Source organism: Mercurialis annua, linkage group LG3, assembly GCF_937616625.2.
Source record: "Mercurialis annua linkage group LG3, ddMerAnnu1.2, whole genome shotgun sequence".
Taxonomy (NCBI): Eukaryota; Viridiplantae; Streptophyta; class Magnoliopsida; order Malpighiales; family Euphorbiaceae; genus Mercurialis; species Mercurialis annua.
This window is the reverse complement of record NC_065572.1, coordinates 60,335,914-60,480,092: the sequence shown is the minus strand read 5'-3', so window position 1 is coordinate 60,480,092 and position 144,179 is coordinate 60,335,914. Positions and strand designations below refer to the sequence as shown.

The window sequence follows — 144,179 nt, the reverse complement described above, 5'->3', positions numbered from 1 at the left end:
TCATTCATCAAAAAAGAAAAGTCTTAATTTCTAAACTTATTTATTTTTTAAATACATCTAAAAATTAGTTATAATACAATATTTTGTGAGATCGTGTGTCCAAATTCTCTTAAAGACGCTCTCTTTCTCAATTATCAAAAATAAGATAAAAAAACAAAAAACTATAATAATACTATATTTATATTTTAAAACAACTAATTATTGAAATAATATCAAATGTAACATGATTTAAAGGAAATTAGACAATACTAAATATTTATTACAAGAAAAATAAAATAGAAAAATATTATTTAGATTTTGTAGTTTTGATAGTGTTTATATAGTACAATATTTTTCTTATATAATTTTTTTTGTTTTTGCTATTTTGTAAGAGATGTGATTTTTAATGATATTTAAAGATTTTAAAATTGGTGAAATATTTATAAATTATAAATATTTATATATAATATTACTTTCATAATATGGATTTTAACTAAATTTTTTTGGATAAATGATGGGTATATTAGCACAATCACAAATGAGTGATTGGCAAAACCTTTTTTTAAAAAAAGGCTAGCAAAGATCCGAATATTTACAAAAGAAAAGAAGATTTCTATAAACATCCAACCCCGAATAGCTAAAACCCTTATTGTTATCCTTATAGAAATCCACCGCTTTGCGAATTCCTTGAATCAAAACTTGATCAGTCTCGACGATTTCTTCGTTGAAAACCATCGCGTTTCTTGATTTCCATAACTCCCAAACGATAAAGAACCAAATCATTTGCCATAATGAACGGTATTTTCTTTGAGATAATGAACTCCAGAAATGGAAGAAATCGAGAATGGAATTAGGAGCCACCCATTTCAAATTGCACTTAACAAATAATGAATTCCATGTAGACCAAGCAAAACGGCAGTGAAGAATGATATGGGAACCTGTTTCAGCTTCAAGACATTTAGAACAAAGAGACTGATCTGGAGATATAATGCCTCTGTTCATTAAAGAAACCCTTGAAGATATCCTATCTCTGAGAAGCAACCAAAGGAAGAAGTTGAGTCTCGGAGGAATCTTGTATTTCCAGAAATAACCAATCGAAGTCGGAGCTCGAAGAGGATGAAGCATGGAAACCATACCTGCTGCATAATAGGCAGGTTTATCATTCCAGAATAGTTCATCCTGATGATGAACCCGTTGAAAGAAGCCTTCCAGCTGCAGCTTCAGAGAATCAGCAAGAAGCTGGTCCCCAAGGCGAAGGCGTCGATTCCAGGTAAGAACAAGACCGCCAGTCTGCTTATCAATGAACTCTGAAACTGAAGCTGACTTGTTGGAGGATAAGATGAACAATCTTGGGTAACTATCAGCTAATGAGCTATTACCAAACCAGATATCCTTCCAGAAATCTGTTTTTTCGCCGTTACCTAACCTTATACGAGCAGCCCGTTTGAAGAAATTCCACACCATCGTGTTACGGACACAAACTGAATAAATACCACGCCAAAGATGAGAAAGTTTCGAAGTATGCACCGAGTCAAAATCCCTCCAATCCGATAAGCCCGAACTGCAACTAATAACTGAATACCAAAGAGAGAATATGTCCATGGACTTGAGTTTCCATAGCCATTTCAGAAGCAATGATTGGTTTTTAATTATCAAAGGGGTAATGTTCAAACCCCCATCAACAAAAGGAAGGCACACATCAGTCCATGCAACCTTACTGAAACCTGAAGAAGAGATTGAACCGTTCCAAAGAAATCTTCTCATAAAGCGTTCAAGTTCTGAAACAACTGATTTCGGAATCGAAAAGGAGCAAAGGAAGTAAACTGGAAGACTACTTAGAACAGACTTTATCAAAGTTAATCTACCTGGAGGAGAAAGCAGACTTCCTTTCCAAGAGGCTAGTTGTGACGAAAAGTTGCTAACAATAGGATCCCATGATTTAGCTTTAACCGACTTGCAAGACAAAGGAAGACCAAGGTAAACAATAGGCAAGACTTCTATTTTGCAACCCAAGATGGAAGAAGCTTCAGCTAGAGAGGAATCATTCACATTAATTCCAATAATGGATGACTTCTGAAAATTAATTTGAAGTCCTGAGATCATCTCGAAACATCGAAGAATTCTAAGAAGGCTTCTGATCATATCCATATCATTTGGTAAGAAGATGAGATTGTCGTCGGCAAACTGAAGGATAGAAACCGGCTCAGAGTAGCCATCCACATGAATACCCTCAATAAGACCCAAAGTAGAAGCTTTCGAAAGCAAAGCCTTTAGACCTTCAACCGCCAAAACAAACAACATAGGAGATAAAGGATCACCTTGTCTGACTCCTCTTCCCATATTGAAATTTTTAGTTGGACTTCCATTAATTAAGACAGACAGCTGAGCAGAATCGAAAAAAGAAGAAATCCACTGTATCCAGGTTTCATCGAAATTCATCTTAGAAAGCATTTTCAGGATAAAGCCCCATGAGATTGAATCAAACGCCTTTTTAAAATCAAGCTTAAGCATAAAAACCTGTTCTCTGCGAGTCTTTACCAAATGAATTAATTCTGATGCTATCATATGGCAATCATGGATGCTTCTACCCTTAATGAATCCAAACTGATTCTCTGAAATAATAGAAGGCAAGATAGGAGATAACCTGTTAGCCAGCACCTTCGAAAGAAGTTTAAAAATCCCATTGACCAGACTAATAGGACGATAGTCTTTGATATCCACAGCATTTTTCAGTTTGGGAATCAAAACTAGAAAAGCTGTATTCAAACCCGAAGGAAAGGCACATGTATTGTAAAAAGTGGAGAACAATTCCAGCAAATCATTCTTGAGAGTGCTCCAAGCCTTCTTATAAAAAAAGAAGTTGAAGCCGTCTGGGCCGGGAGCTTTGTTGTCGTCACAACTGAAAAGAGTGCCATAAATCTCCTCCTCCGAGAATTCAGAAACCAAGTGAGCAGCTTCATCACTAGAGAGGCTCTTAATTGGAAGACTATCAAGAGAATATGTACAAGATCTGTTCGGTTTAAAAAAATTCTTGTAAAAGAGGTGAACGAAGTGTCTAATATCTTCTGGGTCAGAATAAAGCTGATTTTCCACCACAATTTCAGAGATGAGGTTGTTCCTAGAGTGAACCGAAGCTATCGTGTGGAAGAATTTTGTATTCCTGTCACCGTGCACATTCCAATTTAGTCTAGCTTTCTGACGCCAAAGTGATTCCAGATTGTCCGAAATACTGGAGAATTCGGATTGGAGAGAAGATAATCTGTTCATATCATCTTCACATAACTGTCCAAAGTCGGATTTGACCTCTAAATCTTGAATATTAGCTTGAACAGAAGATAATCTTGAATTCAAGTTTCCAAAAGAAGAATGATTCCACTTCTTTATAATACCTCGAAGCTCCTTTAATTTCACTACAAGGCTTGCATTTGGAAAATTAATTCCAATATTTCTCCAAGAATCATCAATTAAGGCAGCAAAAGAAGGGTGAGACCACCAAGCGTTAATTAATTTGAACGTTTTAGGACCCCAATTAACAGAAGTAGCCGAACTGAAAAGTAAAGGATTATGATCCGAATAACTCTTAGGAAGAGCATGCAGGGAGGAGTTCGGCCAGACTGTAAAAACTTCAGGAGAAGCAAAACATCGGTCAAGCTTGGAACTAGAAATGGAATTACACCACGTAAAAAAACGCCCCTGGAGAGGTATTTCCTCCATATTAGACATTAAAATGAAGTCTGAAAAAGCTTTCATGCCACTAGAAAACCCAACATAGTTTAATCTCTCAGAAGGATGCATGATCTCGTTGAAATCACCCATCATAAAGCAAAACCGATCAGTTTGGAATTCCATGCTAATATCTGACCATAGAGACAAGTTAGCAGCTGCGTTATTAAAGCCATACACCAGGAAGAATCTAATTTGGATTGAAGCCAGCTCGAAGTCAATGCAAATCCATCGCGGATGAATAATAATTCTAGAATCAGATAAAGTAGAACTATCCCAGATACATAAGAGACCCCCAGAAGCACCAGACGATGCAGAATAACAAAAGCGCAAATCAGAGGAAGGCCATAACCGGTCAATCAAAAAATCAGCAATCAACTCCTTTTTGGTCTCAATCAAGCAAATCAAAAGATAAACAATTTTTTGATATCATAGACCTAATAACACGCTGTTTCCTAGAGAAGGATAAGCCACCACGACAATTCCAAGTAATGCATTTGAAGTTACTAATCATTAAAGAATAAAAAGCCTTGAAAAAGAACCTGTTAATTCAGATTCGTAGCGTTCCTGCAAATGCTTTGAGATAAAAAGATCATAGAAGCCTCTTTATTTTCAATTGAGAAAACACCTAACTGTAGACCCATCTCCCAAGTTTTACTAATCTCATCCTCTTCGCTGTTGAGACCAGTTGCCTTGTGATCAATCTGTTTGATACAGCCCTTTATCAAAGAATCTGAACATGAATGAACTGGAACTGAAGTTGTTGAGCATGATAACAAATTACCTGTGCAAGCTAACCTCTTAACTTTCTTGCGCTGGGTGATAAAAGATAGGTCCGGATTAGGAAAAGTTGCCTTGGAGTTAATTGAGCCACAGGGAGATGAAGAAATATCAGCAGTGTTGGGGTTTATAACTGGGCGCGAGGGACTGCTGAGAGGATGAATATAGCTGCCGGAGTTATCTGATTTGGAAGGAACATCAGAATCAGTGGGTACATCTGAATCCTCTAATTCAGAGTCTGAAAGTGTCTCTGCAGTTACATCCCAGATAAAAGGCATGTCTGATTCATGAACATGCACAATAAAATCTTTGTTATTGACCAAGAAAGCCAAGTCATGGTCAATGTGTGGTGATGACGTAGAGATGAGAACTGAGCCGGAATCCATACGCTCTCTACTTTTAATCATAGGGGAGACAAAAATAGACTTGCCCAAGCTATCCCCTACTTTCAAAAAGAAAGCCTCCTCCCAAACGAACAAAGGAGTACCTGATACTGTAACCCATACAAAACGATCCTCAGAAACAAACATTCCATCCCAAGGTTTAATCGTTGCAAAGAAGTCTGATAGGGATGGGAACAATTTCTCAAATTGTAGTCGGTCCTCCAAGCTGAAGAAATTGATAAGGATGTTGTGACCTCCAAGCAAAGATATAGAATCATAAAAAACTCCATGATTTTGTAGATAGGGTTTAATTGACATTAAGTCACCAAGGTTGCTGATAGTGACTATGACTGAACTAGAAGAACGATCCCCAGAATCCAAAGAAGGAGTAAATTCAATAGGTTTCCTGTTAACCACCTGGGCAAAAGACCTAGAGTCACGAAGCGATTGATGGAAAGTGTGAATTGCAGGAGAGCGATTACGAGCTGGTGCAACCTCTTGAACAACATTCATCTGCTGGACAGGAACAGTATCGAGAGGGAACCGAGCCTTGAAAGCCCTAATCAAATAAGTACCTATCCAGACCTTATTAAGCTTTGACAGATATTCCTTGACGATTGAATGATCATCAATCCTTATGAAACCAAATCTACGTTTTGCCTTGTTGAGTCTCCTGGCAATTGTTATCTTACCAAAAATACCATATTTGGAAAAAGCAATTTGTAAATCCGAATATTTCCAATACTGTGGAAAATTCTCGAAATAGAGGACAGCCGGCTGGGAAGATTCTGAAGTTTGAACGTGACGGGGAAGGTTTAGTGGTTTTCTAACATGGTTTGGAAGAGATGATGATGGATTTTGGCTAGGGCTAGGGTTAGGGTTTTGGAGAGGGAGAGAAAACATGGTCAAGCCTTGGTCTTGCTCCTTCAAACCACCAGTGGTAAAAACAATCTGAATACCACCCAAAGATGGCCGGATTTGAACTCCATTGGTTTGGCAACAAGTTCTTGAATTTCCTGCCTGTAGGGGAATATTTCTCACACCAACATGGTCAAGCCTTGAATTTACTTGTTCCATATAACGGATGATAGATCTAATTTATTAACTATATATTTCTATACAATATTAACCTATTAATTATAATCCTATATTTCAAATTAATTTTATTGTCATCACATGTAACCCGTCTCTTACACGTTAATAAAAAGAAATGATCGGAAATTTATAATCAAAGTATTAAGAATTAGTTATACATAAACCCAAGTATAATGGTCTCACTCATATTTTATAACTAAATTTTTATTACCTTCTCTAATCTATTGGTTTTAATTCCTTACTCGCTAATTAATCGAACAAAGGATCAATTCACCCCTTCAACTTGACACGAAATATCAAAAAAGTCATTTCTACCGTTTTTGGATCAAACAGACCCGCAACTATGCAAAATCGAACAAATCGCACCCTCTTTAAGAGAGTGTAACTCACTGTCTGGTTTTAAAGGGAAACAATTCAAAATAATACTCAATGTTTTTTTCATTTTCTGGTTTAATACTTAATGTATTTCAAATTTTAATTTTGCCCACTATAATTCAAAATTTCAAAAATCAATTTTTTTTATAAACTAAAATTCAGGGACTCTTTTTCACTTTTTTTCTACCAAATTTTTGCTGCCGGAAAACTGAGGAGCAGGCTCCTCGTTTTTCCGGCGAGGAGCAGCAGGTCCTCACCGGAAAAAACGAGGAGCAGAGCTCCTCGTTTTCAGAGGAGCTGCTGCTCCTCGTTTTGCCGGCGAGGAGCAGCAGGTCCTCGCCGGCAAAAACGAGGAGCAGAGCTCCTCGTTTTCAGAGGAGCTGCTGCTCCTCGTTTTGCCGGCGAGGAGCAGCAGGTCCTCCTCGTTTTTGCCGGCGAGGACCTGCTGCTCCTCGTTTTTCCGGCGAGGAGCAGCAGCTCCTCCCCAGAAAAAACGAGGAGCAGAGCTCCTCGTTTTCAGAGGAGCTGCTCCTCCTCGTTTTCTCGGTGAGGAGCTGCTCCTCACCGGAAAACGAGGAGAAGAGCTCCTCGTTTCATAGGAGCTGCTGCTCCTCGTTTTTCCGGCGAGGAGCTCTGCTCCACGTTTTGATGGAGCAGATCTGCTCCTTAGAGAGCAGATCTGCTCCTCTTCAGATCTGGAAGGTGGAAGGGTGGACGGCGGCCGGCTGTGGATGGCGGCAGGGGTGGAAGGTGGAAGGGAAGAAGAAGGGTTAATTTTTTAAATTAGTGTTTAATTTATAATTTTAATTAGTGTTAATTAGGATTAGTTAAAATTTAATTTTTTAATTAGAAAACTCACTCTCCTTTTTTGTGTCAGGAGGGTGAAATTGATCGATTTTGCTAAGTTGTGGGTTAAAATGATCCGGTTTTGTTAAGTTGCGGGTCTGTTTGACCCAAAAACGTCCAAAATGACTCATTTGATATTTCGTGCCAAATTGAGGGGGTGAATTGATCCTTTATTCCTAATTAATCTATCATCTAGTAATTAGTGGCTAATTCATCACTAGCATTAAATTTAATAACAAAAGTTGTATGAATAATAGAATATAGTCTATTAAAGTTCAATTTAATTATTTACTGATATTACTCATAATAGTCTAATAAATTATGAAAAATTTAGCGAAATATGATAAAGTTAAATAAGAAAACAATAAAGAAAATTGTATAATTGAAAAGAAAAAAAGAAGAAATCAAACTTTATTTGACTTGAAAATAATCTACTTTAATAAAATCTTGAACTTCAAATTGTACTTAGATAATTTTACAAGTTAAATACTGAAAAATTACTGCAAGTGTACAATAATCACACAAGTAACATAGACTAACGAAGTTCAAATACCGATCCCACAAAGATAATACGAGTCAAGCATGTCACGACTCAAAATCTCGGATCGAAACCGGCGCTAAGGAATGGAAGTGTAGTTCCAAAATCCATAACAAGCGTTAAAAACACTGTAAATATTTTGCTTAAAAATCATTGTTAGAAATATTTTGCAATATAACGTTTAAAAACATTCTCGCTACAACCTGTTAAAATAGCATGAGTATCATAGCTGATACTACACATTCATTCAGGATAATCCTATTAAATTACAAACATTCATACATTTCATTTTATAGAAATATTAGTTTTAAAACACAAATCGTCTTATAAATAAATCCCAATACACTAGACTATTGTGAATATCTAGATATTAAAACTTCATTTACACGCTTGGTATAAAATATGACTCCCGATAATATAATACTTCAAAAGCTTTCTATAAATAAATCATGCCTTTTTTGAAAAATTAGAGAGACAACGAGGTCAATATAAAACTTAGTGCGTTTTTTTTTTATAAATGATCGGAAGTAGTATTAGGTTCAACTACAAAGTAGTGGAAGGCAAAAAAGACAGTATACAACGAACTAAATAATGCCCGTAAAGCAATCTAAACTTCTAAATACGTCATTTCCAGAAGAAGGAAAAGTGTTATTTAAAGTTTTATAGAAACACTACCGCGCTACCAATGCTGCTGAAAACAAGACTTTCAATCTCCTTAAATTCATCCTTGAAGACCCGGTTGTTTCTTGCTTTCTAAATATACTAAATACAATAAAACCAGATAATATTTCCCAATTCTCCATATTTCTTCCCGAAAATCAAACACCGTTGAGTAAATAAATCCTTCACCGAGAAAGGAACTAGCCAAACCACATTGCTTATCAAAACAATGAACGATAAAACACGCCAAGCGTAATTACAATGAAAAACAATGTGATTACAAAACAGAACAAACCGAGCATACAAACTTTATTCTTGGAGGGATATTAGTCTTCCAAATCTACAGGAAGAAGTGCGAGCTAGCCAACACATTTCTGGCTGGAGAATTCTGCAACATACCTGCCATTGTAGCTGCTAAAAACACTATCTTCCCCAGCAAAAAGAAGACATTGTTGCTTCCACCTTCAATCACAGTAGAAAAGAGAAAAGATAAAAGCTGCATGAACTCCTGCTCCTCACCCACACGAAGACGTTTGAACCAGCAAAAATGAGAGAAGCTACAGTTATCTGTGGCCAGAAGGTCTGAAATAGAAGCATTGCGTTGCCTTGATACCGAATAAAGCTTACTAAACTTGACTTGAAGCAAATCATCTCCTAACCAATGATCCTTCCAAAAGCGAATACCTCTACCATTGTTTAGACTTGCCAAAACAGTCGATTTAAAATTCACCTAGGAGATTTCATCTTTAACACGAGAATTATGAATGCCCTTCCATAAATAAGAGAGCTTTAAAATACCATAAGACTCCAAATCTATCCAAGAGGAAATAGCTAAGCTATTTTTTACCACAAGAAACTAATGAGAGGTTTTATCAACAGTAATCAACTTCCAAATCCACTTGTAGAGTAAGCTTTTGTTCTTAATGCTTAGAGAATTTAAAACAAATACAATCGTGTACCAAGCACACCAAACATGAATTCAAATATCTCAATCCTTATCTTAGATCCTTTTCTAATTAATGTCATTTCTATTATTTATGACTTTTCTGTAATTTCAAATATTCCAAATCATTATAATTCTTTTGGCACGGTCCCAAGAGAATTATAGCTCTACCGTGTTAACCATCCAATTGCACGGTCCCGAAAGAGTTTCAACTCTACCAAGTTACCCGTTTACCATTTCTTAAACCCAAGTTGTAAGTCCTGAGAGATTTATAACTCAACCAAGTTCATTGACCGAGAGATTTTACTCCACCTAAATCCCAGTTCCGAGAGATTTATAAATGTAATACCTCGTTGTTTTCCGATTAGTTCCGATGGACTTTTCGATGTTGTTGTGGTTGGTTTTGTATACCGTTCGACTAGTATGTCATGTTTTGATATATGTTTTGACATGTTGTTTCGTGTTTTGGTTGGGGGTTTCATCTTTTGAGCTTTCGGAGCTTAGATTTGCATGGTGAGAGCAGTTTTGGCCTGGTCTCGATCGAGACATGCATGTCTCAATCGAGACTAAGCATTACTTTCTTACCGCGAGTTTCCTTGGTTGTCTGTCTCAATCGACACATTCCTGTCTCGATTGAGACATGATAAATTGGTGGCCTGGTCTCAATGGAGACTAGTGTGTCTCTTGAGACATGGCTTGTGACAACATGTCTATATATTTTGAAACCTCATTCGAGCCAAACTTCATTTCTCACATCAAAACCCTAACTTTCTCCCCAAACTCTTTCCCTTGATTGCCATGGTTATTCAGGATGCCTAAACCATAAACTTCTTTTATTTCTTGTTTAATCATCTCCAAACCCCTAGATCTTGTGGATTTGAAGTGTGGAGTTGAGATTTTCCTACTATTGTTGAGTTCTTGGAACTTTGAGAGTTTTTCTTCACAATCTCCTTTTTTTCTCCCTCGTGGACTTTAATTTCTTCAAGAGGTAAGTGGTTGTACCCATTATGGTTGATTTATTAGTTTCTAGGGTTTGGTTTGGTGATTATATGTTGAAATTGGGAATATGGGTGTTGTTTATGCTTTATTAATGAATCCACATGTTGATTTCCATGATTGTCATGCTATATGTTGAAATGATGGATTGGGTATTAATAAATTATTGGTATTGGTTGACACCCATGTTAGGGTTTGTGTGAATTGGATTGGGCATACTATATTGTGTTGGATTCGTTGTGTTGTAATGTGTTATGGTTGATTTGGGAGTCTTGGCATGAATTGGATTTGGATTGTTGGTTGAACATTTGAAAGGTGTTGGTTCAATTTGTGATGGTTTGAGCTTCAGGTTAGGGGTGTGCTCCTTATTTTAAGTTAAGATATCGATATATGTTTTAAATGTATTTTTTGAATTTATTATATATTCTATACATATATGTTTTACTCGTGGTTGCGAGATGGAAAATGGTCTCTCTATTCGAGGGTTAGGCTTGGAAGTCATGAGGACTCGGCCACTCAATGTTTCTATGATTTGAAGTTTTGTGATCTCAACAATTGAATTTTAAAATGGGATTTTTGAAGAAGACTTTAAACCTTGGAGCACACCTAAGACCGGAATGCTAATGTTTGATTGAATATGTATTGATGGATTGCTTGGTTGAGTGTTTATGTTATGGTATGTATGTTGAGTTATTTGATTATTGAGTTGTGTCTAGAAATATCAAGAGTTAGGATGTGTTATCAAATGTATATTGATTTTTCTATTGTTCCTATACTCGTTGTCTACTCGTGCATCAGAGTAGGACTAAGTCTAGTGGAGTATTCCGCATTACTTTGGGGAATAGCGTATCCTGAGTTTATTTTATTGCTTTTGAAAGTACTTTGGGGAATAGATCATGAGTTTATTTTATTGTTTTAAATGCAATCTATTTAAATAAATATATTATTTTCCCAAAATGTTTTCCAAACCATTATGGACTTGTTGAAACATGCTTACCTATTGAGCGGCAATAGGAATATATGTGCACCGGTATGATTTGGTAAGTTATACGATTGGTATTGGGTCCATTTGTGGTTAGGGTAACTCAGTAGAGCTCTGCTCTCGGGGCCAAGGTCTTTTGGACATATGATTATTAAGCTTTACATATATTGTGATTTAGGATTCCATATTCTCCATAAATGGTTAACATATTGCTTATATGTTTTTAAACGATTTTGTTCTCACTTATGGTTAATTGCAATATTATAAACTCACTCAGAATTGTCCGACCTCCGTTGTTGTCCCCATTTTTAGGTTTATCTTTTAGGAGCATTGTGTACCTTCCAAATCCTACTCCTTGGAAGTACTTTATTTTTTATATGTATGGTCAAACATTTATAACTATTGACTACAATAGTATTAGTGGTAGTTGTTAAATTTGTATTTGGAATAGGGTCATTTATGCCCCTAAGATTTCGCTCCAAGACCAAAAAACCCCTCAACATCAAGAAAGGTTCAAATATGCCCCCAGCGTCTTCAAAAGTGAAAAACCAGGCCCCGGTTTTAACTTAAAAATGATAGGTTGGGGGCCTAGTTGTCAAAATTAGGGGACCTAATTGTTCATTTTTCAAGACGTTGGAGGTATATTTGAACATTTCCAGACGTTAAGGGCTTACTTGATCCTAGAGTCAAACCTTATGGGCATAAATGACCCTTTTCTCTATTTGTATTATGATTATTATTTCTCGGGTTTTGTCTACATGATATTGACGGTTGTATTATGGCATGATTGTCCTTGTATGGGCTAAATACTATAATGTTTGTATGCCATATATGATTGGAGTCTCAGAATTACATTGAGCATTTATATTATTGTTAATGTTGATTTTCATGTTGTTGGAGTCTCGGTTTCCCTCGAGCATTGGTTTATATATACATGTTTATGGTTCATGTTGGATGTTGGTTATCCGCTAAGGCTTGCTATGGGTTTTTGAGCTCCCACTCCCATTCCCTAGCGCCGGTTACGGCCTATAATTTTGGGTCGTGACAAAATTAGTATAAGAGCTTATGGTTATGAATACCTAGGCCTTATGTATGTTGATGATTGGATTATTGGCATGATTTGTTGTTGTCGTGTCATAGGGACTACTATAGAATTAGGATTCGTATCATGTCTTTGAACGTCACCTTTTCGTTTTAAAAAGTTGGTATGATTGTGATTTAATGTATATGCGTGGATTGTTGGATTGTTTATCATGAGTACACATTGGCTTTTGGCCTTGTTTATGTTTTGAATGGTTTCGTGTACCCTTTCTTGGAATGTTTAATCATACTCGTGCTCGTGCTGCGGCACAGCAGGCCGAGGAAGCCCAAGATGAGGGTTCAGTTGAGGTTGACCATAACAATCCGGTGGTTCAAGCTGGCAGAGGTCGTGGGTGATCTAGGAATTAGAATGTGAATCAAAATAGGAATAGGGCTCCGAATGTTAGGCTGATGTGTAGGCACTGAGGATGCCACGTCAGCTAAACATACAAGCGTTTGATATGAATACATTATTAGGGGAGATTCTGGATTTGCAAACCAATCAAGTTCAGTTACAATTATGCAAGATCAGTATGCTTTAATAGGTCAGTTGGTGCAATAGCAGCAACAATTTGGCGGTGGTGACGGTGGAAACACGGATAAGGATCTGGTGTTGTCTAACATGAGGTTGAAGCCGACCGAGTTTAATGGTAATGGAGATGCTCTTGATATCCTTGAAGAGGTTAAGCAGAATGCTCAGAGGTTGCAAGCTGATGACCGTCAGATGATTGTTTTAATTGAGATGTCGTTAAGGGGATCATCTAAGATTGGTTCCATAGGGTGTTTCGACCTATTATGGGTCAATGTTGATTTTGTGACTAGATTCAAGGAATTCTTTCTGCCATTTTCTCTCACTTAAGGGTTTAGGGACAAGTTGGTATTGCTCACTCGAGTTGATCGATCTGTTCAGGAGTACACTACTGAGTTCGCCCGACTTAGTAGATGTTTATTGGCCGACCATATGTGGGTTAATAATCGGTATGTGAAGGTTTTAGGTCCTAAGTTTGTGCTTTTGATTGAGGTACACAGAGATTTTATTCATATTGTGGATGGTGTTCGTTTGGGCTGTACAGAAAAAATTCAAACCAACCAAGTCAAACCAATTCAATCAAATCAAACCAAATATTACGGTTTAAAAGATTATTGGCTTGATTTTAGTTTGAAAAATAGAAAAAAAAAGTAATTATTGGTCTAATTTGCGGTTTCAAAAATTATAAACCAACATAAATCAAATCAAACCAATATATACACATACATACATATTTTTATCAAAATTAGAAATACTATAACTTAAAAATAAATTTTATATTACTATTTTTTTAAATTGTACTTGACAAAATAATATATTTAAATATCATCTAATGAAATAACTATTTGTATATTTATTATCGATCAATAAATGTTACATTTCTATAATATTAAGATATTATATTAATAAATATAAATTTATAATATAAAATATTTATAAAATATTTTTTTATTTTTAGTCATTATTATATTTTGTTATATGAATATAACATTTATTATTTATGATGTATAAATATTTTTAATTTTTTACATTTTTAGATTTTTTTTACCTTAGATGATAAATAAATAAATTTTTGATGATGGTTTAAATTGGTTTCGAGGAAAAAATTATCAAATCAAACCAAACTAATTTTGCTGGTTTATAATGTGTGTGGTTTGCTTTTGGTTTGAAAATTTACCAAACCAGTATAATAGGTTTAGACTAAAATATCAATGATAAATCAGTCAAACCAAACCATGTACACCCCTAGTGCTCGTCAGCTGGAGAGCACATTGATTTAGTTTGGTGAGCTCCCTGATCCTTATGAACCAAAAGAGAGTAAGGGTGATGGTTTTAGCAGTGGGAAACAGGATCCGATGCAGTTTGGTAGCGGTAGCTACTATGATACTCCTTCACAGTCTAGTAAGGCAATCACCGGATGCATAAGAAGGGAAGGCACAGTGGTAAGATCCCTCCTTATAGTTATGGAAATAGTAGGGGTATATGTGGTTCAAGTCACAGCAGTGCAGGGTCTGGACCTTTTGTTTGTGAGACTTGCAAGCGTTCTCACTACGGTGCTTGTCATATGAGTTGGGGTGGCTAGTTTATGTGTGGAAAAGCAGTCCACTTTACTAGAGTGTCCATTCTTCGGGCAGTAGATGTTAGTGTTTCTCAACCGTTGTTTCAGTAGTAGAGACAGACGTTCTCCCCTCCTGCAGGGTTTGCTTAGCCTACAACTTTTTTTGGTGGCCAGCGGAGCCGTGATTTTGGAGGGTGAGGTTTCAGAGGTTGAGGAAATAGTGGTCGTGCTTTTGGGAGCAATAGTACTGGACAATCGTCCCAACAACAAGGACGCGGTTAGGCTAGGGTGTTTACCTTGACTCATCAGGATGCCCGTACTTCGAATGTCGTGGTGCAAGATATTATCCCGATAGCTTTTGTTGATGCCATGGTGTTGTTTGATCCGGGTACAGCCCATTTCTTTTTATCTCCATGTTTTGTTGTAAAATTAGGTATGACATCGTCTTATATACAATTTTCCCTGTCTGTGTCTACACCCATGTCTAATAGTGTTGAGGTGGATGTTGTGTTTCCATCATGTTCTGTGGTTATTCAGGATAGAGAATTGATTGCTGATTTGATTTTGCTTTAGGTTATGTCCACTGATGTGATTTTAGGGATGGAGTGGCTAGCTCACCATTATGCTAGTATCGACTATCGGGAGAATTCGGTTGTGTTTTGGATTCTCGGTGATGTGCCTTTTGCTTTCTAAGGGGAAAAGATAGACACACCTACAAACCTCATATCGGTTATCAAGGCAAAGCGGTTGTTGAACAAAGGTTGTTAGGGTTTCCTAGCTATGGTTCGAGATGTGGAGTCTGATGTTGGTGATGTGAACAAAATTCCTAAAGTTTATGAGTTTTTTGACGTGTTTCAAAAGGAGTTACCTGGATTACCGCTATAGCAAGAGATTGAGTTTCGTATCAATGTGGTTTCTGGTACAGCTCTAATTTCGACACTGCCATATCAAATGGCGCCTGCTGAACTTAAAGAGTTGAAAAAGCAATTGTAAGAGTTGTTGGATAAGGGTTTTATCAGGCCGAGCACTTTTACGTGGGATGCGCCTGTTCGGTTCGTTAAGGAGAAGGATGGTTCCTTTCGGCTATGCATAGACTACAGGCCGTTGAATAAGGCAACCATCAAGAACAGATATCGTCTTCCTCGCATCGATGATTTGTTTGACCAGCTGCAAAGTGTTAAATACTTTTCTAAGGTTAAATTGAGATCTGGGTATCAGCAACTTTGGATCCGTGATGTCGATGTGCTTAAGACCGCTTTTTGAACACGGTATGGGCACTATGAGTTCTTAGTTATGTCATTTGAGTTGACTAACGCACCAGTAACATTTATGGATTTGATGAATCGGGTGTTCAAGCCGTTTTTGGATCGATTCGTTAGCGTGTTCATTGATGACATTTTGATTTATTCTCAAAGTCAGAAGGAGCACGGTTGGCATTTGAGAACCGTGTTACAAGCGTTGCGTGAACATCAATTGTATGCCAAATTTTCTTAGTATGAATTTTGGCTCGATCAAGATACCTTTTTGGGACACATAGTGTCAAAGGATGGAATTCAGGTTGATCCTAAGAAGATTGAAGCAGTTATGGATTGGAAGAGGCCTAACTCGGTTACCGATATTAAAAGTTTAATGGGGTTAGCCGCCTACTACCGTCATTTTATACATGATATTTTTTTAATATCTTCACCGTTAACAAAACCTACGCAGAAGAATGTGAAGTTTGAGTGGTTGGACAACTGTGAAACTTGTTTTCAGAAGCTCAAGGAGTATCTGACAACATCTCTGGTTCTCGAATTGCCTTCAGGAAGAGGGATTTACGGTTTACAGTGATGCTTCTAGGGTTGGGCTTGGTTGCATGTAGATGCAACATGGTTGGATTATTGCCTATACTTCTCATCAGTTAAAGAAGCATGAGATTAATTATCGCACGCATGATCTTAGGTTAGCAGTTGTGGTTTTTGCGTTGAAAATTTTGATACATTACTTGTATGGTGCGGTAATATCCCAGGTTTTTTCAGCAGTTTCGCTGAGGTTTCAGATTAGTTTCGAATAGTGTACGTGTAGATTTTTGTCCGCGTATTTGAATTCTATTTGGCTTATTGTTTGGTTAATGTTCTGATTGAGTTTCTAAGTGTTAACATGTGCGTGGTTCCATATGGGTTTCCTATCGGGTTTTGAATCATGACATTTTGGATATTTCGTTCAAGTTTTAAAAAGTTGTTTTTAAGCGAGAGACGATCGTCTAAGATTTCAGAATATCGTCTTTTTTTATAAAATTTTGGACGATCGTCGGGCATTTTAGATGATCATTTATTTACATCTGCTTAAAATCTAAAATTTCGTTTTAAACTTCATTTTTGCTCGAGTTTCAAACTTAAACACCACATTCTCTCTCTCAATTTTGTTTTACACTCAACCTAAGCTTAACGCATGAGATTTTAAGATCAACCAACAAATTTGAACACCATATAATAATTCCATAGGATTTTGGTGCATGCATTGGATTTTCTTGAGATTTTCAAGTTTGATCATTCAAGGGGTTTTGATTTTCTATTTCTAGCCTTTGATTTCGGTCCATTTTGTCTTCAAGAGGTTAGCATCTTGCCTTGTAATTCATATTCTTGTGTTGAATGATATTTTTGAGTTGTTTTTCCATAGTTTTGGCTAAGATAAGATGGTGATCATGCTAATTGTTTTCTTTGATGTTCGTACCATGATTTTTGTGCATGCAAGTTAGTTTGATTAAGTTTCAAATTCTGGAAATACATATGTATGTAAATTGATTTAGTTATGAGTTTTGTTTGGATGATTCACATGCCATTTGGTTGATTTTACAGTGTAAACATGATTAGCTTGAGATTTTTCCATGTAACTGTGACATGTAAACGGTTTTGTATATGTTTTATATTGTAGAATTTTTATGGTTATGAGGTTAAATGCATATTTGGTTGCTTGCATGGTTGTTTTGGCAGAGTTATAAGTTTAGAGGTTGCCCTTTTTGGCAAAGTTAGGGACCTAAACGGCATGTATTGACTCATTCTATTTGGCTATGGGCAATAGAGGGTTCTTTCTCGTGCCCAGCTAGAGGCTATGACTTATTCCTTCTAAGCTTTCGGGTAAGGGAAGGCAGTCTATTTTTTCAACGGCATGTATTGACTTGATTTTTATTGATGGAAATTGTGCAAAGGTTGTTTATGCATGTTAGGGATTTTTGGTATGTTTTGGTGTTTTTTGGCAAAATTCAAGTTTATAGACCAAATTGCACTTTTTAGCAATTTGAGGGGCTAAACGGTAATTTTTCTAAATCTGTAATTTTGATGCCTTATTGTCTGTTTGGTATGTTTGTATGTATGGCTTGGTTAATTGGATTTAATTTGGTTTAATTGGAGTGGTTTTTGTCAATTTTTAAAGTATAGCACTAAAGTTCACTTTTTACAAAATTCAAGGGTTATTTTGTAATTTGATTAATTTTGAAAAAAATTGCCCAAGAGGCTGTTTCGATAAAATATTGTGTTTTAAATATTTTATGGAAGTATGTGGGATCAATTTGAATGGTTTTGCTTCGAAAAGCAATTTATAAGAATTTCGAAAAAATCATGGAGTTTTCGGCAGTTTGGCCAAGTAAAGATTTTGGGGTCTTCAGGATTGTTTTGAAAAGGGGTTTCCTGAAAAGAGTTTCTAAGATTTTTGGATTGGTCCTAGGGTCTTGACGCGCTCTGAAAGTGTATTTTGGAATTTTTACAAAAAACGGGATTTTCGTGTTTTAAGTCAAGAATTGTTTTTAAGTGGGGACTCGTTTCCAAAAAGGAAGAAAGTTAGTATATTTCTAGAGAACTTGAGTTTAACTGCGTTTTGATATGTTCTTATCGTGCGCACCGATAATGACCATATTGGATTGAAATAAGTTTATGAATTTACATGTGTATGGAGGATATAGATTGAGCTAGGTAGATTAGATTCTCAGGCCATATGTTTAGTGATAGTAATCGGTTGATTAAGTTCTCGGGATATACACTGGTGATGTACTCGGTTGATTAAATTCTCGAGCATCACAATTTAGAATTAAGTGAAGTCAGTGAAGTACTCGGTAGATTAAATTTCGGGTTGCACGACTCCTTGGAATATGATTTGAACTTTGGTTTAAGTGTTTGATTGACGGAACGCCTCGGTGGATTAATTTCTCGGGAGTCGCGATCACTTGGATTTTTGATGGTATTTTGGGATATCACGAAATTGAGGTTAAGGGTTCCATTGATTTTCGTACTGATTTTATATACATATTATTGTTTGGTTTTTGAACTTAATAATTATATATAACTTATAGAACTCACTCAGTTTCGAATGACCCCGTTGTTGTTCCCATTTTCAGGTTTTATCGAGTAAGCTTAGCGGACTTTCATTTTTACTTCGGAGGTTCGGTTTTTAAAGAGAGTCATAATGTTTTATTTCTAGCCCGCAGTTGTCATTAGACATTGTGTCCGGTTGTTGTATTTACTTTATTTAAGTTTTATGTAATCTAATGTTGGATGGTTTAACGTGAGGCGTCTGGCACGTTATTTATATTATATTGAATGTTGTTTTAATATTGAGCGTTTTATGCAGCTGTGAAATGAGAGTTGGAATCTCAATTTTACCGCGAGAAATTGTATGTTGGTTTCCGCTTATGTATTTTTTTGTCGTCTTCTAAGGCTTGCTACGGGTTCCGGAGCAATCAGTTCAGTTCCGCCGTGAAATTGAATTGTGACAGGTGCGATTTGTGAAGTCTTTACTGACCACAAGAGTCTAAAGTACATTTTTGATCACCGAGAGTTAATTTTGAGGCAAAAGAGATGGTTGGAGTTACTAAAGGATATGATTGTACCATTTAGTATCATCCAGGAAAAGCTAATACGGTAGCTGATGCTTTAATTCGGAAGTCTTCAGGTAGTTTGGCTCACATTTCCGAGGAATGGCATAGGCCATTACTTCGTGAGTTGCATTGAGTTGGGCTACTGTTTTCAGATTTTTGAAGTTGGCAATTTGTTGGCTCAGTTGCAAGTGCAACCCGTTTTGATTGATCGGGTTAAAGCTTTACAAGTGGGGATCCACAGTTAAACGTATTGTGAACGAGGTTCGTCAAGATGGGAATTCAGATTTTGTGTTATTCGATGGAGTTCTCAAACTTGGTTCTAAGTGGTGTAATTCGGATGTCGATGACTTGAAAAATCATATTCTTGAGGAAGCGCACCGAGATACCTAGGACCCATGAAAAGGTGAAAAGTAAAATCGATAAAAATGTAAATGATATATTAAGTCTATTGTGAAGGATAATATAATGTAGAAGATGATGGTGTATTGCCATGGCCCATGGCACCCTCGTGGGTGTGGTAATGCCTTCACATTCTAAAACAGCGCCAACCATTAGAGTTTCAAGATCAATTACATTCCAAACTTCTGCACCTTCTGAATCTTCTTAATGCCTTCTCTTGGCCTTCCATCAACTATTTAAAACCCAATAAATGACAAAAACAAATTGATAAAATCAATAATACGGCAGTAAATAAATATGAAGGATTCAGATTTTCATGCTTGTAAGGTTTCAAGATATAAGAAACAAATTAAAGATCCACACAAAAAATTTAAAATAAACTGAAACAACAACAAAAAAATGAATAAATTACTTTTGATTCTATCCAATATTATCCTATTTGATTTTATCCAAAATTTTCTACTTTCAAAAGGATGTACATTCAACGTACAGAATATAAGTAAATTACAAATCATTGATGAAAACAATCATGTGATGTCAAATATTCATCAATCAGCCTGATGTTTGTGCAGTTGCGCAAGCTTCACATATTATTATATTTATAAAAAATTGTTACAATGTAATTTTATATTTAATTTTATTTCATTTGAATTATTGGTATTGATTATTTTATGATATATTATTCATAATAACCTCATAAGATAAAATTTGATATAAAAAGCAACTAAAATATTACATGATCTATATAACTGACAAGAACAAATTAAATTAAAAAAATTAAAAATTAATTTTATTTTATTTGACAGTGACTTAAATTAATTATAATGATCAGTTGTTACAATTTTGATTATTATTAAATTGAGATCATAAATTTATATTTTTAAAATTGATAGTTGCTTTACATGTTTTACACGTGGCTAATAACGTGACTCGTCAATTTATATTCTATTAATTAATAATTTATTATACAAATAAAAAGTTGAGCGCGGCAGCGAGCACTCAAAATTTTAACGACTATAACACTGTTATTAATCAAAACGTGAGACGACGCTACTAATTGCGAGAATTAGCGCGAAAGTTAGGAGTCGCCATCCGGCGGTATTTTTTAAAATTCGAACAGTGACCGGATTCCATCATGAAATACCAGTAAACGCACCAACCAGATATGCATGTCTAGGTATTAGTATTTCATAATTTGTGTGTAAAATTTTATGTTTTACTATTGTCCTAATCTATCCTAATAGCCCTTTTAAATTTATAGCTAATTGATCACTTAGATAAAGATTTTAGAGTAATTTTTTTTTTTGGTACAGGGTTCATGGGGTTTCCTGAACGGGTCTCAACTATAAGACGGCACCTTTAAGCCTTCCACATTCAGACTAATCCTCACTCGAGCCGTGTAGGTCCCTTGCGGGAGGCAAACTCTGGCCCCAAGTTTTAAACGGCTGCATACATGAGTACGGTTCGAACCCGCGACCTCACTTTAATAAAGAAAAATTCTATTAGAATGAGAAATTTATTTTAATCACTCAAAGTTAGGCAAAAAAATAGGAATTTTATTTATTATATGCAAGCAGTCTGTAAAATATTTAGGGGGGCAAGCATATTTATCTAATAGCCCTTTTTAATTTATAGCTAATTGATCATTTAGATAAAGATTTTATAGTAATTTATCAATTTATTAATTATATAATTAGAATATTCATTAACTACTATTAATAAATAAGAACTCAATTAGAATGAGGAATCTATTTTAATCACCCAAAGTTAGGCAAAAAAATAGGAATTTTCGTTCAGTATATGCAAGCAGTCTGTGGAATATTTATCATGATCATATTGACCTTCTTTATTCCATTTTTTTTCTATACTCCACTTTTAGATTAATACTTTCAATATTATTTTAATTAATGGTGCACTTATGTAAAAAATCAGAAGAGGGATGGATTAGTTTTAATTAAACAATTAAGTTATTTCCGCATTTAGGAGAAGGATGGATTGGTTTAGTTACTTTCGGCACATATGCTACTTTTAATATTAATCAATATAATTACTAAAACTTATCTGTTAACAGATTTAATCTCCACATAAAATACTATCAATTCTAATTCGTAATAATTGTCTAAAATACTAACTAAAATAAATTATTTTAAATATTTAATTATTATTATTATTATTTAATTATCTAAAATTATAATTAAAATAAAATACTTCTAATAAATCACTATTATAATTACTATTTAATATTTTTATATATATTTTCTGTAAATAAGATAAATTATTTTTAATTAACAACTATTTAAATATTATTTAATATTTAATATTTTATACTTAAATACTATCTATAATTATAATAATTATTAATTGAACATAACATTAATTATCCTAATGAATAATAAATATAATTATCATTATTTGACGAGTCACACTACGAATCACGTGTGAAACACATAAAGCGACACTAGTCATCAAAAAAAGCACTCTATCTTTTAGCCCTTTTCGATTTCACTCCGACGTTGCAATTTTGTCCAATTCACCCAAATTCGCACTTTTGGTCTCCAATGTCACCCTGAAAACTAAATTGACATTTTTTACTTGAAAAAAAAATGCTAATTAGATCCTTTACTTTTAGCATAATTTTAAAAAGTATTTAATGTTGTAAAAAAGAAGAAAAAGCCCTTTTCATAAATTCAAAAATTAAACATAATTTTTATTAAAATATTATAATATCAAAAAAAATCTCTGCCCACTCATTCGACATCGCCGTCTTTTTTCCGACTCCGACGTATATATAAAATAATTAATATTTCTTAATTAATGAATTAATATATTCAAAATTTTAATTAATTTAAATAATTTTTTTAAAATATATAATAATTCTTTAAATGAAAATCAATTTTTCAAAAATATGTTCGTCTTCATCGTGACGAACCCAGAGCGGTTTCATTACGAGGAAGACAAACGGGTCTAAAAAGTTTTTTTTTTATTTTTAAAAAAATATTTAGATTTAATAAAATTATTTAAATTTATGGGGAAGAGGGTTTTTTGTTCTTTTTATAATACTAGTTTCGCATTACGTGCTATGCACGTGGCTCGCAACGTAACTCGTCAATGAACATATTAGTAAATTTATTATAATTATATTAATTTTTTATTTATAATTAATATTAAATTAGTTAAGAATTTTTGTAAAAGTAAATATAATATATTCAGTTATTAATTTTTTTTTTTAGTTTTGTAATAACCATAATTAGATAATTAACTACTGACCAAATATAGTATTTTAATTTTGTAGTTCAATTAAACTAAAAGATAGGTATTCCTATTAATTTGGAGACAATTTAGTTTTTTTTTTAATTAGAGATAATTTAGCTACCTATTCTAATTAGGACTTTAATTACAATAGTGATTAATTAAATAACTAATTAGTTAATGACTATAAAACCTTTATTTAGTAGTAAACTGAAAAGGATTATTCAGTAAATTTGCCTGTCCCCCCCCCCCCCCCATCCGTGCTTTTATATATAGTATAGATTAAATGATTTTTAATAATTATGCTAAAAATAAAGGATCAAATTGAATTATTATTTTCAAATGAAAAAGGATCAATTTAGTTTTTAGAGTGAAATTAGAGATGAAAAGTGCGAATTTGGGTGAATTGGACAAAATTGCAACGTCGGGTTAGAAAAGGTCAAGGGTTTTTTATGATTAGGCCTATAACTGTAAAGCGGTACAATTTCTCTAATCATACATCTAACCTTATGTTTATGGTTGATGTTGATTTAAATCTAAGTGCGTCTATGTGAGGATTGATTTTAAATTTACCATCTTGAATGACCTATACAGCCTCTAATTACAAATTAATTAACCCTAAAATGTATATGTTAATTGTTTAGATTAATTAGCCGAATGAGACTAACTATTTCTTAATCCTAAAATTAATTGTGTAAATGTACATGGGTGATAAAACAATACAACATACAAAAGATAAAAAATAAGTGTAATGTTGCTAAATGAATTAATTTTAATTAAATGTCAAGTTGTATGATTGATCCGATCTGAGATCGTCCTGCACCGAGATAGTCTTGTCCTTCGGATCACTCCATAATAAACTGATATATTGATAGGAGTAAAATACCCCTATCTACTTGAGTAGTTTCACTACGCTTTAGTGTCTTTTGTATTGCATTTTGAGGTGTTGCTATGTCTTATTTGTGTGCTTAAGCATTTCAGGATATTAAAGCATTTTGGAGCGTTTTTGGCGTTAAAGAAGGAAGAATCAATGAAAGCAAGCGAGGAGCGAAGCAAGGAGCAAAAGAATGAAGATCTCGAGGCTGAACCAGATATGTCTTGGATCGAGACACCCCTTGTAACTTTGTGTCTCGATCCGAGACAGTTTAGAAGAAGGGGTAGAAGGTTTTATCACGATCTGAGACAGACTGTTAACTGAAAATCTCGGATCGTGACATACTACAAAGGAGGAATCTCAGATTTTGAACAATCCACATGGCTTGAGTCACACTTCCATTTCTAGCCAAGCACTCTTGTAGTGGGTGCTTTTATTTCCTCATTTGTCTAGTTCTATAAATACAACTTTATCTCTTGTTTTAGGTTATGCAACTTTTCTTACAACAACTATTATTGTTCTTATTATCTCTCTTAGAATAGTTAGCATCTACCTAGGATTTTGAGCTCCATAACTTCCACCGTTATTGGGGGTTTGAAGCTTTTATTGTAAGAACAAGATTTCTATTATTGAATGCAAGCTTTATCATTTAGTCTTCATTATCTTGTGAATGTTTCTACTTCTTGATTATTACTCTAAGGTATTAAATCTCAACTTAATGTCTACTCTTTACATTTAGTCATTCAATGTTTTAATGTTGAGTATGAGTAGCTAAATCCCAAGTCTAGGGGCTGTTTATGATTGCCATGAATGTTGATGTGATTAGATTGGATTATTGGATTAGGGTCTTATTGTGTTAATTTGGACCTAATGCCTAGATTAAGTTGGACTCTTAATCTTTGATTCATGTTTAATTAGTAGAACGAGAGTTATCTAATTGAATGGACCTAGTTAGCATAAGCTTGAGACCTAGATGCACTAGCGTGATTTAGGGATTGAGCGGTTGTGTAATTTGCGAATTAATCGGCTTGATTGGTTCTATCAAAATCTAATTGCGCAAGAGTGAATTAGATTTCAGTGTATTAATCAAGTATTGATTCTTTCAATTTCCGGCTCGAGAGAGCGGATTTGATACCTTTAATAGTTTGACCTGAAACAATATCCATAGACATGACCCATTTACCTAGGATTCTCTTTGGCATGATTAGCAACCTTTAGGCGTTTTTTAATTCTTGTTTTAATCCGTGTTTTATTAATCGTTGTTTAATTGAAATTGCTTAGTTGGTTTAGTTAAGTACTTAGTTGTTAATCATGTTGAACCAATTCCTTATTTCTCTGCTAGACGAATTAAGTTTTGAACGAAAATCATTCTCACTTAACCTATATCCATGTGGGTACGATAACTCGGACTTAAAGTCCATTATATTACGAGTTGGTATTTTTATCAACATATATAGTGAATCCTGGGCTATTGTCATACAAGATAAATAAGGCCATATAGAATTTTGGACTCTTGATCTGAAATCCATTTCAAATCTTAAGTCAGTATTCATCTCCATATAATATAGCAAATACTATATAAAATAGGTAATAAAATTTAACTTAGTGTAGTGATAGGTGGCTTGTCTTATATAGAAACTTGTTAGGTTGACTTCCTTGTAAAGTTGTAATGTGAAATTTTGGGACATAAAGTAACCATGTGGGATTATGGATGTTCTATCATTAATCCTCCCGTAATAACGTATCGTGCAGATATTTATGTTTGGTTTGGTTCATGATACGTGTATGTCCGAATCTCTCTTTATTTCAGTAATTCGGTCTTCAATGTTTTTACTATTATTCTTTATGCTAGTTTTCTCTTTTAGAGATATAGTTTTAATTTCGTATATGTCCAAAACTCTCTTCACTCCGGAGGTTTGGTCTTCAACTTTTTATAATTTTCTTATATGTTCAAATATCTCTTTGGTCTTTAACTTCTTTACTATTATTCTTTTATGCTTGGATCTCTCTTTCAGAGTTATGGTTTTCAACTTCATATGTCTGAATCTCTTTTTGCTTCGGTGGTTTGATCTTCAATTTCTTATAATTTTCTTATATGTCTGAATCTCTCTTTATTTCGAAGGTCGATCTTCAACTTATTTACTATTAGTTTTTTATGTTCGGATCTCTCTTCCACAGATACGGTCTTCAACTTTTTATATGACTAAATCTCTCTTCACTTCGGAGGTCCGCTCTTCAGCTTCTTATAATTTTTTTGTATGATCTAAATCTCTCTTAATTTTGGAGATTCGGTCTTCAACTTATTTATTATTATTCTTTTATGTCCGGATCTCTCTTTCAGAGATAAGATCTTAAACTTCGTATATGTCTGAATCTCTCTTCACTTTGGAGGTTCAGTGTTTAACTTCGTTTAGTTTTTTGTATGTATGAATCTCTCTTCATTTCGGAGATTTGGTCTTCAACTTCTTATAATTTTTTTGTATATCTAAATCTCTCTTCATTTTGGATATTTGTTCTTTAACTTCTTTACTATTATTCGTTTATGCCCAGATATCTCTTTCAGAGATACGGTTCAACTTCGTATATGTCTGAATCTCTCTTCATTTCGAAAGTTCAGCCTTTAAATTCTTATAACTTTCTTGTATGTCTGAATTTCTCTTCATTTTGGAGGTTCAGTCTTCAACTGTTCATAATTTTTTTGTATGTCCGAATCTTTTTTCACTTCAGAGATTAGGTCTTAAACTTCTTGACTATTATTTTTTAGTATGATATCAATGTAAAATGATGTACCTTTTATGGGCTTGTGTCTTATTCTATTTTTTTCTCGAATCTTGAACTCTCTTCATTTCGGAGGTTCGTTCTTCAACATCTTATAATTTTCTTGTATGTCTGAATCTCTTTTTATTTCACAAATTCGATTAACTTCTTTAATATTATTTTTGAGTACGATGTCAATGTCAAATAACATACCTTTTATGGGAATGTGTCTTCTTCTACTTTTTCTCAAATCTTGAGCGAGAAGTTTCTCTCGGGGTCTGAATAGTACAGATATTTATGTCCGGTTTCCCTGTTCCAGTGATGCCCATTTATGGCATATGTCATTTTATTGCAATTTTTTTATTGTTCGGACGATGCTCGTTTGTGGCATTTTGCCTTTATTTCTTGTAATTCTGAGTTTTCTCTCGTGTTCGGGCGATGCCCTTTTGTGGTATTTGCCTTTATTTTGGTTACTTTGAATTTTCTCTAATGTCTGAATGGTGCGCATGAGATTTTTTATTATTCTTCATCGATTGTCGCTTGTGACTTTTGCCTTATTTTACTATTATTATTATTTTTTCGTCTTTTTTTTTTCTTTCTTATTATGTTTCCTTCTTTATTCTTCTTTAGTTTCCTTCTTTATTCTTCTTTTTCTTATTCTTTTTATTTTATATTGATGCCTCTTGGATTCGGGACATTGCTGGTTTGTGAGCATTATTTTATTATTTTAAGAGATGCCTCTCGAGTTCGAGTCGTTGCCCGATTGTGGTCGTTGCCTTTCTAGAAAGGAATCTCAAATAATTTGGTTGTTGCCTTTTAAGAAAAAAATCTCAAGTAATTTCATTGTTGCCTTCCCGAGAAAGGAATCTTAAGTAATTTGGTTGTTATCTTTTGAGAAAGGAATCTCGAGTATTTTGGCTATTGCCTTTATTCTTCATCGAGTGTCGCTTAAGTTCGGGACGTTGCCTACTTGTGGCGTTTGCATTTTTCTTCATCGAGTGTCTCTTGACTTCGGGATGTTACCCGTTTGTGGCATTTACCTTTGTTCTTCATTGAGTGTCCCTTGGGTTTGGGACGTTGCCCTTTTGTGGCGTTTGCCTTTGCTTTTCATCAAGTATCGCTTGTGAGGACATGTGCCCTTATATCAATATTATATTGTATTCATTTTAATAAGTGACTCAAACCATGATTGGTCGACCTCTTACCGCTTGTTGACGACTTCTAAAAGATGTAGATCTCCATACAAATCCGAATATTGAAAATCTGTTTTTAGGAAGATTAGTCGATTCCCAGACAGTGCCAAATGATGGATCCGGTCTGAGATCGTCGTGTATTTTGGGTCGCTCCGAGATAGTGTTGTCCTTCTGGTCGCTCCATAATAAACTTGATAAATAATAAATTTTGAGATATGTTCTACAAGACAAATAAGGTTATATAAGATTTTGAACTCTTGGTCTGAAATCCACTCTGAAGTTTAATCAGTATTCGTCTCCATATAATATGACGAAATACTATATAAAATAGGTAATAAAACTTAACTTGGTGTAAATAGGTTAGCTTGGCTTATATAGAGACAGTTGGCTTCCTTGTAAAGTAGAAATGTGGGATTTTAGGACACAAAATAGCCATGTGCAACTTTGAACATCTCATCATTGTCTAACCTAAACACTAATCCTTGAATAAATTTAAAAATAAACATATATTAGAATTTCCATTATATTACGGATTACAGATTATATGATAAAACCTACAAGGGCCCAACCCACACTTCATTTGCAATTCAACGGTACCTGCTTGATGAAGACGGTTGCAATGCAAGGATGAGAATGGCCACCTCCGGGCAGCAGCAGGTGGAAGTGAGAAGACAAGAATGGCAAGAAAGACTAATGATGGAACAGACGACGGTACTTCAAGATAGACACGGCCTTGCTATTGAGAGACAACGGCTAGAAAACTGCTTTGGCCACTTCGATACAAAAGCCACTATAGGTTCAAAGCTATTATTGTCGACGATGCTGAAAAGGGGATGTCACCGTCGTCGGCGGCAGACAAAACAGTGTCGTAATTGAAAACTGAGGATGACAGCGTGGTCATCTACTGATTGGGAAGTTCAGTTCGGTCGACAATGGTTCAATGGGATCAACATTTCAAAACATTCGAAGATGTAGAAAATGACTAAAAATGCAAAAAATAAATAAACCTAAATCGATATATGTAAAAAAAAAACGATATATAAATCATGAAAGGCAAATAAATAAAAGATTTTACATTACTTAAAGTATTTTAGAATCGGTTTTGGAGGTTTTAAAAGATACGGCAAATATACAATGAAGTAACAAATCAAAAGAAAAACAAACAATTAAATGAAAAATAATGATAAGGGTTTAGGCGAACTAATTTGATTATTGTTTGTATGCCCTCAAATTGGCACCGATGTTCCTCATTAGAATATAATGATTCCTTATTCTTGTTGTTTTTTAAATAGTGATTTGAAAATACAATCAAAGAAAAGCGCAGAGATTCTTTTAACTGTATCGTGTGTTTTTGTATTTTGTTCTAAGAATAAAGGTGAGCATTTATCTAAGGCATTTAAAACCTGTTTGCAAGAGTGAGGGCTTAAAACATATTTTATGTTACTCTTAGTAATGCTAAAAACAATAGTATTGCTATGGGTTTTTTTATGAAAAAACAAATAATGAGTTGGGATAGTACTTTTGTTAGATGCAAGTATGCACATATTGGATATATTTTTCACATTCTTAATCTTATTATTTCTAATAGTCTGAAAGAGTCTAGTTCTTTCATTTAAAAAAGTTAGAGGGGCATTTAGATAGGTTAAAATTCACATCTTAGGTTGAGTAAGTTTAAAGAATGTAATAAGTCAACTGAAACTGTTTGTACGCATTATTTGTCTAGATGTCCCAACTAGATGGATATTATATTAAGAAGTGTTGGAAGAGTATGAGGAAGTGGAATTTTGTTTTAGGAAAGATTTAGGTGATGATGTGCCTGATTTCAGTGATTGGGATGATGTTAGGGAGTTATGTGGTATGTTAGAATACTTTTATAAAAGAGAAAATTACAAAAAAGGGCCGAAATTGGGCCCATATTTCGCGCGCTAGTTTTTTAATGAGATGAATTACAACTGTGGCTCTTTTATATCTTTTTTACCGTTTTGATTATAATTCTTTCATCACCACGTACTCTTTCTTATTCGTACACGTGTATATCTGTTTGACACATGTACCGCGCTTGATTCAGCTTGTCTGTTACCGTTTTTCTATTCTCTTTCACATGATCTCCTCTACTCTGTTTCAGTTTATTTTCTTCACCTAATTTCTAGCCATAATCGACTTATTGCTTCTGATTTTTCTCTGTATAAAACGGCGTCATTGTAGTTAACATGGAAAAAAAAATAATTACCTGCAACGATGAAACGAAAATTAGCAAAAAAACGAGTGATAAGGGTGAAGGCAGTGCTGCTGTGGCTGTTCCTCAAAATGTAAAACTGAAGGGAAAAATGGTGGATGCAACTATTGGGAAAAGAAGGCGTGTGATTAGCGATTCAATCGCTGATTGGAAGGAAGATCGTAAAGCGTTTCATATTGATGAACCAATTCATGTGATTAAGGTATTTTTTTAGATTGTGTTTGTTTTTATTTTATCTGTATTTAAGATTTTTAAATTTTATATTTATTTTTCTATGAATTTTATATGTTAGGGTTTTTAATTTTTATAGTATCAGTTTGTGATTGCTGTGTATATGTATATCTTAAATGTATCTATATGTTATTGCACTTTGTTTATTACAACGTGTATTTATAATTTTGATTTTCTATTTCATATATGTATTTATTATGTATATTATATGTATTTTTGACATTCAGAACGTTTTTAAGTTTTGTATTTAGTATTTTATTAAAAATATGGTTTTACATGTATCATATATGTATTTTATATGTATTTTAATGTTAATGTAACTGTTTTCATTTGTGTATCTTTTTGCAGAATTGGGACTATTTGTTATCACCGGATGATCGTTACACTTGTAGAGTGACTGTGCCTTTAAAGTCTCAATTTATCGAGGATATCAAGAATACGCTTTCTGATACTCAAATAGAACTATTTAAGAAGACGTTTCTTGGACATTTTCTGGACTTGAAGCCGATGTCTACTCAGCCTCAACTTTTGCACTCACTGTTGCAGCGAGAAGTGAAGCATCCAAATAATAGGGAGATTTGGTTTAAAATAGCTTTATATAAATTGCGGTTCAGTATTGAGGAGTTCGCTGTTATTACAGGGTTAAATTGTGTTGGTGATTTCAACCATCTGTCTTACGCTCCAATGCACAATCGGCTGGTTGATACGTACTTTCCAAACAGCAATGTCACTCGAGATGGATTGAGCGTTATTTTCCTAAATAAGGTTTATAAGACGGATGAAGATGCAGTGAAGTTGGCTGTGATTTACCTCTTTGAGTTCTATTTGTGCTCAAATGAAAGTAAATTTCAAGGTGTTAGTCGTTTTTTCCTGGATATGGTTGACAGTGGCGACTATAATTCTTATCCTTGGGGAATTATGGTTTTCAGATCTACAATTGCTGATATGAAGAATAGGTTTAATTCAAGGCGACAACTTCAGTTTTATAGGCTCAATGGTTTTCCGTTGGCGTTACAATTGTGGTTCTATGAAGTTTGCCCAGCTGCCAATTTGAAACTCTGTTTGTCTAGTGGTGGAAGATTTTCAGTGCCTCGGATGTTGAAATGGCACAACACCAATGTGCCTATCTGTATTAAATATATGAATGAGACATTCTATGATCAGACGCGTGAGGAGGTATCATATGTTTTTTCTTTTTTACAGTTAGTTGAGAATATGTATCATTCATGTATATTTTATGTATCTGACTGGTATCTTTTTTCTTTTGTATTGTCAGTTGATGTTAAAGAATATTGTGCCAACAGCTGAAGAAAGAACGCTGCTTAATATTTCTGGATTTTTCCAAGCTGGAAAAAAGAAAATAGTTGAAGACTTGGATGATTCATCTGATGATGATGGTCTTCTAGCCGATTACTTGAAATGCAAACAAGTTGAATCGTCCAAACGAAGAAAGACTTTCAATCAGCTGAAGGATCGACTTGATACAATCGTGTCAAGTCAATCAAAGATACAGTCGGAAGTTTCTTCCTTGAAGAAGGAAATGGGAATGATTTTTGATTGCTTGTTGGTCCTTGGTGATCATTTTAACATAGGGAACTTGTTTAAGGTATCGTATCACTTTTTTTATTGCTTTTTTGAAATCTTATATTTTTGACTGTTTTTCGTTGATTTAATTTATCTATTTTTTTAGTTTAAGAAATTTGCTGATGAGAAGGATGTGCCTAATGATGATGGCGACAAAAAGGAAAATGTTGTTACTGTAGAAGTAAATGATGGTCACTATGATAAAGAATATGATGAAGTAGCTGCTGAACAATATGACACAGCTGCCGGTGTTGGTGCATTTGAAGAAGAGAAGCACGATGGTGAGAAAGGTGCTGAAATGGGTGAGAAAGCTGAGAGTGTTGGTGCATTAGAAGAAGAGAAGGACGATGGTGAAGAAGATGCTGAAAAGGGGGAGAAAGTTGGCAGTGTTGGTGCATTGGAGGAAGAGAAGGGCGATGGTGAGGAAGAAGAAAACGAGCTCGATAATAACGAAGACGATAAAGAAGGTCCTGCTAAGAACGATAATAATGATGACGAAGACAATGAGGGAGGTTGTAATACTGCAAAAAGGAAGGACGACGGAGATGATGGTAACGATGATGGCGACAATCATAATTCAGTTCCCATTGAGGTATAATTTCACAATTTTTTCACTATTAAATTTTTTTATATGATTTTTATCTAATTAGTTCTTATTTTGTATATTTTAGGTTCCTGTTGAGGAAGTTTCTCAAAGTGGCTTAAATATGCCCGTTGGCCAAGTTACTGAAGCTGAGACAAGTAGCCGTGCTACTGAGGTAATGTTGAGCAAAAACCGCAAGTGTACGGTGTCGCAACTAGTAATACTCGGTAAGACCGAGGTCGAATCCCACAGGGACAATGGATTTGATGAGAATGAATCGATTCTAACTCTCAATTCGGTTAGCACACAACAGTAGTTGATTTGGAATTCGAACAATTAAAACATTAACTAAAGCAAACACAATTACAAAACAATTTAACTAGTAAAAAGCAATAAGCAAGCGATTGAATGATTAAGATAAACTATGGATAACGAGCTTGAGGGTTGATACTACGATTAACCAATTACTATCAAGGGGTCGGGCTATGGCTTCTAAACGCGAACCGAGTTTTTTCTAAATCGCAACTCCCGCTCTCTCGAGCCTCAAAGAGTTACAAAACCACAACTAATTTAGCTTAACCTACTCTCGTAGCACTAAACACAATTAGAGGCAATTAGCAATCAAACACAACTCATAGGCCACCTAATTACTAACCCACTCTCATGGTGTTACTAATTAAGCATCTAATTAATCAATTCCAATTAATAAACCCTCTCTCAAGGTGGAAATTAATCTAGCAACAAATACTAGGTGATCAATCTAGAATAGGCATTAAGCAATTAATTAGAACACACAAGCCAAACCCTAACCCAATCTAGCAATTATTCAACCATCATATCAACCCCCAAACATGGGGGTTTAGCCAATCATGCTAAACATCACATTAACTTCTAAATAAAGAGAAATAAAAGATAATAAAAACTTACTTAGAAGAATAGGATTGAAATTAAGCACTTGCATTCAAAGATAAATCTTGTTCTTACAATAAGTAAAGCTCCAACACCACAACAATGGTGGAAAAGATGGAGGCACAAAACCCTAAAACTAATCTACTCCTAACTAAAAAAGGAAACTAAAAAGTAGGTGAAATGTTCTATATCAAGTCTATACCTAATTTGGAGATAAGGTTCCTTATATAGGCAATACAAAGGAGGAAATAAAGACAACCATGTATAAGTTGTGTCTAGCCAAAAGAGGAAGTGGTCCCAAGTCTTGTTTCTTTTCAATTTCAGCTCCCAGCCACATTTTTCACTAAGGCTCGATCGAGCCCTTCACTTATGAGGAAGGGCTCGATCGAGCCCTTCATTCTTCACAAGTTCCCTGCTCGTTTTTTGCCTAAGGGCTCGATCGATCCCTCCCCATAAGTGGGGAGCTCGATCGAGCTCTGCTGATTTTCTGCTGCACAATTGCTGACTTCGAACCTTCATAACTCGGTGTATAAACGTCCAAATGAGTTGGTTCTTGAACCCCTGGAAAGCTTAGGATGTCTACTTCATTTCTTGTGAAGAACACAAACTCTTTAGAAGCCTCGAACTAATCCAAAATCTTAAATTAGTGCAGAGGGGTCAGATTCTCAAATGTGCTTTCGGCATCTTTTTGTTCAAAGACTTCGCCCTTTCTTAGATTCGTTGATTCTTCCATCTTTTAGGCCAAAAGGACTCCGTTTTGCTCCATTTTCCCTATAACACACACACGCGCAATAAGATATACAAAACAACCAATTAGCACGGTGAAACATAGCAATATCATGCGGAAAACAACTCAATACATAGGAGTATTTTACTCCTATCAAACCTCCTCACACTAAATCCTTACTTGTCCCCAAGCAAGAAATGAATCTTACTAATGCTACAAGATTAGCGACCTTAACGACTTGAACAAATGTCACAACCATACTCCCGACCGATGAAAACGTGAAAGCAAAACATCCAATGCAACAACTAAAAGGCATGCAAACAAATGATGTATTTAATTATAGCGACGTGTTCCTATGATATTGAGGCTACAACCGTGTCAATAAAGCGCTACTCAAAACAATCAAACATTGCAATCATAGGCGGGACATGCAAACATTTGGTTAACTCAAAACACGGCAAGCATGGCATATCATTCATAGGCATTAGACAACCATTTTCTCACAAGGTTTCACTCTAACGCTCAAGTGTTTCGGGTATGAAAATTAAGCACAAAAACATACGGGAATTCACCATAGCCTTGCTCTTAGTCCGGTCTCCACTACTTAGTTCGGTAATTGACTACTCATCATATGGACTTTTGAAGGGTTGTAACTTGGTCAAGGGTTTGGGTAGGTAATTTAGATACTTGGCTAAGATTCAACTTGAACAAAAAAAATGCTTCAATCACTAACAATGATCTACACTCGGAACTTTTTATAAGTGAACTACTTCCTTTTTCCATATGCCTTTATCTTCCTTTTTTTTTCTTTTCATTTTCTTTTTCTATTTTTCAACTTTCTTTATTCTTTCTTTCTTTTGTTTTTCTTTCTTTTTCTTCAAGGCATTAACTTATATTTTTAGCACTTGTTCACGTTTCTTTCTAATACATCGAGCTAGTATCATATTTTTCTTAATCTTAAGTTATTCAAGTTAAATCCGGGTGTTTAGAAAGGTAAATTGTTGAAAGGTTAAATGTGTAGTTGTGTGGTTAGTCAAGAAGAGGTTTAGGCTCAAAATTGTGCTAACTAATGGAAAAGGGGTAAGCTTTTAAGTTGTCTTCTGAATTGTGTGATCCTAATGCCATAGCCATCTAAGTTGTCAACACTCAACCATATAATCTCAAACGGACACCGAGCAAGTTCTAGGAATTCCGACACTTATACACAAAAACAATAGGCTCGAATATATCAATCAAAGAAGTGTCATGCATATAGTTATTTAATTCCTATGAAAAACATGCCAATTATGTCTACACATTTTTGAAATTAACACAAATTTGACAATTTGAAACACATATCATGCATCCGCCTCATGATCAATAATTGTGCTAGAGTTGGTCAAAATTTAACAAATGGTAGCACCCTAATATCATCAAAACAAGTTACACAAATTGACTTTCATTAGGCAAGCATACACTATTAATTGTTGATAAAAGATGCAAACATTCAACATTTTCATTAACCGGGGAGTACATTTAATGACAAAATTTCAAAAATGCTAAAATCACTAATCAAGCTTATCACACTACAAGCCAAAGATTTAGTGATCAAAGAGAGACAACAAAAACTACCTAACAAGTCATCCTACTCTAATAAAAAACCATTGAACCAAAATTCGTACAAAAGCATTCAACAAGTTTGGAGCTCGAATTTTTGGTTTGAGGCGACACAACACAACATAAAAAAACGACATAAAAGCATAAACACGTAAAAACAACCTACAACAATCTAAACACAAACAACACAAACATAAAATAAAGCGACAAAAACATAAAGGCAAAGCGAGATACAATTTCACAACCCTCCTCACACTATTTCTAGCTTAGTCTCTAAGCAAGAAATAAAATAAAACATGAAATTGTATGAGATAGAGTTAGAAAATGCAAATCTCGCTAGTCAAATGCCGGGGGTTCCGGAGATGGTGTAGGGTGGTGGCCGGAATTTGACTTGAAGAAGAAGAAGTGTAGAGATGATGCCACTTCACCAATTTATGTGCTCCCCCTTTGAAACAATTAAAACAATTCAAACTCCCCCTTGTAAGCATGGCTCGATCGAGCCCCTCTTTGAAAAAAATTTCTGTTTCAATTTGTTCATGGGGCTCGATCGAGCCCCTCATAAGTGAGGGAGGGCTCGATCGAGCCCTCAGGCTTAATTGAAGCAGAAAATTTTTCCGTTCACCGAAATTCCTACACACCACAAACAAAACATACCCGGCATTAACTTGAACATAAAAAAAACAAACTAAAATACTCAAACATAAAATCAAAAGCTATAAATCAAAAAGTAAAGAAGCAAAAGTAAGAAATTGAACCTCTCGGGATTGCCTCCCGAGCGCGCTTTAGTTGGAGTCCAAAGCTAGACTCTTCGCGTAAGGTTGTTAAAAATACAACCTAACATGCGGGAGCCGTCTTGGTAGCATCTTCTCCCTCCTTTTCCTTGTTGGCTCATTCAAATAAAGCTCATGTGATATGAAGTATGCTTTTACTCTAAAATAATGAACATGAGGAGTATTAAGCATCTTCATATACTTGGTATTATTTCCGTCATACTCGGAATCAAACCCCTCTAAGAATGGATCTTTATAATCAAAGGATTTGTTGAATTCCTCGTAGAGTACCGTAATACCAAATTTCTCCTCACTTTCATCATTTACGCTCTTGGGACAAGTAAGTGGCTTGGAAATTGGAGCTTCAAGTTCAACATCCTCACACTTTTCTCTTTCGATCTCTATGTGAACCATTGTGTGAGGATGTTTTACTAAAGCACCATCATCTTTCAACTCTATGGCCATAGCATGTTGTGTTGGAGTAGCTTTAATTGCGGCTAGTAATCCTTCTTGGTTTGTCCCTTGCAAATCACTAGCTAACCGAGCAACTTGTATCTCTAGGTTATGAAGATGTGTAGATTGAATTTCATGATGTACCTCCATTCTATCTAACAACTCCATGATCTTGTCGATTTTGCTAGATTCATCAAACATTTCATCTTGTTGAAAACCATGTGATTGTTGTGGTTCATTGCCAAAATTGGAATTGACGTCCCATTGGTTTTGATATGGGTGATAACTTGATTTGAAGTTCAAGTTTTCATTGAGGTTCTCCCAATTGTTGTCCCAACCATAGTTTGGAGGGTTGTACCACCCCGGATCATACATGTCGGAATAAGTGTCATTATCTTGCCATTGATCACCCATATAATTGACATGGTCATTCCAATAATAGAGTGTAGGACACTCGGCTCCGGTATGACTAAAATCCCCACAAATCTCACAATTTGGATTCCATGCCATCACTTTCGCCCAAATAGATTTACCATAAAACTAATATTTGAAGATAAACCAACAAACACACAAATTTCCTGCACAATCACAAACAAGAACACCAAGCGTAAACCACGAAAACAAACGGTAGAAGCAATAAACACAAAAACAAAAAAATAAAACTAACTCGACCAAGACTTAGAATACTCCCAATCAATCAAATACGCACTATCCCCGGCAGCGGCGCCAAAAACTTGTTGAGCAAAAACCGCAAGTGTACGGTGTCGCAACTAGTAACACTCGGTAAGACCGAGGTCGAATCCCACAGGGACAATGGATTTGATGAGAATGAATCGATTCTAACTCTCAATTCGGTTAGCACACAACAATAGTTGATTTGGAATTCGAACAATTAAAACATTAACTAAAGCAAACACAATTACAAAACAATTTAACTAGTAAAAAGCAATAAGCAAGCGATTGAATGATTAAGATAAACTATGGATAACGAGCTTGAGGGTTGATACTACGATTAACCAATTACTATCAAGGGGTCGGGCTATGGCTTCTAAACGCGAACCGAGTTTTTTCTAAATCGCAACTCCCGCTCTCTCGAGCCTCAAAGAGTTAGAAAACCACAACTAATTTAGCTTAACCTACTCTCGTAGCACTAAACACAATTAGAGGCAATTAGCAATCAAACACAACTCATAGGCCACCTAATTACTAACCCACTCTCATGGTGTTACTAATTAAGCATCTAATTAATCAATTCCAATTAATAAACCCTCTCTCAAGGTGGAAATTAATCTAGCAACAAATACTAGGTGATCAATCTAGAATAGGCATTAAGCAATTAATTAGAACACACAAGCCAAACCCTAACCCAATCTAGCAATTATTCAACCATCATATCAACCCCCAAACATGGGGGTTTAGCCAATCATGCTAAACATCACATTAACTTCTAAATAAAGAGAAATAAAAGATAATAAAAACTTACTTAGAAGAATAGGATTGAAATTAAGCACTTGCATTCAAAGATAAATCTTGTTCTTACAATAAGTAAAGCTCCAACACCACAACAATGGTGGAAAAGATGGAGGCACAAAACCCTAAAACTAATCTACTCCTAACTAAAAAAGGAAACTAAAAAGTAGGTGAAATGTTCTATATCAAGTCTATACCTAATTTGGAGATAAGGTTCCTTATATAGGCAATACAAAGGAGGAAATAAAGACAACCATGTATAAGTTGTGTCTAGCCAAAAGAGGAAGTGGTCCCAAGTCTTGTTTCTTTTCAATTTCAGCTCCCAGCCACATTTTTCACTAAGGCTCGATCGAGCCCTTCACTTATGAGCTGACAACAAACTTTGATGTGAAGAACCATCGAAGGCGTGTTTCTTTTGGTTTGTACAAGTATTGGAGATGGAAGGTTGCTTTCAATGTGAAGAGTGAGTCAGAGAAATATGAAGATCAGCAGGATAAACAGAAGGCCAAACCAAAAAGATTCAAACAAAAAGCTGGAAAAAAGAAGTTTGAGGGGACAATTGCTGTTTAGTATTTTCATATGTTGGATAAACAATGGTTTTTATTTGGTTTTTTGGTTTTAATGTTTGTTTGAACAATGTTTTTTTGTTGTTTGTATTAATGAATCAATGATTTTATTCCATTGTTCCTTTTTTTGTCTTCAGAATTATGTTCTGATAACGTCTGAAACAGGTATCAAAACTTTTTATGAAATTCAGTTTGTATGTATCAGACATATATCATTTATGTATCAGACATGTCTCACACATGTATCAGACATGTATCCAATCTTGAAAATTATGTATGATAATGTATGAACAGTTGTATGTATCAGACATGTATCTGCCATCTATCATACATGTATCCAACAAATAGTAAAACATGAAAGAAGAAAAAACAAAACTTATAATTCAATCAAGAACTGTTATTTGCATCTTATAACTTTACACAGATTGTCAAGAATAAAAATAACAATAAAGTATATAAAATCAGAAAATGCATCAATTAAAAACCATCTTTTTTCAGCAGAAAAGTAAAGAAATAGAATCTAACACAAGTGACAGTCACATGTATCATTACTGTTCAAACATGTATCTATGAATATGAAAATTTTATGCAGGTTTTGGCATGTTTTGGCAGGTCTTCTTATTGTGCCCAGCATGTCCGCACTTTCCACATTTGCCTTTTCTTTCCAAATGTGATGTGAATCTTCTCTTTTTTGGCCTTCCGGTTCTTGTTCTATGTTGTGGTGGTAAGACAACTTGGTCCTTGACTTCTTCTGGTATAATCCATTCTTCCCTCTCTAATGGATATACTGTCTCACTATATGTTGCTAACATAGCTGCTTTTGTATAGTATTTTGAACAATATTTATAAGGTTCAATCTTGTCCTTGTTTAGAACCGCTACAGCATGCTTACAAGGAATTTCATCGGTTTCAAACTTTTTGCAAGTGCACGTCCTCTTTGTCATGTTGACTGTGTACTTTTTACCATTCTCTATCACTGATATGATATTTTTTGTAGACGGTTTTACCTGAGTAAAAAAATGTATTTTTTTTTATTACAGATACATGTTATATACATTGTAGATACATGTATGATACACAATCTCACTGCAACAGTTACATAATTTATATAATTATGATACATACAAATAGTGATATGCTTTATAAAAGAAGCTTAATATTAGATTTACATACCTGTAGTTTCAGTGAATGAATGTAATTTTGGAAAAGAGCATCTTCATGGTTTGTTGTGAGTGTTGTGACTGTATTCATAGCAATATTTCTGTTTTTGTATGAGTACTCTTGTTGGAGGTCATGTAGGTGCATAAGTAATGATGTGATTGGAAGTTCTCTTGCATGTAAAATTGCTTCATTTAATGACTCGGCTAAGTTAGAGGTCATAGTTTTGTACCTTTTGCTTTTACAATGTACCCTCGACCATCTAGCGTAGCCAATATCAGTAAGAAATGGTATAATTCGATCATCTAAACTATTCAACACTTTCATGTGATAGTTAAATTCCTTCTCAGTGTATGCTTTGGCTGCCCCAAAGAAAGGTTCTTTAATATTCTTTGCATTTTTCTTGAAATGTGTCTTCAGGTTATTAAGTAGATGAAATATGCATATTCCATGTGTAGCTTCAGGATATACCTTCTTAACAGCTGATTCTATGCTGAGATGTCTGTCTGATACAATGCATATATCTTCTCTTGTTCCAAATGCCTCCCTAATTTGATAGAAAAAATACTCCCACGAATCATCATTTTCTGAATCTACAACTGAAAATGCTAGAGGGAATAGATTTCCAGATGCATCTTGAGCTGTTGCAACAAGAAGCATGCCACCAAATGTTGCTTTCAAGAATGTTCCATCAACAACCATGATTGGTTTGCAATGCTGCCAACCTTCAATTGATGCCTTTAATGCTGTGAATACATACAAAAATGAGTCGTCGTCTCTCAATTCTATGTCAATGATTGTTCCAGGATTTGTAGCTGCAAGCATATATAAAAAAGTGGGCAGCGCTTTGTAAGAATCACATGGCTTTCCTCTTAACATCTCAAATGCCTTTTCTTTTGATCTTCAAGCCATCATGTAGCTGATCTTGACTCCATGTGTAGTCTCCATATCATTCTTAATATCTATTAGTGTGTATTTTGTTTTGACATTTAGATACTTCAGCTTGATGGATTCAGCAATGTGTGATGCAGATGCTTGGTTTTGATTGTTGAATCTGGTTTCTATTGGGCATGTGTGGTCCATGTTCTGTTTGCGAATGATGAACTGTTGTGTGTCTCCATTACTTGATGCTTTTAGATACCATTGACACGTATCGTCGATACATTTCACTAAAATCTGCTTTGGACACGATTTCACTATTTTTGACTGGTAGTGATGATTGATTGCATGAACCCGTAAGCATGCTTGAAGAGTTGCTTTGTCTTTGAAATATTATCCAACTTTCAGTTCTTGATCTTTTTGTGGTTCTGATACCATTTCTTGATCTTTCAGCTCCCAATTTGAGTTATAGGTTGATTCTATCGTATCCAATGCAAGAAGTTTCGTATACTGCCCTATTTCACCAAATGTATCACAGATGTATCTTGAAGGTATCTCTCTTGTATCTGACTCATTGTTTGATTCTGAAATAGCTGCTGAAAAAGCTGCTGATATAGCTGTTGAAATACTTCTTGTAGATTCTGAAAGTGTCTGTGTCTGGATGGTATCATCACATACTAATATGCAGAGAGGATACAATGTGAAATCTAATTCCTTCTTCTTGATCTCTAAATAAAATTTGAAGCTTGAATTGTCTATGATTTTGATTGGTGGATACTGAATCTTCACTTGATATTTTATCTCAATTTTATGTTTCCCCTGATCAATTTGTAGCTCTTGAGCTATTATTTGCAGTAGATCCAAATATGATGAGTCTTGTGGTATGAGAACACCAATAACCTCAAAATCATCATATTTGTTTGTGTCCACCCATTTGCCTTTGTGTTGTATCATTATAGGTACTGATTCCATCTATGTATAAAATTGTAAAACTGGATTAATTAGTAAAAGCAGAGAATAATTAACTAATACAACATGAATGTATATGTACATATATGATACAGTGTAAACATCTGATTAATTAGCTATATTTGTAGAACATAAACTCTATAAACAGCTGATATTGTAGGTAGCAAAATTGACCGATTAATACATTGCTAATTAGCTATGAACAGATAGGCAAATTAATAAATAACTAATACAAGATGAATGTATATATACATATATGATACATTGTGATATGAATTTTTTTTGTAATCTAACCTTGTGGTTCTTCAACAATGGCGATTAATCTTTGGGAAAGAGACGATACTGTAAGGAAATTTCGTATTATTTGTGTATTAATTTGATATATTAGATCTTTGAAAATTCCATGTGTGTTTCTGTTAGGAAAGAATCCTTCTTTCTGTTAAAGAAATAAACATAGCCAGGTGTTGAATTTTAATTGGCTTTCATTGTGAATTTTATTAGGGATAAAACGCTGATCCCGTGATGTATGATTCCTTGTCAGAGTTCGTTACCCAAGACGCGTGTCCGTTTTCTGTTGGTCACGTGGTGATGTAAACTTGCATCATGAATATGTAGGAAATGTAATTCTGCTCTATAAAAAACTAGCGCGTGAAATCTTGGGGTCTTTTTAGTATATTTTTGTGATTTTCTCTTTATAAAATGACTTTGAAAAGTTTTAGTTCTCTTTATGTGACTGCTAACAGCCATTTAAATGATGAATTCTGATTTGTGTACAATTCTGTAAGATTGGATTGCTTTTAGGTATGTGTCTTTGAGATCAATGGGAACTAAAATGAAAGAAAAATTTGATAAATATTGGGATAATCTATTAGTAGTGAATAAACTTATATTCTTTTCTAATATTTCAGATCCTAGGTGATAAATCACCAAAAAAATAAGGGATGATCTAATCAAACATCTGGCATCTGAGAACAGAGAACATGGTGAGAAAGAACGCTACAAGGAAGTTTTTGGGTGTTCACTCTGACATTCAAGTAAGTATTTAGTGAAAAAGAAGAAGAAAAAGAAGAAAGAAGAAAGAAGAGAAAGAATAGTGATCAAAATATAATACCTTAGGATTTTAGGATAATATGACTTATATAGGTGTTCTTTTTCTTCTTCTTCTTCATCCGTCTTCCATGGTGAGGTGTCCCCCTATATTATAAGATGAAATGTTTTAAAATCCCCCGACCTTTTAGACCCTTTTCAATCCTACCCTGACATTGAAATCTATTTTACCCTATTAATTTGTATTTTTGTATTTCAATTGTACCCTAAAATATTGAATTGACGTTTTTTTCATTTGGAAAAAATTTAAAAATGTTCTCCATGTCTAGCATATATTAATTCTATGTGTTTAAAATTTATTTAGATTTGGATAAATTAATTAAGAATTTAAATTAGTTTTAATTTGATTATGGTTTTTAGTTAGTTTTTAAAAATAAAAGACTTATTTGCACTTTTTTGAATGGAAATGAATTTAATTTTATCCTTAAACTTAGTTAATTGAATGGTTTCATCAATTAAATATAAAAAATTGACAAAAATTGAAAAATTGGGAAACAATTGAAACGATAAAATGCGAAATAGGGTAAAATTGACCAGTTTTCAACGTCTTGGTAGAATTGAAAAGGGGCTAAAAGATCGGGGTTTTTTAAGGCATTAGGCCTTCTATTATTTGGATAGAAGAGGTGTATGTGTGTGTGTTGAGGGCGAATGGTATGGGGTGTGTATTTCTCTAGTAAAAATTCTATGATCCCCTTGACTAACATGGCCTTTGTAACTTCCTTTACAGGTAATGTAAGTTATATCTCAATCTCGGCAGTGCACTTAACAGTTTTGGTCTGAGATATGGCTCAAGGCAAACCCAGACTGAAAGCATCCTCGGCCGAGATTGACATTCTTGTGGGCCGATAGGCCTAGTGGTACTATTTTGCTAGAATTAGGCATGTTTATATTTTTAGGGGTTGCTTTACCTCTGTTGCATTATCACTAGGGATATAGATGTGTATATGGAGTATATCTTGAGTCAGATATATGGTTTTCAACAAGGAAAATTCTTGTTTACTTATTTAATGGATGACTTGGTTGAGTTGTTTAATGGTTATGATGTGCAATACAAGAAAATTCTTTTTTACTTGTTTTTTAAATAACGGTAAAACAATAATGGTAAGTTTAAAACGGATGGTGCCGAAGTTGGCTGGAAGAGTTGAGCAGCGATGATGGCGAGCTGGTGGCGTTGACATGCCGGTGGTTATAGCTGAACAAGAATAATGTGGTTTGGGACAAGACCGGCAGTTCGGCTGAAATAGTAATAATATGGCGAGTAACCAGCTGTTGGTTTGGCAGTCGACAAAAAGCATTTCTATTAGGGTCAATAACAAAGGGTATGGCTGGAAGGGTTAAGCAACGGTGATGGCGAGCTGGTGGCGATGATATGTTGGAGGTTATTGCTAAACAGGAATAATATAGTTTAGGGCAAGATTGGCAGTTCAGGTGAAACAATAGTAATTTGGCGAGTAACCAGCCGCTAGTTTGGCAGTCGGCGAAAAACGGATTTGTTGGGGTCAATAACGAAGAGTATGGCAGGAATGGCTCGGTGGTTTGGTAGCATCCCACAGCAGGCTTCTTTAAAGCAAATGCGGACGCAACGATATTTGCTATTGTGGGAAGGGCGGCTATAGGTTGCATTGTTCGGAATGCAAAAGGCGAGATTGTTCAAACTAGACAGGTTAATTTTGTTGGTGAATTTGATTTGATAAAAGCGGAATGATAGCGTATGAGAAACACTTAGTTGGCTTAAAAGGTGGAAAAATTTGACTATCGAGTCGGATGCTATGGATCCAATTTTGGATCAGATCTTCAAAAAAAAGCAGTCGGCAATATGTTAGTATAAGATTGTATTTTTTTTAGCGAAACGGTATTCTAATATTTATTTTGTTTTTGTAAGGTAATCAGCAAATCAGGATGTGCACGTTTTAGTGCGTAATGCTTATTTTCTGTAAGGATTGGTTTTGAGCTTTCCTAAATATCTTACTTTTGTATTTGTTTCAATTATTTCTGAATGAGGAATTCTAATTGTCAAAAAAAAAACATTTAAAGTAATAAAACCATGGTTACAACTTATTTTTCATTTGAAGTAATACTACCTTGATAAGTATCATTTATAATTCATTTTATAAATGAAATGATAAAGTTAGATTATTTATTTTAAATAAAATAAATTGTTTATTTAATATGTAAATTTAATTTTACTTTTTATTTTGATAAATATTTACAAATCATTATGGTTATGTTCTTAATTTATATTCCTAAACTCTAAAAATATTTTACATTCTTAATTTTAAGAATAGTAAAAGATGCAGAGTACATCCTCAAGATTTTGATAAAAAGAATATGTATATCCCTAAACTCTAATTCATCACAATCCAACTCTTAAAATAAAAAAAATTGACACAAATCAACCCTTCAAACTACCCTATTTATATTTTTATGAGATTTCAAAAAAAAAATGAAAAAGATTGACAGGTTTGTATCAATTTTACAAATTTAAGTCTCGATTTATACATTAGAATTTAAAGGTGTTATTGGTGTACCTATGCTTTTTCCATTAAGATATTATATAGATACTTTGAAACCTATGCTAAAGTAAAGAATATTTGACTATTGGGCAATCAAAATATTACAACCGTATTTATGACAAGAGGGCCTTCCTTAATCTAAGTCTTATTCCTCCACTTGGCACGTCAACAAAAAACGCCCAAAAAATGGATAGGATTTGAGAGATGTAGTAATTTTTTCTTCATTTCTTTTTATTGGTATAACTTTAAAGTCAAGCAAATCAGACAGACCCAGAAATTAGATGTCTATAAGAATCTAAACTCTTAAGACAAGTCGAAGCATTGGATTCTATGATATGGCAAGATTATTGAAAGAGGTGATAAGAGAAGATGAAGCAAGCTGTAATGTTCAAGCTATACTTATTGTATTCTTTATTAGTCTAACTATAATCTCAGCTATCATTTTCGCATGCGCGGATGGTTCGTCTAAAGATAAAGCCTCAGCTAGACAAGGTAATACTTATGGTGCCTCAACGTGTGGCGCTGGATGCGGTGCAGGCTGCGGTGGAGGCTGCGGTGGATGACCTCAATATCATCTCATCCCTCTCCGTCTCCGCCTCGGCCTGGCTCCATTATCATATTATGAACGCCTACAAAACAGTAGAAACTAATGTTTCTGGAAATTTACCTCTTCTGAGATTTTGTAAAGAGTGCATAGTCAGATAATTGAATATAATAGCCACATGTAATTGCAAATGTATTCAAGTCATAGACATAGATTTTCTGGTCCACTTCCACCATTTTGTTGGCAGAACTCAAAGAAATCAAAAGTGTAAAAGAAGAATTTACAATTCACTCTATATCTTCACTGATGCAATATAAGTTTCAAGATTTGTCAATAAATAACTTGCAAGATACAGTTTCAGAGATAGCTTTCGACTACCACTTTTATTCGACTCTGCTAAATAGATCTGAAGCTTTTTTCTTTATCTTCTCAGATGCATAAAGCATGAATAATAAGGAATTAATAGTACTTTCTGGAGATGTACAATCAATATTGTCTCCATCATACACGTGAAGTAACCTATCAGATTTACAGGCCACAACTCTTCCTCATTTCAGTAGAGGATATATCCACCCGGAACTTTTCAGGTGGTATTGGGATAAACATGTCTTTTAACATCTCTGGAATGTCGAAATCTTCAAGAACCTATAGAAAAACCAGGCATACCAAATTGACTAAGTTTCAAAATCAACATAAAATGGATGGAAATGAAGCAGATGCTTTTTTAAACTTGTAGCAAATTGGCGCACCTTAAAGACACCATCTATGTATCGACCACCAACTAGGAATGTGCATCCTGTCTTTTGGCATCCTAAGAGTACCTCTATCATCTTTCCGTAGTCCCCATCGTAGTACTTGGGCTGCAAAAGCAATACAAGCAGTCATGTAACTCAATCTGGTGCATACACTCTCCATGCTAAGTCAACAATACTGATGCTTCCTGTACAGACAGTCAGTATATATACATAATAACTAATTCTAGATCAGGAAATGATATACTTTGAGAGCACATATGGATATTCCGCATCCTCATCATAATATGTGCAGGCATTCCTGTTTATAAACTGCACATGTATTAGGAAGTGCAAAAAGGTACAACCTTTTCTTACATGGATCAGTGGACAAGTGCAAAATGATATTGTGACAGGGAAACAGAAATACTACCCATGAGTCTCCTAGAAATTGGTTTCTTCTAAAATGTGAATATAAGTTCTGCTCGTGGACTTGGCAACCAGCCAACCATTGTGTCAAAGGACATGGCATTACTATTATCAAAACCATAATCGCCTTCTACTTTACATACAGGTGCATAGGTTACTTTCCAACAGAAAGAGTTAAAACATTGTGGATTCATGCATTAGAATCCGTGACAACTTTAAACTGCATCTCGTGCATAATTTATTTAAAAAGAAACTTGACATACATTAATCAGCCTAGCTGCTGTGTCTACACCAATCACAAAAGAACTTCTAGGGAAAAGCTCGGCTTTCTTATAAAAGAAAGGCTGATTGGAAATAATTACTGTCTTTCCTGCAATCCAACAAAAAAATCATTAAAAGATTTTTCAGGAATTATCTAATAATATTTCCTAATAAAAAATCACATTCAATATCAAACCAGATCATTTAAGAAGCAAATGATGAAGTATAATTCTAACAATAAATGATTATTGATAAATTACATCTCAACAACGAAAACCCTATGAAAAAGTAGATGAAACATCACAAAGAAACAAGAAACGGATGTAAACTTTTAAAAATTAATAACAATATATTTGCAGCATTAAACGTTTTAATGACAATAGCAAAAAAAAAACTTCTAAGAAATACACTCTGATCCATAAAGCCATAAACAACTTTAAGATGCATTTTACCTATAGACTTTCTATAAAAAGCTATATCATCATTCCTTATACAAAATCGTAACCATTCGCCCTAAGATCAAATTTGAAAAAAACCCGAAAAATTTAACCATCCTAGCATCATTGTTCAAAATTCAAATATCATGATTTTTCTTATCTATGCATTCATATGCAATGTCTAAAACATCATAAACTCATTACTTAACATAAGGTCTAAATTTGTAGGAGCTAAAAATGATATAAAATCTAAACCTCACCAACTTCTTCAAATTGCCTGACCCGATCTTTGATTTGAGATACTGACAAAGGAGGTTTGTCAGCATTGATAGCTGAGAGTTCAAAACATGGATACCCATCGCCACAAATGCTGCATCGAATTGCATTAACAATGAGAAAATAATTAAAAATCCCATAAAAATTTGTTTGGTAGAAAGTTATATACCTTATAGCAGCTTCCATGAGCTTGAGGTGACCCTCATGCAATGGATTAAAAGAACCGGAAAGTATTATCTTTCTTTCTTCACTTGAAGTAGGTATCGCTGTAAAAGAGCTATTTTCCAGTAAATAATTGAGAAGTGTGCTGGACTGATTCAATCCAAAGAACAAACCCTACCACTTAAAAATGGATAAACCTTAACGCATATTTCCCCATTTAGAAGTTGTTCCAGTTCTTGATCTTCAGTAAATTGATTTTCGCATTCATTAGATGCATCCGATTCAGTCAAGTGAGAAACAAATGTTGCCTGAGCTTTGCATGCATCTGCAACGGCCTGTAAAAGAAGGCCAAAAGAAAATAGTCAATAGAAGCCAATGGAGGACTATATTATACACAATTACCCATACATAGTTTTGAAAGTATAGTATGAAAATAAAGTGAAGAAAAACGCTGCAGCTTATAGCCACCATGTTGCATTATCTACTTTGGCCCTCTTGGGTTTGTTGTAGCAAAACCATGTTTTTAGTTGAAAAATATTCTAAATTGTTTACGTTTAAAAACCATGGTTGAAAAAAAAATGTGAATTGATGATCTTCCCAAGAAAAAAGAGAGAATTCTAAAACCCTTTTTTTAACTCCAAACATCAATCTCAAATTGGCCCTTCAAACTCTTTAGAATTGTGATACCTATGAAAAATCAAAGTATAGAATGGAAATAAAGAAAGAAAGAAACAACCCATGTTAATCCAAGTAAATATTGCACACCTTGAGTAAAAGCTGACTTGAAAGAGCATCTTCTTGCTCTCGGGTTCGCATACCCTGCATGGAATCAGGAATTCAGCACTTACTACCCTAGAATATTGCAACCATCTAGGTTGAATCAAAAAGAGAATAATCCCTAGAACTACCTTTGACAAAGTAACGGTTGATACCCAAAGTCGGTCAGATGTTCTTGTCGACAAGTGAAACCTATAATTTACAGTAAACGCACAAAGTAAAAATGATTAAGAGCTGTTCCAGATGTAGATAATTTAAAAAAGCGACAAATAGATCTTCAGATATAGCACCATGAAACTACTTGTACTTGGAAGATCAATTACTATACTTAAACGTTAAATCCACTAGGATCCTACAAACAACAGTATCCTTGTCCAACTCTAACCACTAACATAAAAGCAGCAAGTTGACAAAATCATGTTTAACTGGAAAAAAAGACAGACATATAAGAAATGGCTAATTAATTAAAACTCGACCCATTTATTCTCCCCATTCTACTCAATTGAGGGGAACATCTACAGAAAGGTGTACTGCTGCGACTGAATTTGTTTTCACTACTTCAACCCAACAAGTCATCATAAATCTAATCCTTGCCGTCTTAGCTCATTGATTGGATAAAAAAAGCTTCTCAAACAAATTTACATATTAAACAAATAAAGTTCAGAGTATAGTTGTCAAATTGAGATTTGAGTCGAGAATCAAAATGCTTGATTAGTTAATCGGGAATCGGGAATCGAATTCTAAAATTCGGTTCATATTTTAATATAATTCTAAAAAATATATACTCACATAAATATATATGAAATTTCATATATTTCTGAAATTTAAACTTTATAATTACTTTACATAAAAAAAGTCTTAAAAAATAAAATTAGAGTACTTTTAACAAAAGTGTTTAACAAGTTAACTATTGTTTAGCTTATAACATTCTTAAAATAAAATTATTAAATTAAAAATAGCATTTAAAGAATTTAATAAAAAAGACGTTCATCCATTCGAGATTATTTCTCCGGTGTTTTTATTATACTTTGTTCTAAATTGTGAATTCAAACGGTCTAGGTCTGGAGTTCTTATTTAAACGGATTAGTTTGTTAAGAAGATAAGTGATAAGTCACTTTTAAATTCTTTCTATTTTATTATACTCTTTTTTATCTTTTTAGTATATGAAAGACATTATTTGAACAATAATTTCTTATTTTAACTTAAATTCTGTTTGTTAAATGAATCGTAGTGAATCGCATGAATCGTAGATCCATTATGGATTTGGCACAGATTCGGTTTAATTTGCGATTCACTGAGAGATTCGAATCAATTTGGGGGAGAATCAAATCGAATCGTAAGATTCGAATTGCGAATTGTATGATTTGTATAACAGTAGTTCAAACCCACAAACATAGAAGAAAAAAAACCATTACAGGTAGTGTTGTAACTTTAATCATCTTGAATTACACCAAGCCGATGAAATTTCAAGCAAATAAAATACCAAAAAGACAAAAAAAAAACTCAATAAACGGTCTATATACCTGTGGTCACCACGTTTAGGCTGTGTGCTAGCCAGAGAGCCAGTAAAACCCACACCAAGAACAGGGGATCCTAATCAATCAGATAAATGCAACCATTACAACAACACAATATCAACGACTTCCAAGTCCAGTATCTACATATCGGGATGTATGAAATCGTATATCATTATTTCAGTCCAACACTTCATCATTTAATTTACAATTTTAAAACTACTACCTGGAGTAGAGAGCTGAAGAGCGCGATTATAAGCCACTAACGCGAGGTCCTCCGAGGTTTGTTGACTAACGAAATTACTCGGAATCTTCAATTAACCAGCAACAACACCAAAATTAGCAATTTTAGCATTAGTAAATCTAAATAAAATTGAAATTAAATGGAACCATTACCTTCCCAAGTAACTGAATCATGGACATTCTAGAGTAAGGCACAACTGATTCCAGAACTGTATTTGATGCTCCAGGTACTGATACTAGATATCCTATCGCCTAATCACATAATTAATTACTTATTTAATCAAAATTAAACTCTAAATCTAATTATAACGAAATAGTTTAATTACAGTTGAATTTCGAAGTTACCTGAGATGCGCCGCCGGAGAGATAGAGAACCGCCTGAGTCGGAGTTGAGTGTATGGCTTCCACTAAACCTCTAATCCATGCTTCCGCCATTTCCTCTCTTCTTCTTCTCCAACTAAAGCTGCGCACGCCTTTTCTCCTTATTTTATAACTCAACGACGTCGTTTTCTGCTCGATTTGATCTGTGGGGCTAACTCTAAAAGAGCAATGTCGTTTTCTGTGGGGTTCGCTCTTAAATAGCTCTGTCGTTTTGTAAAACGACAAAAGGAAGGAATGGTAATCAAAAGTTTAAAATGTGTGCAGTTCCAACATATATTCTCGTGTACAGCTCTCTATCTATCCAATTCTGTTTCTTTCACTTGTAAACAAATTCCATTTGCTTATTATATTTAACTATTCTTTCAGCTGTAAAGCACAGACAAATTTTAAATTATTTGAGTTATAAAAAAAAAAGTTAAATTATTTGATATGCTTCATCCTTTCTAAGATTTAATTACTAATACTTCTCGCTATCGACAAGTTTTCGAGCTAAAATATTATTTAAGAACTACATGGAATGTCCAGATTGCAATTCAAGAAATTCATTTAGATCAACTATTACACATTTTTTCTACGTTACTACATACAAAAGAAGAAGAATTACACGCAGGTTCAACGCTCGTAATAAGGTGTTATTTCTCCGTGCCTTAACTAGCCGACTCTTCCATCGCCTAGCTGAGGGCGCGACTCCAAGAATAGTCTTATGGTTGAGAAGATTAGAGAGGGTTCAGCCATTGCCCCGTTGCCGTAATCCCCACACGCCAGCCTTTTTGTGACTGGTGGAATTAGAGAAATCCCGAGTTCGTCGATTGACATTAGATGCCTCTCTGTGAACGGATTATTCCACATGAAAGTATTCATGGCTGGTGCAACAAATAGAGGTTTGTTGTAGTCCCATGCTCGGATAATGCAGGTGAGTAGATTGTCGCATAATCCGCCAGCAATCTGAATTGGTATACATGTCATTACAGATAGATACGGAATGAGTGAGAGACAGAGAATAATTAGAAATAGCTGTGTGGTGTAGATAACCATACATAACAAAAATGGAAGGAAGAAAACCATGCCAATCAAATAGGGACAACAGACAACTTATGACAATCAAGCGAAGGATTCTTAAATATAAATTACTAAATAATGAAATGATTGGCAGACATACATATATATAAAGAGACATAAATGTTAAAGAACTACCATAATTAGGCTTGTCCTTCGCATCAAGTTCCATAATCTATAATTGATGCCATGATTCAATATGCCAACTTTTTGTGACAATTGCATCTCAATTGAGTTGGTTCATGCATAAAACCAACTTGACTTAGATCGGAATTGTGGAAGAACCAATTGATTCATCCATCAAAGATACCAATTTGGCAATCTGTTGATTAAAATCAAATACTAAGAGGAAAACCAACTGCTCCAACAAGTATCAAGGGACCAACTTTAACCAAAATAACAGAATTTGAAAAACTAAATCGCTTTATCGTCATGAAATCATTAGTTAGAGTTTATTCATAAAGCAAATTAGTAACAAAGTGATATAAAATACATGTGACTCGGCAAAATAAACAAATAAAAACATTTTATCTTTTTGATATTGCCAGTAATTCCCTAAGATAGTGACTTTAGATCTTTGTTATGCACCAAATAAGCAAACTGGGTAAAACAGGCATTCTCTGAAGAGAAATGAACAGCAATTAATGTTATTTCGCAAAATGCCCAACAAGACGAGACTATAGTAGAAAGTTTCAATCATATAACTTCGTACCTTGCCGAGAGTGTTTGCTGATAATGGAGCAATGACCATGATATCAGCCCACCGCCGCAGCTCAATATGAAGAACATTATCTCCAATTTTATTCCAACTGGACCATTCATCCTCATCGGTATAAAGAACAACATCTTTAGGAAGGGAGGCTCTATCAATGAAATGTAAAGCCGCCTTTGTAGCTACGGCTCTTACTTCCGCCCATTCAGAAAAACAATGGCAAAGATTTCCGAACTTTATAGCCGCTACGCTTCCACTAGCAGCAAGTAAAATCCTCGGTTTCCTCGGAAACGCATTAAGCTGCATCGGCTCCCGTTCTGCTGTTGCTGATTCTGAGTATGCCATGATCTAACCAAGCAATAAAATTTGTTGAAAATTAAAACAAAACCCTAGCAAATTTCACCCACTAATCAAGATTCAAAATATCTGGCAAAGTAAACTTAATTATGAATACATGATAAAATTTACAGTTCGAAGAGAAAAATATCAAAATTTTAAAATTCATTCAAGCATTTAATCAAACAGGTGGTGACCAATTAAAATTAATAACAAACAGCAAGAGAAATAACAATGAACTTCAAAAACCCAATTCAATTTTGGTACTGAGTTTAAAAAAGATTACCTGAGAAGAGAAGGGGATTAGTATAAACCCTAACTCGGTGAGTTAGGAGCTCGATTCAAGTAAATGCGCTGTTAAATTAAACTGATAAAGATTTCTTAAGAATCGCGAGTCAGTTGGGTCAAACTCAAAAAAAGAATTGCGCTGAGTGGCTAAATCGTCATTTTACGCAAGAATTAAAGCGCCAACTTTTGGTAACGCAAAAATTAAAGTTCTTATCGCGAGTTCTCTAATTTATCGTGACGATATATTGTAATGATCGGTTACTCATTATCGGTTAGTAGTGAGTACAGTGAAGCTGATCTAACGGTTACACGTGGAAAACATTCAGGATAGGTTGCAGCAGATTGTAAAGATCACCACCGTTGGTTTAATTGGTGGAGTCAGATCAAGTAGCAGTCAAACATATTTGGGTAACATTTTTTGATTTTAGTGAATCAATTTTTTTTCTTTTTTTTAATGATGGATAGATAGATAAATATAATTAAAATAAAATTGATTTAACCAATCTAAAATATATAAAATATATAAAATTCAACGGTCAAAATTAGTCTATTAATTTAATTAAATCGATAAAAATAAAAAAATAATTAAATACATAAACTATGTTATTAATTCAGTTAATTTAATTTTAAAATTATTTAACCATAATTAAAATGGAAATTTTTATTGATCGAATTAACTCAATGAAATGATCACAACAATTGATAAGTTTTTAGTGATCGAATTAAATTTTATGAATTTTTAGACACTATTAAAACTATTAACTAGATGGATCATTCAAATTGATAAAAAATTAAGCCGCTAGGTATAATGCTATAAAAAAAATATTAATTTAATCCTTTTAAAGTTAAAAATCTCTTTAAATCACATCAACTAATCCAGATATTATTAAAAAGATAGCTTAAGAAGATCTCAAAAACACGAGACAACTGTAAAGTGTAAATAAATAACTTTTCTTATTTACAAAATTATATATATTTTAATAGTATCTTACTTGAATATTGATTTGCGAGTGTTTATCCCATGCAACCGTAGCGCCACGTCATTTTTACATCAAGCCAATGAGCATTTGCGATAGGGAATCTTTTAATTATTACTTATTTTTTTTATCATTCAATTTTCCACATGGCTAACGCACAATTGGTTTGTTGCACGAATGACATGGCACAACGGTTGTGTGCAATAATTTTTCTTGATTTGCCCCTTTAATTTGCAGAAAATGAGCAATTAACATGAGTCCTAACTTTTTTTTATCAATTTACATTTTGAATTTGTCATTTTTATCAATTAGGTCATATTGACATAACAAGTGATCTAACTAGAAAAAAGTAAAATTTAATTGGCCTAATGCTCCCTTTCAATTCTACTATAATGTTGAAAAGTTGTCAATTTTATCCTACTTCGTATTTTCTCATGTCAATTGTACTCCCATTTTTTAATTTTTAACATTTTTTTTACTTTAAGGATGAAATCATTCCATTAACTAAATTTAAGAATAAAATTATATTCCTTTTCATTTTAATAATTACAAATAAGACCTTCATCTTTAAAAACTAATAAAAAAAATATAATCTAATTAAAATTTATTTATATTTTATATTAATATAACTAAATCTAAATTAATTTTTTAGAAAAAAATATTAAACTCATCCAGACGTTTTAAAGCTTCCGACCACCCCGTAACCGCCGAAAACCGATTTAAAACCGACCCCAACCCGACTGAAACCGCCTCGTCTTCTTCACGAAAGACAAAACGTTCGTCTTCCATGGAAAAGACGAGTCGGTTTCGGTCGGTTTCAAGTCAGTTTTTGTCGGTTGAGGGGTGGTTAGAGGCCTTAAAACGTCGGGATGAGTTTGTCGTTTTTTTAAAATATGTTAATTGTATATATATTAAATTTATATATTAAAAAACTTATTTGAATTTGGGGAATAACAGTTTTTTGTGTAATTTATAACGTTAAATGTTATTTAAAACATATGTTAATATGAAGAATTTTTTTGAACTTTTTTAAATAAAAAAAAGATCAATTTAATGCTTAAAGGCATAGTTGAAACAAAAAAAATACGAAAAATTTATAAAATTGAAAACTTTTCAACGTCAACGTAGGATTAAGAAAAAGGCTAAAAGGTTATGATTTTTTAAGGCACTAGACCAATTTAATTTAACCCTTCAACTCTTTTTTATTTTCTTTAATTTGTATACGTTCCTCAAAATTAATAAAAGTATAAAACTTAACAATGCAATGCTAAATTGGCATGCTAATGCTATAATTTAACATTGAGACATAAAATCCAACTTCAATGCAATGCTATACTACATGCTAAATTTATATGCTATATTGCATGTTAAATTTAGCACTCATTATAGCATATGCTAAAGTTGAACAACCAATCAAAATTTATTTTTCATTATGATTCTACTATTATTTTCTTTGCATTATTTTTTATTTATTTTTATTTTAGATTTTATGCTCTCTTTTTTATTTTTACGATCTCGATTGATTAACTTTTTTTATTATAGACCGCACGCCAACATATTAAATATTTTATTTTTAATTTATTGATTCACATAACAATTTTATTTTAAATAGCTCATTTATTTCAAATAAAAAATAATTATTATTTGTTCCATATTGTTAAGCCGAAGGACATCACTTTTGTACGTGATCGCAGTATTGTAAAAAATTATAAAATATATGATTGAATTTTAATAATATAATAATGATTGAATTTCTATAATATAATAAGAATAATAAAAAATAATTATCATAGTAAGCAATTATAATACTTATTTTAACATTTTGCACTAGAGATAAAATTAAAAAATTATGCTAAATTTAGCATTTTGTTATTTTCTCATGCTAAAATTAACATAAAAAGTAGTACTTCATCGTGGATGTTCTCAACACAATTAATTAAATAACTTTCAGTATTAGAAGAAACTTTTTAAACTAAAAATATTGGCCAAACGCATATTTGGATCCCTGCAATTGTTGTCTTTTTTAATTTGGGTCCCTGCATTCAAAAACATCCATAATAAATCCCTGCACTATCAAAAATATTTATTTCAAGTCCCTATCAGTAAGCGAGTAAACGGAATGTAGATGACGTTAAAAACTAACAGATGCAAAATGTGTAATTGAGTCCTCGCACTGTCATTATTTTTTAAATTGAGTCCCTACACTAAAAAATATCCAAATTGCGTCCCCGCACTATAATTGTTTTGGAAATTGAGTCCCTACACTAAAAATATATTCAAATTGGGTCCTTCTGTCATCAAATAATATTAATAATTTTTTATTTAATTTTATTTTTAATATTTAGCATTTTTAATATTAAAATTGTCTCCGACTATTAACAATTTTTTTAAAATTTAATTTAAAATCTTAATTATTTTAAATTTTTTAATTAATTAAATTAAAATAAATATTTTCAAATATACAATTAATTTTTAATTTTATAAAAAATATTAAATATATTAAAAAAAATTCCTCAAAACCTAATTTTTATTAGTTTCGAGAAGACAAACCTATTTTTATTAAATATAAAAAAAAGAACTGAAATCTATTATTTACATATAAAATACTTTTGTGGCTAAAATAAAAAAAACTATAACTCTAACTTTCCTAAAATTAACGCGTCCCTACACTCTGCCATCGTTTCCCCCGTTGTGCAGCCACTGTTATTCATCGGAGCCGTTACTGTTTTGCGAAATAATATGTTTAAGGAGGAAGGCGACGCTAAAGATGTGTTGGAGCCGGTAAACAACGCTGAAGATGATGGTAGAGCCGACAGACAAAGCTGGGGGCGATGGATTTGCTCGTGACGGTGGGTTTGCTTGAGACGATGGAGATGTTTGGCAGTGGTGAAGGCGGAAGACGGAACTGGAGATGATATGCATTGACTGAGAAGATCAAGCGGTGGTGAGAGAAGGCAGAATGAAAGTGTAGGATTTTTTTAATTAGAGTAAAATGAAAGTGTTTTTTTTATATTTTTTTTATTTAATGTGTATATTAAAAATTATATTATATTTTAATTTAATTTAATTAATAAAATTATAATTTGATAAATTTTGAATAATAAAAATTTTTAATTAAAATTTATAGTGCAGGGACCCAATTAGTAAATAATTATAGTGTAAGGATCCAATTGGCAAAATTGTATAGTATAAATATCACCAGTTTCAAAGAAAAGTGCTTGTGATTCACTCTCTAACAGAATAAGACGGAGGGACTTATTATGGTCATTTTTGATAGTGCAGAGATTTACTATGGATGTTTTTGAGTGCAGGGACCCAAATCAAAAAAGACGACAAGTGCAAGAACCCAAATATGTGTTTGGCCAAAAATATTAGCTTATGTGAAATGTTGGAGTAAAAAAAGGGAGAAGTTGTGTTAATGATGGCATTGTTCCCCTGAACGGAAATGGAGAATGTGGGATCATCATCACTCTCCAATTCATTCATCCTTTAATCTTCTGCCATTCATTTTTCTCCTTTTTTAATTCATATGGTAACATTTTTAATTTGGATCAAATACTTTCTATGTAACGAAATTTTTCAATTATTTTGAAATGGATTTTGAACTTCAATTCATTTTTTAAGGTTGTCGGATTTTAAATTTTATTTGATAAAAAATATATTCAATCTCGGCTTATTTATGAGATCATCTAATTTAATAATATTTATCATATTATCAAACGTTATGAAATTGCATATTTTATTTAAACAAATACTATGAAACATAGCGTATAACTAGATCATCATAATGTGAATGGGCATATCATCAAATGTTTCAGAAATTCTCTTTAAAATAAAAATTAAAGTTTAATAACTTTCAAAAATAGATTAAAGTTTAGTGACTTTTATGTCCATTACGACTCATTTACGGGGTAAAATGAGATAATATATCTGATAAAAAAATATTGTTATGTACGATAGAATATCTTGTGTGATTACACCAATTAAATATAACAAATTACATTTTAAATAATTTTAAAATAATAACTTCCAATAATAAATGACAATTCTAACTTTTTAATATTAAGCCATTATAATAACATTGTGCTCTCAATTATTTTTCTTCAAAATATTATAGCAATATTATGCTCTAATAATTCAACTATATTTAAAATTTTGATAAACTCGTCATTAATATAATTCATAAAAGTTAGATATTGAACTTTTTGTTACCATATATTGAACTTTGTTATATCATAAAATTTTAATTTTGATATCATTCTAAATTAATTAAATTGTATCATCGTGAAATTATTGACTAATTATATGTACTTTTCAAAATATGCATTTTTTTTGAAAAATTAACGACTTAATGATGACATAAATAAAAGTTGAGTGATTTCATGATGATAAAAAAATAAAAGTTGAAAAATTTAATGATAATAAAAATAAAAAATACACAAGTTAATCACTATAAATAAAAATATAAAATATTTTTTTTCCATTTACGGCGTGCGTAAGCCAAATACTAACAAATTAAATAACAATCTCCAATTAAGAAGATGAAAAATAAAATTTAAGTTATTGGAACTATAAATAAGATGTGACTGAAGTATTGTTTTAAAGGTTCCTTCTTAACAAGATATATAAGAGATTGAACTCGTTATTATAAAAATATAGTCGCTGTAATAATTAATACATATGGTGGATCAAACAATTAATAATTATTAGAATTATTAATTTATTGAATTTATATAGGAAAATTTATAAAATATATTCAGGATAATGTTAAAAAAATTCATAAACTATATATGTTTTCTCAATTTAATCACGAACTTTAAAACGTCTCAAGTGTGTGAATTTTTTTCTCAATCCGATACACGAGGTCATAATATGCTGAACGTGGCTGACAAAAATGATCTTCACCTAAACAAAATTACACCAATGAATGAGTGTCACGTCAGCATATGTATCAAACTGAGAAAAAAATACAACTATGTGCATACAATTGAGACAATTTAAAGTTCGTAATTAAATTTAGACAACATGTATAGTTTATAAATTTAATTAACATTGCTCAATATATTTTAAAACATTTGCATCCGCAGACCTAATATTAATGTTATATAATAAAAAAACCAACTAAATACACTTCATAATTATTAAATTTAAAAGAAATAACTTTGTATTCAGTTTAAGAAATATCAACTTGATATAAATCAAAAAATAATTATCAAGAAGATGTATTTATAAAGTAAAATAAATTTTAATATTTTTTTGTACTAAACATATGAGAAATCTTTTATTTTAGTAAATAAGTAAACTAAGTGTTGGATAACGCTTTTATTTCTCACATATAAATTAAATTAATCTATTATATTTATATGTAAATATATATATAATATATATATATTTAAAAAATCTCTCCAATAATTAATATTCATATAGAATATATTTTAAATTTTATTAATTATTAAATAATAGAATTATTAATTATTCGATGTGAAACGAAATTAGTTCCCTCAATTTTCTATTAATTATTAGAATTATTAATTTATTGAATATAACTATTAGAGGGTTTATTATGAATATTCTTAGTATCATTGTGGGTGAAATTAATAATAAAAATCGATACTATAGTAAATATAATTTAAATTCTATGTACAACTAAGTCAATCAGTAATTGAATATTCATTTAAATGGTTATAACCCAACTTTTGGAAATAAATAAAGAAGACTATAATTTGGTAACTTATTGCAAGTAAAGTTGGGTTATGTTGTTTAGAAACTATAGAAAGTTGGGTAATGTTGTTTATCAATAATAATAATAATAATAAATATTATTATTATTATTATTATTACTCAACAAAATTCAATTTTCTCCCCAAATTTGGCACCAAAAATCTTTTAAGCCAAATTTATAGTTTTAGGAAAAAAAAACTTCAAGAACTTGGCAATTTAGCTTATTTTGTCCCCTCAGATGAATTGTCAAAAATTAATTGATTTATTATATACAAACTGGAGTTGATATGCCAAAATATTGTTGGACAATTAAAATCTAAAAAGATAAAACGAGTTAAAATGTCATGTTGGGAGTGTTTTTTTTTTTTTTTTCACGAACTATGAACTTGATTTTGATTTTTTATGCTAAATTCATGGGGCAAATTGAACCTTTCTTGTTATTGTTTTATTTTAGTTTATACTTCACATAAATATCATATATTAATTACTTTTGTCTGGTCTTGTGTCCTTTGTTGAATTGGTTAATCCAATCTGAAGCCAACTTTTCCTTTTAAAACCATTTTAGTCTCATTTCATTTCACACTCTTCACTCTCTAATATCCATCTTCCCAAGGTCACCACCTTTACCTTTCTTCAACCCTAAGCTTTTTAGCTACTCTCCCATGGCTTTTTCAGCTTCTTCCAACACTAAAAGGTAAGCCCTTCACTCAGTGTCTGCATTCTCCAACGGTCATATTATGTTCATCTTGGTTTTGCTAGTTCTGCTTGTTCTCCATAGCAATGGAGTTACTTCTTTGAACAGTGAAGGCTATGCTTTGTTGTCATTTAAACAGTCCATTAATGAAGACCCACAAGGGTCCTTAACTAACTGGAACTCATCTGATGAAAACCCTTGTTCTTGGAATGGGATTACATGCAAAGACCTTAGAGTTGTCTCTGTTAGTATCCCAAAACAGAAGCTTTTTGGGTTTCTTCCTGCTTCTTTAGGGTCTCTCACTGACCTTAGACATGTTAATTTGAGGAATAACAGGTTCTTTGGTAGCTTACCTTCCCAGCTTTTTCAAGCTCAAGGTCTCCAAAGCTTGGTTCTTTATGGAAATTCTTTATCTGGGCCTTTGCCTAATGAGTTTGGTAAGCTTAAGTATCTTCAGAGTTTGGATTTGTCTCAGAATTTCTTTAATGGGTCAGTTCCTATGTCAATTGTTCAATGTAAGAGACTTAGATCTCTTGATCTTAGCCAGAATAATTTCACTGGTTCTTTGCCAGATGGATTTGGTTCTGGTCTTGGTTCACTTGAAAAGCTTGATCTTTCATTTAACAAATTTAGTGGTTTGATTCCTAGTGATATGGGGAATCTGTCTAGTTTGCAAGGAACTGTAGATTTGTCTCATAATCACTTTACTGGTTCTATTCCAGCTAGTCTTGGAAACCTTCCCGAGAAGGTTTATATTGATTTAACTTATAATAATTTGAGTGGTCCGATACCGCAAAACGGTGCTCTCATGAATAGAGGACCGACGGCGTTTATTGGCAATCCTGCGCTATGCGGTCCTCCTTTGAAGAATCCTTGTTCTTCGGAAACTCCCGGTGCAAATGCACCTTCGTCGATACCTTTTTTGCCTAATAATAATTATCCACCGCAAGATTCGAATAATCACGGTGGAAAGAGGGGGAAGGGAAAGGAACTGAGTAAGAGTGCGGTTATTGCAATAATTGTGAGTGATGTGATTGGAATTTGCCTGGTTGGATTGTTGTGTTCGTATTGTTATTCAAGAGTTTGTGCGTGCGGAAAGGATAAAGATGAAAGTGGTTATGTTATCGACAAGAGAGGAAAGGGAAGGAAGAAGTGTTTGTGCTTTAGGAAGGACGGTTCTGAAATGTCTGAGAATATGGAGCAGTATGATCTTGTTCCGCTGGATACGCAGGTGGCGTTTGATTTGGATGAGCTACTTAAGGCTTCAGCTTTTGTTTTGGGAAAGAGTGGAATTGGCATTGTGTACAAAGTGGTGCTTGAAGATGGGCTCACTCTTGCCGTGAGAAGATTGGGCGAAGGGGGTTCTCAAAGGTTTAAGGAATTTCAGACAGAAGTAGAAGCGATCGGCAAGCTAAAGCATCCGAATATTGTAACTCTTAGAGCATATTACTGGTCTGTTGATGAGAAGTTGCTAATTTATCATTACATACCCAATGGAAGCCTATTAACTGCTCTTCATGGTAAGTTGTATTCATTGAAAAACACATTTTAAGTTTTGCTTTCTTAATTACTATTTGGTACTGTCCTGAAAATTTAATGAATTTGACTGTTTCTTGCTTGTTTGTTCATTCTTTAGGAAAACCTGGGATGGTTTCATTTACACCGTTGTCTTGGACAATGCGGTTGAAAATCATAAAGGGGATTGCAAAAGGATTGGTTTATCTGCATGAGTTCAGCCCGAAGAAGTACGTTCACGGAGATCTGAAACCAAGTAACATACTTCTTGGACACGACATGGAACCACAGATTGCTGACTTTGGACTCGGTCGCCTAGCAAATATCGCTGGAGGTTCCCCAATACAATCTAATAGAGTTACTGCAGAGAAACCACAAGAAAAACAGCTAAAGAGCGCAGCCAGCTCAGAAGTTGCCACAATTTCATCTATGAACATGGGTTCATATTATCAGGCCCCTGAAGCGCTTAAGATGGTGAAACCGTCACAAAAATGGGACGTTTACTCTTTCGGAGTGATGTTACTAGAAATGATCACAGGAAAATCCCCCGTGGTCCATGTTGACACCTCCGAAATGGATCTTGTCCAGTGGATTCAAGCATGCATTGAAGAGCAAAAGCCGCTTTCAGATGTTTTAGATCCGTATTTAGCGCCAGACATCGACAAGGAAGAGGAGATTATCACAGTTTTAAAGATAACAATGGCTTGTGTTCATAGTAGCCCTGAACGGAGACCAACAATGAGACACGTATCCGATGTTTTAAGCAGATTGGTTATATCATCTGACCGAGAAACTTAATGAAAAAGGTATCATCAATTGTTGAACAAACTGTGTAATTTGTGTATTTGTTCTTGGTAGGATTGTTTTGTTTTTGGTTCTATGTCATGGCATGAAGGGTAGTTAGGTGATGGTGGGTCTGGTTTAAGTGCAAGTTATGAGAATTTGGTACTGCTTTTGTAAGAGATGGGTTTGGTAGTGTATATGTAAAAGGAAAGAATGTTCTGTTTTTCTTATTTCAGACCTTTGTCATTTTTCTTAGTACTGTTACTGAAAGGTTCAATCATTTGCCCAGTGCATCTTTGCTTTTGTAGTAAGAAACAATAATCATTCACAGATGAAGCAAATATAAGACTTCCCAGTCACATGAAAATGAAAATGGCACACTTCGTCACGGGGGACTGACGGAGCTCGATCTCGAGATATAATATTTTTATGTTGTAAGAAAATAATGAAACACAAAATGATAAAATGATTTTTTAAAAATATTGGTGCATATATAAAATTTTGAAATAAAAATGAGATATATAAATATTAAAGCACTATAAAATAAAATGAAACATCTAAATATAGAACTCGATATACTTTCATGCAGTACAGTATCTCGGTGATGTTTTTTTTATCTCAGGTCATAACTTGTCAGCAGTACGGCACAACCACGGAAAAACAGAACACGGACGCTGCAAAATGATGTTATTGTAAATTTTTGTATATTGGAAATGAAGTTTCTGTCTTAAACGTCAAGTTTATGATATGTTTTCTAAAAACGGAAGAGGTCGAACAAATTAACCTTAACATCCATAAACAGAGCTTCATCTCAAATTAGAATGCATACATTATACCATTAAATTATACATTGGCTCAGAATCAAATGTATTTTTGTGAAGATATGTGGTATTTAAATTTCTTATTTACACTAATCTCCATACCTAAAAGAGTAGAATAAAAAAATGATATGCATGGTAACAGACCATGTGGAGCGAATGTAGGGGAGTAAAAGTGGAGTCCACTGATCTAAAAAAGTATCCAATCAACGAAAAAACTGTTAGCTGTATTTTGGATTTTGATTAGTCATTAATAGATCTTTATTCTGTTTTTAAGCTTAACAGAGATTCTTGTTGGAATGTCTTCACTCACACACGAAAACCCAAATATTAAAATTTAAAATACTGAGAAAAATACTAAGAAAATAATTAAACATTAAAATCTGGATGTAGTTCTTCATTCATTAATAAAATTGGTGATGATGAAAAGATTTTGATTGAAAACTGCATTTTATTAGTAAAATAGTTTGATAATTTATTTTTTGTTTTCCTAAAAATAACTTTGAATCATATAATGCACATATTAGTGCAAATTATCCATTTCATATCAGGTCATCAAATATAATTTTCGAATCTTTTTGAAATTTTTTGTAATTATAACTATTTTGGATTTGATTTAATGAAATTAATATATTAAAATAATGAATAATTAAATAAGTATTTTCAGATAGAACTCGATAAGTTGTCATTCAAAACACATTCACTCCAACTTAGCTAAACTTTAAATCCTACCTAATCTTATTCTATGACATAAAACGTACTCAAGAACATCTATATCAATCAAGAACAATGTTACTAGATGGATAAATTAAACATTAAGATCTGCATTGGTTAATTTCAGACTCAAATCAGTTTCAAAATTATCCAGGGAAATTCTTCCAGATATGACATGATTTTTTTCACTTTCTTTCTGCAATCCTTAGCCGCTTTACGCATTCGATAAACTCCCTGTCAAGAATCAAGATTCAACAAAACAGACTTATTGAGCTGCCACTTCCCATATAATACAGTCTACAGACATATAAATGTGTATAGTGAGATATCAGCAGTATAAAGAACATACTTCCAAGGAACATCACCAACAGCTCGCCAATTTTCTTCCCTATCCTTGTAAAACAAGCAGAATCCAGACCCTGGCTGGAACAACCTTAACCCTGCTACAGTTTGTCTTCCTGAATCAATAAAAAAAATGGTATGTTATATTTCATTTCAAAACCAATCAATAGAGATCTCCATTTGTATGTTATACAAGGGTCCAGTTCGATCAAGAGATCTGATCTCATCGGCCCTCACGGGCCGGGCAAAGGGAAAGGAATGGGCACTCTGGGCACAGCAACCTCGTAGCCCCTCTTCCCCAAGCCTATTTGTTCCCCCAGCCCCATAACTATTTTTATTGGTAAAAAAAGAATATGAATAGATAGGGCCATTATACATTCTGAAATATTTGAATTTAAGAGTAAAGTAAACAGACTTGAATAGTCCAACAAATGTATGATACTACATAACATCCCTCACACAAAGCACACCATGAACGACGTAAACAGAGACCGACAGATTCAAACTCTGATACCATATTACATTTCACCTCAAAACAAATTTGCATAGAGTGTAGTAGTGGTCAAACAGAGTTAATAACATGAAGCACGGTATATGAGATAATACTACTTAACATGGTCTATTTTTAGTACCTACCAAACATGTCTTCAAGTTGAACAGCAAGGCTTGAGTAGCCACCATGATCTAGTATGCAAAGTTTCCTGCCAACAACAACTCCATCCATGTTTACTTTTACATAAGCCCATTTTTCTTTGCTTTGCACACCTTCTGCATCCTCATCGCATTCTTGAGACGTATTTCCTTGATATCCTGAATTTGAGTGTCTTGATGATGGATTTCCCTGATGAGGCCAGGCCATTAGTTCATCATATCCTCCTCCTTGGGCCATGACTGATACATACAGAAGGAACTCTAGTTAGACAAGTCTTGCAATTCTATCAAACTGAATATGTAACATAACAGAAGCTGCTCTTAAACTTGAAGATAATACCAAAACTAACCAATAATTATTTATTAATACTAATAACAAGAAGAAGAAAAAGAAAAAACGAGTAAGGAAGCATACAATGTCCCGATGGATGATAAGCTTCAGGTTGCAAGGTTCTGAGACTCAGACCGAGATCGATAATACCATCGTCTTCTTTTGTCTGGTAGTAAACTGAGTGAAGAGCTGAAGAATTAAGAAAAAAGCTTGATGCATTTGAATCCATTGCTATAATATTGCAGAAAGGATCACAATAATCGAGTGTTGGGTGAAAATTTGCTAGGAGAACATATTTATACAAGTACTGTCAGTAGCTTAGACTGAATCTGAGAAACGGAATTGAAAGTACAAGTGGGGGCCAATATGGAGAAAATAGAAGACAAGTAAACTTTTTCCCCATTATCAATTATAGTGGTACTTATCTTCTTCTGTTACTTCTGGTACTACCAACATGGAAGTATACAAGCAAGTTACTAAAAAACAGAAAAGCAAGGGATGGCCAAAGTGATTACAACAAAAGTTGGTTTGGATTCTGTAACCCAATATTGCTACAAATGGTTCTGCTTTTCAGGTTGAAAATCCAAAAACTGATCAGAAAGGAACTGCTAGGAACCAACGCTAACAATAACCAGAAATATATATTTTTATTAAAGTTCAATACAGCTGAATTACAAAACATTAAGGTACTATGACAACTCTCAAAATCCCAATAGTTGCCTCAGGATGTACCAGAAGAAAATTTATGAGAATCTAAATCCTGATAGCAACAGCCTTTCCCATTTCAGGAATTATAATGTAACCGGAAGAAAAGATTCCTAAGTTGGGATTTTTTATTTAACTCATGATTTGAGGGGGGAAAAACTTACAGCATAAAGTTTGAATTTTTGTTTCTAAGCTTCATGGTGGTAACTGGTAAGTGTCCCAGAGCAGACAGTGTTCTCTCTTGAAAAGGGGACAATAATCTGATCAGGACCCTCCATCCCATTCTGCCTTGCCTCAAGAGGACAGTGCTCTATGAATGAGACCTTTCTTTCCAACATAGGATTCTCTTGAAAATGGATGAGGGTCAGTGGATTTTAATGAGCTACTGTTACTTGATATGGAGAGGATTCTGCTTATCAGTTCCCGATTTATCAGTAAATTTAATGCCTTAAATTTAATGCATCTATCTCACATGCAAATCTCCCACCGCCAATAAAAAAAGAAACAAAACAAAAGCCTGAATCTTATTTCACCTGAGCTATAATTCATCCTGCTAACCCCAGAAAGAGGTCATTCAAACTTAGCATTGAATTGCTATTCCTACTTCAAGATTGAGCTCAAGTTATGATTTGAATCTTCTTCTAGAACCTTTATGGTTACAACCAGCTAATTACCCTGTAAAATGGCGAGGAAAAATTATGAAATAACCAACTTTAAAGTTCGCCTACTATGTGCAACTGAAACGTAGGCCCCATAAAACAGTAACATTCATGTAACCAAACATCACTTAACAATGGCAGCAGCAGACAACAAACAAGTTGATCTCATGCAACAATACATGTATGTGCACATCTCTATTTCCTAGCAAAACTTGTTAGCTAAAGAGGTTATGAATATGTACCAGAAGAAGAGCTGTTTTTACACAAGTGCTAGATTGCTCAACCTAGTGAACCCCCAAAAGCTCAGATGAAATAATGGATAACAGTGACAATGATGCTATAAATAGCATCTTGAACTTTGAGAGCATGAAAACAATTTTTTTTTGGGATTTCATCTTACCGAACCACAGAAACAGTGAGCTCACAACACTGGAAGAACATAAAGTTATTAATGAACAACAATTAATCTATTCATGAACTGCAATCCATTTGACAATGATGTACAAGGAATGTAACCTCATCTGACGTGTATCCAGCTGCAATTGAATGTAGAATTATGAAGATTCAATTGGTTTTGAACCATGAGCCATAATCTTCAGCTGAGTCTTTCCTTCACTTTGATACTCATTTTAATATTCATGCAAACATCTTCATATCAAGACTCAGGATGATCTATCTTCCATGAACCACTTCGCCAGCGTGGCAATGTCCACTTCAGCAATATTTGAATGGTTGGACATGGTTACCATCAAAGAGTTTGTCATGTACCAGAAAATCATGCCTGCTGTCTGCTGCTGCAATGAATTTCGTGGTAATGAAGTTCAATGAACTAGATAATCATTTCAATCACAATGACTAAGAGACTGATTTATGCAAGGATCTACTTGCTCCACTACTCAAGAAAAATAAAAAGGAAAATCATTACTAGACAAAATAAGGAAAAATCACCATAAGCAGGAAGCATAGAGACTTCCCATAAACTAAAGGTCGGCAGACAAGTCACTACTGTTCTCCACATTAGATCCTGGTCTACAACTGTAGCTGAAACATGAAACTGCTCATGCAGATGGCCCTAACAGAAAAATTAACCACTCCTGTATGTAACATAATCCACCACCTCAAAAAGCTGTTGTAAGCTACAAGATTGGGTTGGCCCATAGTGTACCTGGTAGACCATATTTTTGTTAAAATAAACAAAGGTAAAGAGAAGGGGAAACCCAATTTCAAGAAAAGAATAATGACCAAGATGCTAAAGCGAATTTCAGCAAAACATTAAACTTTCCTTCACGGCGTCCCACTCAACGACAATCACGAATGAAGGAAAAGAAGAGGCAGCTGAAAGAAAAAATGTTACTCCGGACCATTTGAAAGAATGAAACTATAAAGCTAAGCCATTTATTAGTCAGTCTAACAGTCAGGTCCTTTTCTAAGAATGCCCAATTCTGGCCTTGTTATCAGCTGGCCAACTTCATAAATTGCCAAAAAGAATAATAATTCATTTCCCCCAAAAGAATTACAAACCAATGAAGGAAGCAAAAAACGAAGTCCAAAACCATGCCAGCAGAACCGTCGTTCAACAGAAATTTATCTGCTGCATATACACAAGTTTGATAGTAATATTTGCATTTAAATTCTAATAGTCATACATAGCCTGCAAGGTTTTCCTGATTGACATATCATGTTCAAGTTCAACTATATCCTTCTAATAATAGGATCCAAGATTCCCAGATGTCAACCTAAACCACCTTATTCATTATATAAGAAGTATTCTCTTAGCTGACTAAACCATTTCGACTACTTGTCTCACTAAGGTAGCTCGTATAGGCATATAATGTATAGGAAGGGTCAAATTTCACAGTGGTCAATAATATAGAAACTTTTGTCCTAAATTTGGACAAAGATTAAATGTGCAACGATATACTAATATTTAGCAACATCACCATGGTCCATGCCTAAAGAATTGGCCAAAAAAAAAAAAAAACTTGTTTCACAAGAAGAAAAAGATGAGAACAAAGGCCAGCTACTACTTTCCTTTTCACTTCCTGGTCCATCTTCACAGTTCCACTCCACAATTGTAGAAACAATTCTTAACCTAAACTGCCACAGATTGCATTCCAAATAAAAGATCGAATTCATGTTTGTTATAGTTAATTATAAAGCTTTGTTATTCAGCTAAATTTGGGTTGGATAAGTAGGCATTTAAGTTGCTTCTCAAGTCAAACTTTGAAAGGAGAACATTGACAAAGCTATGTAAATTTGGCCACACAAAACAGCTGAGACATAAAAAGGGAACTCGGTAATAACATAAAATTGGACAATATAACATAGCAACTTCAAAAGCTAGCAGCACCAAATATTTTCAGGTGTAAACAAGTTTTGCATACATGCATCAATTTTCAATTCAGGATGAGCACCAAATACAATTTGAAAGACACTAAGTTAACAAAAGATCCATTCATTCTGTCCAAAGACCAGACTCCAAAATGTAACAGTAAATTACATTCAGATTCACCATACAAACCCATTGAAATAATTGTTCAATTTTCCAGACTCTGATAATTATATTTAGTTAGAGTTTTAAAGATTGTCGGATTTAAACTAGGGTTAATTCCATAAAAAATCACGAACTTTACACGAAATCTCATTTTAATCACGACTTTTAAAAGTTGTCATATAAAACCATGAACTTTCATTTTTTTTCAAATCTATCACTGATTAGTTTTCCGGTGTATTTTTACCTTTCATTTTTTTTCAAATCCGCCGGATTCCGGTGGACACATCACCAAAAATACACCAGAAATGTATTTGGTGATAGATTTGAAAAAAATGAAAGTTTATGGTTTTATATGGCAACTTTTAAAAGTCGTGATTAAAATGAAATTTCGTGTAAAAGTCATGATTTTTTATGGAATTAACCCTTTAAACTACAAGTACGAAAATGATTAGCATCACTTCAACTTTCAAGCTAAAATATGATGCTTGACTATTGGTTAATTATTTCCAATGTTTGAAGTGGATATTCATTGCAAAACCAAATTAATTCTGTAAGATCATGAACAGTCATATAATGCTTAATCTTAAACAAGCTACCAGAACCATACATAATAATAACATTATGAATAAGAATGGAAAATGTGTCAAAAAAAATTTAATTGCCATTAAATAGTAACAACCCATTAAAATGGGAATCTATAATCATCCTACAAAAATAAAATTACCAACTCCTCAGAACAAAATTGACTTGAATGGCCATCAGTAAAATCAATAATTACCATTGAAATTATTCACTCCATTACCTTCCTCTTTTTTTTCTTTTTACCCTCTGCTTCACTTTTACTTTCCTCTTCATCCTCTCTACTCTTCCTCTTCTTCTTCTTCTTTTCCTCCTCAATTACCACTTTGCCCCCATTTTCTCCAATATTTACAAGATTGCCGTTTTCTCTCTTTTTCTTCTTCTTCTTGTCCTTGTGACTCTCAATTGAATTACTCTCACTCTCCCTCTTCTCCTCTTTTATTCTCATCTTTCCAATTTTACCCTCATCTTTTACACCATTTTCCATCTCTTCCTTAACTGAGACATCTAATTTTTGTTTCTTTGAATGTGGACGAGCTAATTCGTCGAAAGCGGCGGTAGCGCGTCGGAGATAAGCGGTGACGGCTTGAGAAGAGCCGTTCTCGGAGGCGGCGAATTTGGAGAGGATGGCGGCGGCTTTTGAGATTGAGACCGGAGTTGAAGAAATAAGCTTGCCTGAGATTGTCTTCATGGATGATTGATTTTAGGGTTTTTGAGAAATTGGGTTTCAGGGGTTTAAGAGATTTTTTGATTAATTGGAACTGATCGATGGTTTTGATTTAGGGTTTTGCTATGTATCGAAATGATATATTTACCCATCATTAATGGGGCAATTTTTATCTCCAGTCCCTGATGTTTCTCTTTCCCACCAAAAGTCCTTAAATATTAATTTGTAACAAAAAAGTCTCTAATTTTTTTTTCTCTCTCACTAAAATCCTTAAATTTAAATTCGCAACATCTCTGACATTTTATTAAATTTTCACAAAAATCCTTTCATCTATTTTTTATTAATAATTGAGAATTATGTGATAGCTGAAGCATGATAAAAAAATATGAAAAAAAGGAATAAATTCTTTCAACATTTTTTATTAATTTAATTCTATATTCTAATTGATTATTTAAATATTAAAAAATAGTTAAATAGTATTACCATCTCATATACTTTTAGATTTTTTTTGTAATGTATTAAAAATAATTTTTATAGTTATATTTTTATAATTATAAACATATACTTATAAAGCATAATATATATTTTTGTTTCCAAATATTTAAAAAATATATACATTATAATTTGAGTTAATTTTTTTTTTTTAAAAAGTTATATTGATTTTTATTGTGACATAAAACACCATTGATTTTTACTTCACAATGATCTCCCATGAATTGAACTTCATCAGTTTAATGGAAAAAAATGCACTTTTGGGAAATAAGTCGGCTGCGGCAGCTGCAATTAAAGCAGCAAAGCAACCAATTTCTGTTATCCGGAAATCACAGCTGATCAGACATAAGCCTTTTCACGACCAGCAATCGATGTTGAGACAGAAACAGAAAGGGCAAAAGTATATCTCAAAGTTTCAAAAATTGTTTATGGAAATGAAAAGGAAAGGCCGAAACGTAGCACTTGACAAGTTTCCGTATAATATAAGCAGCAACACTTGATGTATTATGACAAAAGAGCCATTTTGTAGCAGTGAAACCGTGAAAGAAAATCTAGCTTCGGATGAACAATAATTTATCTATTCATTGAGAAAACATATTGTAACAATTGACACTGATTCATAATCATAAGCAACTGAGTGTAGAAACATAACCATTAATCTTCAATTTTACTCTTTCTTTCAGCTAGATTCTGATTTTCAAATATCAGACTAGAACTCGGGCAAATAATTGAAACATTGTTCCCCATTTTGCAAATCTCTAGATCAACGCTATGATGATCTTTCTCGTATGACTCGCTTCATTATCAAGATAAATGTCCACCTCAGCACCAATTTCAAAGTTGAATCCAGTTGCCAATTGAAGAAATGTATTTCTTGTGCAAGAAAAATAACGCTTGCTGCAGGAATGAATTGCGTGGGCAACGAAGTTGAACTAACCAGATAATCATGTCAGTCATGTTGACTAAGAAACTGAATTATGCAAGGATAAATTTGCTTCACTGCCTGAGAAGGAAACAAAACCGAAAAGAATGACTACACTAGACGAAGTAATGAAAAAGTATTGAGTATTGTACGTTGTTCATGTGGATTTTTAATATAAATAAAAAAGGGAAGTGCATACCAGTTTTCCTCCCACCAAATCATAGTGTGCATAATGCGGACCTTCAGGTTCTCCCAACAATTTATAAGTAACCAGATGTTTGGGAATGAGCTTAACAGTGTCTGGCGAATTAAAATCATTATAAGCAAAAAAGCAAAGGAAATACATTTTCATTGAAGGTAGGCAAACAAATCATCACAGTTTCACACATACCTTCTACAGCGTCAGGTGGGCAAATTAGATCTTGGTCTCCAGCTAAAGCTAAGACAGGTACGTTGTTCTTGGGTAGATGGTCCTTATAGAAAAATTTACCACTCCTATCACATAATCCACCATCTCGAAAAGCTGTCGTAAGCTGCAGGAGAAGTTTGGCGGGTATAGTACCTGGAATAAGAACATAACGTTTACAAAAAGAAAACTTAAAGAAAGATGAAGAAGAAAGGGAAATCAATTTCTAAAATAGAGTAACAAATAAGATGCATGAGCTATTTCAGCAGAACAATTAGCTAATGTCAACTGGATGCCACCCCAACTCAATTCAAAAAAAAAGAAGTAGATGGGCAGAGTGCAGACAACAACAGACCAATATCAGAGAGAGTCGGATGAACAAAACAATGTTACTCCCCAACATGAAATCATAAACTTAAGCCATGTTGCTTAAGAGCTCGTGACCATGCTTATCAAAATTGACAGACAGCTCTTTCGGCTTTCAATGACTACTCCAGAAATTACCAACAAGTGCATCCTAATCAACCTAACAATTTGATCATTCTTTTCTAGCAACACCCTGTTATGGCCTCGTCATGAATCAAAATACAGAGAAAATAGAGAGGGAAAAAAGATAAAGCCAATGAGGGGAGAAAATTCCAAAAACAATGCACCATCAAAGTTACCCTTCAAAATAAAACCCTCAATGTTTTAGACAAAGTTCCACTATATATAGAAATCTGTTAAGTAAAGTAAAAGCCATGAAATTTTTCCTCGGTAAGATTACATTTTTCAATGCTACTATTTTTCCAACACGACCATAGACCTCATCCTACAGCCCTCAATTTGCAATGCAAGAGATATTCTCGGAAGCTGACTGCATACTTCAATTAATAGTCCCACTTTGACAGAAAAAAATTAAAAGTACAAGATGTGGCGATGCTTTTCAAATGGCCATTCTATGTTATAACCTTCATCCTTAGCTAGGATAGGGACCAAATACACAAGGATAATTCAAGATAGCATAGGCAGCAGTAGATCAAAATCAATGTGCCTATAGAATTCAAATGAACTTTCCTCTGACTATCCAGCTCCGAACTGAAACCCCACTACTGTGCCATATCAGTAAAAAGAATTACTAAGTACAAGGAATTATACTAGATAATTAGTTGGCCATCTGTCCATGGACCATTTACATTTCAAAGCTTTGTAATTTACCTCAGGTTCTATAAAGACCAAATTCATGAATGTAATATGATTATGTATTTCAATTATCTCTCTTCCAATGAACCCAATAAAATAAAAGAGCAGGCCAGAACAATTTCATAAACCTACCTACAGTTAAACTATATAGATGAAGAAACTACCCAGCTCGTATATTTTTGGTTAGAAAGAAAAAGTGTAGTTATACTTACAAAAATTATTCAAGACAAGCTTTTCTAATAACTCCGGATGCATCATGTCCTGTGCTGATATCATGTAATTGAGCCAAGATAGCACATAAGGAGGACGAGATGAAAGAGGAAATGCTGCTGACAATAATGCACCCAAGGGAACAACAGGTACACTAAGAGCCTGAGCAGGATCTGCCTGCATAATAAAGGAATTCATATTACCTTCATGAACACCGCATTGCAGTAAAAATAGAGTTTATGCACACCAATATAGTTTCACCACCTACAAGGGGCAAAAGCAATTTGAGTCTTGAATTTGAAGATGTATAGTCTAATGATGATGCCAGAGTAACAACAGCAGCCAGTCCAGAGTCTCTTCCATCACAGCCTACGAAAATGTTAATTTAAGAGGTGAATATTTATAATGGATCATTTACTTTTTTTTTCTATTGCTTTAAAGAAAATAAAGAGTAAATAGTATAATTAATAGAACAGAGAAAGAAATTTCAGACAACTGAAACAAGACCAATCTTTTACTTGTACATAATCAAATTTTACATTAAATCGTGTTGGGTTACAGCATGCTAATCCAATTGTTTCAATTAAGATTAAAATCCTAATGTCATGCACATGTGCGCGCACACACAGAAATATTAAAGAAAAGGAAAAAAGGAAATGTCAAATTGTCTTAGAGCATGAACCACTAATGTTGCACAAAAATACTGAAACGGAAAACTAAGAAACTGCAATTTAAAAAAAAAGATTATAAATATAAAGTTTTGAAGGTTCAAGATCATTTTCAGAAACGGAAATATCACGCTGAAACGTATCATTCACACAGTTTTCATGCAACATATATCAATGTTATCAACACATAAGCCAAAATAAATGCTTCCATGCAGATAGCAAAGAAAAAATATAGTGAAAAGCAAATATTTAAAAGGGAGAAGGTAGATTAACTAATGTATTGTAAACTAATCAAATTCTAAAACCCAGAAAAATGAAAAAATAACAACAAATATAGAAATTTTTCAACTGTTAACTGAAATCCTTGGACATGATTTCAATTTAAAACCCAGGTGGCTTTAGTATTCGGATTTTACTCCCTTCTCCAAAATTACAACTTTGTGAAGAGATAGTCTTTTATGCCTCATAAGAAATGCTTGGTCATAATTACATTTGAGGTCAAAATATTCATACCAACAATTAAGTTTCAATGATTAATAGTTGAAAACAACAGTCTCTTTTTAGATATAACAAATTGCATTGCTCTGCAATTTTGAAAACTGAACAAACAATATTATTAAGATTAAAAAGAACGGAGCCCAACATGTTTTTGTGCCATATAACATAGTGATGTTCAAACAAGACATATACTGCCAAAAGAGTATGTGAGTTTCCCGCAGTAAGGAAAGGGTTGTATTCTATAGTATCTTACCACATCGTGAAAGCATTGCATAGAGTAGGATACCTCCCATGGAATGTCCAATTGCAAGCAATTTTCCATCCTTGGGCTTGCTTTCCGCTCTTATGTATTCCATCTACATGGATAAGGTTGAATACTGTTAACCAATGAAAAGTATAAAAAGGCCAAGCATTCCCACATCATACTCTTTTCTTTTCCCTAAATCGTTGAGGAGAAGGCATAGATTACAGGACCTCCTCTTTAGAGAAAATCGAGATTTAATTACCAAAGTATACTATTACACATTAATGACCTCATATATACTTTAATTGTGAAGTTACTATAAAGACAAAAAAATGAACGGACTTATTCATATGAACAAGAGAAAATGTCACCTCACCGCAGCAGGAACATCTTCTTCCAGGTAAGTATCAAAATCCCAGTCATACTTAACAATCAAGTCGAGCTGTTTCTGAAAATCTTCTATAGTCGCAGAAAGACGTTCTTGCAAGTCAAACAGCTGAGGCGAAACAGATATTTGACCTTCCTCGAAAATATTTACAAACTGTTGGCTAAGATCCCTTATTTGACTAGCAATAATCGAATTTTGTCTAGTTTCCAGCAATCTCAAAAGCTTTCCCCGTATCTCATCAAAGCGTTCGGATAACTGAGAATCTTGTAAAAGTTTAGCTGTCTGCTCAAATAGCTTATCAGAAATCATCTTCAACTGGCCTTCACTGATGAACCCAGAAAGCATTTCGGACAAGCGCATAAGAGTTTCCGACAACTTCGTTACCAACTTCGATTCATCCCACACAGTTGCTATCCCTGTTGAATCCTCCTTAACAACCAAACCTTCATCAGAATCCGACAAGGAACTCGGTCCACTGGGAGCATTGTTCAGCTGCTGGTCCACACTAGAAAAAGGCTCATCAGTCACAGTCGCGCCCGCAGCAGCAGCTTCCATCTCTGCAGAGACAGCATGAGCAGACTGCTGAATTTGTTTAGGATTACTTTCTTGTACACTTAAACCAGCTCCTCTAACTTCAAGAATCCATGTTTCAAATCCTTGGCCAGACATGTACCGTGCAAAAGATGACTGCAAATTACATATAAACAAATGTTTGTGAATCTAGAAAATTACTCAACACAATTAAGCAATTAAGAGCAGGGGTGGACCGAGTAATTATTATATAAACTTAGTGGCATTATTGTAATATCAATATTAAAAAGTGTTAAAAAATAACAAAAAAAGTTACAATAATGCATCATTTTAATGACGTGTATAATGTGATTGGCTTAGTTTACGGATGACAAATCTACCTAATAATTTCTCGGGGCGGACCTACGGACATCAGTGTCATGTCGGCCTTATTATTTTGAATCTTTAAAAAAAATATTAATATAAAATTTAATAAAATAGCTTTTCCACCTTAAAATATATAATATTACTCACCTTAGAATTTATATTTTTTCAATTTTACACCACTTACTACAATATTGCCCCGATAATAAAAAAAAATCTAGTTATTTTTTTGCCACTGATTATTATGAGAAATGGTAAAATAAATTAGTTAAGTTTATATATATACCCCGTGAGAGAGATCATAACCGATGGCATTGGTGCCGACTCCGGAGAGTAACAACAGCGGATGATTCCTGGGAGGCGCCTGAGAAGAAGGAAAATAACGCCAGAGAGCGAGGCGCCAGTCGGAATTAGGAACGGAGACGTAGTGAAGCTCGTCGGCCGTACAAATCGGGGGTTTTTCAGGAAGTTTGACTGACGGTTGTTGTTGAGTTGAATCGGTGGAAGAGGAGGAGGAGAAGGCTCTGAGTCTGAAAGAGGAGAAGGACGGCGTTTTAAGCGAGGAAGAGGATAAGAGTAATCGTCGGGAAGAGAAGGGGGCGGTGGCGCGTGAGAAGATGGAATTGGCGAGGTGGAGAGCTGAGAGGATATCGGATTGGATAGATGTAGCTGTTGCCATTAATTAAAGTTGTTTAATTTTGGGTTTGATTTTGAGGGATAAATGAAGAGGAAATGGATAATTTTGCGGTTGGATTTGTAATTTTGTTGGGTGTTTATATGATTCCCTCGCTTTTGGATTTTGGGGGGCGTAACCCGACCGAACTTTGTAGACACTTCCCTTGATTTCAATTTTTTTTTTTTTGCCAAAGCCGTTGATTTCAATTGTCAATCTACTTAAGCGCCGTTTGGTTTAAGGTTGGGAATGGAAATGGGAATGGAAATCGGAATGGGAATCGGAATGAAAAAGAATAGGAATGGAAATGATTGTTTTTATTTTTTGTTTGGTTCAAAATTAGTATAGGAATGGAAATGGATAAAATTTAATAAAAAAATTATTTATTATTTATTAAAAATACTTTTTCTATTTTTGTAAAATACTTTTTATATAAAAAAATAAAATTATTTTAAAAAAAATAAAAAAAAATTCGAAAAAATTAAAAAAATTATTTTTCAAAAAAAATAAAAAAATATTTTAAAAATAATTTTAAAAAAAATATTAAAAAAGTTTTTTTTATTATTTTAAGTATATTTTTTAAAATAAATATTTAAAATAGTTTTTTTAATAATTATATATTTATTATTTATTATTAAAATATTTTGTAAAATTTTGATTCTCATTCCCAAAAGTTCATTCGCATATGGGGTAAGGGGGGAATGGATGATTCCCATTGAGGGGGTAATCACATTCCCATTTCCTAGTAAAATTTGACAAAACAAACACAAACAATGAGAATAATTCTCATACCCATTCACATTCCCTCCTTTTTATGGCGAACCAAACGGCCCCTTATATTTATGATTGTAATTTTGTTTCATACATTGGTTGTGCCCATGTCATATACAACAAGCCAATGAATATTTACGATAGGAAATTTTTTAATTATTTTTTAATTTTTTTAACATTAACTTTTTTACATGACTAGCATATCATTGGTTTGTTGCATGAATGACATGGTGTAACAGTTGCATGAAATAATTTTTCAATTTTTAAATATTTGAATGTTTAGGTTAATGGTCAAATCCTTTAATATGTATATGGGCCGGTTCGAATTCTTGATTTTCTTCGAACCATGGTTTGCCTGATATAATTTTAAAAAATACATAAAAACTTTAGCTAATTATTTCTTTTGAAATTTAATTAATGAAGAATTAATTCATCCCATTAATTTGGCACGAAGTAATAAAAAAATTATTTTCGAAATTTTTGGATCAAACAGACCCGTAATCTAGCACTTTCGCACCGCACTCATCCCTCAGAGAGTGAATCTCTTAATTTTTATTTAATTATTTTAATTAATCTTAATTATTTTATCCAATTTCTAATTATAACCTAATTAAAATTGTAATTAAATTTTAGTCTCGCCGCCACACTCCGACCACCGCCACTTTTTATCTCTCTCATATACGGGCCGATAATTATTTACTCTAACCATCTACCATTCATCTTATTGAGGAGGAACAAATTGGGTTGTGTTCGTCCGTAAAAAGAATGAGCTCGATTTATGTTCATGCTAAAAAGGACGAATAGTGTTCATATTTTAAATGGAGAGTGAAACTCATTCAAAAAGTGCGACCGGACAAAGGATAGAGAAGGACCTTTTTGATGTTAAAATGCTAAGTTGTGGGTTTGTTTAATCCAAAAGTTTCGAATTCGTGAGGGGGTGATCGAGTATTGATTCTTCGTTCATTCATTAATACTGCTAGTAATCGCTAATTTTATTTTGAGCAAATTATTTTAAAACTCTCCACATATGTCATTATTAACATTTTGATGCTTCTTCTTTAAAAATCAAACAATATGATAGAAAGAGGTTAGAGCTTCTTTGACAGATTTTAGCAAAAATGATTTACTTAATATTTTTTTAACGGAATATTAAATAAATTTGAGGGGCTGAATTGATCCATTGTTTGAAAAAGAGTACAACTTCAAGATGGACAAGGGCTTTTGTCCAGCTCTATCAAGCCCAATAATCACAACACCCACCCATTTCTTTTTGGGAGGTTACAAGAATATATAAAAAAACTATAAATATTTATCAAAAATACCTCAAAAACTAAAAATTTATAAACGTATCTAAAAATTCAAATATTTGTTTTATTAGTCCGCAATTTATTTTTTTACTTTGCAGTTTTAAACAGTTGCAAACAGTTTCAAACAACACAATTTGAAAATATTTTACAAAACATTTCAAATACAGTTTCTAATAGAGTTTTAAAGACAGTTTCTAATTAGGTCTCAAGCGGTTTATAACGGTTTCTTAAAAAATAAGTTGAAACTGTTTTACAAAGCATTTCAAATAGAATTTTAAACGGTTTCAAAAAATAAAATAAAATTTGAAACTGTTTTATAAACCGTTTCAAAGACAGTTTCTAATTAGATTTCAAAAGGTTTATAATGGTTTCTTAAAAAATAATTGAAACCGTTTTAAAAAACTGTTTCAATTACAGTTTCAAAAAATTTCAAATTTTTTCTAAAATTGACATCTTTGAAACCGTTTATAATACAGTTTCAAACAGTTAAAAAAAAAACAGAGTGGTTTTATAAAAAAATTCAGAGTAAAAAAATAATTTTTTTTAAAAAAATAAAAAAATAGAATATTTTTGTAAATTTTTTTATAAAAAGAATATTTTGCGCAAATTTCTCTTTCTTTCTCTCGTCCTCCAAGCCTCCATCATTAGTCTGCAACACAAAAAAAACTTGAAAACAGAAACACACTTGAAACTCAATTAGCCGCTACAACAAAGAAACACCATACTTCAACACACAAAAACCGTAGTAAAATCTAAGTCATCATGTCTACAACAGACAGCAACAACATGAGCAGTTCAGTTGAGGTAAAAAGAGTGTTCATAGGAGCCGCATGCAACAGAATCGTTAACAATGTCTCATGGGGCGCTTCTGACTTGGTTTCGTTCGGTGCCCAGAACGCCGTTTCCATATTCTGCCCTAAGGTCTTTCTCTCATCCTCTGTGTTTGGAACTTATGTTTATGATCTTTGTATTTTCATTTTTAATTTGAAAATTTGTGGAACAGACTGCTCAGATTTTGACTACACTACCAGGTCACAAGGCTACAGTTAATTGTACCCATTGGATTCCTAGTAATAAGTTTGCTTACAAAGGTACCCTTTTCTTCTTTTATTGAACTTTTTTTCATTTTCTTTTATTAAAGTTTTTAGCTTTGAAGTTTCTTATGCCTGGAATTCAATTGGGTTGTTAGTGATTCTATTCGAGTTAATTGTGAAGCAGTGTAGGATAGCTAAGAAACTGTGTCAAGTATTTGCTAAATTTGTAGTATATATGTTTTTTAGGCTATGTTTGATTCATGGAGTATGTCCAAAATAGAACAATTATTCCGTAAATAATTGTTATTCCTTATTTTGGTTCGTGGAGTAGTAAGTCTATGGAATTACTGTTCCATGATTTTGTGGAATAAGGATTCCTCTCAAAATGTAAAGAACCGTTATTTCATTCCTTAAGGATAGCTATTCCATTCCGTGAACCAAACATATCCTTAATGTCTCTATTAATCTTATGTCTTGGATGCTATTGGTTTTTCCTTGATCAACAATGAGGTAGTATATAAGTTGAACTGTTGAAGGACTGAAGAAAAACATTGCAAGTTTGTATTGGTTTATGAGAAGTACTTTTTTTTCACTTATTGAAGTTCAGTCTTTTTTCTGCAGCACAACACTTAGAGCAGCATTATCTGCTATCTGGAGATGCTGATGGTGCTATCATTCTATGGGAATTATCACTTGCTAACAAAAAGGTGCTTTCTTTTTTCAAATGTAAAATTTAGTTTAATTTTAAAATTAATCATAATGATGCATATTTTTATTCATAAATGTGTTGTGAGGCTTTTCTATGATGTATCATAGCGGGTATTGGGCGTTAAAAGGACAATACACCTATAAAATGAGTGTGGCGGAGATAAAAATGTTAAAGCAAGTGTAATAGGGAGAAGGTGGGGAAGGTTTTATTGAGAATAAGCTTAGGGAGGGTAGATCAAGATGGTTTGGGTATGTGATCCATAAACCTAGATGTGAAAAGAAAGAGAGTTACCTAAGTTTACTTGGAAGCGAGTGATTGAAGATAAATGTCTTACATCTTTTTGAAAATTTAGCCCAAAATTATGGCGGTCGGAAGACGAGAATCCATTTAACGGACTCCAATTGACTTGGGATTAATGCTTCATTGAGTTTGATTTTATGTTGCTAAGTTTTTACTTAGTACATTTCTTGGTATTGTAGCCTGCACATTATCTAGCATGTTGTTATCAGACTTTCTATTGCTATGATCTTTTCTATATGGTGCTTGTTGACGGTATTTGTATTTTTTTGACATTTAACATAGTTAAACTGCGGTTTTGTTGTTCTATTTAAGAGTTTATCTACAATTCCTTCCCTTCATCTTATTTTTCTTCTTGTTACAGTGGAGGCAAGTGTTACAATTACCACAATCACACAAGAAAGGTGTTACATGCATCACTGGAATTATGGTTTCTCAAACTGAAGCCATCTTTGCATCTACTTCCTCTGATGGTGCAGTTCATATATGGGAACTGGTCCTCGCTTCTTCTCCTGGAGGTGAGTGAAGTTAGTGATTGTTTTTATTTCACACTCATCATTGGTGAAGCCTGGCATCTCTGGTACTGCTATAAACACCATACCAGAAAATACAAATCGGTTTCCATTTTCATATTTCCAAAAAGTATCTTTCCCTTTGTTTTTGTTATTTTATTATAATATAATCTTTGTTTTCAACTATCTCACATCAGGGCGGTTTGATATGTTAAACTTCCTTTTTCGTCTCAAAAATATATATTTTTTTCTTTTGTTGGTGATATCTAGTTTGGAGAATAATATATTGGTAAACAGGCTTTCTGCAATTGCGACAAATTTCTCTTTCTTCTCCTGGCCTCTTATAGCTTTCCTTGTATTTGATTACTGTTGCCTGTTCTTCTTATTTATTTTTTTCTTTTTAAACAACTTATTGACCTGATTATTTAAGCTGCTTGTCTGCTGCTTGTTGTAAGGTGACAAATATGTTCTTATGAATATATGAACTAAATTCTGATCTCTTAAATTTTTGTTGCAATCAACATTTTCGCATTTCAGAAACTGAACTTCCTCCAAAACCTGAAAACTTTAAATTAAAATACCATTTTGCCATTCACATTTCCAGACTTTTACATTTCAAAATTTTAATTTCTAGCTTCATAGCTTAGGAGCTATATGCAGGAAGCAAGCAACTGCATACTTTTGATGTAGCCTTTGCATCTTATTGATGTAGCCTTTGCATCTTATTGATGTTTTAATTCAATAACACACACTAGAACGGCTGATTGTACTAGATTGCATCCGTTTTTTATACTCGATTCAGGATTCTAAGAAAAGATTATGAAAGTAGCTTGTAGAAGAGTTGAACTGATGAGAATTAAACTTTTTTTTAGGGGAATGTAAGTTGTCATATCTAGACACCCTTTTGGTTGGTTCAAAGCCTATGGTGGTTCTATCAATGGCCGAATTACCCGGAAATTCCAGTCATATAGTCATTGCCATGGGGGGACTAGATAGCAAGATTCATCTTTACTGCGGGGAGAGGACAGGAAAGGTATTTAACCTTCAGTTGTCTGTATCTACTTACATTTTCATTTGTTGTTTATTTTTTCCATGGGCCGCTAAAATAGCAAGGTTCTGATTGTGCTTGTGTTTTCAGTTTAATCATGCTTGTGAGTTGAAAGCACATACAGATTGGATCCGGAGTTTGGACTTCTCATTACCCATATTTGTCGAAGGTGAAGGAAATTGCATTTTTCTTGTAAGTTCTTCTCAAGACAAAGCTATACGCATATGGAAGATGGCTCTACGAGGTTCACTAGCCAACAGAGAGGGTACATACAAGAAAGAGGAAGTAAGCCTGGCATCTTATATCGAAGGTCCCGTAATTGTTGTTGGCTCTTCCTCTTATCAGATATCACTAGAATCACTTCTAATTGGACATGACGATTGGGTTTACTCAGTCGAATGGCAGCCTCCTTCAACCATATCTGGCGAAGGGACAACACACCATCAACCTCAAAGTATATTATCTGCTTCGATGGATAAGACGATGATGATCTGGCAGCCTGAAAGAAAAACTGGTATATGGATGAATGTGGTCACTGTTGGCGAGTTAAGTCATTCTGCACTAGGGTTTTATGGGGGTCACTGGAGCTCAGATGGAAAATCAATTTTAGCTCATGGATATGGAGGGGCCTTCCACATGTGGAAAAATGTTGGTGTCGGCGTGGATAATTGGCAACCACAAAATGTTCCATCCGGGCACTTTGCTCCAGTGACGGACATTTCATGGGCGAGGTCTGGTGAATATATATTATCAGTTAGTCAGGACCAGGTAATTGGATAGAAATTTCAAGTTGTTTCTTGAAGGCTGTCATGATGATAACTGAAAGCAATGTGTTAAAAACCCAACTCGTGGCCGAACTGGATGGTCCACCAGTTCACAGTTCAACCAGATGGTCCAGCTAGGCTGTTAAAAGATGCCTTCCTAATTTCTTTTATTAAAATTTGGCTTATAACCAGTTTAATCTATCCAAATCTCAGTCAGACTGGTCAAATACCTGTCTGACTTGAATTCCGGATTTTCTTTTCTTTTGGACCGGATCAGTGAGCTTTTCCCGGTTGAACCAGACCAACTGTCTGGTTTGGTTTTTAAAACACTGATTGATGGTAATATTTGGACTTTTTTCAAATTATGTTTTTATGGATGCTAATAAAGCTATTTTTGACCACTGAATAAAAGTAAAATGATGTGATATTGAATGATGTACATCTGCATTTTACATTTAACCTTAATGCTCATTATTTATATTAATATCTTGTTCCAGACATCTCGTATTTTCGCTCCATGGAAAAATGAAACTTCTCCCATCGATGGGGAGTCCTGGCATGAAATTGCTCGACCTCAAGTTCATGGTCATGATATGAACTGTGTGTCCATCATCCATGGAAAGGGGAACCATCGTTTTATTAGCGGAGCAGATGAGAAAGTTGCCAGAGTTTTTGAAGCTCCTTTGTCTTTTCTGAAAACATTGAATCATGCCTCCTTTCAGAACTCTAGTTTTCCTGAAGACTTACAGGCGGACGTTCAAATTTTGGGTGCAAATATGTCTGCTCTTGGTCTGTCACAGAAACCTATTTATGTGCATTGTACGTCCCTCTCTCTCTTGAAAATTTTATTTTCAATATTTATAATCACCACTGACGATAGAGGGCATTATCATCCGTGGTTTTATGAGTTTAAGAGCTGCATATAGAACTGGCATGGAAATCCCACCACCTTTTACCTACCCTAATCTGCCAAATTATTTGAGCATGGATCACGAGTGGGTTATGAACAGATAGACACACATTTGAACGAGTTAGGTTTAATTGTGCATGTCCATTATTTTTCTGTAGAAGAACTTGACCCATCCTTTATTTACATAGGTAAAAATAATTTGTGTGCGATGTGTATGTAATATTGCTTTTTATTAATCAAGTCTCTGGTTCCTTTTTGGTGTGGAAAGAGCAAGATATTGAATATCGACTTGCCTATGCAAGAATTCTTGAATATTAGACATGAATTTTCATCGATAATTTTTCTTTTCAGCTATGCATGAGACTCCAAACAAAAATGAGAATGATGCTCTGGACACCCTTGAAAGCATTCCCGATGCAGTTCCAGTTGTTTTCACAGAACCTCCCATTGAAGATCAACTGTCATATAATACGCTATGGCCCGAGTCGCATAAGCTTTATGGTCATGGAAATGAATTGTTTTCTTTATGCTGTGACCATGAGGGAAAGCTTGTCGCTTCATCATGCAAGGTATTTTAATTTTCTGATACTATAAGGCTAGCTTACTAAATGTTTCCGATCTCAGTTAACCTACTTGCATTAGCCTGGGAAGATCCTAAATTTTCTGGAAGTTAGTTTTTTTCCTTAGTTCAAATTGTGTCCTACATGATGCAATACGATCGGGCAAAAAACAAAAATGCTTCTGTACATCATTTTTCTCTCTTCAATATTTTATTTAATTTCGGTTTGAATCGTTTGATTCAGCTGGAATAGATTTTTCTATATACTGGCAGGTTCAGAATCACATTGGTTATAGATTCAGCATTGGATGTTCATATGTTGCTGGGCAGATTTAGTCACAATAGGGCTAAACATGTTGCATATTATTATTATCATTGGTTTGCAAAAACATCTATGTCAAGTCAGGTTGGTTGCTACTCCAACCAGCTAGGATACTGTAATGCTTCGACCATTAAAATCAAGAACGCCCTGAGCATATGGAAACTCATTGAAAGTATAAAAGCAACATTACATTTGTTTTTCTGTAGTCGAAGCGGTGAAGAAGTTAGCTGCATTTTTAAGACCTGTATTTTCTTCTATGCAGAAGTTTACTACTGCGTCAGAGTCATCATTTCAAGCCTTGAGTATCCTGTTTAGTATGCCATGAATAATTGCTATATGATGATAATGATCAAATTGTTAAACTCAAGTGGCTCATTTATTCATTTATGGGCTATATCTTGGTGGTGGCATCTAATATATGCTGATATGCAAAATACTAACTCTATCTTGTTATCTATTGCTACTATCAAAATTGCATTTCGAGGGAATGATTCTGTACCGGAAATGCAACAGTTATATAAAATGAGAGTGGCTTGTTTTATAAATGCTGCATGTAATATTTGCAGTGCTCAGTGCATAAAATAGATTACTTAAGAAAACATAACAAGTACGAACCCATTATACATCAAGATCCTTGCTTTATTTATATAATTTCTCTCAAATACCAAGTTTTATTCAAGATTTTTCCTTTGTTAACACTCTGACACTGAATATTTCCTGCAGTTTGTGAATCTTATGAATTTTTTCATTACTGTATATGTCTTTCAGGCCCAGTCGGCAACAGTAGCAGAAATATGGCTCTGGCAAGTGGGTTCATGGAAGGCAGTTGGTCGCTTGCAATCACATAGCTTAACAGTGACACAGATGGAATTCTCTCATGATGACAGTATGCTCCTGGCTGTTTCAAGAGATCGGCAATTCTCTGTTTTCACAATTAGAAAAACAGGTACTGCTCGACATGCATTCACTCACTGCTTATTAATATTCTTTCTTTTCAGCTAGAAAGTTAATCTTGTTGAGCATGTTGAATCAGCTGCTTTAGACATGAAAAATGAAAATATGAATAAGGAGAGGACTTTGTTGAAGGAAACTATGCTATATTTCCTCCATGCTCAGAAAAAATGTACTGATAAATATTGGATTTAAGCATTGGAGTGTCCGATAAAATCCCACATCAGTTAATTGAGGAATTAGATGTAGATAAACTAGCTCTCCCTTAAATGGCTATATTTTAGGGATTTTTCCTCCTAACTAAACAGTTCAAGAGAACACATGATTATCTGGTTTCTAAGGTGGACATGGTATTGCGGAAATTTTTCTTTATTTATGGGTTCAAGATAAAGTTTCCCTTGAGGCAAGGGCAACAGTGAACAATTTCATTAAAATTTCCAAAAAATGTAGGGCAAAAGTGAATCATCGTTTACATTTTTATATCTAGTCAACTCTGAAAATAGAGCGAAAGCATAGAACCTAGTAACTGAATTTTACACGCTACAGTTATTGCCGTGTGGCCATTTTTCTGTAATTCTTGATTTGCTTCTATGATCGAGATATTTCCAAATTTTGAATGCATTCCATTTCGCATTTGGCAATGGATTTAGTTGACAAATTATCATCGCCAATTGATTGAACAAGTTTGATTTGAGTAGATAATGTAATAAATTTCTAGTCACTATCAATAAGCCTAATGCAGCACCTTTTACAAAATTCAACCGCTAATCCGACTGATTTTTTTTATGTACTTGTACAGCCAATGATGAAATTAGTTATGAGCTTCTAGCAAGACAGGAGGCTCACAAAAGAATTATATGGTCATGTTCATGGAATCCTTTTGGTCATGAATTTGCAACTGGTTCAAGGGACAAGACAGTCAAGATCTGGGCCGTGGAGAACGGAAATTCAGTTAAACAAATAATGACTCTACCACAGTTCAAAAGCAGTATCACAGCTCTATCTTGGGTTGGTATTGATCGTCAAAGAAACCAAGGCCTTCTTGCGGTTGGAATGGAAAATGGACTAATTGAACTATGGAGTCTCACTGTCAAAAGAGCCGAGGACGGCAGCATTGCAGCTGCAGGAGTAGCAGCTACTCTAACAATACAACTAGAACCTACCATGTGCCATGTTTCTTCAGTGAATCGTCTGACCTGGAGAAACCATGAAAAGAGCGAAAATTGCAAGCATTTGCAACTCGCATCTTGTGGAGCCGATCACTGTCTCAGATTGTTTGAGGTTATTTTTGATTAACTCCGTAACTTATCAACATCTATAAGCTAATGTCATAAGGATTCATTTTCTATCAGCTTAAGAAAGATCCGCATCATAGTTCATTCATCGTAACAAATCCAGTCTCGGACCGATTTAGTTGCATTCGTTGAACACCTCGAGTATGATGATGGTGCCGCATAATGAATGATCACGCACACGCACTTGCATTATTACTACGGATGAATTCAGCAGCCGGAATCGGCATTAAGTTTTAAGTGGTCCAATTGTTAGGCAGGCTGCTACTTTCTAGCATGCAATTCTAGAAGTGAAACTAATCTCTCATATAAATGGAGTGCCTTATAAAGCAGGCGGCCTTTGAGAGTTTGCTTGAGACAAAATTTAATGGCAGCTCAAGTGGTGATGTGATGAAAGTTTTGATGATTTTATTAGATCAATAGGCACATTAATTATGATTTTATGGAAGAATATTGGAATAATAAGCACTCAGCATGACATTTTAGTATTGTAGGCGGCATGACATTGTGTGTTTATTCTTTAAAGCATGCCTAGACATGACCTGGTCAGATTATGAAATTTGAATGTTAAGATTGTCAAATCTATATTATAGGAGAATGATTAGCGTTTTGAATAAGCTGACCCCACTTAAAATCAGGTTCAAGGATACACACCTTGATTTATATTTCACCTATCGTTTAAGACCGGAATCCGTTCGGTTTGGAATCGGTAAAATCTACTCAAACCAGAACCGAAATCTGGTATAAGGACTACGTGCACGCTTTAGGAATCTACCTACCTACAACTCATGTAGAAACCGTAGTGTCCGGTTTGTCTTGATTCCCGATTTTTGAACAAGAAAAATGGAATTCTTGGATTTTTGTGACTCGCCCCCTTTTCCCCGTCTGAGAATCTCCATCTGCTCTAAGTGGGCAAGCTATGAAAAATATCAAAATTCAAACTGATTTTTTTTTTTGGACTAAAACGACTAGTTCTAGAATAAGATCCGATATGTTAAAGGTAAATTTGATTCAAAATTTATCAACTTTCATCTTTATTCCACCTTAGTTTCTAGCTTTTAATTCATAATTTTATTCTTCCTTCATTTTATTTTTCTCTATTGTAATTAAAGTTCCTAATGTTATTTTAGCTCCATTTCTCTCAATATTTAATGACATGGCGGCCAACAGGAATCATATTTGAATCAGCATGTCAAACACATAAATATTTGACACATAAAGTGTTAGATTTATCGTTGGATGCTATATCATTGAACAAAGCTGGACATATATAAAATAAAAGTTGAGGAAGAAAATACATACGAAATAAAGTTAAGAAATTATAACGAGAGAGAACGAAAGTTGAAGGACTATCAATAAAAATTATTTCAAAATCTTCTTTGGTCAATCTCGATCAACTTATTTTAAAACCAAACTTGGAGTTTGTGAATTATAGTTGTCACTCGTAGGTTAAATTTTCCAATTATTCGATGTCGTTCAACTCGTTAAAACTCATAAAAACGACATTGTTTAGCGAAGAAAAAACTACGTTGGACCGCGTAGTGCCAAATTTAATAAAAAAATGTGAGGTGGGAGAATACATTTTAAATGCTGCACTTAAATTGTTATAAACATAAAAAAAAAATAGAATTTTAAATACAAATAACCCTTTTATAAACTTAGTCTACAACTGAAAATTAGGGAAGCAATGTGATTTGGTGGAGTGGAGTCAGCAAGTGTTTGTTGCAGAATAAAAAGACCAAGAAAAGTATGAAGATGATGCATGGCGACAAATTAAGAATGGTTAAAACACGTGTTTTCTTTAATAACCCTCGTACTGTGTCTCGAAACTACAAACACAAAAAACAACTTAGTACACGGTTTAACTACTAACCACTGCATAATTCTAACATTAACCAAACAAACCATCTAATGCTCCGTACTTGATTGCAGAACTACAACGTGCTTTTTTTATTTCATTGCATGAGCTCATAGAAATCTAGTGTTGTATTTGTATTCTAGGTAGCACACATAGAGTCTCGGAAAACGAGATATTTGAATACGGATATGGATACGGATACAGCAAAATGTTGTTATTTTAATTTTTTTTATGTAAAAAATGAAATTTTGCATTCGACGTTGATTGAATGGAGTATTCGTGCTATTTAATTTTTATTGTAAGGGTATTATTTTTGGATTTTTGAGGAAGAAGGTGTGATTTTTGAAGAATGAAATACTAAAAGGGTATGATTGCATACCATTAATTGAGTCCCTTGTTATGAGACATGCATCTCATTTTGGTCTTTAGAACAATCCTACTTTGCATGTGACTTTCACGCAATCATCGCTTTTCACAAATTATTTCAAGACTCGAGATTTCAACATTTTTGATACATTATTGGAGAGATCTCAGGAGCCATTCGCCGGACAACAATTCTCCATATCATATATCAAATTATAGGCGTATTTATGTTCGTTGTACGAGATTTTTAGCCCTTTTATCACGGGGATCTCTTAGTTCTATTTCGATCCGTAAACCACTTGATTTTTTATCAACAAAACTCATTTTGTCCATTTTTCGTTTGATGTCGTTAGAATCCACTGACATGCCACTAATAAATAATTTAAAAAAATTAATAAACACTACATATCATTTGATACGTCTCTAAAAACCCTTAAAAAACCTAAATACCAAATACCCTAAATTTTAAGAACCTTAAAAATGAAAATTAGATGTCCGACTCCGCCGCTCCTCAGCTACCGCTGCTCCACTACCAATACCAGGCAACCCAGCAGCCGCCTCACCACTATAGATTCATGTCTCTGAGAGTGCAGAAACATCAAACGACATACATTGCTCCTCATCACCACATCGGTGCCTCACTACTGCGCGGAAGGACATTTGCTGCTCCTCACCCCATGTTGCCGTTATCAACTTTGCCCCTAACATCCTCGCCTTCTTGCAGATCGCTGCGCCTTCCTCCATTTTGCACCCTCAACTTTAGATTGCGATCTGGAGGAAGGCAAGGGTGGCAATGAGGGATCTGGAAGAAGGCGATATGGTCGCATCGACGTAGCAATGAGGTCGGCGACTAAGGTTAGTCGGCGGTGGCTAAGGTTAGGGCTTAGTGGCGACGACAACAGCTTGTGACATTTTAGTTTTAACGTTTTTTATTTTTAGGGTTTTAAGGTTTTAGGATATTTATGATTTTTTGGATTTTTCTTAGGACGAGTCAGATGATGTTAAATGTAAATTATCATTATTTTTTAGGGTCACATCATCCGACTGTAATAGAGTTAGTTAAAAAAATAAAGGAAATGGATTTTATTAATTTGATATCAGGGGGGATTTATGGATTGAAATTGAAACTTAGGGAGAATCGTGATAGAAGATTCAAAAGTCAGACCATGATCGTTATTGCAATAGACCGTTCCTATTTTCAAAAATACTTATCAAACAATATTTCTGCATAATTATATACCATAGAGACTTGACCATCTTACATTTTCAAAATTCTTTTGAAATTCCAATAATTAAAAATATCATTTCGCCATTTTCTACTTTATAGTTTCTGTTTGAGTTTTCCTGAACAGCATAGTACCCAAATATGCAGTTTCCTAAAGAGCAAACGGAGATCAAAAGATGTCTAAAACAAAAAAAGAATTAAGTAAATCGGCAATAACGTCTTTAAGATCGGATGAACCGAACCAAATGAAACTGAGAATTGACTGAAAGCTCTTAACATTGATATAAACATTTATTCAGTAACTGATATATGGACTGCACAGCACATAATAAATGAAGTCTTCTGAGATTTTACAGTATAATCCCACACTGCTTTCATTTCCTATAACAGTAAACAATATGACATACAAAAAGAAAAAAATGACAGACCAAAGTTCCTTATTATCTACCACAAATACACATACCCACAAACCAATACCAATATAAAAAAAAAACAGATTTTAAACACAAAATGCAATAGACATTATGTAAATCACAAACCCTTTTTTCAAAATTGTTTCTTCATTCTCGTTTTATCGACAGTACCTGGTTTAAATCGGCTGCGAAGTTCTAATCTGCTGCTTGATGCTGTCGTTGGGAAGCTGCGCAGAATTTTCCGACATTCCTACAGCAGCTGTAGTGTTCATAGTTTGATAATGAGAATGCATCGCATGTCCAAGCGGCTGAGTATAGTATATCTGAGCATGCGAAGGATCCGCAAACTCGTAACCGTAATTAGCAGGGACTGCAGTATTAGGTGCGACGGACTGTGATGGATGTTGAACTTGAGAGTAACCTACATACTGCTGTTGATGCTGACTAGAAGGGACCTGAACTAATTGTGGAGCCCCTGTAGTTGTTGTCCTATACATGCCTGCAGCGGCCATTTCGGATTTAGCAACAGGAGCATTTCTCATTTGAGTGTAAGCTGCGGAAGGAGGAACCATGGCAGCATTAGGAGGTGTTTGGGGTCGGCTAGAATGTGCTGTCGGTGTGGATTGTTCACTGATACTAGATTGCTGCACGGGGAGATTATAAGGTTGGGCTTGCCGTGCAGGCATATAATAAACTGGGTACTGCTGATCTAGCTGATGATGATGTGGGAGATGGTGTTGCTGCTGAGGCGGGTACATAGGGTAATACGCTGAGATAGGCACTGGCCCTGCAGGATGATGCTGAATATAATGAGCGCCAGCGTGAATGAACTGCTGTGGCGGCTGGGGCTGTTGCGTTTGCTGTTGTTCGTATTGAGGCTGCTGTTGCTCGTACTGCGGCTGCTGCTGTTGTTCGTACTGAGGTTGCCGCAGCTGCTGCTGTTCGTATTGAGGCTGCTGCTGCAAGACATACCCGCCGTCCTGAACCTGTTGCTGAATCTGCCCCCGAGAATTAGGATCAGAGACATTGAATTTTGGATCAACAGGATTAGCAGTAACCCTAGTAACTCCAGAAGGGAATTGCATAGCCTGATCTTGATAGATCGCGGGTGGTTTTTGTCGATTTATAGCATTGCTAAGGCTACAATCACTGGGAAACAAAACAAAACAAACAAACAACAAAACACCTGATTTAGTTTTGTATTTATTAAAACACAATCAATCAAAACAATACAAATATGATCATATAGTTCAATCAGAAACGATATGTTCAAGATTTTAGCTACCTCGAAACTGAATCCGGAGAAGCCAAATCGACAGCACCGGTACTACCGCCACCACCACTGCCAGACTTCTGTTGAGTCTGAGGAACCACAACCGTCTGCTGCTGTGTCTGCGGAGTCGGCGGCTTTCTATATCCAACAGGAGCACCATGGTCTGATCTCTCATCATCAGAAAAAACCCTATTCTGATACTCACTCCCACCACCACCAGCACCCATAGTCACCGGTGTCCCCACAGCCACACCACCTCCACCTGCAGAAATACCCAACGAAACAGGCAAAGGCGGCGGAGGTGAAGAAATCACCATAAAACCCTCATCAGATTTCTGCCCGCCGCCGCCGCCGACAACACTGATCTGAGCAAACTGATCCTCAATACCCACAACCTTATTATTCTGATCCTCCACAACATGAACTCTAATCGGCGGCAAATTAGCAAGTGAAGGCGAACTAGAAGTTGACCCAAACGACGACGTCGTTTCCAACATCGGAGAATCCGGCACCGAATGGAAATCCTGCCCCTTCTTCTGCAAGCCCTCACCACCACCGCCACCAACCAAATTACCATTTAACCCATTATTATTCCCGTTATTACTATCATCATCAAGCCCCAACAAACAATTAACTGAAGCCGACGGATCAGAGAACCCTCTATTTAAAGAAGCGGCGCCGCCGCCATTCAACGCACTCAAAAACCAGTCATCCCCACTCTTCCCACTACTCTCCAGAATCGGACCGAGTGACTGAGTCGACTCAGGCTTCACCGGAAACAAAAACAGTCTCAACCTCGACGACTTACCGGAACTACCGTTACTAATACTCGTCCGGTCATACTCGTCGATCATGTTATCCAAATCCTCATCGGTCGTAACTGAAATTAACGAATCCAAATCCTCACTCGGCAGCTGATATTTCAGAGTAAACGACCTGCCGTTTAGCAAAGTGTTCGACAAACGCGAACACAGAGACGACAGCGTCGTATGACGATCCACCACGACGATGCGCGTGTCCCCGCCTACGTAGCATAACAGCTTATCGTGAGGGCGCGGGACTATGTGGCCGCCGTAGGAGCACATGAAGCGGAGCTTTGAAGAAAGCTGCGGCGGTAACGGCGGCGGGTCGTCGAAGAAGGATTCGGTGGTTCGGGATCGCGGAGATGAGTCTAACGAGTCGGGGTAGGTCGTGGGTATTGCGGCGGCGGTGGTGGTGGAATATGTGGGGGTGGTTACGGCGGCGGAGGTGGCGGAGGTGGTGGAGAGAGGTGGTGGGTCCATTTTTAGAGAGAGAAAATGGAGGGTTTTGAGGAGAGAGAGTGAAAAGAAAAGGAGTGGGGTACTTTATGCTTTTAAAGTAGTAAACACTACCAGCTCTAGCTGTTTTTCTTTTTATTCTTTTTTTAATATTTTATTTAATTCAAGTATTTATTAATGTGTGTAAATTCAAGATAAAAATCGGAAATTATGGAACATGTTTACATAGGCCATGGTGACCAAATGGTGCACCGATTTAATCAAAAACGTACAAATTTACCTTTTTTTTTTAATTAAATTTAAGAGCAAATCACTCGTCACGGTTGTTATAATTCACAGTTTATAATATCTTATCTAAAAATAAAATGATTTAATATTTTAATTTTAATTTTTTATACTATAATATCCTTCTGTTAGTTCCGTTAATAATTTAATACTACTTACTTTCAAACGATTTGATACCTCAGTTTTAATTATGTAAACAATTTGATACCTCACTTTTAATTATGCTAACGATTTGGTATTTCATTTTCAAATGATTTGGTACTTCACATTTCATTCCGTTAACGATTTGGTATCTATATTTAACAGAAGGGACTTTATAGTTTACAAAATCAAAACTGAAGTACCAAATCATTTAATTTTCAAATAAGGGGTATCAAATTATGAATTATGACAAACGTGAGGGGCCTTAGAGTAATTTGCTCTAAATTTAATTATCAATTTTGATTTAATTATTCATCAACAAATAAAATTAACTGAAATGTATAAAAAAACCGAACAAGTTAGGCGTTAATTCAATACACCGATCAATTACTTGTATTTTTTTGTTAATTGATTCAAATTAAATTAATTAAATGTAATTAAAATAGGTCAATTAATTTATTTTACGGAATTTCTTATTCATTTCTATATGTGTAAATGATGTTAAGAGTATAAGCGTATAAAATTCAAACTAATTGAATAATCCAATTAAATTAAAATATCCAACTTGGTCTACTTTAAGATTATAAATGAAGAATTTTAATTTGAGTTAATTTTAGATATAAAAATGTTTAATTAAATTTTTGTACAAGATAAACTGAAATAATTTAACTAAATTAAAATCTACCCAATTGATTAGTTCGTTTAGTTTAATTTCAAAAACATCAATTTATTTTGGTTAGACAATTTGACACGTGTTAATCCGTTTGATAAACGAATCGCGTTCGGTTTTGACAGAAATAGTTAAATGAGTCATGTTCGGATTGAAAATTTTATCTATTTTTAAATGAATAAACGACATGTTTATGGCACGATGATAACATCCCTATTGGTTCCAGTTGGTGTAAAAGGATAGGAGACACGAGCATGTGTCATTCATGAAGTATCCATCACCCACCCGAATGCTTTAACATTTATATTATTACCTTTCTAACAATCTCTTTTCTCCCTTTCATGCTCTCAATAATGTAACTCTTCTTCTGCTTATAGTATTAAATTTGAACTCCATTTGGCAAAATGTTATTTTATTTAAATATAATTTTCAATTTTATTGTTACTCAAATTACACAAATACAATAAGATTAAATCAGTGTCTTAAGGATCAAATCAGACTAGTTGATTCAATCGTAATCAGAAATTCTATTTGATTTGGTTCGTTTTTAAAAAATATGATTCAACCTCTTCAAAACAAATCATAATTATCAAAAATTATTAAATTGATTAAATCAAAAATTTATTTACAAGTGTGAGTATAATTTACCAATTTTCAACTCATTTAGCTATATATAGTGTATACGTACATTTTATTTTTGTTTAACCATCTGAATTGATGATTAAATTGTGAATTTATCGCCACATCTGTGTAACTACAAGTTTTGATTTTAAAATACTAAAATTAAAACTTAATTGTATTTGAAAAATTTATTAGTTGATCGATTCCGAATAATTGGTAAGATAATAATTAAGATTAATTATTTCTCTATTATATTTCCTTTTAAAGAAATGGTTGATGAAAGAAAATGTTACATATAAACTCATAATTTGATGAAATGCAAATGCACATGACTGTCACTTGTAATTAGATCATGATTATGCAATTTGTTTTTGTTGAAAGTAAAAGGGTAATTTGCTTTGAATAGCAACTTTGTTAATAAAATTTTAGGCCCCGTTAGGCTTATTTTCATCCATCGTCCTGACTTTCACCATAATTTCTTAATTTTATTTTCGGCCTATAAAACTTCCGAACTTCACATATTTAGCCTGTAAAATTTTAATGCCCAAAAAATGATTAATATATCCATAAAAACGTATAATTAAAAAAATATAATTAGATCCAACTTAATAAAACCAAATCTAAAACTATCTAACCAAATCTAAAACTATCTTACCAAACCTAAAATCAACACTCATCCATCCGCCGCCATACACCCACAGGAAATCAACCTCGCCACCTCCTATTCGCTCAATTTTTTTTTCCGATAGAGGTAGCGGAGGTGGTTTTCGGCGGGTGTGGGATGGCGGGTAAATGAGTGTCGATTTTAGATTTGGTTAGAGTTTCATGTTTGATTAGGTGGTTTTAGATTTGATTTTGTTGGGTTGAATTGGAATTTTTTTTAAATTACATGTCTTTATAGATATTTTAGTCATTTTTCAGACAAAAGGATTTTGCAGACTAAAAATGTGAAGTTCAGAAATTTCACAGGCCGAAAATAAAGTTTAAGGACTATAGTGATAGAAAGCTCAAAAGTAAGGAATAATGGATAAAAATAAACCTCTCATTTATGATTTTCTTCATGAGTACTTTTTAAAGAAGAAATTTACTATTTATGGGATTGGAGATATTTTATATAAACTGACTCAGTAGGTAATAGGTCAGTTGCAAAATAGATTCTGAAGGGTAAATAAACAGAAAACATTGCCATAAAAACACTGAAAACAGTGAATTTTTTTTCATGCCAATCAAGCTGAGTATTTTATTATGAGATGATGATATAGGTCTAGGCATATATATTCTCATATCATCAATTGAATGCCAATTTTTTTATACTATATTTAGCAAAAATTTTAATTTTATCTCCATCATAAAATGCTAAAAAAAGTAAATAAACTTAATAATTGCATTATTAAATTTTGTTCTTTTATCATTTTGTCCTCTTTTTTTAACCGTATATTTTAAAATTTTCAAATATAATATTTTGATAACTATAGTTAACATTTTTTTAAATAAGTTCTTAAGAGGATATGCACTATGATTTATTCGATGAATGATATGAATTTTTTTTTTATAATTTTTATCATGATGGCTTATTTTATTAACAAAATATAAATCGAAAATTAAAATTTAAATAAAAAGGGAAGAACAATGTTAAAAATAAGATTAATAAAGTAAAATAATAAATTTTAAAAAATAATATTAATAAAATTATAACTAAATAATGAATAGTCGTTAATTACTACGCTATAATAAAAGCTAAATGTGATATTGCTTGTAGCATATGCTAAATTTGAGCCATTAAAATTAAATTAAAAATAAATGCTAAGATATGGCTTAACAATCTGAAGAATATTTCTAACTCGTAGAGTAGATAACGACATAGACTAAATGCATTATTAATTGTTAATTACGATAAAGACTAAACGCATTTTATTTTTTTACACTCCTTCATGTGTTAAATAAAAAAAATAAAAATACACTATAAAAAGAGTGTGAAAAATTATTATTGAAATGCATATATTCATTTCCGTTAAATACAGTACAAAATCTTGAAAGTAAATAAGTTAAAAGAAGAATTCACAGTTTGATTTTTAAATGTAGATTATATTAAGATAAAAATTAAAATATATCATAAATCAACTGTGACAATATATTTAAAAATAATTAAATTGAATAATTGATCTATTGAAAGAAAACAAAACAAACAATAAAAATCTAAAAAGAAAACATTGACAGTGACGATACTCGATAAGAATTCGAGTATTAAGAATTCTTTCACACCATTTATATCTTTAAAAGGGTTAATATCAAAAAAAATTCACCAACTTTATATGTTTTTTCAATTTAATCACGTTTTTTAAAATTTGTCATAAACATACACCAACTTTCATTTTTTTTCCCAAATTAATACACGGTGCTGACGCGTCACTCATTCATTGGTTAAAAATGACTTACACCTCAGCAAAGTGCACCAATGAATAAGTGTCATATCAGCACTGTGTATGAATTTGGAAAAAAGAGAAATTTATGTATGTTTATGAGAAGTTTTTAAAAAACATGATTAAATTGAAAAAACGTAAAAAATTGGTGAATTTTTATGACATTACCCCTTAAAACTTCAATATTCACTAGGTTCTGTTTTAAAGATATTTTGCTAAAAATTTAGAAATCTATCATCTTAAAATATTTAAATTGGCCTTATAGTTGAAAAAGCCCTAGTCTTTAAACCTTTTTTCAATCCTACTTTAACGTTAAAAAATCGTCAATTTTATCTATTTTTGAATTTTCTGTTTTCAATTGCATCATGAAACATTAAATTAACCTCTTTTCACTTGGATAACATTCAAAATAAATTTTTCATATTCAAGATATATTTTAAATAGATATTTATGTTATTAATAGTAAAAAAAGCCCTTTTCCTTGAAAAATTCTCAATATATTCTTAATTAATTTAATTTAATTTAAATAAATTAAATAAATAAACAATTAATTGTTTTAAATAAAAAATCGTCAAATCCATCTCGGCGTTAAAACGCTTTTGATAGTCCCGCAACCGTCTGACCCTCGTCTTCCAAGAAGACGAGGGCATGCTCTCGTCTTCCTCATGGAAGACGAGTTGAGCTGCTCGTCTTCCGACGGCGGGTTCGAAGGCGGATTTGAGGGTGGCCAGTGGTGGGTTTGAGAAAAATAGTGGCGGATTCAGAGTTGGAAGTTGACTCATGTCGGTTTTTGGTTTATTTATAAAATTAATTAAAAATTTAAATTAGTTTTAATTTGATTGTGGCTTTTTTTGTTAATTTTTAAAGATAGGGGATTTATTTGTACTTTTTTGAATTAAAAAATATATAATTTATCCTTAGATTTAGTTATTTGGATGATTTCATTCTTAAAGTAAACAAATTGTCAAAAATGAATAATTAAGGTACAATTAAAAACGGAAAATTCAAAAGTGGATAAAATTGACAATTTTTCAACATTTGGATATTGAAAAGGGGTTTAAAGGTCAGAATATTTTGAGCGATTAAGCCATTTAAATTTGAAATTTTAACAAACACAAAGTAGTCTTGAATAATTTAATAACAGACACAACAAAACTAAAAAAAATTCATAAGATCACATGATAAAATATAGGAGTGGCCACGGTTCATAAATTAGCGGTTCCGGTTTGGAACCGCCAGTTCACGGTTCAAGAAATATTTGAACTGGCCCTAATCCGCCTATTATACGGTTTTGGTTTTTATGTTTTAAAAAATTAAAAAAAATTATTCTATAAAAAATTAAATTTCAATAATTGAAATTAAGTTAATTAAAATTAAAATTAATATAAGTGATCAGTTATACTTAAAATTAAAAATTCATTTCATTTGCCAGGAAATTTGTTAATTAATTATTCATATATGGTAGATATAGTCAAATATTATTATAAAATAAAATAAAATAAAATCGATGGTTAATATTTAAAAAGAATGACAAATTAGAATATATTAGAAAGAAAGAAATAATATTTTATATATTTATAATTGTATATATTATAAAATTTATATAGTATGATATATTAAAAATTAATTATATATAATCATGGGAGCGAGGAGGACAGCAAGTGGAAGAGCATATAGGGGTCGGCCAGGAGCTCAGCATATTCGAACATTCTTGTGGATTGCGGTTAAAAATAAGTTGCTTACTAACTATGAGCGATGAAGAAGGCATATGACGGAAAACTGTTTCTATCCTACCAGCGGAGAAGCCTTGGAGCACACCGATCATGTTCTTCGAAAGTGCAGTAGAGGAAGGGAAGTTTGGAAAAGATTAATTAATCGTGAGCTTGTCCAACGTTTCTTTATTGGCGATTTTAATAACTGGTTTTTTGACAATTTAAAGGCAAAAACGACTTACAGTAACAGAAATGAAATGTCCTATTCGACATTACCTATTGGAGTCTTTGGAATCAGCGTAACAACCTCATTTTCAAAGTAAAAATTGTTGCTTTGATGATATCATTTACTCGATTCGGTCCATGGTGAGCTATACGATTCAGGCTCGTCGTTTTGTTCTTCTTTCGACTCCAACTGTTATTCCTCGGAATTCTTGCTTTATAGGTTGGTCTCCGCCTCCTCCTAACTGGATCAAGATCAACTTGGATGGCACAGTTCGGTCTCCGAACAACAACCCCTCCTCTGGTTTCCTTGCACGCAACAAAGATGGCAATTGGATTTTTAGATTCAGCAAACACATTGACAGATGCTTTGTGCTTCAATCTGAACTTTGGGGATGCCCTTGATGGTCTTGCGACAGTTTGGAATAAAGAGTACCATTGTGGACGGTGATATGCAGGGGCTTGCCATGGCCCTTGCCCCTCCAAAAAATCCAATTTTCTTATAGAGTTTAGTAATACTAAGAATAATACTCATTTGCAAAAAATTTAATACTATGACTCGTATACATATATAAAACTAGTTAATATAATTGTTTTAAATTAATTGGTCATTTATTTAGTAAAAATATCAATTATGTCATTAATATATTTCCATATCTAATTAGGTCTAACTATCATTATCATATGAAAAAAATATATATATAAAATTCCACGATTGATATCTAATATTATGTTGAACTAGACTCAATTATTTTTATTAATTTAATGAAGTTAAATTTAATTTTTTATTTTATTTTTATGATAGTTTTTGGATGAAAATTATAATTTTTTTCGCCCCTCCAAAAAAAAATTATGGCTTCGTCTCTGGGTACCATAATGTTATCCTTGATATGGACAACAAGCTTGTTGTTTATGCCTTTTTAGAGAATGCTAATCATGTCAACGCAAATATATTCTTTTTCGGCGCTATTAGAACTATTCTGAACAATAATTGGAACGTTATTATTCGCCATACATATAGAGCAGGTAACCGGTGTGCAAATTAGATGGCTAATCATGGCTTCTCGCTCGCTTTTGGGCTGTTTATTTTCAAAGCCGCTCCTGCTAGAATCGGCTGCATTTTGTTGGACAATATTGCTGGGTTTTCCATCCCTAGGATGTGTAGAACTAGAGGTGGCAAATGGGTGGATTTGGGTGGGTGTGGGTTGGGTTTAAATGGGTAGGGTTATAAATGGTTAATATACCCATTTATGACCCGTTTTAATTTTATATGGGTGCCCATACCCTTATAACCCTATATGACCCTAACCCACTTTATATGTATAATGTCGAAAATTGACTTTTTAAAATTTAAATAATATTACATTTTAATTGTACATTTTGTGAGAATTAATAAATTTTAGAGAAAATTTTTTAGAGAATATGTTCCGGAAAAAAATATTTTCCGAAAAAAAATATTTTTCGAAAAAAATATTTTCTGAAAAAAATATTTTCTGAAAAAAAATTATTTAAAAAAAAAAATATTTTGGTTCATTATGACTTTTGAATATTGATTTTGAAATTTAAAATTTATTTGATATTCTAAAAAAACTCAAATACTCTTAAATTAACATGTGTCATTCAACCAATTTTGTCTATTGGATCATTATGGATAGATTGTGGGTATCTATGTCAAACCCTTTTATAACCCTTATTTTAATAGGTTGAAAGATTTTTACCCATTTCGTATCCATTTAACATATAACTACCCTTTTATAACCCATATCCTTTATATAATGGGTGGGTATGGGTGGGTAAATAGGTATGGGTGAAAATTGCCACCTCTATGTAGAACTAGTTGATCTTATTTTTTTTTTTATCAAAGATAGATATATTGAAGAACAAGATTAAAGTATATAATGAAAGCCATATAACAATAAAAAAATATATGGTCTTTCAAATACCCTAATCTAAAAATATATGAAACAAATAAAAATACAAGTAAAAGATAATAATCGAAAAAAGAAAAATTAAGCCGAAATCCCGCTACTTTTGCCATTTTGGCATCCAACACGAAACTAAGTTCCGGTGCAAGTGTCTTAACTTGAAACTTGATCGATTATGCCGAGAAACCGCTTGAACTTTTAAAGTTTCAACCTTTACATCCATGTTCTTCAAGAATATCTAAAAGATAGAGATTACCAATATAAAACTAAATATTAAAATAAACAACAAAAAAACAACAAATAATATAATATTAAAGAAAAAAACTCCAATATTTAAATGTTCATGGATCTTAAGAAAAATAAGAAATTTTTGGCATGCAAGCCAAAAAAGCTTCAAAAATTTAAGTTTGGACCATAGATTCTTAACATGCAACTCAAAAAAATCAAGGTCAAACATGATTTTTTTAAGTGCTTTCAAAATTGAACTTACAAAAAAACACAACTCACTCCAACTATGGAGTAATTATTAGAGCAAATTAAAATAAATGGAAGAAAAAGGTGGTGTTGAGATGTGTTTAGAGAGAAGGGAGAGAGTTTTTTTTAGAGAGAGAGAAATAGAATATTAGTAGAATCTAATTAGTTGATCTTATTGACTTTGCCTTCTCCCCACAATGAAAAAAAAAGTTGAAACTAGTAGTAATTGTAGTGATTTGAATTTGATGATAAAAATATTAAATTGGTTGAGTTAAAGTTCGATTTAGTTTTACTAAAAAAAGTAAGAATAACTATTTTTTTTCAAAATTTTATATATAATAAATAAAAATAAAATAAAAGAAGTAAAATAATATTAAATTTAAAAACCAAATTTAATTTTTTTATAATATCCTTATTACATTATATGTATATTTAATTTGTCCTTGTGACAATATGTAACAGTATCGTATTATAACTTTTAAAAATATATCTTATAACTCATCTGTTTTTCTTTGAAAAAAGAAGAGAAAAGGGTCATTTATGCACTTAAAATTTAACTCCAGGATCAATTTAAGCCCTTAACGTCTGAAAAAGTTCAAATATGCCCCTAATGTCTTAAAATGTTAACAATCAGGCACTCAATTTTGACGCATAAATGAGATGTTAGGGGTATGGTTGTCCAAAATAGGGGTTTGATTGTTCATTTTTTACGACATTAGGGGTATATTTGAACCTTTCTACACGTTGAGGGTTTATTTGATCCTAAAGTTAAACGTTAAGGGTATGAATGACCCTTTTCTCAAAAAAGAAAAAGAAACTCATCTGTTTCTGAAAATAAAATTAAATAGTAGAACTAATTATAATGTTGTCATGACATAAAATTATGTTAAAATCTACTCATTGTAATTAAAAATAGCAGTAATAACAAAATGATATAGTAAATTAATTTAAAATCAGGATTCCTATGAAATTAAACATAAAAACGAGGGAAATAATTATGTGATTCCTTGGCAGCAAGAAATTTGTGAAATACTATAACTTTACAAAACGCGTTTTCCAAAAGAAGAAATGATGAATAGAAATAGAAATTCTGAAAGAAGCCAAACGCAGTCTTAGCCGCAACTGGGGCCAGCGCACACCCGCAGGTGACGTAAGCGTTCCCTCACTTTTCCTTTTCTTTTTAAAAGAAAAATCTGAATAGAGCGACCGAGCTGCTTCTCCCCACGCGCTACAATACATGAAGCGTCGGGATAATAGGCGCGTGGTCAAATGTAATTGGTAACCAGGCGGCGTCCATGTAAGATTGCTGTGTGCTGTAAAGTTATAGTAACGTCTAAAACAGACTGTGAGCCAATTAGATTCCGACAATTAATTAAACAGTAATTTAATGTTTATATTTATATATAATGATATAATTAAAATTTTTTAAAGCATACTGTATATTTTTTATTTATTTATTAAGTGTAAAATATTAAGATTATGTCTGACATAAATAGGAAAAAAATTATGGTGCAACTGTAACTTAAGAAGAATCAGGTGCTTCCGGTCAACAAATATTTCTTTTCCATTTTTTTTTAGTTGTTGAACTTTTTCTTTGTTGGGGCCTATTCATATTTGGAATTCTTTTTTACCCTATTTTTGCAATTTCATAAATGAAAAAATTGTAACAACTACTGAAAACGGAATCATAGTTACGGAACAACCTCACCGACATATAATATTATTAAATCAAATAATAATCGGTATATTATGAGCAGATTTACCGAGATAAAACTTATAGCCAACATCTCGATATGCACTTGTCAGCTTATCCGATATACCAAAGAACGTAACTTGGACTCTTCATTGTGAAATAACTGAATCATCGTATCTCAGGTAGCACGCATGCCTAACAACCATTGGGAACCACGGAAGAACCCTAACACATAGAAAGGTTCCCTTTGTTGCAGGCACCTGGCACACACCTCGAGACACAACAGAATGTGCCAACTCAGTTAACAGAAAGTGGGGACCAAAGAAATAAATTTTCAAAGATTGCACTGATGGGTTTATATAAATCACCTTATGTGTAATCATAAAGGTACTTCTTTTATTCACCGTATTTTACTTTCTCTTTTTTTTTCTCTACTAAATTGACTTGAGCAGACAGTCCGTGAAATCCACTGACGTTTTTTTTATCTCTGTTATTTCTGCTCTCACGTCTTGAAAAACCTGGTTTATCCTCATAGTCGTTCTGTAATTTATCATTCGGTGTTTTCATTGAATTTATCACTTTTTTCCTTGTTTATGGATTTTTTTGTTACATTTGAAGAATCAGAAAAGTAGACTAGATGAAAGGAGTAGACCTAATGATTGAGAGGGTCATTCTCCCAGATTCTCCCAAGTATTTTGTTTTCACCATTAACAAATACCCCAGCTAGGGATACTCATGCTTTAGGTAGTGATCCATCTTTCATAACTCTTTTTAATCAAATCGAATTATCAATTTTAACTAAAATTAGTTTAACTGAATTAATTAGAATTTTTAATTTGAAAAACCAAACCATGCAATTAAGTTAGTCCTCAATTAGATTAGATCAATAAATAATTTAATCAAACATTTTACTTGTAATCAAATTTTATGCTTTTAATTAATTTGATTAAATTAACAAAGATAATCAAAATAAATTGATTAATTCGATTTTATGAAACTTTTTATTTAATTTTCTAAGTTTGGGTGAATATTAAGACTTAAGAGTATGAGTGTCTAAAAATCAAACTTATAGAATAGTTGACTTAAATTTAAATATTTAATTAGATTATATTTAAGATTATAAAAAATGATGTTTTATCATTAAAAATTTATTTAAATTTTAGTACAAAGTATACTGGAATAATAACTAAATTAAACTGAAATAATCTAATTAAGTTAAAATCAACCGAATTGATTTTTTTGATTTACACACCTTTAATTAATTAAAGAGGTTAAACAATGATTTTGTTCTGTATTGTGTACGGTTAAAATGGGGTATTTGGCAGTTGACAGCTTGTTTACTGATTGGTTCCAGTTGGTGTAAAAGGATAGGAGACACGAGCATGTGTCATTCATGGCGCATCCATCACCCATCCGAACACTTTAACATTTTGATTATAATATTACATTTGACTCCCATTGGTAAATTATTGCTTTAAATTTAATTTATTACTCAAATTACACAAATCCATTAAAGATTAAATCAAAGAACCAAGCAATGCAGGAGTTGTTAATTTCAAACATCGTCGTCTAACTTTTAAAGAAGATTGCAAGGCCTTTATAAATGCAACAGATTCTTTCAATATTAATGATAAGGATGCTGTAATAGTTTTAGTTGATATCTTTGATTTAGTTTTTTAATTTTCGAAAATTAGATTTTAATTGGGTGGCCCATTCGGTGGCTAAAAAGCCCCTGTAGATGACTGCTTTGCAGTTCTCATCATTTTACCTTAAAATGACTTACTCATTTGTGTTGAGGAGTCATTTCCTATTTGTACATATATCTTTCTTCATTTAATGAAGTTCAATCTTTGACCAAAAAAAAAAAACCAAATCGGACCAGTTGATTCAATCGTAATCAAAGCCCAATCTGGTTCGATTCTTTAAAAAAAAATATGATTCAACCTCTTTGAAATAACAAAAATATAATATTGAAAATTATTTTATCGATTGAATTATAAAACTTTTATTTACTAGCTAGGGTATAATATATTGATGTTTTAATTTATTTGAGTTATATATGTATTGTATAAATATTTTAATTTTGTATTTAATCAGTTGAATTGATGGTTGAATTGTGAATTTATTACAAGATTAGTTCAACTATAAATTTGATTTTTAACACAATAAAATTTAAACATAGATGTATATTAGAAATTTATTAACTGATTGATCCCGAATAATCGGTAAGATAATAATTATTAATTAAAGTTAATTATTCCTTTATTATATTTCCTTTTAAAGAAAGAGTCATATACATAAATTCCTAACTTGATGAAATGCAAAATTACATGTCTATCACTTGTAATTGGATCATGATTATGCAATATGTTTTTGTTGAAATAAAAAAAGGTAATTTGCTTTTAATAGCAACTATGTTAATTACTAATGTTTAGGTTTCATTTGTGATAAATTCTTCATGAGAATTACTGTTTAAAGAAGCAATTTACTGTTTATGGGATTAGAGACGGTGTTTTAAAAACCGGGATCCGATTACCAGATTTTTGGTTGAATTGGGTTGGACTGGTTTGAACCGCACTAAACCGGTGATTGAACCGGTTGAACTATTATTAGATCAGAGTAAGAGAATTAACGACGAAAAGATTAATTGCTAAAAATATAAAATCCATCGCTAGTTTTAAATTGTTTTATTTTTTAAAAATGTCATTGAACCAGTTCAACGACGGTTGAACGAAAACCGATAACTTTACCAGTTCAGCTATCAGTTCGATTTTTAAAACACTAATTGAAAATACTGTATGTTATTATAGACTGACTCAATAAGTATTAAGTTCAGTTACAAAATGGATTCTAAAAGGTAAAAAACAGAAAACAGTGCTATTAGAAAACAGAATAACCGAAAATAGTGAAAAAAAATTCATGCCAACCAAGCTGAGTGTTTCATTATAGGCTAAACTCATAAATAGGTCCCTTCATATGATAGTATTGATTAATTGATCTCTAAACTATAATTTTTCTATTTTTAATCCTCTATTAAGGAAAAATGTTACTTTAGATTTCTTGTTGGATGTCGTCACAAGTGTGATTACACGCTCTAAAATTAGCAAGCGATAAAGGATAAACGTATTTTAGATTTTTACAATAAATTATTTGTTTATTTGGTCCCTAATATAAAAATATATTTTTAAATAAAATTTAATATAAAATTTAATTAATTTCATATTCGGAGCAAATAATAATAAAAATATATTTTTATATTAATAAATGCTTTTTAATTTGGAGTTTAACATTTATAGTGATTTCACATATAAATAGGAGTATTGTACGTGAATTTAGACTATTCGTGAACTATTCAAAAATAATCCAAAAAATTTTAAAATAAGTCTAAACTAGTATCTTACATGCACAAAAATTTATCTTCATATGATATTTATTTTTTTATATTTTTAAATTACAATGTAAATTATTCTAATTGGATGAATTGCATATCTATAAAACAATTTATACATTAAATTTTATAATCTTTTAATAATTATTTCAAATTTATTCGAGTCAAATTACATACTTCCTCCGTTCCAATAGAGTTTTCCATTTGGCTATTATCACATAATTTAAGAAAACACAATTAATGTTGTAATTTTTTACAATTTTTTTTTCTATTTTTCCTTACTATACACTTATTTAATATATCCACTAATTCTTATTTAGTATATTTTTCAATAGATAGCGATAGCTCATTAGTGGATTTTAAATAAGGTTGATATAGAAAAAAAATATTATTTTCTAGAAATGAGTACAAGAAATTTTGGAAAAAATATAGAGAAAGTGGACAATTCTACTGAGACAGAGGGAGTAATTGGAATTTTTTTCGAATATGAACTCAAACTTACTTAAGGTTATCAATATACAAAAAATATAATTTTAATTTGTTTATTTATATAAAATCGATAATTTCTATGATAAAAAAGAAAACAATAGAGAGAGAAAGTAGTAGATATAATTAATAAAAGGCCAAATGATCAAAATAAAGCTAAACTTTTGATGAAAGTATCACTTATGTCCAAATCTTTCAAAAGTATTCATATCGTCCCGAAATGCAGATTTTCCTTTCAAAAATGTTCATCCCTTAAAAGGCACACGTGTGTGTTGATGTGGCGAGGATGTGCCATTTTGGTGAGCGATGATCTTCTCTTATACGTTTTCTGAGTGATTTAACATTGCAAAACGTTTTACATTTAAGTCTTGAACGTTTTTTTTATCATTAAGTGTTTAACAGCTATTTATATTTTCCTATAAATATTACTAGCATTTTCATTTGACAGACATAAGAATCATAGCAATATAGAAAGTAGAAAAGTGTTATCAGAGCTATTGGTCACAGTGCAGGACCAATAGGATTACAGATGTTTTATCCTAGGGACCGCGCGGTTGCTTGTCAGCTTTGCACCTCCGAGCTGTGCTGCGAAACGTCTAAAAAAGAGCGACCTAGTTTGCGACTCAGCCTTGTCGAATTTCCAGCGATTGTACCAGCATTTCTAACTCTTTGTCCCTTAACTTTTTTATAGTTTATAGAGGCTCTAGATAAGCCTCCGTACTGTGATTTAGAATTGGTCATAGGATCCGAAAAAATTGAATTAAGGGGAAAATGGTAATATTGCACGCCGTAACCATTTTTATGTGCATGGTTTTATGTGATACGTCCACACTCTTGTAAATACGGTTATGAACATTTGTACCCATGTCTAAATTGTTTTCCAGCCACTCTAAAGGTTTAATTTTTCTATTTTGGAGTTCAGATAAGTATTTGCATATTTCCTTTGTTTTCTCCTTATGATTCAACCTTTTGTGTTTTTGAAACAACTCTAATAATTCTTTGTTTCCACATTATCTATGATTTTATGAGGTCCTAAATAAGTCTCTATATAACAATTTAGGATTATAACAAACCGGATTTGTAGGCAAATACATTGTTTTTTTACGTAAAAATATTAACATTGTCAGGTTGCATGTGTTTACTCGACGAGTAGGCACCTGCTCGTTGTGCATGTCCATAACTAGCAGGTTCTGAACTTACTATTACTCGACGAGTAGCTTTATACTCGTCGAGTAACGGCCTAAATCAACAGGTCTGGATCTTAACTCACCCTCAAGTTGTTCTCGGCGCAACTCCTTCGTTTTTCTTGATGACCTCTTTGATGTTTTTATCTTCATGGCCTTGACAACCCGTACTTGATTATATAAGGTTGAAATTGCTATTTTGATCCTTCTTTTTTTATTTTAACAAGAGGATGAATATTGAAAACCTCTTGATGTGTTGGTTGTAAATCCTTGAGGTTGGATTTCTTATGAATTAGAGAATTCATATTTGTGGACTTTTTAGGTTTATATGGGCTTTATTTTGAGATTATGAAAAATTAGATATGGACCTAGCAATTACTAAATGAACAAGCTCGCGAACAAATTCGTTTAATACATTCGCGAGCACATCCACGAGCTTGTTCGTTTAGCAATAAGCGAGCTGAACACAGACCGAATATGAATATTATGATTTTTAAATGAACCGAACATGAATACTTCGTTCAGAACTCGAACGAACTTGAACACCTCAAAATTCGACTTGATATGTTTACAGCCCTAATCAGAAGTAAGAGACAGCAATTATATAAAACAACGACATGTGTAAAACAGTAGCAGGCTTTGTGCAAGGGACTGAAGCACTTATATCTAGTGCGGTCATGAGTATTCTGGCGATGGGAGGCGGCCACCCTGCTCCCATGCTCCAATCACAACTAATTTCAAGTGGTTAATCTTGAACCAATTTCAGTTTCGCCCAATATGATGGTACAATGCTCTTTTGATAACTCAGTCATCGTTCACGTCCTGCACGTTCAGAAAATTCTTCATGCATGCAATTTTCTGAAACAGAAAGAGATTAGGTTTTCTTCTACCTCATTCCTGGGAGGTAATTTCTTTCTGATAAACTTCAACTCAGCTGAGGATAAAAAGCACTTTCGCGATCAAGATTGTTCGGAATATTTTGATTCCTTTTCTACCTGGAATCCGAATTTTGTGGCCAAAGAACGGTTTGTTTGGATCAAGATTATGGGTGTCCCGTTGGGAGCATGGACGGAGCCTTTTTTTGAAGCAGTGGGTAATCGTATAGGAAGGACTGTTACTATTCATCCGTTTGTCAATTCGATGGAACGGTTGGATGCGGCATATGTTTTGATCTCTGCAGGGTTTGAGAGGATTAATTGCACCATACCAATCTTCATTGGTGACCAAACGGTTTTAGTTTCAATTTTTGAAACTGATAGCCCGACTCTGATGTCAGATTATCAAGTTGACCCTTCGGATAATTCTGATTCTTCATTCAGTACAGATTCTTCCTCATCAGATCAAGTCAGACAAGTGGTTCCATCACCCGTCGGTTCCGTCGGTTCTCCTATTTCTGTGGCTTCAGAAAAGCATTCATCTCCCCCTCCTTCTTTAGTGGATTTGAGGGAAGTTATTCCTGAAACAGGTGCAGCAGATGGTCAGGAAATTGAATTTCCAGCGCTGAATCACCCGGGCATTACACAGCGAAGGAGACACAGTGAGGTTTCAGGAGATTCTTCAGCTGAGGTATCCTCTTCCTTTAATAATGATTACTTTCAGCCTCTAGAAGAAATTATTAGCTTGCCAGAGAAGTCAGAGGCACAAAAAACTTGGGAAGTGGGAGTTCAAATGGGTCTGTTCTCTAAGGATCATGAAAAGGATATCATTGATTTGCTATCTCAAGGAATTGCAAAAGAGCAGCAGCTTCATTCTTGAAGTCTGGTGTTTCTCATCAAGGTCATAATATTTTTTTATGATTAATACACTTAATTTTGTTTCATGGAATTGTCGAGGGGGTGTTTCTCATTTTCGAAAGCAAAGATGTATCCGTTCGTTTATCTCTGTTCATAATCTGTCGATTATTGGTATTATTGAAACCAAACAAGAAAGTATTGACGATTTTTTAATCCGGAAACTTTGGCCTAACTTGGACTTTGGTTATAGTTATTCCGCCTCATTTGGAGCCTCTAGAGGGTTATTATGCATCTGGAACAGTTCTCTAATTTCTCCTACTAATATCTCCAAAATGGATAGATGGATATCATTGGATTTTGAGTGGTATTCAGTTAGTATCCGTTTCATCCTTCTTTACGCTCCTAACCGTTCAAACTCAAGAGCTGCTACTTGGGCTGAATTACTTCCGGAGCTGAACTGCGATAGATTGTGCTTGTTATCTGGAGATTTCAATGAAATTTTAAATCCGTCGGAGAGAGTAAACTGCCATCATTACTCTCCTTCAATGCTAGACTTTTCAAATTTTATTAATGCAGCAGGATTACTAGAAATTCCTTTACATGGGAGATTTTTTACATGGCAAAATAAGTTTTCTAAGTCGAAACTTGATAGGTGTTTCGTCTCTCCTTCAGCTTTTAATATTTGGCCAAATATTCACCTCAAAGCATTAGCTCGCTCCTTTTCCGATCACGTTCTAATCCTTTTTACAGCCCATGACCGAGTTGACTGGGGTCCTCGACCTTTTCGTTCTATAAACGCATGGTGGGATCACAAAGATTTTTCTCATTTCATTGAAGCTTCTTGGAAGGCGTTAAACGGGCATTCTTCTCTGGGTATCAAGTTGCGAGAGTTTCGGAAACTAATCAAAGCATGGAATCTAAATGTCTTTGGGGATTTGAATAACAAAGCTAGTTTATTGCAGCAGAAAATTACAGATTTGGAGACTATCACAGACTCTAGAAGCCTTAACGATGATGAACAGGCCAATCTTTCTTCGCTGAACTATGAGCACCTCGGAATTTCGAAACAGTTGGAGACTCTATGGCTTCAGAAATCTCGTCTGAATTGGAGTCTCTTGGGAGACAAAAACACCTCTTTTTTCCACACAGCAGCTTCAATTCATGCCAAGAACAACTACATTTCTGAAATTTTTGTGGAGGATGTTGGTTTCTCTACTACAGTTGACATCAAAAAGTCCATTAATTTGTTTTATCGCAAACTTTTTAGTCGGAACAGCCACTGTCCTTATAGTCTCAATGGGCTCTCTTTCAAGTCCCTTAGTTCTTCCCAAGCGAAAGAAATCATTAACTCCTTTGAGATGGATGAGATTTATTCAACGTTATCAAATTGCGACGACAACAAAGCTCCGGGCCCGGACGGTTTCAATATGTATTTTTATAAACGGGCATGGCATTTAATGAAGCATGATTTCCAGCAGCTTTTTCAGAATTTCCACAGTTCAGGTCATTTTCCGAAAGAGATGAATACGGCTTTTTTGATTCTTTTGCCGAAATTTAAGGGAGCAAACAACATTAAAGACTTTCGGCCTATAAGTCTCATTAATGGTGTTCTTAAGATAGTTTCGAAACTTCTTGCAAATCGCTTAGCTCCGCTTCTACCTGTTGTCATTTCAGAGAACCAATTTGGGTTTATCAAGGGTCGGAATATTCACGAATGCCACTCCATCGCAGCAGAAATTATTCACCTTTCATATAGGAGAAAAGAGCAGAATTTCATTATTAAGCTCGACTTTCAAAAGGCTTTCGACAGTGTATCATGGCATTTTATCTTGGGCATTCTTCAGAAAATGAAATTTGACGCAAAGTGGATCCAATGGATTTCTTCTTTATTCAGCTCTTCTCAGCTCTCTGTTCTTATAAATGGTAGTCCTTCAGACAATTTTCTCATGGAAAAAGGAGTACGTCAAGGGGATCCACTGTCTCCGATGTTATTTGTAATTGCAGCCGAAGGTTTCAAAACTCTTATTGACAAAGCTAAGAGTTTGGGTATTATTGAAGGCATTGCGATTGATGGCTATCATGAATCTATTTCTCTGTTGCAATTTGCAGACGACACTCTTTTATTCCTTCCGAATGATATGGAAATGGTTAGCAACTTATTAAGAATTCTCCGTTGCTTTGAACTTATCTCTGGGCTTCGTATAAATTTTAACAAAAGTTCAATCATCGGCCTGAATGTGGACGTTGAGAGCATTACAGAAGCTGCTAATATTCTTAATTGCAAAATTGAGAACCTTCCTTTTACCTATCTTGGTATGCCCCTCTCGAGAACGACTTTGTCTCGGTCTCAATTTGCACCAATGCTTCATAACTTCTCCAACCATTTAGCTCTCTGGAAAGGTAACCTCCTTTCACCTGCGGGTCGTCTGATTTTGATTAAATCTGTCTTGAGTAGTTTACCCGTTTATACAATGTGTTCCTTTTCTATACCGGTATCTGTTATTTCTTCTATGGAAAGTTACATGAGACACTTTTTATGGGCTGGTTCACATACTCAGAGAGGTATCTGTAAAGTTTCTTGGGAAAATGTGTGTTTACCGCTTCGTTTTGGTGGCTTGAACATTCCTTCGTTGCGTCTTAAAAACCAAAGCTTGCTCTTAAAATGGGTGTGGAAGCTGTTATGTTGTGATAAAAGTTCGCTTTGGTTTTCGATTATGCGCAACGGTTCCAATGTTTCTTCTTGGCATGATTTGTTTGTTCCGAATAACAGAAACTTGTCCTTACTTTGGCGTGGAATCAAGAAATCTTGTTATAATTCAGATGTTTGGAATTTATTCCAATCTAATATCCATTTCAGAGCTGGAAATGGGCAAGATATTCGGTTTTGGAGTGATTTCTGGTTTCCTAATCAGCAGCAGCCCTTAGCTTCTTCGCACCAACGTATCTTTGGTTTATCTCGCAATCCGGAAGCCTCCCTATCGAGTTTTGTTAACCAAGAAACATGCCTTATTTCTGATTTCATTTGGAAGCGCAGGTTGCGCATTGGTGAAGCAGCAGAATTCAACAATATGCTGCAACAATTTCAGCTTGTATTAGTTCATCCTCTTCGCAATGACCAGGTCTGTTGGAGGCTCGCTGTTTCATTTTCTGCTTCTTCTTTGGTTAACGGTTGGCACGATACTACTCGGACAAAAGATCCTTTTTTCAGCAGTTTATGGAAGCACAAAGTCCCGCCTCGTATTTTATTCTTCGTTTGGCTGTTATGTAAGGAGAGAATCGCTTCTAACTTCTTTCTTTATAAGAGAGGGATGCTCAATTTAGATCAGTCTTGTTGCTCAATTTGTTATAATACAGAAACAGGTATTCATATTATCCTGCATTGTGTTTTAGCTTGGAATTTTTGGAACATTATCTTGCAAAAGATTGAGGTTTCAGGCTTCTCCTTTCCGGGTAATTTTTTGGAGTTTTATCTTCAATGGATGTCGCTGGCTACTTCGAAATACAAAAAATTATGGACAACCGTTTGGTTTTTTTGCGTTTGGGAGATTTGGAAGGCCCGAAATAGGAGAGTTTTCAGGCAAGAATCAATGGACTTCACAGATTTAATTTTTATTAGTATTAATAAGGCTGTAATTCATTACAAATATCATCACCCAGGTTTTTTGTATGATGGTAACGATGTATTTAGATGCCTAGCATTTTTCGCTAGAGGCTAATGCCGGTTTTTCTTTGCCTTTCACTTCTTGTGGATGTGCTAATATAATTACCATTTATCAAAAAATCTAATGCTATTATTAGTATTTTATAAATTCATAATTTTAAATTTATTTAGATTATTAAAATATTATTTAATAAAGATAAAACAAAAATTTATCTTTTAATTTATAAGTAGAATAAAATGAATCTTTTAAAACAAACTGAAGGAATAGATCATAATAAATAAAAACTTCATAAATAATTTAAATATATTTCCCTTATGATGAAAATAATTTAGTCACGCACATCAAAATTACTTGGCTTAATATATTTTTTAACCTCTAAATTTTACCAATTCATTTCTTGTGACGTATAATTTTTTTCGTTTTTTATTGAACCTCTGAACTTATAATTGTGTTCTATTTAACCCCTCAAACCGCGTGTTAATGACACGCATGTTGACGTGGACAAAAAAATTTGAATCTTGTTCTACTTGACTTCTAAACTATACTATTTCGATCTTAACTGATTTTTTTTTCATCAGACATCTAAACTACTATTTCTTACCTATTTAACCTCTCACACAATGTATAATTTTTAAAAAATATATAAATATGTTTCTTATAATTAAAATAAAAAGCGATGTATTTTATTTATTATTTAAAAAATCATTTAAGACTTAATTGCTTTAAAAATCATGAATTTTAGCGTGTTTTGCAACTTTAACATAAATTTGAAAGATTCAGAATTGATTTGAAATTGCAAAAAATTAAAAGTTGATATTTTAAATTTTAAAAATTGGGATTTCATGTTAAATTTACGAAACACACCAAAATTTATAATTTTTTTAGACAATTAAACCTTCGTTCAATATTATCAAAGTATAGTAATAAATTTATGTATTTTATAAAAATTGTTAAAAAAAAGCAACAAACTCCTTTTATCATTGTTAAAATATAAAAAGATATTTACATGTATAAGAAGTAATATCATGTAAATATTGACTAATTTTAAATATTTTTTATTTATTTTTATCATTTTCTTTCTAATTTCTATCATATGTCATCGTAAATATTTTTTTATTGAAAGTTGATATCTTAAAATTATATGTCTATCGTACATAAATTAATTTTATATGCTTATAAGCATTAATCCATACTAGACATAATATAATTGAAAATTAAATAATTATATTTTCGAGGATGTTAAAAGGATAAAAAATTAAAAGTTTATACAATAGGAAAAATAATAATTCAAAGGTTAAATAAAACAAAATAGTATAGTTTAAGAGTTTAATTATGCGTTTTAGTTATTTTTCACGCGCTTCAAAGCGTCTGAATATACGCGTTTTGCCACACTATACAAAGGGTTAGATCGGTAAAAAATTGAAGTTGAGGGTTTAATAAAATAAAATTAAGAGTAAAGAGATTCAATAGGAACAAATTTTTTTTATGGATCACATGGAATAAAATGGTAAAATTTAAAGGTTAGAAAATATATTAAGTCAAATTATTTTTATCATCCAAATTATTCGTTATATATAATACATCAATCAGTGACGATTATAAACAAACTGAGTAATTAATGGTCTATTGATAAAAAAAAAGCTAAATTTTTACGACTTGTTACAATTTAAGCCAATTTTTTTAATTTTTATAATGATAGTCAAATTGTACTTTTTTATTATAATAATAATCAAATAGATAGCTAAATTTATAATTAATAAAAATTCAAATTTGGTTATTATTAAAAAAAATTACAATTTGCTGTTATTATAAAAATTATTTTAAATTGTAATAAATCATTAATATTTGATTTTTTTCCGCCAGTAAACCATGATTAATTTACAAGTTCCCCAATGGTGACTACTACAAGGCCTTGACATTTTTAATTAACGTGTTGTGTCATTATTGGTTGCCTTCAAATAGTTTCTCCTTCAAAAGTCCAAAATAAATACTTTTAAAAATATACCAATATAATAATTGAATCATTTTTTTTCAAATTTTGGCTTTACAACCAGCAATTAGGTCAAAGCAAATAGTTTTTATTTTTAAATTATAAATTATATATTATTTTGTTCATTCTTGGCTGAGGCCAAAAGATGTCAATAATTAAATTAGAATTAACATTGAAGGGTTAGATGAATAGGACGGATTAGTTTGCCATCAGCAGCCTCTCATCCAAACTGATCAAAGACATTAATCTATTATAACTTATTTATCTTATTCTCCTTCTCTTTGCATTAGTACATAATATTGAAAAATGACAAAATTTTGGTGGCTAATTTTTATTTAATTATCAGTACACGACTATCTTTTCGTTTTATTCATAAAAAAAAGACTATCTAGAAATTGATTATTTTAATTTGAAATAATCTGAAAAATTCTAAACTATACCTGTTTTGTTCATTTGGTATTTAAACCATTTTTTTATCTTTATCTGATCTTTCAATTTAGCGAAAAACAATTTTTAAGTCCCTGAACGAAAAAAACGACGTTGTTTTGTTATTTTTAAAAATACAATTTGTTACCTTAAACGGCATCGTTTTTGTCAATTAAGGACTCAAAAATAATTTTTCGCTAAATTGAACGATCAGATAAGGACAAAAAATAGTTTAAGAACCGGATGAATAAAACAGGTATAGTTTAACTTTAAAATATTACAATTACTAAATAATAAAAATAAATATTTACATCAATTGGTTAGATGTCATTCAACAATTTTATTCTAGAGTGATTTAGATAATTAGTATATTTTTTTCAATATAGATAAATTCATTAAAAGAAAAAGATTAAAGTACAAATATGAAAGCCATATAACAACAAACAAATATATAATTTTTCAAATATTTTAATCTAATAAAAACATATGAAACAATGACAGATACAAGAAAAAGATAACAATTGAAAAAGAAAAATTAAGCTGAAATTCCTGCTTAAATACACAAACAATGAACAAAATCACCGTTAGAATGGGTGTTTTAACTTGAATCTCGTCTGATTATGCCGATAAACCGCTTGATCTTCTAGACTTTCAAACTTTATGGACATGTTCTTCACTATGAATTTCAAAGTTAGAAATGCATCAACACATCAAAAAAAATATTTAAAAAACAACCAAACAAAATAATAGTATTAAAAAAAATCTTCAATATTGAAAGGTTCGTGGATCATTATTTAAATAAGAGGCTTTTGACATGCAAGTCAAAAAAGCTTCAAAAATTCTATTTTGGATCATATATCCTTAACATGCAAATCAAAAAAACCTTGAAAAAATCAAGATTTTTTCAAAATACTTTTTTAAAAAAAACCCACAAAAACACACCAAACTCCATTGATGGAGTAATTATTAAGAATAAAAATAATAGAAAACTAAAAATAAAGAAAAGGTTGGTGGAGGAGGTGGTTTTTCGGTCAAAAAGTCAAAAAAAACCACCCCCTCTGAACTAAGTTTGTTGAGTTTTAACTAGAGAGAACTGAGAGGGTTTTTTAGAAAGAGATAATTAGTATGTTTTCAAATTATATTAAACTAAAATAGAATATATCAAATAGTACCAATTAGTTATAATTCAAAGTTTATAAACGCTAGATAACAAACTGTTAAGTCGTGGATTTGATTTCTCATAAGCGTTTTCTCTTTTCTAATTATAAAAAAATAAAAATCAAAAGGCATATGGAGGAGACAAAGTATGAAAAAATTCATATAAAATGCCAAAACATTAAAAAAGTATGAGAGCCATTACGTCAAGAAAAATAGATAGATGGAAATTTATTTTTGATAAAATCTAAAATATCATTTTTAAACCACGAATTAACTACTTTGGATGAATTTGATTTGAATGAACATCAAAAATACTTTCTCAATAATAATAATTTATATATTCATTCCACCAATGTATATATGAATAAAATGTTAAAATTATTAAATAAAGATAACATTCATAAAGAAAGATTATAAACTCACAAAAAAAAATTAAAAAAAAGTTAATTATATATAAAATCACCACCTTTATACGAAATCTCAAAAATAACACAACCTTTAAAACGTATCAATTCAGGACATCACCTTTCGTTTTTTTTTTCAAAAACAACATCGGCAATGTTTTTGTTGACGTGGCATGACACGTGGCATTCTTATCGGACGACGAAATCAGCAATTATTTTCTAAAAATGTATCCATGTTATTTAAAAAAAAAAAATGAAAGATGATGCCCTGAATTGACAAGTTTTATAAATCGTGTTATGTTTGAGATTTCGTGTAAAGCTGGTGATTTTATATGTAATAAATCTATTAAAATTTATATTTATTGAATAAAAAATACTAATATTAAACTAAGGAATAAATTAGTCCACTGTTGACCAATAAAATAACTGACATTGTAAAAAACAATTGATAAAGAAAAAAGAAAGGAAAAAGAATGCTTGAATTTTTAGGAGAGGTATTTTAAAGGGTTAATTACATATAAAATCACCACCTTTACACGAATTTTCAAAAATAGCACGACCTTTAAAAGATGTCAATTCAGGGCATCACTTTTCATTTCTTTTCAAAAACAACATGGACACATTTTTTGATAAAATTTTGCTGACTTGGACACCCGATGAGAGTGCCACGTGTCACACCACGTCAGCAAAAATGCCACTAAAAATGTGCCCGTGTTATTTTTGAAAAAAAATGAAAGGTAGTGCCCTGAATTGCCACGTTTTAAAGGTCGTGTTATTTTTGCAATTTCGTGTAAAGGTGGTGATTTTATATGTAATTAACCCTATTTTAAATTATATTTATGCAATGCTATAGTTGTGGGTGTAAATATCTTTGCTCTTTTGCTAAACCCTAGTTTCACATTGCGTGTTATGCACGTTACTCGTCTTATCAATCTACATATTAATTTATTTCTTCATAATTATACCAATAATATAATTTATTTATAATTAATATTAAATTAGTTAGAATTTTTCATTCGTATTTTTGTATATAGTATAAATAAATTGAACTAGAAAATTATTATGATATCAAATTGACTCACCTATTAGATCTTTAAAATAATGACACAGATTATGAAATGTATATTTAGAATAAACGAATTGCTAGTTACATTTCGTATCCAGTTTCATAAAATATTTACAAAAATATCTTTTTTTAACCAACGTTTATTCACCATAACCATAAATGCAATATACTTACACCATAAAATACCAATAAAAAAACACTAGAAAGAGTATTTTTAAAATTAAAATGGAAATTTAGAAAATTAAAAAAGTATGAGATATAATTATTTAAAAAAGGTGACTACTACTGTGATTATTTTTCAAAAACAGGATTTTTTTAAAATTATTTCAATGAAAATGAGCAAAAGATCATTTTACCCCCTCAACTTGACACTAAGTATAAAAAAAAATAGAAAAAAATTATCATTGTTACTCTGAACTTGGCAAAATCGGGTCAAAACCCGTCCTCCCCTTCGCACCTAAGAGAGTGATACACTCTCAGTTTTGATGGTGATTTTTTTTTCAAAGGTGATTTTGATGGAAAAAGATTTAAAATGGTCCTAATTTTTTAACATTTAAATTACTATCTAATAATTAAAAAAAAATTAATCACTTTAATTTAAAACTTCAAATAACTAATTAACCCCCCCCCCCCCCCCCACCCCCACACCCACTTTTGATTTTTTTAACAAAAAAAATTATTATTTTTATTTAATTTATATAAATATCAATAATTTTCTAAAATCAAAAACCAAAAAAAACCTTGTTTACACAACAAAACAATTTATCCCCTCGGAATTAAAAATCGACCCCCTCAAAACAAACGTGGTGAGTATGTTAATCAAATTGATGAATAAATCCACTGTCCGTCTTTACTCCTCGCTAAAACGAGAAGCAGAGCTCCGTGGAGCTGCTGATCCTCTTCTCCAGCGAGGAGGCTCCTCCTCCTCGTTAGAACTGAAAAAAAAGTGAAAAAAGGTTCAAAAAGAGCTCTAGATCAATTAGAGTTTAATTGGGATTAATTAGTATTTGAATATGATTAATTATAGTAAATTATGATTAATTAGAAATCCACTCTCCAATTAAGGTGCCACGTCAGCATAGGGGTTTTTGATCCGATTTTGTCAAGTTTAGGGTAAAAGTGATCCGGTTTTTCAGATTTAAACTTTTTTGATATTTTGTGCCAAGTTGAGGGGGTAAAATGATCTTTTGTTCCAATGAGAATGTATATTAAAAAGTCATAGTAAGTGAAAAATCACCACTTCAAGTTTAAACACAATTAAAGTTACAACTTTGAGAGTGGAACCCCTATAATTCTTTATGTTGGATCACTGATCTTGACATAAAAGGACGTAATCAGAGGTGACCACCCTCTACCGGCGTCTTACACTGTATTGGCGGCCGCTCCATTAGGGTTGTCACCAACCTTTTTTTTGGTGAATCAAATTTTATAAAAAGTCACCAGAAGTGGCAAAACCAAAACTAACAAAGCTTTCACATAAGAAGTGGTGAACACTAAGTGACATAATAAGCTATGACTTTGAGAGTTAGCTAAAGGTCACTGAACCGAGAACAAAATACAATCAGGATTTCTAAAGAAATTCAAACCAGAATAAGTAAAACTTATATTACAACTTTTAAAATGAAAAGATGCTTTGGTAAATCAGTTATATAACACTTCCTCCTTACTTGAAGCTTTGTTCTGAAAAAATCGGCTGTTTTTAAACTTTCAAATCTCCACAAAATGAAGAACCAAAGAATTTGCCAGAGCTTCAGGTAATTACCTCTCGGAATCATATCATGCCGTTGTTGAAAGAAATATGAAAAAAAGAAGGCATAACCCGCATCAAATATAGCTTTTGCAAAATGTCACATCAAATACTTCTCGCAAACTCGCAATGAAAAAATAAATGATCTTGATTTTCCACCACATTAAAAATAGCTTTCCATACTAATAATCGATCATCTTACTAAAAAAATCAGAATTGGGACCCTGTTATGAAGCACAATCCATAAGAAGTCTTTTATCTGTGGCGGTGCAAAGGATTTCCAAATTGTATTGAACGGAATAGCCAAGACCTGTTCGAAAACCAACTCTCACATTATCATTATCAGTCCTCTCTATATTCTCCAAAACATCAATTGAGAATGCCCCATCTCCCTCTCCTACTATGACATTTGTAATACTAAGGTTCGAACTAATAGATGCTTGCCCATGCAAACCATTCAAATTGTTTTCAACGTTATTCTTTGCCTCATTAACTTCAGCTGCCTGAGACACAACACAAGACACAAGAAAAAAAAACATAAGAAGCAGAAGAGTAGCTTCCATTTGCTGCGTTCCAAATAATTTCATCCATTTGATCCATTTTGCAGAGTAATCGAGAAAAAAGACTTTGTAAATTTTGCATTAGCAACATCTCGTTACCTCACAATCTTCTTCTTCAAGGTCAACTCCTATTTCAAACCTAAAAAATAAGAGCTCTTTTTTAATGAAAAAGATTGTAGAGACGAGGGAAAAGCAAAGAAGCCAGGTCATTCCCCATCCAATGATCATTCCAAACCGAAGTTGAAACTCCATAACCAAAATTATACTTGATGTTTGAAATAAAAACTCGCCACGCTTTTTTATTAAAACAACATGACTTGCTAATACCTTTCCAAATAAACATAAATTTCTTACCGTCCCTATTAATGAGACAATCGCAAAAATCTATAGAGGAGTAATTAGAAATAACGTTAAACCAAACTGAACCGCTATTATTCATGTAATAACTCTAGAATCCTACGACGGTTGGATCGTGGCACGAGCTCTAAATTATGGGATATAAGTCTACTAGGTTGAGAATGGAACTCGACTTAAGAAATATATTTGAGACAAGAATAACAATTAGGTGATAGAATAATAATTTGAAGTATAAATTATTATTCGTCAGAGCAATTATTAGCGGGACTAAGTAAAGACTAAGGAAATTCATATAAAATAAGATAGACGTCCTAAGTTAAATATTTTCACGCCAATGTTCATGAAATTTTATTAAGAATTAATTGGGAAACGATATCTGAAATGATTTGGAAATTTAGCACGACGGTTATTTGGAAATTTTAGTTTAAGTGAAAATTAATTGTTTCAAGCCAAAGTGAGCTTTTAGCCACTTTGAGCCTATATAGCCTTTTAGCCATTAAATGATCTTAAAAGGGAATTTCATTTCATTTCCCTTAAGCATGAGCAAAGTTTTATTTTCTGTCTAGGAAGGCCAAAATGGCCGAATACATCTCCTTCATCACCCTCACCATGATTCTTCATCAAACTCCAAGTTTTTGAAGGCAAATTGATCCTAACCCAAAGATGAACAAGGTAAGGTGATCAATTCAAGTTTTTCATGGTTAGTTTTCATGAATCAATAGTTAAGAGTTCTAGGGTTTGTAATTAATTTTTGGGGATTTTGTGTTTATGTTACCTTAGGTGATCATAAGCTAAGATTGAAGGGTTTTAGTGGAGATTTTGAGGGACTAATCTTCGGTCTTGATCATCAAGAGAGGTAAGCTGAAATTCTGAACTGGATGGGCTAAGGTATTCGGCAATATTTTGAGATTTTAATTGTTTGGTTAGTTAAGGGTTATAGTTAAGTGATGTTTATTTGATTAAGCATAAGATTGTGTTGTATATTGATAAGAAAATTGGTACGAAAGGTTGATGAATGATTCGGCCATGAACCAAATGATAGAGAGGGGATGCAAATGATGTTTTAAGACTTAATTATGAACACCTAGAACTAATTTAGGATGAGTTTAGATGGATGAAAAGTTTGATGAATTGCAGAAAGTGAGCTGCAGAACAGCCATATTGCAAGGACAATATCTCGGGCTGTGTAACTCCGAATTAAGTTCCATTTATTGGTACAGAAACTTAAGGATGTTAGCTAAATATGTTTAGCTTTGCATTTCTGCAGATTCGGCCTCTATGTTGGCCAAATAAATCAGAACATTATGTTGTGCATAGCAGTTCTGAAACTTTGGGGCAGCCTATAGGATTAATTTTCGGGCTAATAACCGACACCTTCGAGTGTTAAGTTCAGCCCGAGGCCTAAACAGAAATTATAGACAAAATTCTTAACTTTAAAAATGTCAAATTTGTTTAAGAGTTAGACGATGTTAGATAAGTGTAAATGGAGAAGTATTGGGGTAGATGTGATAACATAAAGGGGTATTTACGCGTAGTTAATTTTCGAGTCACAAGTAACTATCGAGTTAGATCCTAAATCGATATATGTTTGATAATTGTCCTAGGGTTCGACAAGTTAACCTACGAACAGACAATGAGTTCAGGGAGCTTACGCTATAAATTGAAAATAATGGATAACAAGCAGTGAGTTTATTACGTTGAATGTTTACATTTAAAGTGTTATTTAAATAAATTGCTTTGCTTTGAAATGCATACATCATGTTTTGAAACCAATATAGATCCAATGAAATAAACTATCTATTGGATGTCAATAGGCTGTGTGGTCACCAGTGTCGTTATGGTCTAGACGCCGAAAGTCATTTGGATATGGAGAAGTTTATGAAATGTGGTGTGGTATGCGCATGGAGTGAGTATATGAAACGTCGAGTGAGCACATGAAATGTGCATGAAGTGTGAGACGTTTGTATGAGCATGGAGTGCGGAGTGTATTGAAACCAGAGGTTGAGCTCGATTGATTTATTCTCGAGCCATGAACCTAGGTCTAGTGGGAGAACTTGGAAATTACCTGGGGACCCACAAGTTATGAAGGAAAGACGGTACAAGGTAACTCGATGACCTGTACCATTTGGATGATATGATTGGAATGAAGTATACGTGATAGGTAATACGTCTTACGAATATGACTAGGATTTCATCTGGAATGATTATACATGGATTTATTCACTTGGATAAATCATACATTCTTTTGAAACGTTTTATAAGTACTTTGGTGTAAGCATATGGACCCACTCAGCAACGACTGACCCCCCCCCCCCCCACCACAGTGTTTCATTTCAAGTGAAAAGCATCTGAAGTGCTAGGCTTGTACTCTTGTATTGGAAGTGTGTAAGTACAGTAAAAAGGAGTCGATCAATAGTGCTGCAAGTAGTCGAGTCCTAGTCTAAACGGTATGGACAGTCTATTAAACGGTTTTAATTAATTAGTGCAACTCTGATAAATACAAATGGTTTTGTACTTCCGTTGCAAACCGTTTAAATGTTTTACCAATTGCCGGTGAATGAAATTTGTTGTGAAATGTTTTATATAAGCTGAAACAGGGCAGTGCTTGAAAGGAAGTATCGCTCGGTAAGTCTCTGCTTTCCAAAAGACTGTTATATAACAGTTTTGAAAAAGGTTTTATGCTTTGACAAGACAAATCATTTTGCCAAAAAAAATTATATGTGTTTTTAAAAGGCTTGCTACGGGTTTTGGAACTACCATTCTCATTCCCTAGCGCCGGTCACGGCCTGAGATTTCGGGTCGTGACAATTCAATCTCAACTTTCGAACACATTTAAATAAGAGGCTCTGATTTCTTACCTGCAGATTAGTGATACCCAAACCTCCTTTATCAAAATCTTGGCAAACGGTCATCCAAGAAATCTTACAAAGATGACGAGAAAAGATACCACCCTCCGAGAGAAAACACTTCATGTATGACTCTAACTGCTTCCAAACCCTAGTCGGCATATAATGGAGAGACATGAAATAAACTGGAACACTAAACAAAACAACCTTAATAAGGACTAACCTTCATACATGAGAGAGAGTAAAGACCCCTTCTATAAAGTCAAACACGATTTAAATCGCTCAACCACATGATCCCAAACACCAGAAGAAAGTTTTCGGTTAGCAAGTGGAACCCCCAAAATACTTAGAAAAAAGAGAGTCAATTTTACAACCCACGGTCTCCACAGCTAATAATAAATCAGACTCACTAATATTAATTTCCATAATATGGCTTTTATGGAAATTAATAGTCAATCTAGAGACAAGCTCATTACAACACATGATCTGAGTTAAGTTCTTTAGTTGCTCCAAATTGTAAGGAAGATATAATAAAGTATCATCCACAAACTGAAGAAGAGATATCGAATCCTGATAGTCTGCAAAACAATATCCTCTAGTTAACCCCATTTCACTTGATCTATTGAGAATGTGTTTCAACCCTCCATAGCAGTAACATATAGATAAGGAAAAATAAGGTCACCCTTACGAAACCCCTCCCCTAAAAAAACGGTTCCACCGGACTACCGTTTACCAGAATAGATATAGTTACTGTAGACAAACACACCCGGATCCATTTTATCCATTTAACTAGAAAGTTCATGCAAAGAAAAACAGAAAGCAAATAGTTCTAGTCAATGTTGTCAAAAGTCTTACGAAAATTAAGCTTAAGGACCAAACGTTTCTCCTTTCTCCTTGTTGCCAAATGGACAAGCTCATTAGCAAGCATAGAACACTCAAGAATACTCCTACCTTTGAAAAAAGCATGCTGGCAATTTGAAATCACCCGACTTAGTAGAGGAGCTAATCTCAGAGGAAGAGTCTTCGAGAGTAGCTTAAAAATCCCATTTACGGAGCAGATAGGCCTATAATCTTTAACATTTTCCGATTCCATTTTCAGAACGAGAACCATAAAAGAACACTACCAAAAAAAGCCATTTAGCGACGGATTTTTCCGTCGCTAAATGGCTAAATTTTCTCGCTTAACGAGTTTAGCGACGGATTAGCGACGGACGTTATATCTGGTCGCCAATTTTGCAGCGATGGAACAAATCTTTTTTGCGACGAATTTAAAAAAATTTGCGACGGATAATTTTTAAAAATAAAAAAAAATATTTTTTAATTAAAATCGTAAAATGAAATATTATTTAAACGGTCAACTACTGTCACACACCTACCGGCTATACAACACACACCCGCACTGACCCGCAAATATCGCAAATTTTCCAACTTCCCAGTAGGCCACCCATCCTTCACATTACTCCCATCCATTCCTCTTTAACTTTGTAGTTCCCCCGCGCGTGACTCCAACTTATCGAGCTCAAATTCTTGTTTTATATCTATATATATTATATTTAAATATAACAAAAAGTAACAAAAAGGTACTCCCGTAATTTACTCCCGTATTATATAAAATAATTATTTTTTCATACTAATTATTTTTAAATAAAAATATATTCTTTTTTTAATAATTATTTTAAATAAAAACAACAAATTATTACTATTACACTTTACTCCCACATTCTAATATAATAATTTTGTTATAAATAATTATTTTTAAATAAATAATTATTTTATTAATAAATAATTATAATAAATAATTTTTTTAATAAATTGTTTTAATTAATAAATATTGTTTTAATAAATATATTTTTTAACTATAATTTTTTTAATAAAAATAATACTTTTAGCGACGGATTTAGTAATCCGTCGCTAAAAGTAAGCATTTAGCGACGGATGTGGTATTCCATCGTTAAATGTATTACTTTTAGCGATGAATTACAAAATCCGTCGCTAAAAGTGAAAAACAAATTGGCGAGATTCATCCCGCCACTTTTAGCAATAGAATTTCCGTCGCTAAAAGTGGCGGGATTCATCCCGCCAATTTGTTTTAGGATTTAGCGACGGATTGTGAATCCGTCGCTAAATCCGTCGCAAAAATTGATTTTAGCTCCGTCGCTAAAATCCGTCGCAAATCGACTGTTTTCTAGTAGTGGAAGAGTTAATATCTTTGGATAAGAAATTAGACCTATGAAAATCTGTAAACAAATCCAAGAAAGCATTCTTCATAAAGAACCAAGCGTGTCTATAGAAATAGAAATTGAATCCATTCGAACCTAAAGCCTTTCTTTCACCACAAGAAAAAAGAGCATCAAAGATTTCAGACTCGGAAAAAGGACCACTAACGACTCTTCCTGCACCTCAGAGATATAGTTAAAACCTAACTGGAGAGATCAAACAACTCACAATCTTGCTGACTGTAAAGAGATTTAAGGAAATCCCTTATATGAAATATGATATCATTAGGCTCATAATATATATTGCCCTCTACTTGCATAGAGGAAATCAAGTTATTCCTATAGTGTTTTGATGTGACAGTATGGAAAAACTTAGTATCCCGACCTCCTTCCGCTATCCACTTCAATCTTGATTTCTGAACCCAAATAGTTTCTACCCTTTTTTCAGCCTTCCACAAATGAGAATTTAAGCTACCAATCACCACCCGCTCCTTCTCTGAGATTGTACTCAAATCACCCGTTGCTTCTTTTTCAAAAACAACTGCTGAAAGATCTTTAATATTTTAATTTTGATCACAAAAAATATTCAGGTTTTAAGATTTAAGTAAATACCTAAAATGATTTAATCTCCGAATGAGATTAAAAGAGTTAGCACATGCCAAAACCCAACTTTCCTCAACAACGTTTGCAAAGTCATTGTGATCCCACCAGGCTTCCACAGAACAAAAAGGCTTAGGACTACAATTAAAAGCATTGGTCGAACGAAAGTAAATAGGCACGTGATCAGATAAATTTCCAGGTAAAGCAGCTAAAGACATAAAAGGCCACAAAACTCTTACAACTGTAGAAATAAAACACATGTCAATGCGGCATCTGGAGTGAGAATTTTGCCAAGTAAATAATCTATCCTGAAAGGGTAAATCTGACAATTTTGAGTTATTGACAAACTCTCGAAAAGCCAACATAGATGGTAAATAACCTGACCCCTGCAGCCTCTCTTCAGGAGATAAAGTATCATTAAAGTCCCCACTAACAATAATAGTACCCATAAAATCCATCATATTACTGTGCTCTTGCCAAAGCAACAATATATCTTCAGCAAGATTGTTAGCATTAACTAGAATATGACAACAATTAGAATTATTGAAAACAAAATCCTTGGCAATCCATTTAGAACCTTTTAAAACAATTTTATGACTTAAAACGATAGAGTTCCTAATCAATAATAATCCACTAGAAGCACCAACAAACGGTATCCAATCATAAAAAATCCAAGTTAGGCCATAATTTTCTGACCAAAAAATCAATTTATTTTTTGATTCAACTAAACTATAAATGCCAAAATTATGCAAAGAAACCAAATGACGAATAAAATTCTGCTTTCTAGAACTTAGTAGAGAACTTCTACAATCTCATGAAATAAAAAGACATAGACATGGAAACAACTAAAACCTTGAAGTAGAAAGAAACTCAAACCTGTCTATACTTACTCGACACCATGTTCTGAGTTAATTTCTTTAACATTGCTAATCTAGTGTCCCTCTTGAAGATACCGAGATCATGACCAGTCTGAAATGTTTTTAGCTTCCTCTTTCGGTGTTGAATACCCAGTACCCTTCCTTACCGTAACATTCAAACGACACATGTTTGCGATGTCCGAGTACGATAGCTCATTTTGGGATTCAACTTGACTGCCCGAGAGAGAACTAATGTCATCCAATCTGCCCATTTTCTTCAATGGACGCTAAGCTGATATTTTAATCCATGTGTTATTAATGCTCTCCTTTTCCACACTATTTTCAATTTCTAAAACTAGCTGATCATTATCCTTCGAGACTGCTAAAGCCAACACATTCTGATTTGGTGTAAATTCCTCATTAAGGACTGTTAGTATTTCAGCAAAAAGAATATGCACCTTCACCACATCTTCAAAAGCAACTGCCATGATGCCCTTAATTAAATTACAAATGGGTTGATCCCCATCACAAACATCTCCCACCTAAGCTTCAACCATCCGAGAACTAAAAAAATTGTTTATAACATCTCCTGAACTTGCAACATCACCCATAACGTTAGGAGATGATTTTTTCGCTACACGTGTATTTCCACCTGCACTTTTAGCTTCATAATTGCTTCGATTATGGTCAGAAACATGAGATTCACAACCCAAAGCCACTTCAATCTGCCGTTGTGAAGAAGTAATAGTTTGTTCAACATCTACAATTTCCTTCTCTTTTGATTTTTTCAAATTAATAAAATCCATAAATAACACGCTTTTATTGTAAGCAATACCATCAATACTCTTCAAAGGAGATTTTCTACCATCATCAAGAACAACCGAAATTAGGGATACAATCTTAGACACTTCCTTTACACTAACATTCATTCCCTTATTCGTGTTGTTCTGACGATTAAAATCCTCCACAGAGTTAGGAACCACCGTCTCAGTCGAGACAAGGAGATGATTAAAACCATCATGTGAAGCCGGTGAAGAGCTCACAAAATCAGATGCCATATTCCTTTCTACATCGTTCCGAGCATCAGGTTCCTCTAACAAAACTAATTTCCCTAATTCAACCATATGAATAACACGAGTAACATCGCCAATATTAATCACAGTTAAATGGTTAATAAACTTGCATGTACTGGAAATTAGAACTCAGGCAGTGTCAAAACGTTCATCAATATCAACTGAAATTGCTTCTCCAATCGAATTTCCAATCTCCAAAATTAACCTCCAAAGACATAGGTAAAGAGGTAAACTCATAATAGAGACCCAAACTAATCGCAAAAACGATTGTTTGAAATCCTTTGCCCAATCAAACGATTGGAAAAAAATCCCAAAGGGTCGGTCCTATTAAATCCATAAATCTTCTAACTTTCATGGTATTATCAAACGTAAGCAAAATAACATTACCTCCCATCAATGAAATCTTTGCCAATTTGATATTGTGCCTTGATAAGCAATTCTGCGTTTTCAGAATTGTTTGAATATCATTCACTTAAGTGAGAATTGATCGTGTCATCCATTCGTTTGTTTCCAATAAAACATTCTAGTTTGAAATAGTATTATGCATGTCTGCAATATTAGTCCTAACTATCGGAGCATTGATGCCATTCTCAGCACCCCGAAATAACATCCTTGAAAGATCTCGTCACGAAGAGTTGGAGATTGAGCAAGTTTAGGAGCTGCTATCACCTATTTTAGGGTTTCAAGATTTCCCCTTTCTTCTATGAAAATCTTGATCGAAAAGCCCTTGCGTACACCAACTTATTGTCTGAATGCGGTCTAAGAAATTTGAAACTACAATTTCTTTTGGTAAGTTTCGTAGCAAGTAAAACTCTACCAATAACACCATATCTTGCGCACACCTTTTTCAAATCACGAAATTCGGGAAAAATTCTCAAAACAAATTAGATTCGTCGAGGAAGAGAAAGTGTCCAATAAACTATGTGTCCAATTCCAGTGTAGGTATTACCTTCAATGGCCTGTTCATGGTGACCGAAAAGGCTAGGGTTAGGGTTTAGGGTGGGTCCGGGGAGGGGGTCATCTTCTTACCAAGGTATTTTGGTCCCAAACGTAATTAACAGTTACCCGAATAAAAAAAAATATGCAATTTCTCATACTTTTTTTCACCAACTTATTGTCTTTGTTTTGTCCAATTAGGACTTAATTGTTTCGGGCCCTTCATTTTAAAGTTTTAATGTCATAGTAACGTCGTTTTGGCAAAGGCAGACATGCCAAAATTTGGTAACATTGCACCTACTCTTTATATATACAAACATTTTGGTATACTAGTTATTTTCGTTTGTTTTCATCTCTACATAAAAATAAAAATAAATTATACCAGTGGTCTGAATTTTCTTAAATAATCTATTTTGTATTTTATTTTTATTTTTTATATTAGTATATTAACTTTTAAAAGTATATAAGACAAGTGATTTTAACTATTTTTTGGTTAGGTATATGAATTTTGACATTTAATTAGAGATTTATATTAATTCTTTTAATTCAATTTTGGACTTAATTGTTTCAGTTTTAACTAAACCCACAAAATGTTCATCTCAAACATGCCATGTATCCCTAAATTTGTTTTAAAAGTCACTTTCATCATATAGATAAAGTAAATTAATCATATAGATAAAGTAAATTAATAGCACTATGATTCATGTTTAATTAAAAGTTAGCTTAACAAACAAACGAAATTATTGATTTAACAATGGCCATAAAATGTTTACTAATTCAAAAGTCAATATTATTTGTGAGGAGCAGTGCGATTCGCCACATTACCCGTTAAGTACGTCATGATTAATATATTTATTTATTAAATTAGTCAACCTTAAATCCTTTTTATTTTTTTATTTCATGTTGGTGGATAAACCACTGCCTTACTTTTCATTTTTTAGAGAGAAAAATGCATGTCTACCAATTATAATCAGAGAGAAAAATTAAATCTAAAATTTTCATGTCGAATTATAATATTTTTTATAAAAATAATATTTGCGGAAATACGAACTTATTTTTTGATTTAATACATAATAATGATTCATTGTGTTATTTTAATAAGCTAAATAAAAATACAATTTTATTAATTAAGTGGGGCTAAATAGATGGTGATATATTTTCAAGATATATTATTTGAATTTGAAGTCAAATAGTTAAACAAAAATAAAATAAGATACAACCCAACGTTACTAAATTTAAAATTTGAGTATTAATTAGACCAATCCTTTATGAGTGTTACTCTGAAGTGGTAAGATGTTATTTTTCTTGAAATGATTTTCACATCATCACATATGTCATGAATTAGACTCCAATTGTACATATGGGACCCTTTTAATTGAAAAACAAAACAGTGGAATGGAAACACTATTTTTTTTCTAATAAATTAGAATTTCCAAAGATAACGAAATGCTTTTTTCTTTTTAAATTTTTTTGTAATTAATATAATTCTGAAATTACACTAAAAACATCAAATAAACACTAAATATTTTGTTAAGGAAAAATACATTTTTTGTAAGGAAAATACATTAAAAATGTACTGAAATTACACCAAAAAATAGTAAAAAATACTAGTATCGAAGTTATGCTTCATGAATTCACCAATCTCGTAACTATTACATAGTAGGTGCAATAATCAATCATTCAAATTATTTCAAAATTTGTGAAATTTAATCACAAAAAATATCACTTTTCAACAATTTATATCAAAAATAAACTCAAAAAACAAATTTCAATCTTACATTCTCAAATTTATGACGAAAGTTAATTTTTCTTTACTAATTATATACCAAAAATATAATTCTAGTTTTGATGAAAATAAACCACTTTTTATAAACACATATATTAAAAACATTGACCAATAATACACTAAAAATATATTAAAAAAATTAACTAAACAATAACACATAATAAATATTTTATGTTTTCCGTTTTTTATTTCTTCCCATTTTATCTATTTTTCCCACAATAAATTGTCAATATATTTTAAATATAGTTTACCTGTTTCGTTGTAGAAAATATTTTATATTTTCCGTTTGTAATTTTCTTCCCATTTTCTCTATCAATTTTTTATTTTCTTAATAGAAAATTAGAAAATCGAAATTATGTTTGCTTATTGAATTTTCATTATTGTTTTCTATTTTTTATTTTCTAAAATTAAACTACATACTACCCTTTTTAACAAAATTTTTGTATTTTTGTTTTCCTTAAATGTTGTATAACTTCTAAAAATATTAAAAAAATCGAGTTTTAACTATTTAATATTTAATTTAAAATAAGTACTTCTAAATATGGGGAGAAAATATGTGCTAATTTTTTTTATATATATATTATAATGAATGTGTATGACATAATTCAAAAATTCTAAACCGGGTCAAAACCATACAAAAAATGTGGAGAGACCGATTTCAGACCGGTTCAATATTTGTTTTGGAAATATATATTTTAAATTATCTGCAAAATATGTTTATATAATTAATTAATTATATTAGCTTTAATTTTAACTTTAAATTAATTAAAAACGTATTTTTAAAAAATTTCAAGACGAACGCAGTCGGAATTGGCCGTTTCTGAAACATCCTTGAACAATTCAGGGGGCGGTTCATGGGCATTTCAAGTGTTTTTCAAAGTGTGAACATGTAGTTCATGTCGGAACTGCAAAGTTGTGAACGGTGGCTATTTCTACATGCAAGTTCTTGCTAACCATTAATAATTAAATTAGATAAATTGTGACTCTCGTTGTTGAATTCTCAAATTAATTTTTTTACCATTCTTTGAACTTGTTTAGAGAATTGTGTTTTTTAATAGTTACTTTTAAAATGCAAAATTATTAATACTATTTTCTAATTTTTTAAATTAAAAAATATCACAACCAAACACCAAATTCTATTTTTCAGTATATTTAAACTAATTTTTTAGAAAACAGACATTATATCCCACAACTAGAAAGGGCCTATACTTTTTCACGGCCTGATGTTTTTAATCTATGTGGGGAAATAAATAAATATCGAAATTGGAAGGCTTACTGTAGCTTGCCTGGTTCAGGTATTATTTTGATTTTGTAATCACTTTTAGGCTGCAAAAAGAATTTAATTGAGGTTGATTATTTATTTGTTTACATTTTTGCTTCTTTAGCTGTATTGCTCTTTTGCATCTTCCTTTCATTACTCTCCTTGTATTGCTCTTTGGTCACCTTACAGTTAAATTGTTAAGCATATTTATCTCATTATTACACAGCAATTATGTGCCAAATCCAACTGCTCTAGTAAAAGTTAGACTTCAAGCTGAAGAGAAATTACCCCCCGGTGTATATCTCGGGGTATGAATATTGGCATCGTTAAGTATATGATTTTAATCCATCTTTTTCTCATAAACGAAGGATTTACTATCTTGTCAAAAATAAGCAAGGTGTGAGATCAATTTGAAAGACTCGGATGGCCAGAGACCGAAAGCTGATAGATTGGAAGCAAAAATAGATTAGGTTAAACATATAATTACGGGTGTTTTTAATTTTAGTTAGTTGAGATGAAGATGTCAATTTAAAAATAGACATTGTAATTTTAAGTTATGCATTTTTGTTGGCTATTTGACATTTCAGCTTGAGTTTATCACATTTCAGCTTTTTGTAAAATATGACCATTCTATTAAAATCTATTTAAACTTTGTTGGGTTTTACAAATTATTTAATTTGGCTTATACCCCTTCAAATAAATGGTAAATCTGATGTTACTAAGCACGTATAGGCGTGTATAACCGCCTCTCCAAACAAAGATAAATCTGGTATGTTATTTAGTACGTAAAGGCGGTTATAACTACCGCTATCAATAAGCCTGTAGTGTTACCACAGTGCTCGTCAAAGCCACCGCTATGTTGTAGCTACAGCTACAACCACAACGCACTTTAGACGGTTTTGACAACCGTCTCTAAATTTCCAGATTCTGTGGGAATGATAGAGTTTGTATGAAAGGTTTAAGCACAAAGAGTTGGTGTTAAAATAATTTTTGTTTGTAGGGGAGAATTTGACTAATTTAATCCATTTTAGTATAAAACTTGCACCAATGTAATGTTCAGCATTTAAATGGACCAACTACATGGAATACTGTCTAAACAAGAAGAAAGTGACCATTTGTAATTTGATCAAATGTAAGCAACTTCCATCAAAATAGAAGGATGATTTGTTTCAAGGTAGAGGAACTAAGCTCATAAACATCCCCATCGACAAAGAGAATCTTAAGGTAAAAGATTAAGAAAGTGTCGCTATTTTTAATTTTGAAATCGGGCCTTTTCACACTATTACATATATGAAATGAATAGTGAAGACGAATTCAATTGTCAATTGCTCTTATCAAAATAGAATTGACTACGAATCGAAACTCACCCATGACCGGCTAAAAAGGGAGACATTTGCTAATAGAGGTAAAAAATCATGATCCGCTGGGAAAATAAATCAAAAACTATAAACTTGGATTTAATCTTTTATCAAAATGCATTGTCCTAACTTTTATCGTCAATGTTATATAATTTCAAAATAGCATTCACCGATAAATTTCCTTTTGTTTTACGCCCAATGACTCATGATAACTCACATTAAATAGGATATAACAGCATCATGGCACAACTTTCTCAAATTCTGGCAAAACATAGAGTAATCCGTCTCATAATACATAATAAGCTGAAAACTAAAAATCTTAATATCATATAAGAATAAAACCTTTGTTGTCTAATGATACAGCTTCATCAGTCAAAGCCTCCACCGAAGCAGGCCCGTCACACCGAATGCACGTACTGAAATGTCTCATATCAATAGCTTTTCAATGGCATCCTGCATTTACAAACAAATCAACGACCTTACTCATGTAAATACTGTGAAATTGCCAAAGAAATCAAAAAATACCTTGAGTTGTTGAATCTGAGACCGTAATTGACTGCCCTCGTTCGTTGTGACAGAAGCAGCAATAACTGGTCTCGTGACGCCACAAGCTCGGCCAAGTGCTTGCTTCGAAGGGACGAATACATAGGGTACATTCTGCAACATGAATAATAAGGTTACATGAGCCATTTTTATTCCGCGGAAAAGATATAAATAAATTTCTATATGCGAAGACATCAAGTTCCTAATATTCAACTAAAGCATAACAGCAAATTACGCGTATAATTAAGATTTCTAAACCTTATCTTCCGCGAGCAAAGGAAGATGCAGCAGGATTTCGATAGGCTCCGTGTCAGCAGCCATGACAACAAACTCAGATATACCGCGATTCAGAGTCTTCGTAGCTGAAACCAAACCAAACCGAACCAAACCAAACCCGATAAGAAACAAACTAAAATAAACAAAAACAAGACCAAATCAAAATTCAATAAAAACCTTCATTAGCTCCTTTTTTGAGCTGCTTGTAATTAGCAGCTTGTTGAACAAGGTCGAGAATGGTGATGGACAACTGCGCATCTGCAAGTGGGTATGCTTTAGGGTTTACTGTTTCTCCGGTCTGCAAAATCAAACCAACGGTTAAATTAAGGTTCGTGAATCATTATAGCTACAAAGTAATTACAAATTAAATCACCATTTTGGGGAGAAGGAGGAGGCTAGGGTTTAAGAGAATCCGCTGGCTGCCTAACCCTCAATATTATTTCTATGCTATTATACTGACCAACTTTTCAAAAAAAAAAAATTACACATTAAAAAACATTGGGCCTCTGTCATTTTAAAGAATTAAAGTAGTCCAAGCCCAAGTACAACCCTAATTTTTTTTAGAAAGTAATGCACTTTATTTTTGAGAGCATCTACAATATAAACTGAATAAGGTAAAAAAAATTGAATAAGGTAAAAAAATAAAAAAAATTAATTCATGATCTAAATATTTCTATTTTTAATTATTATTTATGAAAATAAAATAAAAAAATAACATTAAAGAGCTCATTGGACTAAAAATAAAAATTTCGATTTTTATTTTTAAAATATTCTTAATTTCACAAAAGGTTCTTAAAATGTCATTAGAAATGCTCCAAATTTCACGTCAGTGGCTCGATAAGAGCTCGGTTCGTGCTCATCCATATCTTAAACGAACCGAGTTCAAACTTGATTTTATATTCGTTTATTTGAAGGCGGTGTACAACTCGTTTATGTTCACGAACAGCTCGTATATGAGCTCGTTTAATTATTTGTGAGTAAAGCTTGTATATAAGCTCGATTAAGAGTTCGCGAACTGTGGTTCGTATATAAAATCGACATAGATAAACAAAACAGGTATTGAAGGACCAACAGATGGGCTTTTCCTAATTAAAAATGTCAAGGCGACATTATTAGATAAATTATAAGTTAATTGTTTGATTTGTTTAGTATTGGTTTTTTACACTAATGATAGTATATTAAGGTAAACAACGGATTACAACCTAAATCATCAAAATACATCGTTGATCTAATTAAAAAAAATAAACTGAAACACTATAATCGATCCACAAAAAAAAATGAAATAAATATAGAAATCGAAAGACACAAAGTTTACAGGTGTGAAATATTCAGGAAGATTTTAAGTGTTAAGTATTTCCAAACACCAATTGCACCTCAGAATTTCTATTCATCTCTTGTTCCGCTACTAATATACTTCTAATAATTGAAAAGATTGAATCTTCAAGAACTTGAATCTGAAGTTTGAACAAACACTAAATTTTTTTGAACGACCAAATAATCTAGAGAACATACACTATATATCATAGATAACACAGGAAAATCACACAAAATTCCAACGAACTGAGCAATTTATTCAAAAATAAGAAAAATAAAGCAATAAACAAGTTAAGAGATAATAATATCCGACTAAACGCCGAAGATCACCGTCCTCTGTGCTCGAAGTTGAAGAAAAAAAACTTTCTCTCTCTATAATTTTCTTTCTCCAGGTGCACCTCTTGCACCGCTTTAGTTAAACTTTATTCGTTATTGGTTGCCTTCAAATAGTTTCTCCCTCAAAAATCCAAAATAAATAATTTCAAAAACATAATAATATAATGATTAGAGCAAAGGTGTTTAATGTTCTTTCATTAACGATGATATCATGATTTCCACAGTAGCGGTTGTTGCAGTTGTTGATTTATAGAATAACAACAATAATTGTGGATCATCATCTCAATACCCATTTAAAAAATGGAGTTCTGGAATCTGACACCCTTTGCGGAGATTGATACACCTGACTGCCGTATGGGAATGCTATAAACAACTCTACCATAAACCATATCTTCTAGATATAACCTGCAATCCGAATAATCTAACTACCATTTTCTGCGGTTATGACTGTTTGATGCAAAGTTGCCATCTTCTGAATTGTTTTTTTTATATCATCTTATGAATTGTTTAGTCCTTGTCTCTATTGCTTCTGTGGATTTCTTTGCGGAGGATGTTCTCTTGGCCAAGTATCTTACTCTTTGCATTACAATTTCATAGTCTGATTTGTTCTTAGTTATTGTGACATGATTTTTATCCATGTGAAGCATGTGGGTTTCATGCATCCTTTGTGTTCTGTAGTAATGGAAGTATTGAAATTTAAATTGGATTTTTAGCTACTGGATTGTTTATGGAACTCTCCTTAAATGATTAAACTATACTTTTCACACACTTCCAAATTGAAACGTTTTCTCGGGCTATCTTTTGATTTCAAAAGTCCTATAGATTTAGTATGTTTATTTGAGTTCCTTAAACTTCTCCTTCAACAACTTTACTTCAAGGAAAATACAAAATTATCAGTTCCTGATGGAGTCTGCCTTTTGATTCGGTGAATGAGACCTGCAAAACAGGGTAGAAGCTAACCGGACGGTGGTTGTTCGATTAACTCTCTGATGCCAAAGTCAGTTTAGAGCTTTGAGCAGCGTTTTGAGTATATTAATGTAGTTGTGTTTTTAGGCATACCTCAATCTCCTTTTATAGTATATGATTGCATACCTAGCAGTGTTGTAGTAGGAAAGTGAATCCTACTTTGTAGGGATTGACCCTGATTTGGTGTGATCTTCCTTATTCAGACATGGGTCCTATTTAGGAACGTCTTCCTAAATAGTCCCGTCTTCCTAAGTCAGAACTTATCTTCCTAAGTTGGAATTTGTATCCAAATAGGATGATACTTCGAGATTATATAGTAGATTTGGCGATCTATCCGAATCCCAGGATCAACGCGCTTTGTCCGAGTTCTCAGAGATTCAGTCTTCACCTTGTTGAATGATATGCGGATCCTATGGGTTCAGCCATCTTCCGTATATGTTTGGTTCTTCTTACGGGAGTCCGATATCACCTGAGAGTGGATCTCCTGCGACTCGGCTCCATTGTAATTAAGATAGAATTCGGTATCCATCGTTAGCCCCCCCCCCCCCCCCCCCCCCCCGCGCGCAAGTGGGCTAAAGTCTTGGTATTTATGCCTTTGTAAATTTTAGCTCTTTTGGGGCTGAGTCGTTTTATATTATGGCGAGTCGTTTTACTTCTCCAGTAAAATTCTATTTTCCTCTTTTTTGCCACGTGTTATTCATTGGCGAACTATTGCGTCGGAAAAGGGACAAGTGTCTTGCTTGCTTGTATGACATTTGTCATTCATCCAACGCGACCCTTAGAGTTTCATCTCTTCAACTTCGTGATCCCTTTTTCTGGGTATATAAGTGTTCATTTGCCATTTTTCTTCTTTTACTTTCATTCTTCAGATTTTGCTGAACGATTCTTTTATCTTTGTTACGTCACACATCTTCAAGATTCCTCGTTTTCAAGTTGCTCCATATCTTTCCTTTGGTCCAGCTTATTTGATTTCAAGGTATTTGTGTTTTCCTTTTGCTTCTTTGATTTTCTATTTTTAGCATCTGGGTTTGGTTTTGCTATTTGTTCTTCGTGTTCTTCCCATTTTTACTTTCTTCTTCCCCTTTTGATCTTTTAAATTAGAAATTTCATCATCCTTTCTTGTTTTCCCCTATTTTTAATTTTCAAATGTCAGAAATAACAGAAAGGATTCGAGGTGCTCATGATGACTTAAAGCACACCTGAAGTTCTTTGTCTGCTCAGCAAATAAAAGATTTTGCTGATGATTTCGATTTTCCCAGGTTTTATGTTATAGTAAAGCCCAGAAAAACGTTTTGGGTGAATAATAGTACCAATTCGCCTTCAAAGATTGTTGTTTTTCACGAACAATTTTTGGCGGGTCTTCGATTTCCTCTTGAATCTTTAATTGTAGATATTTGTCATAACTTAAATGTTTCCCTTGGTCAGCTTCATCCGAATACGATTCGCATTATTTGCTCCTTTATCGAGTCCTGTAGGTCTCGTGGCCAAGAACCTTCTATTGGTTTATTTAATTATTTTTATGTCTTCTCCCGCCGAAAAGGTGAGGAGTTTATTTTTGCTGGTGGTCGACCAAATCGGTTTTTGTTTACTCTACCTCCTTCTTTAAAGGGCTGGACCTCAAAAAAATTCCTGGTTCAGCACGTTTCTTTTTCTTCTTTGTCGCGAAGCTTTACTCAAAGTAAAGATTCGCTTTCTTCTACTATTTCTTTATCTGGCAAAGAGAGGGACTTAGCCTTGGTGCTTTTGTTGGATTGTCTGGCTGACAAGTCTAAATACGGCGTTCTTTTAGAGCAATATTTATATCGTCGAGATTTACTTTTGGCGGATCTTCCTTTAGAAGGTATTTTTCTAATCTTTGCTATTTTTGTCTCTTTGTAGGATGTCAACTTCTCTTGATTATCTCCTTGATAATTTTAATGTCGATATGACTGTAGATATGGGCGAGGTGACTAGTGGTGTCGTCCCTACTACTGCTGCCGTTCTGAGCTCGAAGGACCCTTCACATGTTGCTGATCAGGTGCCATCCATTAGCCCCGAGTCTGCTTCGCTGCATTTGAAGGATTTGGGTCTTCCGATAAAGGAGACGCCAGCTGCTGGCAAGAAACGGCCTTCTGAAGATCAGACCGGTCCTTCTTCTAAACGTTTCAAGAAGAAGAAGGTTTCTAAGGAAAATTCTGGCGAAGCGCCTCGTTTTGCTGCATGGGTGGATGCTCAAAATCTGCCCCGACTGTCAAATGCTGCTATTCTTCATGCTTGCCTGGAGAATATTATGATCAAGGAGGACATAGAGTCCATAGACCGAGACCATGGCAAATGGTCTTGTTGAGTTCGCCTGTCTTGGCGGTTTTTCGGTAAGTTTTATTTATGTATTGTCGTATACTGTCTTGTACTTGTACGTATTCTTTTGTTTCGTTTTGTAGGTGGTTCAGTCGATCGCCGTTTTAGAACGTCACCGTCAGGATGCGGTGGACCAGTTGAAGAAACTTCAGAAAGACTTCGAGTCCTGGCAATCGGAGAAACTGAAGATGGAGGAAGCTGATGGTGAAGCAACAGGTCTGAACCAGCAATTGCGCTCATCCGTTGCTGCCAAGGAGCGAGAGATCTCATCTTTAGAGGCTCGGGTTCGGACTTTATCCGAGGAGATCCAGTCTCTAAAGTCTTCTTCAAATGCCCTTGTTAAAGAGAGGGATGGTCTGAAAAAGGAGGAAGAGCGTCTCCGCCAGCGTCTGGGCGAGTCCGGGATTTTTTATTCCCAGGTTATGACCCAGTACCGATGGCTATTGGGGCGAAGTTGCGGGAGCAGAACCCTGGCATTGACCTTTCTGGAGTGAATCAGCTAGACCCTGCGTCCCTGGCAAAAGAGGTGAAGGCGAAGCTGGACAAGCAGAAACATGATGCTTTGAAGAAAGCTTAGCTTTCCCTCTTCTTTTTTATTTTTTCTTGATCTTTTGTACTGGATCGTGGCTTACATTGTAAATTTCATTTTGATTAATATATGATCTTTTTCAATCGTCGTTCCTTTTTATTTATTTTCAGAGTTAATCTAAATTCGTGCTTGCTTTGTTTTTTATTTTATTTTTTAGAATTTAGTTTAAACTTCATGAATGCATAGTCGCGAAACCAATTGGGATTCGGATGTAATTTATTTGTTGATCCAAACGAATCTATTTGTTTTTTTACTCAAACGAGCCTTAATTATTTTAGCTGGGACTCGAACGAGTCTTGTTAAATTGCAAATATTTCAATGTCGAATCCTCTTTATTTCATAATGGAAAACTTGTACATGCCACAAGTTAGCCTATTGGTAATATTTCCTTAGATGTTCTACATTCCAGTATCTTGGGACCATAGATCCGGTCATTGTTTTAAGTTTGTACGCGCCTTTGCCAGTAGTTTTTTTCCACTATGTAGGGTCCTTCCCAGTTTGGTTGCATTTTCTTTACTCCGGCGTTTCCTGTGCCGATTTCGGCGTTTCATAGAACGAGATCGCCTACTTAAAATTCTCTTGAGTTGACTCTTCTGTTGTGGTACTTGGCAGCTTATTTCTTGTAGGCCGCCGCCCGAATTCCTGCTTGATTTCTCTTTTCCTCAAGTAGGTCAAGGCATAGCCTTATTTTTGATTCATTTGCCTCTTCCTCTAGGTAGTTTACTCTGATACTCGGTATTCCGATTTCTACTAGTATTACTGCTTCGATGCCATAGGCGAGCCTGAAAGGAGTTTCGCCTGTTCCTTTTCTTGGAGTTGTCCTATATGCCCATAAGATGCTGTAGAGTTCGTCTACCCAGTTTCTTTGTATTTTTCCAATCGTTTCTTTATCCCTTGCGCTATGGTTCGGTTCGTAACTTCAGTCATCGATCCCATTCCTCTGAGGGTGCGCAACCGATGTAAATTTTAGGTTTATCATCAGGTCTTCACAAAATTTCTTAAATCTTTTGCAGTCGAACTGTTTTTCGTTATCTGCTACTATTGTGTGAGGTATGCCAAATCGATATATTAGTTCGTTTTTTAAAGAACTCCTCCACTCTAACTGCAGTTATTATTGAGACTGGTGCTATTTCGACCCATTTTGTGATGTGTTCGACTGCTACAATCAAAAATTTCATTTGGTTTCTTCCAGTCTTGAATGGTCCTACTATGTCGATTCCCCATGTGGCGAATGGCCAAGGACTTTCTAGGGATCCTTGTGGTACTTCCGGTCTGTGACATTATCGTGCCTTTGGCATTTGTCACATTTTTTGACCAAAGAAACCAAAAATTGATCATTGTAATGTTTGTCATCTTGCCGAACAAAAGAAACTCTCATTTCTAGTTAGTACATTTGTTGTAAATGAAATTTTTGATTTAGTGCATATGGATATTTGGGGACCTTTCAAAGTTCAATCTCATTATGGTCATAAGTATTTCCTCTCTATTGTTAATGATAAATCCAGATACACATGGATTTCCATGCTAAAATTGAAATCCGAAGTCGAAGCAAAAACACAAAATTTCATTGCCTTTATTGATAGACAATTCAATTCCAAAATCAAGTGTATAAGAGGTGACAATGGCTTAGAATTTCATATGCCAAATTTCTACCAAACCAAAGGAATAATTCATTAGACAAGTTGTGTTTATACTCCATAACAAAACAAAACAGAGTTGTGGAGAGAAAACACCAACATATATTAAATATTGCTCGAGCACTCCTTTTTCAATCCTCTATT

At 33.3% G+C, this 144,179-nt stretch overlaps 11 protein-coding genes across 17 annotated transcripts; 2 read left to right on the top strand and 9 right to left on the bottom strand.

Moving 5' to 3' along the window:
* Positions 1–39,497: 39,497 nt before the first annotated feature.
* Positions 39,498–41,154, bottom strand: LOC126672783 (uncharacterized). Its single transcript, XM_050366735.1, has 3 exons — positions 41,069–41,154; positions 40,087–40,972; positions 39,498–39,920 (listed from the first exon to the last, which is right to left on the bottom strand). The coding sequence occupies exons 1-3, from the start codon at positions 41,152–41,154 to the stop codon at positions 39,498–39,500; spliced, it is 1,395 nt and encodes a 464-aa protein (XP_050222692.1).
* Positions 41,155–46,244: 5,090 nt separating this feature from the next.
* On the bottom strand, positions 46,245–51,399 carry LOC126673561 (uncharacterized). Its single transcript, XM_050367758.2, has 12 exons — positions 51,259–51,399; positions 51,067–51,165; positions 50,897–50,981; positions 50,680–50,749; positions 49,288–49,348; positions 49,145–49,198; positions 48,558–48,714; positions 48,387–48,483; positions 48,202–48,311; positions 47,507–47,613; positions 46,833–46,943; positions 46,245–46,728 (listed from the first exon to the last, which is right to left on the bottom strand). The coding sequence occupies exons 1-12, from the start codon at positions 51,346–51,348 to the stop codon at positions 46,612–46,614; spliced, it is 1,158 nt and encodes a 385-aa protein (XP_050223715.1). The 5' UTR covers positions 51,349–51,399; the 3' UTR covers positions 46,245–46,611.
* Positions 51,400–51,765: 366 nt separating this feature from the next.
* LOC126673562 (phosphopantothenoylcysteine decarboxylase-like) lies at positions 51,766–53,866 on the bottom strand. Its single transcript, XM_050367759.2, has 3 exons — positions 53,685–53,866; positions 53,063–53,410; positions 51,766–52,239 (listed from the first exon to the last, which is right to left on the bottom strand). The coding sequence occupies exons 2-3, from the start codon at positions 53,405–53,407 to the stop codon at positions 51,946–51,948; spliced, it is 639 nt and encodes a 212-aa protein (XP_050223716.1). The 5' UTR covers positions 53,408–53,410; positions 53,685–53,866; the 3' UTR covers positions 51,766–51,945.
* Positions 53,867–60,914: 7,048 nt separating this feature from the next.
* LOC126673723 (receptor protein kinase-like protein ZAR1) lies at positions 60,915–63,631 on the top strand. The gene is made up of 2 exons (XM_050367965.2): positions 60,915–62,598; positions 62,715–63,631. The coding sequence occupies exons 1-2, from the start codon at positions 61,122–61,124 to the stop codon at positions 63,389–63,391; spliced, it is 2,154 nt and encodes a 717-aa protein (XP_050223922.1). The 5' UTR covers positions 60,915–61,121; the 3' UTR covers positions 63,392–63,631.
* Positions 63,632–64,838: 1,207 nt separating this feature from the next.
* On the bottom strand, positions 64,839–67,596 carry LOC126674287 (auxin-responsive protein IAA32-like). 4 transcript variants are annotated; one of them, XM_050368718.2, is made up of 5 exons: positions 67,471–67,596; positions 66,317–66,421; positions 65,887–66,141; positions 65,258–65,366; positions 64,839–65,142 (listed from the first exon to the last, which is right to left on the bottom strand). In XM_050368718.2, the coding sequence occupies exons 1-5, from the start codon at positions 67,484–67,486 to the stop codon at positions 65,094–65,096; spliced, it is 534 nt and encodes a 177-aa protein (XP_050224675.1). In that variant the 5' UTR covers positions 67,487–67,596; the 3' UTR covers positions 64,839–65,093. The 4 variants fall into 4 exon arrangements, with proteins under 4 accessions (XP_050224675.1, XP_050224677.1, XP_055961154.1 ...); XM_050368720.2 differs by having other exon boundaries at positions 66,317–66,409; positions 67,471–67,563; XM_056105179.1 differs by lacking the exon at positions 67,471–67,596 and having other exon boundaries at positions 65,883–66,141; positions 66,317–66,723.
* A 516-nt stretch (positions 67,597–68,112) lies between these two features.
* LOC130014584 (uncharacterized) lies at positions 68,113–71,464 on the bottom strand. Of its 3 annotated transcripts, XR_008790357.1 has the most exons (3): positions 70,893–71,464; positions 68,839–69,693; positions 68,743–68,761 (listed from the first exon to the last, which is right to left on the bottom strand). XR_008790357.1 is itself a non-coding variant. In XM_056105178.1 (2 exons), the coding sequence occupies exons 1-2, from the start codon at positions 71,358–71,360 to the stop codon at positions 68,681–68,683; spliced, it is 549 nt and encodes a 182-aa protein (XP_055961153.1). In that variant the 5' UTR covers positions 71,361–71,462; the 3' UTR covers positions 68,113–68,680. The 3 variants fall into 3 exon arrangements, 2 of the variants coding, with proteins under 2 accessions (XP_055961153.1, XP_050224673.1); XM_056105178.1 differs by lacking the exon at positions 68,839–69,693 and having other exon boundaries at positions 68,113–68,761; positions 70,893–71,462; XM_050368716.2 differs by lacking the exon at positions 68,743–68,761 and having other exon boundaries at positions 68,768–69,693.
* Positions 71,465–72,384: 920 nt separating this feature from the next.
* On the bottom strand, positions 72,385–78,066 carry LOC126674165 (uncharacterized). Of its 2 annotated transcripts, none has more exons than XM_050368565.2 (8): positions 77,527–78,066; positions 76,335–77,033; positions 75,968–76,070; positions 74,813–74,917; positions 74,551–74,721; positions 73,142–73,312; positions 72,950–73,050; positions 72,385–72,831 (listed from the first exon to the last, which is right to left on the bottom strand). In XM_050368565.2, exons 1-8 carry the CDS (start codon positions 77,917–77,919, stop codon positions 72,778–72,780), a joined length of 1,797 nt encoding a protein of 598 aa, XP_050224522.1. In that variant the 5' UTR covers positions 77,920–78,066; the 3' UTR covers positions 72,385–72,777. The 2 variants fall into 2 exon arrangements, with proteins under 2 accessions (XP_050224522.1, XP_050224521.1); XM_050368564.2 differs by having other exon boundaries at positions 74,551–74,725; positions 74,817–74,917; positions 77,527–78,065.
* Positions 78,067–80,627: 2,561 nt separating this feature from the next.
* On the top strand, positions 80,628–88,970 carry LOC126673838 (elongator complex protein 2). Its single transcript, XM_050368141.2, has 10 exons — positions 80,628–80,912; positions 80,995–81,082; positions 81,647–81,732; positions 82,396–82,549; positions 83,416–83,576; positions 83,682–84,359; positions 84,853–85,174; positions 85,617–85,834; positions 86,915–87,092; positions 87,897–88,970. The coding sequence occupies exons 1-10, from the start codon at positions 80,754–80,756 to the stop codon at positions 88,391–88,393; spliced, it is 2,541 nt and encodes an 846-aa protein (XP_050224098.1). The 5' UTR covers positions 80,628–80,753; the 3' UTR covers positions 88,394–88,970.
* A 3,123-nt stretch (positions 88,971–92,093) lies between these two features.
* On the bottom strand, positions 92,094–94,866 carry LOC126673253 (RNA polymerase II degradation factor 1). The gene is made up of 2 exons (XM_050367333.2): positions 93,534–94,866; positions 92,094–93,397 (listed from the first exon to the last, which is right to left on the bottom strand). The coding sequence occupies exons 1-2, from the start codon at positions 94,802–94,804 to the stop codon at positions 92,425–92,427; spliced, it is 2,244 nt and encodes a 747-aa protein (XP_050223290.1). The 5' UTR covers positions 94,805–94,866; the 3' UTR covers positions 92,094–92,424.
* Positions 94,867–128,369: 33,503 nt separating this feature from the next.
* Positions 128,370–129,895, bottom strand: LOC126672782 (uncharacterized). Its single transcript, XM_050366734.1, has 3 exons — positions 129,781–129,895; positions 128,822–129,283; positions 128,370–128,719 (listed from the first exon to the last, which is right to left on the bottom strand). The coding sequence occupies exons 1-3, from the start codon at positions 129,893–129,895 to the stop codon at positions 128,370–128,372; spliced, it is 927 nt and encodes a 308-aa protein (XP_050222691.1).
* A 6,345-nt stretch (positions 129,896–136,240) lies between these two features.
* On the bottom strand, positions 136,241–137,340 carry LOC126671197 (uncharacterized). Its single transcript, XM_050364930.2, has 5 exons — positions 137,230–137,340; positions 137,034–137,154; positions 136,839–136,942; positions 136,563–136,694; positions 136,241–136,490 (listed from the first exon to the last, which is right to left on the bottom strand). The coding sequence occupies exons 1-5, from the start codon at positions 137,230–137,232 to the stop codon at positions 136,464–136,466; spliced, it is 387 nt and encodes a 128-aa protein (XP_050220887.1). The 5' UTR covers positions 137,233–137,340; the 3' UTR covers positions 136,241–136,463.
* Between the last annotated feature and the right edge of the window lie 6,839 nt (positions 137,341–144,179).

Bases quoted from the DNA above. Each gene is read 5' to 3' on its own strand.
- LOC126672783 (XM_050366735.1), bottom strand. From the start codon at position 41,154: ATGGACCACACATGCCCAATAGAAACCAGATTCAACAATCAAAACCAA. The intron at 40,973-41,068 runs GTATCTAAATGT...GATGGCTTGAAG, and splicing joins GCTGAATCCATCAAGCTGAA to ATCAAAAGAAAAGGCATTTG. The intron at 39,921-40,086 runs GTATGTAAATCT...TTTTTTACTCAG, and splicing joins TTCATTCACTGAAACTACAG to GTAAAACCGTCTACAAAAAA.
- LOC126673561 (XM_050367758.2), bottom strand. From the start codon at position 51,348: ATGGCGGAAGCATGGATTAGAGGTTTAGTGGAAGCCATACACTCAACT. The intron at 47,614-48,201 runs GTGAGGTTTAGA...GTTGGATTGCAG, and splicing joins CAGGCAATTTGAAGAAGTTG to GAAAGACAGTAATTATTTCC. The intron at 46,944-47,506 runs GTATGTCAAGTT...TTGCTTTTGCAG, and splicing joins CAGCAGCTAGGCTGATTAAT to CCCAAGTACTACGATGGGGA.
- LOC126673562 (XM_050367759.2), bottom strand. From the start codon at position 53,407: ATGGCATACTCAGAATCAGCAACAGCAGAACGGGAGCCGATGCAGCTT. The intron at 52,240-53,062 runs GTACGAAGTTAT...ATACCAATTCAG, and splicing joins CAGCAAACACTCTCGGCAAG to ATTGCTGGCGGATTATGCGA.
- LOC126673723 (XM_050367965.2), top strand. From the start codon at position 61,122: ATGTTCATCTTGGTTTTGCTAGTTCTGCTTGTTCTCCATAGCAATGGA. The intron at 62,599-62,714 runs GTAAGTTGTATT...TTCATTCTTTAG, and splicing joins CCTATTAACTGCTCTTCATG to GAAAACCTGGGATGGTTTCA.
- LOC126674287 (XM_050368717.2), bottom strand. From the start codon at position 66,461: ATGGATTCAAATGCATCAAGCTTTTTTCTTAATTCTTCAGCTCTTCAC. The intron at 66,142-66,316 runs GTATGCTTCCTT...TGTATGTATCAG, and splicing joins TTATCATCCATCGGGACATT to TCATGGCCCAAGGAGGAGGA. The intron at 65,143-65,257 runs GTATGTTCTTTA...GATTCTTGACAG, and splicing joins GTTGGTGATGTTCCTTGGAA to GGAGTTTATCGAATGCGTAA.
- LOC130014584 (XM_050368716.2), bottom strand. From the start codon at position 71,360: ATGAAGACAATCTCAGGCAAGCTTATTTCTTCAACTCCGGTCTCAATC. The intron at 69,694-70,892 runs GTAATGGAGTGA...AATCTGTGGCAG, and splicing joins AAAAGAAAAAAAAGAGGAAG to TTTAGGTTAAGAATTGTTTC.
- LOC126674165 (XM_050368565.2), bottom strand. From the start codon at position 77,919: ATGGCAACAGCTACATCTATCCAATCCGATATCCTCTCAGCTCTCCAC. The intron at 74,918-75,967 runs GTAAGATACTAT...ACATTTTCGTAG, and splicing joins TGCAATGCTTTCACGATGTG to GCTGTGATGGAAGAGACTCT. The intron at 72,832-72,949 runs GTATGCACTTCC...TTTCCTTCTCAG, and splicing joins ATTTGGTGGGAGGAAAACTG to GCAGTGAAGCAAATTTATCC.
- LOC126673838 (XM_050368141.2), top strand. From the start codon at position 80,754: ATGTCTACAACAGACAGCAACAACATGAGCAGTTCAGTTGAGGTAAAA. The intron at 82,550-83,415 runs GTGAGTGAAGTT...ACTTTTTTTTAG, and splicing joins CCTCGCTTCTTCTCCTGGAG to GGGAATGTAAGTTGTCATAT. The intron at 83,577-83,681 runs GTATTTAACCTT...TTGTGTTTTCAG, and splicing joins GCGGGGAGAGGACAGGAAAG to TTTAATCATGCTTGTGAGTT.
- LOC126673253 (XM_050367333.2), bottom strand. From the start codon at position 94,804: ATGGACCCACCACCTCTCTCCACCACCTCCGCCACCTCCGCCGCCGTA. The intron at 93,398-93,533 runs GTAGCTAAAATC...TTTGTTTCCCAG, and splicing joins TCTCCGGATTCAGTTTCGAG to TGATTGTAGCCTTAGCAATG.
- LOC126672782 (XM_050366734.1), bottom strand. From the start codon at position 129,895: ATGGGCAGATTGGATGACATTAGTTCTCTCTCGGGCAGTCAAGTTGAA. The intron at 129,284-129,780 runs GTACTGGGTATT...GTCATATTCTAG, and splicing joins GAATGTTACGGTAAGGAAGG to TTAATGCTAACAATCTTGCT. The intron at 128,720-128,821 runs GTGCTAACTCTT...AAAATATTAAAG, and splicing joins GGAAAGTTGGGTTTTGGCAT to ATCTTTCAGCAGTTGTTTTT.
- LOC126671197 (XM_050364930.2), bottom strand. The intron at 136,943-137,033 runs GTTTTTATTGAA...GTTTGGTTTCAG, and splicing joins CAAAAAAGGAGCTAATGAAG to CTACGAAGACTCTGAATCGC. The intron at 136,491-136,562 runs GTATTTTTTGAT...TTGTAAATGCAG, and splicing joins CTCAGATTCAACAACTCAAG to GATGCCATTGAAAAGCTATT.